The sequence below is a fragment of the Equus asinus genome, chromosome 8, assembly GCF_041296235.1.
Source record: "Equus asinus isolate D_3611 breed Donkey chromosome 8, EquAss-T2T_v2, whole genome shotgun sequence".
NCBI lineage: Eukaryota > Metazoa > Chordata > Mammalia > Perissodactyla > Equidae > Equus > Equus asinus.
Window position 1 is genome coordinate 18,580,423 of NC_091797.1, and position 144,179 is coordinate 18,724,601.

General features: G+C 42.8%; 1 protein-coding gene and 1 long non-coding RNA gene across 2 annotated transcripts in view; one reads left to right on the top strand and one right to left on the bottom strand.

The window, feature by feature from the left end:
* The first annotated feature begins 8,665 nt into the window (after positions 1-8,665).
* On the top strand, positions 8,666-73,834 carry TNFRSF21 (TNF receptor superfamily member 21). Its single transcript, XM_014837526.3, has 6 exons — positions 8,666-8,799; positions 29,832-30,483; positions 32,308-32,802; positions 52,182-52,447; positions 71,118-71,346; positions 72,663-73,834. Exons 1-6 carry the CDS (start codon positions 8,713-8,715, stop codon positions 72,890-72,892), a joined length of 1,959 nt encoding a protein of 652 aa, XP_014693012.1. The 5' UTR covers positions 8,666-8,712; the 3' UTR covers positions 72,893-73,834.
* Positions 73,835-137,562: 63,728 nt separating this feature from the next.
* The window catches only part of LOC139046054 (uncharacterized), a 13,275-nt gene continuing 6,658 nt past the window's right edge, over positions 137,563-144,179 (bottom strand). The window contains exons 2-3 of the long non-coding RNA XR_011505615.1: positions 139,461-139,553; positions 137,563-137,731 (exon numbers count right to left, since the gene is read on the bottom strand). This is a non-coding gene — a long non-coding RNA (uncharacterized lncRNA). The remainder of the gene's footprint in view (positions 137,732-139,460; positions 139,554-144,179) is intronic.

A 144,179-nucleotide genomic window follows, 5' to 3' on the forward strand; every position in this document is an offset into this window, starting at 1 on the left:
AATTTAGTGCCTTAAAATAAAACTCATTTTACAATTACTCCTAAGAGAAAAATTCCATAAAATACTAATTTAGTAACCAATACTGTCATTTACAACTCTTACTTTTAATTTTTAAATTTTTTTTTGGTGAGGAAGATTGGGGTGAGGAAGATTGTCCCGGAGCTAACATCTGTGCCAATCTTCCTCCATTTTGCATGTGGGATGCTGCCATAGCATGGCTTGATGAGTGGTATGTAGGTCTGTGCCCAGGATCTGAACCCCCGAACCTGGGGCCACTGACATGGAGCATGTTAACTCAACCACTGTGCTGCCAGGCCAGCCCCGATCTTTGCTTTTTCACCTAGTGAATGGCTCTATATTAAAGATGGAGTTGAACAGATTTTTGGAGTAGACACTTAAGTAGGATGGGTTTTCAAACAATACCGTTCATAAATCAGTTCTAGAAGAGACTGCTTTAAGATGCAAATATCCATTGTGCTGCTTATTATGAATTCTTTATTTAGCATTAGTTTTAGTGCTGTGAAGAGAGACGGCTGAAAACCTTGCAATGTGACACCACATTGCTGATTAATCTAAGGCTCTTAAATATTTTAGATATTTCAGTGAAATGCCTAATTTCCAAGCAAAGTTTGGATGTTCATGTTGCTTGGAAAGTGACTTCAGATACAAGCAAGTTACTTCAATTCAGACTGGCGCTTAGTACATGCAAGATGTCCAAAAATCTTAATGCCGTCTTAAACTTTACTTCAAAAGTATATATCTTACAGGTAACAATTACAAATCATTTAAAAGTGTTATTATTTCAATTACTCTAGCTTTATGCATTTTGGTGAATTTTGAATAACTAATGTTTTATTTAAATTTTTTTCTGTTTTTGTCAGTGTTTGCAATCTTCAACTAGAAAGATGAAAATTAAAATTAAATATGTATTATTCCAAAAAATTTTTAAAAAGCACCAACTGTACAAAAAAGCTAAAAACTTAAACTTTCAAATTTTGGGGGTAAGTTTGTTGCATGTATACTTCCAAAAGTAGTAAAGTTTAAAACTGCACCAAGGGGCCGGCCCGGTGGCGCAGCGGTTAAGTGCGCACCTTCCGCTTTGGCGGCCCGGGGTTCACTGGTTCGGATCCTGGGTGCAGACATGGCACCGCTTGGCACGCCGTACTGTGGTAGGTGTCCCTCATATAAAGTAGAGGAAGATGGGCATGGATGCTAGCTCAGAGCCAGTCTTCCTCAGCAAAAAGAGGAGGATTAGCAGTAGCTAGCTCAGGGATAATCTTCCTCAAAAAAATTTAAAAAATTTAAAAAAATTAAAAAAAAGAAAACTGCACCAAGTCCTTTGGGGCAGCCCTTGGAAAACATTATATATAGTAGGTGCTGTGGGAATAAAGGTGACAAAGATTTAATCAGAAGGGGAAATTCCTGCAAGGAAAAAAATCCCTTTTTCCTCAGCTCAGTTGCTACAGTCAGGGCACCAACGACCAATGACCAATCGTCCAAAAAAACCTCCAGGCCCTTGAAGGGGTGAGGCGGGGTGTGTGTGGAGGATGGTGAATGGGGGAGTCTGTAATTACATTGCCTACATTTCCATCGCTTAAGTGACTCTGGATCCAGTTTTCTCTTGCTGATGAAGTTATTCCTCTGTCCATTTGTCAGAGGCTTTTAATGCTGCCCTCGTCATTTACAAAAGCTGAAGGAAGGGCTCAAGAGAGTGCTGGAGTGTCTGTTTATCCAAAAGGTCTTCTGCCTCCAACGAAGGATCTTCTACAACCTATTGTAATAAGGCAATCTCCTGTGCATTGGCTAAGCGAGTGAGCTATGAAGCCACAAGACTTAGGTTCGAATCCTGTCTCCACCAGTGGCTAGGTATGTGACCATACACAAGTTACAAAATCTCTATAAGTCTCAGTTTGCCCATTTGTAAAATGGGGATGATGATTCCAATAATTCATACCCCAAAACTTTGTTGTGTGGATCAAATGAGATAATGTATGTAAAGGACTTACGTAGTGCCTAGTACATGGTAAATGGTCAATGCATGCTGCTGACTATTTGTGTTACCTTTGTTACAGTGCCCCAAACCCTCTCCTTGCTTCCATCAAAAATGGAACCTTCAAATGAAAAAGGTTTCTTCATTTGAAGTTGGCAAAAGTTGGGGGCAGAGGATCTGAGGAAAATAGAAGTAAAAGAAAAAAGCGTGATTGTACTGAGCAGTGAGGACCAAGATGAGGCCAGACAGCATGGAGCTCTGTTAGCGTGGACACGACTTCTTGACCAACACTGACCTGAGAAAACAGAGGCAGAGCTTCTGCGAACGTGGATGAATGTTGTAAGGTGAGGATGGTTGGTCATGGGGTGAGGACTTCAAGGATGACTCTGGGGCAAATGAAGTGACAATGGGAGGACGGATGACAGACTAGGAGAGCGGGGAGAGGTAGATAGACGGGAAACTGTGGAGAGAATACAGGGCAGGCTCAGCAGGGCTGAAGGAGGAGAAAAGGACAAGATGTTTGATCAGAGAGGAAAGACCTTAGAGCTTGGAATGGCAATGTCGTGTCTTCCCTGTGTCTCTGCCTTTGCTTGTGTTGCCTCCCTGGCTCAGAAACCTAACCAGTTTCTTCCAAAACAAATTTCCGCATTTTCAGGGAATAACCCATCTAGCCTTCTCCAAATACTCAAACCCTCAACAGTCTTACTTTCTTCTATACACGTGTAGCTCAGGCCACACATCTTGGTACTAAATTACAGTCTTGTCCTACATGCTTTCATGTTTGTTCATCTCATCTGTTTGATTTTATTGTAAGCTCTTGGAAGGCAGACAACTGGCTGGATATTCTGTCTGCAGCCCTGCGTCTTCGCACAGTGTTGGGTGAAAGCCTGCCCTCCATATCTACATGGTGATCGGGTGGAAAAGGAGATCAGTCAGAGAGAGCAAGTGGGAAAAGTGCAGAAGCCAATGGCTTGATGAATCCCAAATGGGACGAGCAACTCCCGAACAGAAGCTAATTGTGCTGCATGTTCCCTCCATACCTCTCAGCATCTGCTTGGACCTCCTCTTTCCCAAATGCTTCCTTCTTCAATCTTCTCTCCCTTCCTACCTCAAACAGCTTGAACTCCTCATAGCCACGAGAAAGCATGGCGCGTGAGCCAACTGAAATCCTAAAACTTAAGTGGGAGAAAGGATCGTAAAAGATCTCTTAGTCCATATTTATCATTTTGCACATCAGGAAGCTTAAAAACACACAAACAGATACAGAGGAGTATAGTGACTAGTCCAAATTTGCACAGCAGAGCCAAGACTAGAGATCACATCTCCCAACTATAACAGTTTTCTTGATGCTACATTGCATCGTATCAGAGTAAGCAATATTTCTATTCATCCTAACTTCAAATTCTATGTGTCTCCGAAGAAATTTCAAACTTTCCAACTCAATGTGTCTTCTCTAATTAGAGTGGTTTATAACAGATAATTCTTTCGAAAGGAGATTGGAGAAAGGAAGTTGATTTATTGAGTACATGCCAAGGGACAGCACTGTGCTGGGAATTTTACATATTTTATCTCATTTATTCCTCATATCACCACTATGAGATGGTTCTTATTGTCTTATAAACAATAGATTAAGGTATTGCTCAAACCCACCCAATTAATAAATAGTTTAGTGGAGATTTGATCCCATATCTGGTGACTCCCCAAACCCAATGACTTTCAATTAAAGTATTAAATGAAGTCTATTTTCTCATTCTCTCTCCTATTAAGTGAGAAATGATTTCGGGCACTGAGTGGAAAAAGCTTATGGCAAAATGAAAGTGTTATGGGTGTGGACTCCTAAGGCACCTGGATGCTATCAAGTCAAGGTGAGCTCTATTTTTCACAGGTGACAGTTTCTCTCCTTCAGGGAAAGGAAATAATTCAATCTCCTCACTGTTTCTGGGAGTGAGACAAAGGTGTCATACCTTCAAAGACTTGGCTATTTGATTTTTCAAATCATCTCTCTCTTATCATCCAAAAGACAAGGAAGCTTCTGGAACTGTGCCTGCTTTGCAATTCTATTCCCATTTGATCTTCTCCAACAGTGTCTTCTTTGTAGCACGTCACCATGGAGACTTGATCAAACTCTTGCTCATGCACTTAATCTTGGAATCTGTTGCTGAATGGTTGATATTCCTTCCTTAGGCCAAAGAACAGAAAGTTCTTAAATGAATTCCTTTAAGAAAACAGAGCTGTGCACAAAATGTTTAACCCAAGTCCGGGATATGGCACTCTACTAATACAGCAGATTAAACCTGTTATTGTTTGTATAACGCAACTCAGGATGTTTGAATTAAGGCTTGGAAAAAGAAAAGGTACATCAGGTGTGTTAACTATTCCACAGCTTGTCAAACTTTCCAGTTTGCTTCACTCAACAAATATGTATTGAGTCAGGTAAATATCTTGAATCTTGACTATGGAGACATGAAGATGATTAAGACATGGATTTTGCCCCCAAAGAGCTCAAGAACTGGCCAAGGACATAGATAATTAAACTGACTATAGCATAATGTCATGCATGCCATAAGAGAGCCACGTGGGGAAAAAACGAGAGGAAAGATCGACTAAGTCTTTCCAAATGAGGGTAGAGAAGGTGAAGAAAGGACGTTAGGAAAGGCTTCTCAGATGAGGTACCATTTGAGGTTGGTCTTAAAGGGTGGATTCATAGGGATTCGTAAGCAGAGGAGAGGAAATGAAAACAATACCTAACAAAGGCTTGTTAACAAAGGAAGTATGACACGGACTGGGTAGTTAAGAAACGTAATGATCTAAATGGGATTAGTATGTAGAAACTGGGGTTTATAGGGATTGGCAGGGGGTGGGAACAGAAAACTAAGCTGGATATAGGAAGTAAAGGCTCTGTGTGCCATGTTGGTACATGTCTACTCAATCTCCTTGCAGTGGGGAGGGTTGAATTATAAACAGAGATCAGGACATGAGTAGTTTTATTGACTTTGAACTTCAAATTGAGAATAAGGAGGAATTGTTGGGTTTTTGGCCAGAGGGAAGGACATGATCAGATTCGGCTTCTAAAAAACTCACTTTCATTAGGGTGTGAAGAAGAGATTAATTGTAAGGACTGAGAGGTTCAGGCAAAAGGAGAGGCGGGGATACCAATCATAGGTTTGTGTAATCCTCTAGGCAAGCAGCCTTGACCAGAGCAGAAGGGATATAGGGGAGGAGCAAGGGAAAAACTGATAGAGACGGAATTAGAGTAGAATTGACTGAGATAGAATTAGCAGGTCTTCAGACAGATTGATGAGAGGGATGATGGATAACTCAGTCCTAGCCAATAGGAATGTTTTTCAGAAGGCACACATGATAAGTGTTCTTGCCCAGAACTTTAATCACATGGCCATACCTAGGAGCACCAGAGGCTGGGAAACACGGGCTTTTATTCTGGGCAGCCACACAATCAGCTGAAAATAAGTGTGTGTCTATAATGGGAGACAATAGCAATCTCTACCACCCATTCCTGCTGAACTATTTTAGTCACCTTTTCACCTTTCTCCTCCCTGAGACTCTGAGCTCCTCAAAGGCAGGATCAGCTCTTATTATTATCTCTGCAGTGGCCAACAGTGCCTGTCACACAGCAGATACTCAACACATGTGGAGATGAAACAATCTTGCTGTTGCCCAGACAAGCTTCATGCTCTTCTTTCCTCTGAGCTTGATTTTAGCTGATTCCTGCACCTTTTGCACGCTCACATCTATTCCCGTCAAATTCCTGCCATTCCTTCGTGGGTCAGCTCAGGATGTTGGCCATAAAGCAGTCACTGCTCAGAACCTCAGAACGTGGACAACTGTTATTTTCATTATGAAAACTGGGTACTTGATTTTTAAAGACTAAAATTTTACTAGAACTGCCAAAGGTACGCAGGATAAATAAAAAAATAAGGTAAAACTCAAGGCAAGATGGTAATTGTGGTGATTTCTCCAGTGTGCAGATACATAATCAGGTTTTTAACTAGAAAGACAGAAAATGGAAAAAATAGAAAGATAGAAAAAGCAGATCGACTGGAAATGTACTAAGGGAGAGGAAGGAATTAACAATGATTTTGAGACTGGGAGGCTAGGAGACTTGTGCAGCATCAGTAGAAATAGAAAAAGCCCAAAGCTGGGATGTGTGTGAAGAGATGCGGGCTGGGGAGTGATTATATGGCAGAGATATGACAAAGCTAGTTCTTGCGCATGATTGAATTTCTATCCTTTCCCAGAAAATAAATGTCTAAGTGACCATATTGAAAATGTGGCAATGAGTCAAACAATACTTGAAGAATTTTTACAAAGTGAAATGAAAGCATTTATACATTTTAATTCAAAGCAATAAAGTTTCACATCCCATCTAGATTCAAGTTATTCATAATCTATTTATCACTCATATAGAGGGATATTTATTTAAATGTTAACAGCAAACAGGATTGAGTGAATTCTCACCTGTCAAAATGGATATTCGATTTCAACTTGATGTGATCAATGTTATCCCAGGAAATGATGAAATCTGAAAGTAGTTGAAGCCAATTCAAACTTAGGTTTTAGGAAGATCAATAGTTGAGAAAGGACTCCTTATACTTGCACAGTAACCCAAACGCTAAATTTGCCCAACTTCATGGAGCAAATCACTCAGATCCTACTTTGAAAAATGTGAAGCTTGGATGCAAAGAGTTAAATGGACTAACTAGCAACAAACAACTGCTTTGACCGCCCCTCCCCCACCTTTTTTACACCTGTGTAACTTTTTTAACAAAAACTTATGATGGTATTGACCAGTCATTTGAGTTTTTGAAGAAATAATTGAAACTGTTATATATGGAGACACAATGCACGTCCCCGACTCTTTTAAACTTCTGGAAATAGCTGGACAGATTCAAGTTCAGACACTGCCCTCTCCTTAAAACTCCATATTTAGTCGTAACATTTTCTAGAAGTTCTTTGAATTTAACCAGCAGTTATATGTTCTGGCTTTTTCTACCTCCAACATTTATGGACAATTGTTTTCTTTACTGACACATGTTTAAACCAATAGATTGGAATTAAACCTCATATTAATTTTAGCATCTCTCAAAGTGTGCAGAGAACAAAGGCCAAAGCACTGTACATTAAAAAGAAAACGATTAGTTGGCACCTCTGCCTAAGTTACCTTCCGGGATACTGGGTATTGAAGCAGATAATTGAGAAAGTGTGTTTATCTTGAAGTAGAAGCGGTCAAGGGAAGTTAGACTAAGTGCAGTACCATAGGACCCACAAGTGAGCATGTGGACCAGACAGCCAAAGAGGTCATTTCAGTATAGTATGCCATGGGCTCTCAGTACATAGACAGGGGACACTACTGTACCAGAAATGGTGGCCACAGTCAGGAGACTCTGCCTTCCCGAGGTTAAACAAGGATTAACACATTCAGAAGTGTGGGAGATGCCAACCATCCAAGAGAACGTTCTGCTGGTTCTTACTTCCGAAGCAGCATCCTACCGCCCTTTCTACCCACCCACATCCCACAAAGGCATTTGGAACTCAACTCAAACGTTTTTAACACTTTTTTGTGGGGAAGGGTGTTTCTTATCTCTGTGATAATCTGATTCAAGACTCTGGATCCTTTAATTATGAAAATGCACCTGCCCACATGTTTCAAGGATTTCCAAGGCCTCTCGAGGACCATCCATGGACCCAACTCCACGGACTCCGGGTTTGGAATTCTTCGTCTGATTTCCTTAACTGCATTCATTAGCCTAGAGGTTCTCAAACTTTGCCACATATTAAAATCACATGGATAACTTTAAAAAATCCCAGTGCTCAGGCCACATCCCGTTCCAGTTAAATCAGAGTCTCCGGGGCTGGGACCCAGGCATTAATATATATGATCTAATCTCCAGGCGATTTTAAAGCGCAGCCAAGTTTGAGAATCAAAGCACTGGTTTCGTTTTGGCACGCAGTTGCTCTAAGTCCTCTAGGGTCGGCTGTTTTCAACCATTGCGTCAGAAACAACAGAAAGGCGTCCGCTGCAGGAATAATTTACTTAGAATCATCTAGGAAGAAAGAAGTTAATTTGGGTCAGCGTGCGCATGACTTCGCAGCGTTTTCCCTGGGTCAATAAGCAGCTGCAATTTCTTCAGCGAACGCCAAGGGGCACCCTCTCCCTCCTGGCTCCACCTGGAACGCCTTCCCCTTTCGGATAGCACAAAGAGCCCGGCCTCCTCCAGGCTGACATCACAAAGGGCCGATCCCCCGCCCCTTCGGCGCCACCACGTGTGTCCCCGCGCCCGGCGGCCAACCGACTCAGTTCCTCGCCGGCCGGTCTTGGGCAGCGGAGGAGGGTGGTTGGCAGTGGCTGGAAGCTTCGCTATGGGAAGTTGCTTCTTCGCTCTCTCGCGCCCAGCCCGCCTCCCTGGTTCTCCGCAGCCGCTGTCGGAGGAGAGCACGGGGAGGCGCGGGCTGCAGCCGCCGCTGCCTCTCCCCGCCCGGGCGGCCGCGCCGCTGGGCAGGTGCTGAGCGCCCCGGAGCCTCTCTCGCCGCCTCCCTCCTCTGCCCAGCTGCCCGGCTGCCGCAGTGCACATGGGGTGCTGGAGGTAGATGGGCTCCCGACCGGGGAGGCGGCGGTGGATGCGGCGCTGGGCAGAAGCAGCCGCCGATTCCAGCTGCCGGGGGGCCACACGCCCCGGGCGCGCCTGCGAGTCCGGGGCTCAGCCATGGGGACCTCCGCGAGTAGCAGCACCGCCCTCGCCTCCTGCAGCCGCATCGCCGGAGCCACGATGATCGCCGGCTCCCTTCTCCTGGTGAGCGCTCGGGGGGACCGGGGGCGGCGGCCGCGCGGGAGCCGGAGGCGCCGCTCTCCAGGAGCGGGGCGGGTCTCCGGGCTGGGGCCGCGGGAGGCGTGGGGTCGGGCCGGCCGGGTTGGGGGGCCCTGCAAGACAAGACAGCACGCGGGAGGGCTGCGACCGGGTTATTTGCGGGAGCCGCAGAGCTCAGCCGGGACTCGGGAATGTGGGTGAATTGTTTTCCTTGAAGCCTGGCTGCTCTGGAGGAGGCGCTAGGGGTGGCCGCCGGTTTGCCTGCGCATTTCAGGGCTTTCCCCCTACTCGGCCGCCCTCGTGCCCCCCCACCCCCTCCCCACAGCCCCCCAGCCCCCGGCAGCTGTTCCCTCCGCGTGGTGTGGGGCTGGGGCTGCGGCGTGGGGCGCCGAGGGCTCCCCGCCGCCGCCGCTTTGTTGCAGCCGCAGTGTCATGTCGGGATGCTACCGCAGTGGGAGAGAGTGGGACCGGTGCGCGCCGGGCGGTGGAGATGCCGGGCGCATCCGCGCCTTGCGGTCCCCAACCGGGCGCAAGCCGCCCCCTCCCCCATCTCTCTTCCTTGGCTCGGGTGGGTCCCAGTTTCTGCACGCCAGAAAGAACCTTGAGACCCACTCAGGCGCCTCCAAAGCGGCAGCTCCCGGTCAGCCAGCGCGCTGACACTTAAGTTGGGGGAGGGGGAGAGAGCGCTGCATAAAGGAAGATGAATTTTCTCCAGTCTTTCTGTCCCTCGTTTACCTGGGTCCAGGCTGAAGACCCTACAGGGTGGGGCAGGTTCCTTCTTCAGTACCCGGGCCACATTCAGCTCTAGGGCGTGCCCTCTCCGGAATCCCATCACTTACCTGGTTGAAGCCTGACGTCACCCTTGACTCAAAACTTATCCCAACTTCCCCAGAGCCCTTCTCCTTCTTTCCAAATGTTAGGGGAGAGGGGGCGAGTTAGGTGGGAGAAAATTAATTTAAGATCAAACCCTTGTGCCACCATAAGCTTCCCATGCCTATCTTTTTGTCTCTGCAAGGAGGGTGGAGATTCTTAGCTAAAAACCAAACAAAAACAAAAAACAAGAGCCTATTTTCATGGCAGGGCTGTGTAAGGGAAAGGCAGGCTTGCTGTCTCCTTCCCGAAAAGGGCTTCATGCCTGCCTGGCCAAGATCTGCCTAGATCCCAGGGCACTGCAGTTGCTATGGCCTGGGCATTCATCCTACAGACACTGGTTCCCTGTGAGTGTGTGTTTTAAGGGAAGAGAGAGACTACGGGAAAGTTTGGTGCCCTTAGCATTTATAATGAGGCAAGTCCTAGTCTCCTTCGGAGACTCTTTTCTGCCCATTTAGAGTAACGGGAAAGTCAAGATTTGTAGCCTTGAAACAAGCTGCGAGGATGGTGAGCAGTTGCGGGTGGGCGGAGGTAGTCTCTTCAAGCCGGCACCTGGATTGATATAGTCTTGGTGTGGAGAGAAATCCGTCTAAGCCCATGGGAACACTGATCTTGACATCAGTGGACGTAGATCTGTCCTTGAGTTTCTTCCTTCTCTGCCTTGGATCTACTCTTCTAGCCCGCCACATGTCTGTCGGGTCCCTCCAACACTCACATCGAGTCCAGTCCTAGATTAAATCTGAAATCAGTGTATTTCATTTATTTTACCTTTCAGCATGCAATAGGTTCTTAAAGTAAGGTCTCGGTGTACTCAAAGTGTAAGAGACTGGCTCCTTTTCTTAAGTCATTAACCTGGATTTACCTAAAAATTTTGCACTGGATTTGCAACTGAAAACCTGAGAATTGAAGTTTGGCTAATTTTTTTAAAAAGTGAAATTTATAGTGGAGCTTAGAAGCAGCCTCAAGGTGTTAGCTGAAATAGGAGTCCTTATTCTCCTGTTAACTACAATAGAAAGGCTCCACTTCAGTTCATGGAATGGCCGGGGGTCGACCCCTTGTCCTGAGGGGTGACTGAGAAGGGTGTACATGGGTCACCGGGGGCTATGTTGTAACCCCCAAGCAGGGTGGGGAGGTGCCATCTTTTATTTTTCCCATCGCCGCTCTTGCAAGCTCCAGTCCTCAGGACAGGTGTTGTTAATGTATCAGACCATGGGCTCGTGACATATTTCTCAGGATTATTTATCCCATTGGGATTCTTGACCATGTGAAAATAACAGGCACCAGGTCCCAGAGCCCAAGTAAACATGGCAGGGTGCTCAGAACACTCCTGGGGGCCGTTAGTGACCTAAGTATACATTGTGATTAGATTAGACAATAATGAACCCAATACAACGTCCTGTTTATTATGGCTTACATTTACCCCTCTTCTTGCAAATATCTCCCCTATTGTGTGGCAATATTTGTTATTGTCATCATTTTTGATGCTTTTTCTTGTCGTGACAGGCTAGCTGTATGAAAGAGAACTTACTATAAGATTTTTTAAAAAAGCTAATACAAGGCCAGCCCTGGGGGCCTAGTCGTTAAGTTCAGCGTGCTCTGCTTTGGTGGCCCAGGTTTGGTTCCCAGGTATGGACCTACACCGCTCTGTTAGCGGCCATGCTGTGCTGGTGGCCCACATACTAAAAAATAGAGGAAGATTGGTACAGATGTTAGCTCAGGGCAAATCTTCCTCAACAAAAAAACCAACCCCCCCATATGTGTATACTTATATATAATAATGATATGTATAACATATAGTATGATTTATATGTATATAAAAATTACTGTGCTAGGTGCTTTGTATATAGTATCTCATTTAACTCCCACTGTCTCTGAAGGGGGTGGTATTATTTCCATTTTACAGATGAGAAAATGGAGGCTGCAAAAGCATCATTGGTTTGTCCTGGGCCACACAGCTCCCAAGTGAGGGCACTGAGGCTGGAGCCCAGGACTGTCTGACTCTCAGCTCACGCTCTGCCTCACGCCTGGGCCACACTGCCTGTGTCACAACTCCAAACTGCTGGATGATGAAATGTAACAGCAGAGAAGGCTCACTGGGGCAAAGTTGAAATGGGTGGTTTGGTCTGTCGCGGAACGTAATGAGAATTACGAGAGTGCCTCTGGTAGGAAGTGTTCTTGCTGCTTGCACTTCTGTTTCTGATGAATTGAGGTGTCTGCATGATACTGGAAAGTAAACCATAAACTGAAAGACAAAATTTTCTGTGTTCCAGCCCAAAAGTCTGTAGAGAAGATAAAGGAGATTTAGGTTTGTGCCAGTGTGAAGGAATGCCCTAGAAGGGCTTGCCCACCATGATGCGACACACTCAGGGATGTCTCTTGCCCTCAGGGAGCTTGCTTTGACTGGACGGATAGAATGTGGGCAGTGGGGCCAGCCCAAGAGAAGGGAGCCGTAATTGATGAGGAAATGGTGTCTCAAGTTTTCGAAACTGCTATTCTGCATATATTATGAATTCCAGATAGAGGGACATTTGCTGCAAGGGCCTGGTCTTCTGTGTGCTGGCCTGGAAAGTACCAAGTATTAGTATTTGTCACTGTTATTGAGACTGGATACCTAGCTTGGTGCCACCTTCTGACCTTAGCTTCTTGAAGTTGTTGTCTAGAATTTGGCGCTTGACTTTGGCTATTTGACTAGGTAGGTGTGGCGTGCTCTGGTGGAGGCTGAACTTCTGATGGACTTGGTGGTGAGTTCAAGTAGAACTTTGAATTAGAGCTGATAGTACATCCAAAGGATTTTTCTCCTCTCTGTATAGCTTTTTCTTTTAAAGATTGGCGCCTGAGCTAACATCTGTCGCCAATCTTTTTGCTTTTTCTTCATTTACCCAAAGCCCTCTGGTATATAGCTGTATATTCTAGTCGTGAGTGCTTCTGGTTGTGCTATGTGGGATGCCACCTCAGCGTGGCCTGATGAGCAGTGCCATGTCCTTGCCCAGGATCCGAACTGGCGAAACTTTGGGCCGCCGAAGTGGAGCGCGCGAACTTAACCACTCGGCCATGCGGCTGGCCCCTGCTCTCTATATGTCTTAACTCCACAACACTGGAGTGTGAAAGTGGGAAGGAAAAAAACAGCCTAGATTTGGGAAGCAATTTATTGTATGTTAATAAACCTACATTGAGCACTTTCTCTGAGATAGGCATTGTCCTAGGCAGTGGGACCCCAGGGATGAATTAGGATCTGAGTGAAGCCCCACAGGTACAGTTTACATGGTGTATAAAATGTACATGGCTCCCAGCAGTGCTGGTTGGGTTTCACTGTCTTATATGGAATCAGTGGCTGAATGTGATATACTCGAAGTAATACACAAAATGTGATTGATGTTGAAATCTTTAAACTGCTTGAAGTAACTTTGGCTGTTAGTCTGAAAGAGGAAGGAAAATCTTCCAAGTCTCAGAATAACATAGATTAGTCTTGGTAAGGAAGGTGACTCATAATCAGAAGAATGGAGAATGGGGATCTGTACTGGAATGCGGGGTTTCCAACATTCCCCGTGAGTCTTCCATCCTTGTCAAAATGTATAGAATGGGATCGAGCTTTCTCATCTAAACTGTTTCTAGAGGCGTGTGGCTGGCTGAAGCTGCCTCAGGTCCAGTCCAAAACAAACAAACAAACCTCCAGTGTAAATAACATACACAAGCAAACCCAATCAGCAAGAAATAAATTCCTTGAAATGGAATGTCTACTACCTTAGGTTAAGAAAAAACCTGAGACTAAAAAGGCATAAATCCACCAACTGGCTAAATTACATATTTTAGCGTGGCTAAATTTGGACAGAGTCTATCAAGCTGGATGTGTAGGCACAGTTAATGCCCTATTTTCCAGGACAGTTTGCAGAAGGCCCCTTTCTCCAGGTGTGCCCTTATTGGATAGGGGCAAGTAGGCATGAGCTGCTGGGCTGGCCCTGGCTGGTGGTCTGTGGACTTTCTGCATTGTGGATCAGAATGCAGAGACATCACTTTACACTTGATTCCATCTGTCCAGATGAGAGGTAAAACCTCTTTGGAGATTCCATAGGCAAGTTGAAAATTGGTTTTGTACTCACCTGGCCCTTTATAAAGTACATGAAATGTAATTGGCATAAGCAAACTTCATTAATTTTTTTGGTGTCGGGAAATGGTCAGATGCATCATCAGACTATTCAAGGGCCTGTATGAATTGAGTGACTTTTCATTGCGTAAACTCCAATGCCTATTTTCCAGTAAGCACTAATACTCTGCTGGCCCTCTTCCCCCAGTAGGCCTGGCAAATTCCGGTGATGCCAGGCCACTGGCAACTTCCTGGCAAACTCAGGTGCTTCTGTTCTGTGACAAGAGGAGCCCAGAGTATCATCACCTTTGGGCATGTGCCTGATGACCATTTGGAGCAGACTCAGTCTGCACCATCAGGCTCAGAGATGTCTCTTTGACAGAATGAAAACTGAAGCCATAGTAAGAGTCAACTTGGCCCCCCAAATTGAACCCCCCTTTAGCATTAGCAGGACACTGGGCTTTGTTGCTTCTGGAGTGGCAGCTGCTGTGCTTTGATTCTTTAGGAATAGGGGCGAGATCATGAGTAAATACAGTAAATACTGGCCTTGCCCAGTGTTTGTATTTGTCAAATACCAAAAGTAAATAGGAATCCTAAGTTGGCTTGCATGCTGCCACCTGGCTTTCCTACCACCTCCCGTTTCCAGCCTGAGTCCAGGAGGAGGGGAGCTGGGCAGAGGTTATACCCCGGGAGGAAGCTGGCAGATGTCATTGAGCGTGTGCTGAACTGGGGCTGTCGAGAGGTGGGGCTCACTGATGCAGGCTGTTGATTCAGAGCAGCAGTGGTCTCACTCTTCTTGAGGGGTGCTAAAGGCTGCTGGGAACGGTTCATTCTCCCTGCATTCTGGCTATCTCGATTTTTTTCACATCAGCGTCCTGGCCAAGGAGATGACAGATGTTTGCAGTGGTGGGAAAGTTGTGCTCAGAAGGACCTCAGACAGTGGGCATGGCCAGGATGTGGGTGGGTAGTCAGGGCACTGAGCTGTGGCCCCATCCTGTCTTTAGAATATATGAAAATTATGGCAAAGGCTTTGTTCTAAAGTAAAAAACAGAACAAAAAGAAAAAAAGGAAAGGAGGCTTAGTAAGGGAAGTCATAGCAAGGCTCATTATCTGCTCTTTGTATAGTTTTCCATGTGCTCTTCTAGCCTGGAACTACTTGGTGGCTCTGTTGCTTGGAGCCATTTGCAAATCTGTTTTGGGTGAAGGAACATGAGTTTAATGGCTTTAGGAGAGAGGAGAGGAATGAATCCATGAGTCGTACAATCAAATGAGAGCAGCGGGGAATTTAAGATGGCTTTGGTGCTGAGAGCCCAGAAGGGAGGAATATTAATGGCTGTTAATATTAATCATTGATTTGATATTACCAACTCCTCTTATGTTCAGTACTTACCATTGACATTGTGTTGAGTACCTTCTACAAATGATCCCGGTAAATCTTACAAATCCATGAGCTAGTAAGTAGCATTAGTCCCATTTTACAGATAAGGGGATGAGGCTTAAGAGAGGTTACGGTCAAGCAATTGACAACTGCTAGAAAGAAGATTCAAATCTAGGTCAGTGTGGCTTCGTACACACCGCTCTTAGTGCCCGCTTGTGGGTAGGAGACGAGTAACCTGAATTTACTGGAATTTTGTTTTCTGTTAAAGGAATGATTTTACCCAAGAATTAAATGTTCTCTTTCCATCCGATGAACACTTCTGCTCCATGATGGCATTTGGAAGTTTAGCCAAAATGGCTGATTATACAGTAAGAGCAGCCTGTGTGTGTGTGTGTGTGTGTGTGTGTGTGTGTGTTAAAAGGGGAGGGCGTGGAGTCATTGGCAAGCGTTTTCCTATGGTGTGACTCTGACGGGCAAGGTGCCATGGTTAAGATGGAAAGATCCTCTTGCAAGTTGAAATGTTATAAATAGGGGATGGATGCTTTGCTTTCCTGCTACTTGGGTCATTTTGAAAAATATTTGCTTAGTGAGTAACAGTGTAACATGGGTTCTGCTTAGCAATGTAGTTTCAACTTAACTTAGCCTGAGAACCCGGGGACTGTTTAGGGTTTTCTTCGCTGCTAGTCTGATTATTTGTATAGGATGAGTGCATGGGTTTGCAGCACCTGTTATTAGTATTTCCTTTGTTAACTATTCATTTCAGGTCTCTGAAACTTTAATTCCGTGATGTGCATAGTCCCATTGATGATGTTCTCTTGTGGTTTATTGCGCTCTCTGTAGCAGACATGTAAACAAGCTTTTAAACATCCCTTCCTAGATTGTAGATACTGAGAAAGAAAGGTAGAGTGTGAGAGGAAATTTAATCACTGGTTCTGGGAAAGAGGGTGGAATTCTGGTCTCCCAAAGAACCTTTGAGATGAGACCATTATCTGATTTCATCCTTGGCATGGCCAGGTCAGCTTAATCAGGATTAGGAGAGGAGGGGGGGTTCGGAAGGGGGAAAAAGATTCAAAGGCAAATGTTAGCAGATTCCAAGAATAATTTAACTGGGTTATTCACTCCTTGCTCTTCCTTTACTTCTAGAAGTTCATGGCTCCTTGTATTTAAATCTTGTTTACCTGGCCCAGGGAAAATGCCAAATTGGACAAAGTTTGGGTCTGCGTCTCTCCTTATTTGGAATGCTCAGGGGCCAAGGTTGTTATTTCATTTCAGCTTCTTAAAGACGCCGGACAGTGTGCTATTCATCTTTGTATTCTGGCTCAATGGCATGACACATAGTAGATAAGCAGTAAATGATTGTTGAATGAATTCCGGAAGGATCTTGTTCTAAACTGTTCATTCATTCTGGACAAGTTAGAGAGCAATTGGAGTTTACGCTACATCTCAGTACTCTGAGCTACAACTCAAGGGTATTTAGTTATTAACGAAGAACATTTTAAACTTAAGCAAGTTGGCAGACTAGAAGAACCTAGTAGGTATGGAATTCTCTTTATGTGTCTTCCCAATTCATTTTTATTCTTTGACAGTATGCAAACATTTATGTATAGTTAAAAACTAATGTGTATGTACTTAGTTGTGTTTTGCTTTTCTTGTGTAGCTATTTTCTATTATCTTACAGATATTTTTCACTCATTTAATGAATATGGTGCATCTATTAAATGTTAGATGTTACTAGTCTCTGGGTATATGATAGTAAAAGGTTATTCATGGCCCCTTCCTCTTGGAGTTCATAGATTATCAGGTAAAACAGAAGGGGTGACTAAGTCCTCTTTAAGGACTGACCTCCTTAAGGAACAGAAGGAAGAGTATGCCAGTATGAGGGAACAGCATGGGGAATGGTCCAGAGGTAGGAAAGAGGCTACGTGTTCAGAGAGCAGAAAGAAGGCCATCATGGTGGGGGCTCAGGTTGGTGTGGTTGGGCAAAGGGAGTGTGGATTGAGGTTGAAGAGGTAGGCAGGGCCCAAATCATATGAGACCTTTTAAGGTGTGAACGTGTCAGCATATCATTTGGAGTTCAGAGGCAAGCAGGGTTGAATTAGATTTTGGTTTTTTTTCCTGGGAAAGACTTGCTCTGAGCTAACATCTGTTGCCAGTCTCACCACCCCCACCTTTTTTTCTCCCCAAAGCCCCAGCACATAGTTGTATATTCTAGTTGTAAGTCCTTCCAGTTCTTCTATGTGACCTGCTGCCACAGCATGGCTACTGACAGACAAGCGGTGTGGTTCTGTGCCCGGGAACGGAACCTGGGCCACCGAAGCGGAGCGTGCCAAACTTTAATAACCACTAGGCCATCAGGGCTGACTCTGAATTAGATTTTTTTAAAGCTCGTTCTGGCAGCTCTATGGAGAATGGATTAGAAAAGGGAAGCACAGAAGCAGGAGGCCAGCTGCAGTCTTTCTGAAGCTCAGGGGAGAGGTAAAGATTCTCGGTGGTGGCTGGGAAGAATGGGGATTAGTGGATAGATTTGAGAGATTTTGCAAAGAGTTTACTGATGGTGAGATATGAAGGGGCAAGTGGAATTGAAGGAAAGCGGTCATGAGGGCTGACTCCCTGGTTCCTAAGTTGAATAGTCCACAGCGGTCTGATTACCTTGAAGGGAAAGGCTGTGTGCGGGGGGACGGAGCGGGATTGGGGAACCCGAAGTTTGGATGTGTAGGTTTGAGGTGCCCGGGATTCCTGGCAATTCAAGCTTTCATGCCTGCCATTTTTCATGGCCCCCTCTGCTCTGGTTGGCAGTGTGTTGGGCCATCCTTCTGTTGTTGGATGCTTGGGTGGTGGTTGTTGTTCTCACTGCCAGCAGTGCTCATGGAATTGTCTCTGTACAAACCAATTGCTCTTTGTCCTTTTGGGTTGTTCCCAAAAGTGAGGTATATTTGAGGTGTATTCCCCAAAGTGGAATTGCTCAGTTACAGGAAATGAATGAACAGTTTTATGGCTCTTGCTGCATATTGCCAGATTGTCTTTAGAAAGACTGAATTAATTTAGAGCCCCACCAGCAACCTATAAATGTGCCTTCTACCCCACAAGCCTGCCAACACTGGACTTTAGCATCTTAATTTATTTATGCTGCTTTAATATAGACATGTAAGGGTCCTTGGTTGTGCAAATTTGTATTGCCCTAGTTGCTAGGAACATCATAAATTTATCCAGATGATGATTACCTTTCTAATTACTCATGTTGTCCTCCGTCTCTGCTATGGACTGGACTTTGTGTAAACCTCATTTGCATTAATTCTTTATATATTCTCGTTATAACCTTTTATTACTGTGTATGACATTTCTACATTCTACATTTAATATTATATTTAATAACACAAATTTAAGTTAATATTCTTAAGCCCATTTTTTTATATATCTGAGAATATCTTTTTTGTCGATTTTAATGGTCAGAAATTGATCTCTTTGCAGATGGACTAAATAAACTATTTGATTACTTTTAATTGTATATTTGATCTTTTTAATGTTGCGTTTGTTGACTTTTCTGGACTTCAGCATCATATTGGTGGTGAGAACTACCTCAGTGTGATCTGCAGGATGTTCATACCCATTGCATAAGTAAGGGATTGTATGGCCAAATAAGTTTGGGAAGAGCTGGGTGCTAATAAGTGACCATTTTCTGCAGCCTTCCTGCAGGGTCTCCTGGAACGCCAACAGGCTAGTATTGTGTCTCTCCAAGAGAGGGCTGCAATCAGGAGCATTTCCTAAACTTTCAGACCAGGGATTGGTAAACTTTATCAGTAAAGAGCTGCATAGTAAGTATTTTCAGCTTTTTCTGCCTCGTGGTCTCTGTGGGAACTACTCAGCTCTGCCTTTGTGCTTTGAAAGCAGCTGTGGGCAATACCTGAAAGAAAGGGCGTGGCCGCATTCCAATAAAACTTGATTTATGGGCACTGCAATGTGAATTTCAAATAATTTTCATGTGTCACAAACATATTCTTCTTTTGATTTTTTTTTTTCCAACTACTTAAAATGTAAAAACCATTCTTAGCTTGTGGGCTATAAAAAAAGCAGGCAGCCGGCTAGAGTTTGTTCACCTATGTTTTAGACCCTAGAATCATTTTATTTTTATTTGTTTGTTTATTTTCTTTTGAGGAAGATTAGTCCTCAGCTAACTACTGCCAGTCCTCCTCTTTTTGCTGAGGAAGACTGGCCCTGAGCTAACATCCGTGCCCATCTTCCTCTACTTTATATGTGGCATGCCTACCACAGCATGGCATGCCAAGCGGTGCCATGTCTGCACCCAGGATCGGAACCAGCGAACCCCGGGCCGCCGAGAAGCGGAACGTGCGAACTTAACCACTGCGCCATTGGGTGGGCCCGGCCCTAGAATCATTTTAACATCTTATAGGACTAGATCAGGGAAATTCACTCTGGAAAATGCTTACTTAAATTCTGCCCCATTTGTCTGAAGTGTACTTATTAATAGTAAATCCTTTCTCCTCTTATGTTTTCTCACTTGCTATGTACTAAGTTTATATTTTAAATCTGTGTGAAATGCCAGTTGGTCCTTGTGTGTCCTTTAACTCATTGTTGTGCAGGCTATATCTTTGTTTTGTAGAATGCTCCAAGTCTCATCGGGTATCTTTTAGGATTACAGCTTTTTAAAATCTGGAGTCTTGGATACTGCAAAGGGTTCCTGGACCCAATTCCAACATGTGTGTGGAGGCGTCCCCACACCAACGAGCAGATCTTGGTTGCCAGCAGGGTGTCTGAGAATTCAGTTCCTTCTAACGCTGTCTACCCAGACAGAGAATCAGCTTCCACAGGTAAAAGGCTCAGTCCTACAAGACCACCCTTCTCGAGTTTGATTAATTTGGTAGAACGGCTCACAGAACTCAAGAAAATCTACTTACTCACTAGATTACCAATTTATTACAAAGAATGTGAAAAGATACGAATCAACGGCCAGATGAAGAGAAACGTAGGGCGAGGGCCGGAGCAAAGGAGTTCCTGTCCTGGAGTCTGGCGCAGTGGCGCAGGAAAGCGGGGAAGCGGTCTGGTTCCCCAGTATGGAAGCTCTCCTTCTGGGTTTTTAAGGAGGCTTCATTATGTAGTCATGATTGACCAAGTCGTTGGCCATTGGCAGTTGATCCACCCTCAAATTGCCCCTCGGATCCCCCCTCTCCTCCCCTCTCCTGCCTGGAAATCAGGGAGTGGACTCCAGTCCTCTGATCATCCGCTGGTTCTCCCGGCAACCAGCCACAGCCCTTGGGTGGGGTCCAAAAGTCACCTTAAGTCATCTTTGTGGCCCTGAAGCATTTCCAGGAACTGAGGACAAGAATCTAAATATTATAACAAAAGATGCTCCCTTTGCTCTTATGCTCTGGCAACTCCAGGGTTTTGGTTGCTGTGAGCCAGGAACTGTGGATGAAGACCAGATATATCTGAACAATATATTTCGGTCCTCTGAATTGACCCAATGTATATTGCTTATAAATCACAGTATTGCAGGAATTGGATATTTGCATTTTCATTGGGGTATTTTAAAAGATTGTCTAATCCTGAGGGAATGAAGCTAAAATAGAGTAGAATGATAAGTAGAAGGAGTGATCATTAAAATAACTGACATTTGTGGAGCACTTACTTGTGTCACACGTGTTCTACCTGCTTTATCTGTGTTAAAAATTAATTGTGAAAACAATCTTAGGAGAGTAGCTATTACTATTATTTCGATTACACTAATGAGGACATGGAGACGTGGGCTGAGCCTCTTTCTAAAATCCCCCAGCTGGGACCTGAGAGAGCTGGGCCTGCTCAGCACCCTGGAAGCTAAAATGGGTTTTGTTTATACTTTCGTGCTGGAGTTGCTGCGCTGGCTGGTGCGTGTTAGCCTGCCTTGGTTTATATAAGGATTCTATAAATTCTTTGAGCACAGAAGAGTATCTCCCTGAACCTTTGCCACTGTCTTGTTTATAACGTGGCTTCTCCCTGTAGGTGGGGGTCGTAGCCTATAGAAATAGTCGTCGAAGCGCATAGAAGGAGATGAAGTTCTGTGGTCCAGGGATTGAGTGCCGGGTGCGCAGAGGCCTCTCTCTGCACTGCAGGTTGCAGGGAAGACCGCATCTGGGTTAGGCCTTGTCCGTTTTTTTCCTTTTCCCAGTGTCCCCTGAGCTTGCCTCCTTCTAGTCCTACAGTCAGCACATTCTAGCCTTGGCTGTCTCCATATTCACTTGCTTTGACAGCAGTCCCTGCTTTTGACCCAGCAACAGAAGACTTTTTTAAATCGGAGAGGGGAGAAGGAAATGCGGGAGCTGACCAAATTTATGTAACTGGGAGCAGTACTGTCTGTGCTTTGTGGAAGCCTTATCCTTGGAGCTTTCCGCGTTGCGCGTTCTTTTTCTCCCTTCAAAGCTAGAGAACTCTCAGCAGTCAGTGTCTTGCTGTTATGAATATGTGAGGCTCACAATGGCCAGACATTCTAGGGCGTCTAGTTCTACCTGGCTTTTGCCTTTTGATCATCTTAATAGATATTGCATAGTCACCTTCTCAGGAATAACTTGCTCTCCTTATCTTTATTATAGTATCTGCAGTAGCTGAGATCCCTCTGAAACTATTAGTTTTATGCAGCATTAAAAAATTTCTAGGGGGAGCTGGCCTGGTGGCGTAGTGGTTAAGTTTGCGTGCTCTACTTCAGAGGCCCGGGATTCACAGGTTTGGATCCAGGCGCATACCTAGCATCGCTTATCAAGCCATGCTGTGGCAGTGTCCCACATAAAATAGAGGAAGATTGGCATAGATATTAGCCCAGTGACAGTCTTCCTCAACCAAGAAGAGGAAGATTGGCAGTGGATGTTATCTCGGGGCCAATCTCCCTCACCAAAAAACCAAGTAGTTTCTGAAGTAAATTCACAAGCTGTGTTCCTGTTTGTCCATTATGAATAGACAAAAGTTTACCACTGCCTTGAGTTTGCTCATTTCCATTAAAAATTATTGGAATTTGCTAGGGAACAAGAATGACATAAATATGTTGTTCTTGTAAACTGCAAGGAGTTTTTTCCCATTTGTTCGAAGGGTGAGGTCATGGGATAAGAATTGTTGAGGTAAATAGGCATCAACGTTCTAACATGTATTAACACATCTGGATGCTTCTGGTCTTCAGTTGGGTCCATCTCTTCCCTGGAGTAGAAGTGACAACAGGGCAGATGTGATGTGGGTCACCAAGGTGAGTGTGGGGGGTCCTGGAAGCCTTTATAGCTTGTCCTTTTATTTTATTTATTTTTTTGAGGAAGATTAGCTCTGAGCTAACATCTACCACCAATCCTCCTCTTGTTTGCTGAGGAAGACTGGCTCTGAGCCAACATCCGTGGCCATCTTCCTCTACTTTATTTGTGGGACGCCTGCTGCAGCATGGTTTGACAAGCAGTATGTAGGTCCGCACCTGGGATCTGAACTGGCGAACCCTGGGCTCCCGAAGTGGAACGTGCGAACTTAACTGCTGCGCCACCAGGCCGGCCCCATCACTCGTCCTTTTAGACCTGCCTCTTCCCTCCTTCGAAATCTTTGTCCTGAGCGTTACCTTTTAATCACTCAGTAAGTATGTATAGTGTTCTCATATCCTGTTGGGGATGGGACACTAATGTTTGCCTCATTTGTCCATTATTGTTGGTGAAATAAGTGTCCTGGCGAAATAAAATTTTCCAAATTACCAAAGTTTAAACTAGGATGGAACATAGATAACTTCTGAAGAATAATCTCATTATACTGCTTATAATTCTAAGCACCGTTAGTATATAAATCTTTTTCATAAAGTGAGAGGAGATGTTTTAAATTCATGGTTATATTTGCTTGTCATCTTAAGCAACATGCTGAGCATCATTCTTGTAAGCCAGTTATGGTTCCAGAAGTACAAGTGATGTCGTCAGGGTCTTTGGAGGGGAAAGGACCTCTTTCCCCATAGGCTGAAGGCTGCCAGACTGCTTTCTCTCTTGAATTATCCTGGCGATTCTCTCACGCTTGGCTTAACACCTGTGCTTTCCTCCAGCAAGCTCCTCTGCCACCACACTTTCATGTGCTGCTTTTAATTATTTATGGTCTGCAGATCCATTCATTCATTTAGTCAACAAACGCATGAGGTATACCCTGAATCACGTGCGTCCTTGAGGGCTTGGAGAGCATTAGGAGGGAAAACAGACTCTGTTCTTGTCCTCATGGAGTGTGGGGTCCAGAGGGGAAGACACACTAAACAGATCCATGTGCAACTACAAAATTGTGGTAGTCCTATGGGAAAAAAGGGAAGAAAGGGAAACCTGTTTTAATTTGGGGAGAGGGCCAGGGATGGCGTTTCCGAGGGAGTTCCATCTCTGGTAAAGATTTTGCATTTCGTCCGTAAGTCATGAGGGAAGCCATTGGGAGTTCTAAGCAAGGGATGGAAGGATCAGATTTGGTGTGTGAGTGGGAGTGAATGTCAAGAAAGGAAGCCAAGAACTCAGTCCTCATTGCTAGACTCTCTGAGGAGGTCTGAGGATCCCTGCAAGGGAGCTCCTGGTCCCTGCATTTTTGGACATTTCTTTTCACTGCTCAGTGCGGGTATTGGTAGCCTTTTTTTCTGTAAATGGGCAGACAGTAAATATTTTAAGTTTGCGGGCTATATGGTCTCTTTTGCAACTATCCAGCTCTGCCGTTGTATGAAAGCAGCCATAGGCAATGCCTAAACGAATGTCTGGGTTCCAGTAAAACTTAGAAGAACGAGTGGCATGCAGGATTTAGTTTGCTCACCCCTGGTTCAGAGGATGCTCTGTTGATGATTTCCGTGATCTTTATTATTGAGGTGGTTGAGCAAGGGAGGAAATGCAATCTACGTGGTTGTCCCTGGCCTTGAGCTGCTTATGATCATTATGGGAAGATAAATATATACACTTAGGAGGTCATCAACAAACATTATAAGACAATATGTAATTAGATACCAAAACAATGAAGAGAAACAGGAAATGTGATGAAGAGTTTGCTCATCTACTTGGAATCTGGGTGTCTAGGACTCGTTGTAAAGGCTCCATGGAAAAGGTGAAATTTGACAGACAGTCACAGACACCTTGAAGGTTACAGTTGAATACAACCTAGTCCAACCCGCTAATTTTACAAGCGAGTAAAACAACGTCCTACTGGTCTTAAGGCAGAGCCTGGACAGGAACACAAGTCTTCTGTTCTCTAAGTCTTCGCCCGGGTACTCTTTCTACTTCAAATCTGATCCTTCTGCAGGCTGAAAATACAGATCTGGTAGATTCATATTAATGGGGAGGAGGAGGAGCGAGAGGCTCTAAGTCATGGCTTGTGTGGAGACTTGTCCTTGAAGAAAGCGGTTCTCAAGACTGAGCAGCGTGGCCGTGGCTGTCATTTGGGATTAGAAGGAAAGAAGAGAAACTGGGGCGTGGAGTGGGAAGGGAAGGAGGGGAATGCGGAATAGAGAAAAATGCACACGTACGCCGACATATGGACTAGGAGGCAATCTACATGTCCTTAGAAGGAGGAACCTCTACATTAAGGCGTATCCGTACTGTCGAAGAGAACTGGACCGTTATAAAGAATGAAATGTCTGTATTTCCGACATGGAAAGATTTCCGTGATGTAGTATTAGAAGCTGAATGAAAGCAAGTCACAGAATAGTATGTGTGGCCTGTCCCCTTGAGACACGTGAAGCAAACCTACAGTAACTGAGCCAGCCAGCTTAAAGTGTGTGTGTATGTATTATGTGTAAATGCTCAGAATGGTCTGGAATCATGCACACCAAAATAGACAGTGGGTTTCTCCAGGGATGGGTGGATTTGAGCAGAGACTTCAACATTTTACTCTATTTCATAATTATTAGCATTATTACAAAAATGTTTATCTTTGTTATAAAAATAATTATTAAAAAAGAACAATATGAAAACTGTAAAGGTGCCAGGTTGGGTAAGAGGTGGAGGGAGGGGCTCTGAGTGGAACTGGGCTGTCTCCAGAGTGTTTCTCAGAATCAGAGGATTAGAGTTAGAGGGGTCCTGTCTTAGCTCAGGGGGTCCAGAACTTAGCTGGGCATCAGAACCACTTGGAAAGCTTAAAAACAGACAAAACGAATTCCTGGCCCCATTGCACATCCGCATGATCTCAGGTGATGGGACTGGGGATGTGACCTTTTTAAAAAGCTGGTAATTCTGATGCTGCGTTTGAGGCCCAAGGCTTTGGTGAACCTCTGATTTAGTTTCTCCGCCTCTGTACAAATGAGAGCATTAAGGATCGGGATCAGGTAGAACCTCAGGGTTTCTGGCTCCCGCTCGCCCACTTTTTAATGATTGTGTCTCCAGATTCAGGTGTTTTCCCTAACATTAGCTTTTAGGTATCAACTCAGCTCGGTTTTACAGTTTGTACGGAACATTCTTAAATATTGCTTTTGAACTTGACCCTCTTCCTCCCCATTACCCATCGCTTCACCCCCAGAATCGTCTTTGGGAATGATTTTTACATCATTCTGATTTTCTTAGAACCCAGAGGGCCACCACCAGGCAAGTTTTCAGTTGACTAAAAGGAAAATAACTTTTCTCAGGTGCCACCTGTGTCTCTGTTAAGAAAAAGGGACAGTGCCATCGCTTCTCTCAGCAGGGTTTCAGTAGGCTGAGGAGCCCAGGGGGCAGGTCCTCCAGCTATGTAGCTCAGATGGGATTGGCTGGTAACTTTGTTATTGGCAGAGCTCTTTGGGGTCCTTATAGCACAGTGATTTTCAAATTTGCTGTAGGAGTAAACCCTCCTTAAAATGAATTCTTATCTGGAAACCCCCTTAGCACATTGGTAAATCAGAGCTGCTGTGTTTGAGGCAGAAATGGGGAGCTTGGCGCCCTACTTCCCATCCCTGCCCGTGGGCCCGCAGGTGCCCCCTCCCGGGCCTCAGGGGCAGCCCTGAGAACCGTTCCATCCTGTGCTCTCTTGAGTGCTATTTGAAAACTCTTGATTTCTTCCTCTTTCTTCTCTTATAGGTCATCGTTCACCAAATCCAGCTGATCTGACCTCTCAAATCTGTTGCCTTCTCCTCTTTCCATGGCCACCACCCTAGTCCAAGTCACCCAACTTCCACCTTAGCTTTCACCTTCTGAGTGAGTTTTCTCCTCAGCTCTCGCCCCACGCCACTTTCACCTTCCACTCTGCAGCCAGATAAGTTTTGAGTTCACAAATGTAGAGTATATGCCTCTTTCCCCCCACCTTCCGATATAAACATATAATGACTTCTCATTGCATTCTGGATTAGGATCAAAATGTGGAGCCTCTCCAAATTTGACAATGGCCACTGTGTTGCATCTTGAGGTAAAGCTACGTAAATTTTTTAGTTCCTGTGCTGAGCTTCCTTCTACTTCAGACTTTTGCTCTGGGACTCCCTCTGCCTAATCCCCTCCACTTCCCCTGCCCAGAGTTAAGTTCTGCTTCTCTATCCTTCAGAACTACTCCAGAACATTTCTCTACCATTCCTAAGCTAGGAAGCGCCTGTTAAACCCCCTCTCCCAGGGCTCTGTATTTCTCCTTCTCAGAAGGAATCTCAATTCTAATTGAGCAATTACTGATGTAATCGGTTGTTTCTGTGTGTCCTGCTTTAGAAGGTAAACTCCAGGGGCCGGCCTGGCCTGGTGGTTAAGCGGTTAAGTTCACACGTTGCGCTTCGGCGGCCCACGGTTCGCCGGTTCGGATCCCAGGTGTGGACATGGCACATTTGGCAAAAGCCATCCTGTGGTAGGCGTCCCACATATAAAGTAGAAGAAGATGGGCATGGATGTTAGCTCAGAGCCAGTCTTCCTCAGCAAAAAGAGGAGTATTGGCGGTGGATGTTAGCTCAGCTATTCTTCCTCAAAAAAAAAAAAAAAAAGAAGGTAAACTCCATAGGGCTGCCCTGTAAACTCTCAAGGTTCTATCCTCAGCCTCTGGCCCAGTGCCACACGTGGCACGGTACACACGTGGTAGGTCTTCGATAAATATTTGTCCAGGGAATTAATAGTGTCTGGTTTTTGCATAAGTCCCACATCTAGTGTTCAGCCCAGGTGAAGCTGCTGAGGCAGCATTGTTTGTCAGCTCTATTTGCAGGAGCTGGAATTGCCTCCTCTAGCATGAGGTAATTTAAAGGTCCATTTTTAGAGCCACATTGTCTAAAGTGGGTTACCTACAATGATGCAGTTTAAAGGGCCCTGAGCTTTGCTTTAATTAGAAACGTGATCAGTTATTGTAAATGAACAAAGAACTGAAAAATCCACTTAAGGAGTGGGGAAGTGTGCAGGTATAATGAGGTTTGGAGGTGGTACTGCCAGGGGGCCCTGTGGTAATTCAGTCATCGGGGACTGATGAGAACCTAGAGGCATCCCTGGCCTTAGATCTAGAAGCATGTACTTGGGGAGATAGATGAAGCTGTAGGAAGCTTAGCTGCAACCCCAGGTGCAGACGCACACACCGTGAATTCGTGACGCCCCTGTGCTGGTTCCACAGAGCCATCCCCTGGGTGTGTTTCTGGCTGACCACTCAGCCTTGCTGCACAGGTAGAGGGCCAGACTCAAATCCACAGTGCATCAGAGAGATGTTTGTCCCCAAGCATTGCTCTCTGGCCAGATCATCCGTTCCATTCTTTGCTTTCATTTAATTTGCATGTGTAATAACCTGCCATTTTGGTTATTTATGCATCTTTCAAACTTCCAGAACACTGCAGCTATCTAAAACTCCTTTTGCACTTCGAAGCTAGATACGCAGGAACTCAGAGAAGTACAGAGGAGAGCCACTTTTGCACCCTCTTGGGTCAAGTCCTTAGCTTTGAGGGGGTTGGGACGAGATTTGTCCTCATGTATTTGCCAAATGCCACTTGGGTTCCACAAGATGGTGATGGACTTTCTTCCCTCAATGTAATGTGTCTGCCATGCTCAGAAGAGGGTGGCTGGGACTGGTTTTGCAAATAGAAGGACCAAGAAAAGGAAAGAAAGCCAGAAGTAAAAAGGGAAGATATTACAGAATTTACCGTTATCAACCAGGAGATTCCTTTCCTTCAGAATCCAAGATGAAGTTGAGCTTCTTAACCAAGAAAATCAACCGCCATCATTTTTGGTCTCAGAGTAAAGAAAAGATATTCTCATAAGCTGAAGATTTGTTTCCAATATTGTCATTTAATTGGAGGCAGCTCTGGGATAGGGTAAGGGGGTCTCGAGATACTTTTGGTTCAAATAGTTAGATTATGGGATGGAGAAGAATTGAATCTTGGGTTACATTTCAAAGTGCTAAGAAGATAGGAACTCTGATCACCTATGAAGTATTCTTGCTTTCTTCTCTCAGTTACTGGTATAGCAGCAAAGTTGGAAGGAATTTTGCCCTGGTCAGTAGCTGGTAGTTTGAGGAAGCCATTATTTTCTTGACACATAACCTTTCTCCATTTTGTCGAGGACAGTGGAAACTTTCTTGTTGGAACCTGTCAATCTCTATTTTTGCAGAAAAGCTTCCTTTTAATGTTCATTCTTAAATGCGCCTCCCACCCCCACCAAGGACCTCCAAATTTAGTACCATAAGTATAATTTCCTTTCTCCCAAATTTTCATTCTGGAAGCTACTATAAAATCCTGTCTAGCTGGGTGAAGCTTCTGTTCTATGCATTAAATTTATATGTGTTTTGAGTCCTTGCTGGGCACAGCTTTGTGCTTGAGCTTCTAAACGGCATCAGCTCCATGATCCAGTGACCATGGCCTTCAGAGGCTGAACAAGCAGGATGTCCTAAAAACGTCAACTGTTGTTTAAAGCATGTTAAGAATGCCAAGGGCCCACCCCTGTTTTTGTTTTTGTTTTGAGGAAGATTAGCCCTGAGCTAACATCTGCTGCCAGTCTTCTTCTTTTTACTGAGGAAGACTGACCTTGAGATAACATCTGTGCCCATCTTCCTCTACTTTATATGTGGGACGCCTGCCACAGCATGACTTGCTGAGCGGTGCCATGTCTGCACCCAGGATCAGAACCAGCGAACCCTGGGCCGCCGAAGCGGAAGGTGTGAACTTAACCGCTGTGCCACTGGGCCGACCCAGGCCTGCCTCTGTTTTGCAAAAATAAACAGAAACAAACAAAACATGTTTGGCTTTGCATAGACAAAACCTTTGGAAAAATTGTGCCATGTCTATTGGTTAACTCCAACTGGGTAATTTGGTGCTGTGAAAGTAGCAGCCTGAACATATGCCATCTTGCTTCTCAGTGGCTTTGTCGTGGTGTCAAGAAATGCCAACTTGATGTTTGAGTCATGGAAAGGAAGACAACTATTCAGCAAGTCATTTTCCTCTTGCGTTAAGATTTTGACTTCTAGATAGCATTGTTAATATGAGCTACAAAGGGCTTTCACGTTCATATTCTCAATTGATTTTTTTGAGAAGACTTGTCAGCTTTATTTTACAAATGGAGAAAAAGGAAGCTGAATCAAAGGTCAGGCAACAAAACCAAAGCTTCCCAGCCAGTAGATCAGGCCCTAGGATGGAAGCGGAGTCTTTGCCTCTCTCTTTGTATTGTGTTGCAGGAGCGGTGTTAAGAGGATACAGCACTGCTCAGGTCTTTAATAGGAATGATGATGGCGGTGTTGGGATTGTTCCATTCCATCCTTTTCTTCTCTTCTGTTCCTATATCACACCTTCTCATTTTGTTCCTTCCCCTCCCCTTTTATTTCTTTCAGCTTGGATTCCTTAGCACCACCACAGCTCAGCCAGAACAGAAGGCCCCAAATCTCATTGGCAAATACCACCACGTTGACCGTGCCACCGGCCAGGTGCTAACCTGTGACAAGTGTCCAGCAGGAACCTATGTGTCTGAGCACTGTACCAATACAAGCCTGCGCGTCTGCAGCAGTTGCCCCGTGGGGACCTTTACCAGGCATGAGAATGGCATAGAGAAATGCCATGACTGTAGTCAGCCATGCCCATGGCCAATGGTTGAGAAATTACCTTGTGCTGCCTTGACTGACCGAGAATGCACTTGCCCACCTGGCATGTTCCAGTCTAATGGTACCTGCGTCCCCCATACAGTGTGTCCTGTGGGTTGGGGTGTGCGGAAGAAAGGGACGGAGACCGAGGACGTGCGGTGTAAGCAGTGTGCTCGGGGTACCTTCTCCGATGTGCCTTCTAGTGTGATGAAATGCAAAGCATACACAGACTGTCTGAGTCAGAACCTGGTGGTCATCAAGCCGGGGACCAAGGAGGCAGACAACGTCTGTGGCGCACTCCCATCCTTCTCCAGCACAACCCCACCTTCCCCTGGCATAGCCATCTTTTCACGCCCTGAGTACACGGAATCCTATGGAGTCCCCTCCTCCACTTATGTTCCCAAAGGTAATTTAAGTAACTTAACTTCATGAGTTATTTATTTGAGGACAGCTTTGAGCCCAGGGAGGTGACCAAGACTGGGCATGTACCAAAGATGTTTTCTTTATTTTGTATATCCCAAAGTCACCCCTTAAAGAAGGGGCTTGCGTTTTGTGGCTAATTAAATGTAGCTTCTTTGGACCTGTTAGAAACATATAGACTTAGAATAGAAATTGAGGGGATCAAATATCTACAAACTGGATCACATCAAGCTAGAAAATAAGAACCGAAATAAACAAGGACAGCATGTGGCCTTATGTAAGTCACGGAATTTCTTCAGGCCCTGGTTTCAGACATGTCAAATAAATGAGTGATTTAGATGTTTAAGGTCCCTTCCAGATTAAGTTTTCCAACATGGAGTCCATCCTGGGTGGACACAGCCGGAAGGACAGAAGGAGGGAGAAAGGGAGAAAATAACATGCCATCTGCAAGGGAGGGATGAATATTGGATCTAAGGTGGGGCAAAAAAGGGGACAGAAAGAATCTCAGGAAATGAGCAAATTTGTATCACATTGACGATAACTAGCGTTCACATCTGGAAAATCATGTTTGTTTTTTCTAATGATTTTAACTTTATGCCTTTCATCAAGTACCCCAGTTTCCCTCAGAATTCATTTTAAACTTCAGACAGAATATAAAATTTAGCCTTTATTTTCAAATCCCTTCCTATTTAATTTAATTTTGTTGAGATGATAGCTGACTTGAGTTGTGCTTTCTAGCCTAATTGTGTGTGATTTCGCTTGACCTTCATGGTAACCCAGTAAGGAGGACCTTCTCAGAACTGCCATTTTGAAATGAAGAAACAGGCTCAGATGACCTGTCCAGGCCTTCTCAGAGCCTGATACAGGCCAGGTCCTGTCTCTTGGAACTCAGTATCCCTGGCTCTCATGCTTGTTAATGAAGACTACTTGTGGAAGCTTCTCTGAAAGAAGTCCACTAAGCTGCCAGCCCAAATTTTGTTTATCTAGTAATAGCAGATACTAAGTCAGTCTTGCGCTATTTTATTCACTGACTTGTTTCACCAAACCTTCTACTGGTTAAACATGGATTTGAGTTTGAACTCTTTTCGTTGTTTTTAAGATTGGCACCTGAGCTAACATCTGTTGCCAATCTTTTTTTTTTTTCTTCCTTTTTCTCCCCAAAGCCCCCTAGTACATAGCTGTATATTCTGGTTGCAGGTCCTTCTAGTTTTGCTATGTGGGACGCCACCTCAGCGTGCCGTGATGAGTGGTGCTAGGTCTGCGCCCAAGATCCGAACCGGTGAAACCCTGGGCCGCTGAAGCGGAGCACGCGAACTTAACCACTCAGCCGCGGGGCCGGCCCCTGAACTCTTTTCTTTATCTCAGTCGTAGTCTGAGTTTTCCCATTGCATCATGAAATAGTCAAAAGGTGGGAGAGGAGGAATAGAGGAATTAAAGGTCCAAGGAATTAAATTTGAACTAGTTCTCTGAATAGTCAGTACAATTAAGAGTTGACTTAAAGCTGTGAACATACGTGTCCGCTCAGTATGTGAAACACAGGAGAAGCTGCTATGAAGCTCAGATGTTGGATCCCCAAGCATGCCCTTGGTTCTGGCATGAGGAAGTGAGTTTACCTGTTCAGTTAGTTTTTACCTTCCATATAAAGGTGCTGTTAGGGTCTTTATGAAAATATGCACTATAATTCATTCTCAGGCTCCAAAGGTCATCTCTTCTTTATCTGGCCTGGTTTGGAGATGACCAGGAAGAGGAGGGAATATATAGATCCCCAAATATAGAAAAGCTCTTCCCCCCTCCTTACTCTTTTTTCTAGGCATGAACTCAACAGAATCCAACTCTTCTGCCTCTGTTAGACCAAAGGTACCGAGTGACATCCAGGAAGGGACAGTCCCTGACAACACAAGCTCAGCGAGGGGGGAGGAAGGCGTGAACAAGACTCTCCCAAACCTCCAGGTAGTCAACCACCAGCAAGGCCCCCACCACAGACACATCCTGAAGCTGCTGCCATCCATGGAAGCCACTGGGGGCGAGAAGTCCAGCACGCCCATCAAAGGCCCCAAGAGGGGCCATCCCAGACAGAACCTGCACAAGCATTTTGACATCAATGAGCATTTGCCCTGGATGATCGTGCTTTTCCTGCTGCTGGTGCTTGTGGTGATAGTGGTGTGCAGTATCCGGAAAAGCTCGAGGACTCTGAAAAAGGGGCCGCGGCAGGATCCCAGCGCCATCGTGGAAAAGGCAGGGCTGAAGAAATCCGTGACCCCGACGCAGAACCGGGAGAAATGGATCTACTACTGCAATGGCCATGGTGAGCCTTCTTCTCTCCTTGCTTTCGGATCCTCCTGCCTCTCCTTCCCTGGGCCCGGTTGTCTGAAGGAATGGGAAATGCAGTTTCTGGAAGCTCTTTTGTATACCAAGCGCTGTTTGATCACGTTGTGTCATGAAACATAAGGTGCTCGGCATTTGACATAATACACTCAGAGAGAATAACCACTTTGCCCCTTTGTTCCTCTGGCACATTTATAGGAGAATGTTGTAGGATAAGAAACCCGAGAGTGACGGTGAGGGACTTTGTTCCACTTTGTCGTTGAACAAATGAGGGGATGGAGTTCGGAGAGCTTTGGCTGTGTTGACCCAGGCTGGTTGTTTGTTCAGGATGCGTCGGACTGACTCCACGGCTCCTGACGGGGGGAGCCCCTGCTTGCTCTACACTGTGGGGCCACTAAGAGAACAGAGGGGGAAATAACAACTTGTCTTCAGTTTGCCTTTTTGAATATGAATTTTGCTGTTAGATTCCTGTCACTTTTCTCACGTTTACTTTTGCCTTCCTTAGGTTTTTAGGATCCCATTTCTGTCAGGAAGATAGGAAGGTCTTTTGGATTATAGACTTCCACAGCTTAGCATGTTGGTGACCATCTGAGGCTGGGCCCTGCATCTTTTACCCAGTCTGTGTGTGTTGACACAGTCTGGAATATTGTGGTTTTTCCTCTTTTGAAGACAAAAAATAGCTTATAGAACTTGTCCCAGCAGCTAAGTTTGATCCGAAGACGGCAGTCTTCAGACCGAGGCAGTAACTTCTCTTCCTTTAAACCCTACATGAGATTTCAGCCTGAAGTTTTGAAGATCCCATTCAGGTACCTTCTTTCTACTTAAAGACAAAGATATAAGCCTAACTTGCGGAAAAGCAGTTTGGCCTTTTTATCTTGAGTCTTAAATGTTTATACCCTTTCGCCCAGGAATTCTATTTTTGTGAATTTATCATAAAGATATAAACCAGAAATACTTAAAAAAAAATTTAAGCACAAAGATCTTAAACTTTTAACTCAATGTTATGTGTAATAAATGAAATTGGAAATAATCAAAGGGCCAGTTTTAGGGAAATGACTAAGTAAATTATGGCATACCCATACAATGGAATATTATGTTGACATTGAAGGTTTTATGAATTTTTTTTTACCTATGACATAGGAAAATGTTTATACTAGGTTAAAGAAAAGAAAAGAACCCAAGCTACATACTTTATGTAATATAATCCCAATTCTCTTAAAACTTTAGAATAGAGATTGAAAGGAAATATACCAAAATGACAATATTGTTTCTTCCAGTTTGATGAGATACATAAAATAATTTTTCTGAACTGTATCATGGACCCTTACGCCTAGATACTTCAGTGAATATTTCCTAACAGTAAGGATATTCTCTTAACAAAAACATAGTACAGTTTTCAACCTCAATAAATTTAATGTGAATATAATATTTTAGTTTACTGTTCATATTCCAGTGTTGTCAGTTGACCCAGTAAGGCCATTGGTAGATAGCATATTTTTTTCCTCTGGTCTGGGATCAGCTATTCATTCAATTGCCCTTTAAGTGGCCAATCAGAACACTTGTTCTAATATATCTAATTAGTAAAAACAACGTGAGCGTCCTGCTGGACTATGTAATTATTTGAAACTGTCCTCTCATTATTCACTTTATCAAAGTAGCAACTTCGTTCCTTTGGTAGTTGCATTTATGGATTAGATTGTGGTCAGCTATATTTCTAAACTGTATTTGTCAGTGTCGTTTTCAGAATTCTTGCAAACACAGTGAGTTATAGAAGCAAAACTGCCCCAGGAGCAGAAAGCAATTTAACACAATGACCCTAGACATTCCTGCGACCCTGCTAACTTTGTCAGCTGCTGTGCCTGTGTCCTTAATATCCTATTTCATAAAAAGAATGGAAGTGCCAAATCTCTACAAAACCTGACCATACGTTCTGTGAACGCAGTAATATGCTTTTCCAAATAAATCACAGTAGTCTCATTCAGGTGCAGCTATCTCTTTTAATAATTTAACCTTTTTCCCCAGATTTTTGCATTGGGATACTTATATTTAAGGTGTTTTTCTAAGGAAGACCTCTTCTTTCCAAATTGCTCTTCTCAAAGGTACCACCAGGTACAATTCCATTACAAAGAGATGTTCTGTTTAATAAAAACCATTCCAGGTGCTCAGAGAGGCCTGTAGAAACAATACCTTGTTGATCTGATTTGCAGTGAGTGCTGGGCAGCAGATAATCCTGTATAATAAGATCTTGTTTTGGGCCTTGTCCATTTCACGCTGAATTCCTCCTGATGATGAGAGTGGGGATAAAAATGCCTAGCTCTGCGTGTCCTCTCTAAGACGTTGTGTAAGAGCTCACTTACCCCTGCCCGCCTTAAGCAGACCATGCTGTGCCCGCGAATGCCACATAGACCCTCAGCACCTTGAAGCTAGGCCGTTGGTTCTCATCTTTCTTGTCACCAAGAGCCTCTTCTTTATTTGGCTCTGCTCACCCTTCTCTGCTAACCATGGACTTAGGACTTTTAAAGTTGAACTCTACAAAACTGTTGTCTGACTTTCACGGAATCCTACTGTTGGAAACACGAGATGAGACCTTATGTCGCCAGGAGGATGGAAGATTAAGGGTGCTGTGGCATTTTGTAAGCTTCCTTCCTTTCTGAAGTCAGAGCAAGTTTATGTTTGGTAGATTGGGACTGTACTGTGGTTTTTTGCAATATGTCTTACTTCAGCAACAGGAATTGGAAGTCCCTTTGGAAATTTTATACACAGAAATTTATTTAAGAGTTTATTAGGAGGTCCAAGTGTCATCAAGATGTCAGTCTATTGTTAATGCTTAATTTGTTGTGGTCTTGTCCTTTTTAAAAACTATTTCTTTATGAAGTGTCACCCCAACATAATGGGGTAAGTAGGAGTCCAAAATGTTCAGTTTAATTTAAAATTAAGATTAATGCAGGTTCACATTAATTGAGAGGTTACATGGAAAACAGTATTTTTTCTTTGATCTGTTTTGTCACAAAAAGCCTAAAAGTAAAGATAGTGAAAGTTAGTCTGTACACAACTGGCCATACGTGGCACTGAGCAAGTCTAAATGGTCTCAAAACACTTTCCTTCTCTTCTTACTCTCCTCTCCCTGCCCCGCTTCTCTCTGTCTTCCCCCTTCCTTCCTTGATTCTCCCTTCTCTTTAACTATTTGCAAAAGGTGTGAAGTTGGGTTCCCAGCAATCTGTTGCCCTGGGGTTGGGGAGGGGGAGGCGGGGGGGGGGGGGGGGGGGGGAGGCGCGGAGCTTGAAAAGCAGATGAGGAGTGGAAATTGCCCTGAAATTACTAGTGGAGGAGACTCTGCAAGGTTGTAGAGGGAGCAGAAAATCAGCAGTCTCTGTCTTTGATCATATTTCCCCCCCTTTTTTTTTTTGAGACTTAGGCTATGAAGAAAAATAAGGGAAAAAAGGGTGAGAGGCAAACGAATTGGATTTATCTTGTTTGAACTGCACTTAGTTCTGATGAGCACGTTCTTAGTCCTGTGCCTTAGGGAGAGTAAGCAGTTGACTGGGACAGGACAGTAATCCCTTCCCGTGTAGTTACTTACAGCACATGACATAGAAAGACAGCGTCTTCTTTAAATTGACTGCAAAAGGGATTGTGAAAACAGCTGGGGCACTCTCTCAAGCAGACTGTTTTGTACCTGCAGCGGTGAAAGGGCAAATGTCTCCTGTAGATCTAGATTCTAAGATGTTATTTCTTAATCCCTTTCGCTCTTATTGTCTGTCACTGGTTAGCTGTTTGTGGGTATGTGGTTTCTCTCCCCACATTGCTTATAAGTTCCTAGAGAGCAGACACTGGGTCTTGTTGTTTATCCCCTATGCCTGGACCATAGCCCAGGGCCCGAGGAGGGGTGGTCTAGAGCTGAGCCGGCCCATATGGTAGCTACATGAGCTTTTTAATTAATTTAAAACTAAAATGAACAATTCATTTCCTCAGTTGTACCACCCACAGCTCAAGTGCCTAACAGCCGCACGTGGCTAGTAGTTACCATGTTGGACAGGACAGGTGTGGAACATTTCCATCATAGAAAGTTCTCCTGGATAGCACACGTCTAGAGCACCCAGGAAGTAAACTTTTTTCAAGGTTAGATTGTTTTCAAGCCGTTGAATGATTGGTTTCTTTCCTTTGGACTAACAACGATATGTGGTGTTAGGGATTTAAACATAAAGATCTTAAGCTGGGTTCTTTGTACTAAATTGCCATAGATACCAAGTAGAATGATTTCTCAGAGCTAAAGGAGGTTTTTATGACAGCACTGCTTTAAAATATGCAAAAACTGGCTACAAAAAGATTGCTGGTCTTCTCCCATCTGATTTGCTTCTTTAAAGTAGAATAGTTTGGCCCAAGGACGCTGGAGAGCAGAGTGATGCGAAGAGAGAGAGAAACCCGCTAATTCCAAGGCCGAGGCCCCTTTGTAAATGCTTAGGTGTTTGTGTTTCACCGGAGTGGAAGTGGATGAGCCTTGCTTGCTGGTGGCCTTAAGCAGGGAAGCTTGTGGGAGTCATCTGCTTGGGTCAGAGGTGGGAGCGAGGGAGGCAATGCAGGCACGGACTTTTGGGGGAAGTAGCACCATAGCCTAGAAATTACGTTGGTAAACTTAGGCTCTAAAATTCTAGATTGCCATTCCCTCATCATCTCAGTTTAAGACCTTTAATTTCCCTGGGGCTCTGTTTATAAGGTTAGAAAAAAAGTGTTATAAAATGCAGTTAAGAGGAAAGACTCTGGAGTTGAGTTCCACTTACTAGCTGTGTGATCAAGGGCACGTTATTTAACCACTCTGTGCCTCATTTTGCTCATGTGTAAAACGGGAATAATAATAACACTTAGTTTGTTGTGAATATTAAGTAGGTGAATGTGCCCAGTGCTTAGTACATTGCTGAGCACATGGCTAGCAGTCCATAAGTGCTGGTGTGAGGATGAGGATGATAACAGATGACACACCATCCTCACTACTGTCATCATCATCTCCGTCCTCTCTGGTAATCTCTTGGTCTGTTTCCTGATTCACTCGCAGAAATAATGACCATAATGAGTCTTGTTAAAAATACGTGCGATGGTACTTATGTAGTGTCAAAACTACCACCTTAAATGAGCTTCTTAGAAACACGGTTTTCCCTCCATACCAGGTATGATTCCTTAGTAGTTAATTGATCTGCTGTTGTAGGCAGTGCCCTCTCAACTGGGCAGAAAGCCTCATAGATAATCCACCAAGACTCCTTATTGGCTTTTTCTCTAAACTGTCTATACCAGGGGTCAGCAAACTAGGAAATATTGTAGGCTTTGAGCATTATATGCTCTGTGTTGCACCTACTCAAGTCTGCTTTGGTAGTATGAAAGCAGCCATAGAAAACGGGTAAAGATGGGCATGGCTGTGTTCCAGTAAAACTTTATTTGCAAAAACAGGCCATAGTTTGCCAGCCCCTGATCTATAGCATAGAGCTGTCATCTCTTAGCAGCTTCTCGTCTCTTGCCTCCTGGTGGCTTGCACAGCTTGGGTAAGCAGTCTGGTTCTTCTTAGAGACTTTCTCAAATTCCAGCAGTTCTAGCACCTTACTTTTAGCAGTAACTGCTTCCCAGTCTCCTGAAGGGATGAGTAACAAAGCAGGACCATCTGATATGTGTGGGAACGAGGAAAAGGTGGCAGGTATCCTTGTCTTTTCTCTTAAAAATTGCTCCATGCTCTCTCTGTTTCCTAAGAGAGACAGCTTTTCCCAGGAGAGCTCAATCTTACCTTGTGGGTCCACCTCACAGGTATACCTGCCGTATTCTTGCTACGACTTCTCTCTTAGACAGACAGGAGCTGTGGAGGAAGAAAGGATAGCTTGGGTTCCAATCTCTCCTCCTGTCCTTTGTTTGCTCAGGGAACTGATATACTCTCAGTGGAGAGAGGGGCCAAGAGGAGTAGTAGACACACCTACCTGGCTTTATTTTTTATTTATTTATTTATTTTTTGAGGAAGATTAGCCCTGAGCTAACTGCTGCCAATCCTCCTCTTTTTGCTGAGGAAGACTGGCCCTGAACTAACATCCATGCCCATCTTCCTCTACTTTATACATGGGATGCCTACCACAGCATGGCTTGCCAAGTGGTGCTATGTCCGCACCTGGGATCCGAACTGGCGAACCCCGGGCCGCTGAAGCCGAACGTGTGCACTTAACCGCTGTGCCACCGGACCGGCCCCACATCTGGCTTTAGACTCCAGGTCCACCCCTGCTTTCCTTATAGAGAAGCTGAGAGTAATTGAGTCCAAATGTCTTCCTGGTTCAGAGCTCAGATAGTGCTATTTGAGGAGAGCTGGGAGGGATGCAGGTTCCGCTACCCATATAAGGATGTCTGAAATGCCATCCTTTTAACAAGTATGTGATGGTTGAGCAGAGGATTGGGCTCACTCCTCACAGGTTTGGAGTACAAAGGAGAAGCTGTGGGCAGACATAACATAGGGCTAGGAAAGTTGAAGTCCATGTCTGGCTCTGCTACTAAAGGGCTAGATGATCCTGGGCAAAATACTTTCTCTTTGTATCTCAACTTGGTTTGTAAAATGAGGACAATCGAACCCATCACAGGAGGGTCACCAGATTTGATCAATGTGACTGTCATAACCAAGTATACCTACCGTCACACTGATGTCTCCCAAGGAACCACTGCCCTGATTGGTCCTGTGATGTGCTGTAGAGTGGAGTACAGTGTGTTGCTAGTCAGAGATAAGAGCCACGCTGAATCCTAACTGATGCCAAAGAAGGTCTGTGTGCTCGCTACAACACGCTTATAATAGAGTAAGGTCAGGGCAGCAAAAATTTCCACTTAAATCAGGACACGATTAGGGAGGACAAGAGAGTGTGCAGTAACTCTGCTTGCTTTTTGGGAGAACGTGAGACTTTTTTCTAGTGTGGTAGAGATGGAGCAGTTATTACAGAACTAACGTTTTGGGTTTTTCAGTCCCTTCAAAAGTGCAGTCTTGATTGCAGGGAGTTGAGAAGCCCTGTCCACAGCTTTCATCCATTTCTGAATATTACGCTGAGGGAAACCTTGGTGTCCTCTTGTGGGCCAGGAAGCCCCAGCCACAAACAGAATTCTTGAGAACACTTTGTGTTGGTCACAAGGCACATCTGGAAAGTGCTTTACCTGCTTTGGAAAAGCTGCTCAACTCTCATACTGGTGACAGGAGGTCAGCAGCTCATACTCACCTTGAAGAGCAGCCAGCCTCTGGGATACGTGTGTGCTGGCAGAAAACCCCTCGCAGTTCAGCTAAATGGTCATAAATAGGTTGAGGCTTTTGCTACACTGCAACTCTCTTTAACTTTCAAATATTCTTATCATAGCTCATTAATGTGACTATTACTCTCCCCAGTAAAAGTTCTTAAATTATATGTTTAGCACAGATATGCACATCTTTGTAAGTCACAAAGTGCTTAAGATTTTACAAGATAATCTGAAAGTGATCCTTAGGGTGAGGAACAATGTCCCTTATATAATATTGGAAGGCTAGGGTTATAGAAATAATTGATTTCACTTCCAGAAAGGCAATGTCCAAATCTGGTTCCACCTGCAGATAAGAGGCTAAGTGCCCTGGGGGCCCCTCAGAGGCCCAGATGAAGCTCTTGGCCACAGGGTTTATCTTTAGCCATCATGACCATGAATTTCTTTGGGGAAAAATGCTATGAGAGATATTAGATTAGAGAGGAACTATCTTCTTGATTTAGTTACATATTCCTCCCTCTTTGTTCTGCTTTTTGCTGTATTATCTTCTGTTTGAGAGTTGTTGTCCATATGTTGAGTTATTTTCCTAAAGAGAAACTCAATGGTCGACCTGCCAATTCTGAATTAGTTGTGCTCGGCCTGAAGCAGGAGAATATAATATATGAAGTAAACATTTCCTGTATGCACTGTGCTATCCTGCTCTGAAATCATGGGGGAAGTTTGTAACCAAGTTCACCTTTAAGGGATCCTGAGGCAAAAGAAATATTAGGAAATTTCAGAAATAACTCATTATTAAACTGTTTGATTTCTGTTATTTTTCATTGAGTTGTATGTAGTTGAACGCCAAGTTCCAGGCACTGTCCTAGGACGAGGCTAGGCTACTAGGCTTTAGTAACATAAGGAGTGCTTGTTTTAGTTTTATTTTGGGAAAATTTCAAGTTGGAGAGCAATGGAGATCATGGGGAATTGGTGTGTGTGCATGCGTGTGTGTGTGTGTGTGTGTGTGTGAAAGTCAGAGTTAGAAGAGACTCATTTAGTCTAATCTTCTCACTTTACACAGAAGCTAAAACCAAGGCCCAGGGAACAACGGTGACTTGTCCAGGGTCGCATGCCCAATGGGCCAGAGGGGAGGCCAGAGCCTGGGTCTCCTGACTCCTGGAAGGTGCCCTCTATATTTCACACGTTGCCTTTCTGGTCAAAGGACTGCAGGGTTCTGCTCAGTGCAGAGGATGTCATGGTTTGAAAACAACTACTCTGGTTTGGTGAATGAGATTATGGAGAGGCCATTTGCCTGTGAGGATGCTGGAAGCTTGGGTTGGGAGAGCAAGAGGACTTAGCCCTTTGGCCATTGATTTGCTTAGTAAACTTTTGTGTCCTTGAACTGAGCTATATTTAGACCTTGAGTTTCTGGTATGTGTTTTTTATTTGCATAACTCCTCCCACCTTACCTAGCAAACAAGCAAAAATGCCTCCCTTCTCATCCATGTGTTGTCTTTAGGTTTTCCTCAGTAACAACTCCATTCTTGGTTCTAGATCCTTATGAGTCCCAACATAGGCTCAGAAAAAAGGTTTCCCTTCTTCCTGAATTCTGTTCCTCCTTTAGGAGTGGTCAGGTGTGTGAGAATTGGTCTGTATTGGGGGTTGTAAAGGAAATGCAGCTCCCAGATTTCCAACTCTGCAGACTTCATCCTCATTCCAGGGTGACAGTAAGATGCAGTCGAACTGGAGGAGTGGAACTGTGGTTGCGTTTCTTATATAAGTATTTCCCCGGGGTTGCAGTGGTTGGTTAGCTGATGGATGTTGAGTAACTGGAAGCGGTGCCCTGGATGTGTTTGAATACTGTCAGTATATTCTTCAGTCAGGTTTCATGAATGACTTAAAACCTTCCCTCTGAATTATTAAAACCACCATAGGCAGTGTTCAGAAATGAAGGATAAATGAAATGTGTTAGGATTTCGATAAGAAGTACTTCTCCACTTCATTTTTGCTAAAGTGAGGTAAGGAGATGGTTGTGACTGCTGATATAGGCCAGATCAGGAGGTGATTTGGGACTGCAATGATGACATAAACTGTGACTACAGATCAATTTTTTTAACCTTGTTAAGGTTTTTGCTGCCATTAAGTTTTCATTGTCTACTTTAACAAAGAATTATATCGTGCTTACTCAGTGCCATATCCTGTTCTAAGCATTTTATAAATATTAACTTAATTTTCATAACTCTCTGAGGTAGGCCACTCTCATTATCATTTTACAGATGGGGAGGGGAAACTAAGGTAGAGAGTAACTTGCCCAAGGTCACATAGCTAGAGAGTGGCAGTGCCGGGTTTTAACTCATGCGTCAGCCTCATTACAGACACTGCCCTTTGATTCTTAGCATTTGGATTTCCCATCACTTACCTGATGCTAGAAATTTCTAGATTTCTGTGGTTGATTTTTTTTTTTTTTTTTACCATGCTCAGTCAAGAAAAATGTTCAGGGCTGGCCCCATGGCCGAGTGGTTAATTTCTCGCGCTCCGCTGCAGGCGGCCCAGTGTTTCGTCAGTTCGAATCCTTGGTGTGGACATGACACTGTTTATCAAGCCATGCTGAGGCGGTGTCCCACATGCCACAACTAGAAGGACCCACAACTAAGAATATACGGCTCTGAACTGGGGAGCTTTGGGGAACAAAAGGAAAAAAATAAAATCTGGAAAAAAAAAAGAAAAATTTACTTCCCTTCACAAAACCCAGCTTGTTCTGAAATATAGCTACAAAATTGTCATTGATGAAGAGTTTTCCTCTGTAAAGGTTACTCCAAGTTTTTACTGTTCACTTTTCTTTTTAAGATTGCTTGAAAAGGGGGCTGGCCCGCTGGCACAGCGGTTAAGTTCACATGTTCCGCTTCTCGGCAGCCTGGCGTTTGCTGGTTCAGATCCCGGGTGTGGACATGGCACCGCTTGGCAAGCCATGCTGTGGTAGGCATCCCACGTATAAAGTAGAGGAAGATGGGCATGGATGTTAGCTCAGGGTCAGTCTTCCTCAGCAAAAAGAGGAGGATTGGCAGCAGTTAGCTCAGGGCTAATCTTCCTTGAAAAAAAAAAAGATTGCTTGAAAAGGGAAAATTCTAACTAAAGCCAGATACCCAATAGCTGAAGGCTCCAAGGGCTGTTTTAAAAAATAAAGTCTGGTTCAAATAAGTCAGAGGTGGTGGAGTCCTACTAATCTGAACTCACAGCTGTGAACTTGGTTTTCTCAGCACCAGACAGCAGCAGCCATGGAAGCCTTCCTTCCTCTGCCAGAAGTCTCCTTGCCTCAGAATTCCAGACAGCCGTCCTGTCTGTCAGCCCAGATTTCCTATGGGAAGTACACTTGCAGTGTAAACACCAGGAAGCCTGGTTGAAAGGAGCAGATGATTCCGTTTAAGAGGCCGCTGCGTCCTAGCGCTCTGTCCCAGGGCACTTTCCAGGGCCAGGAATGGGCGGCTGTCTCCACCCCCGACCCCACTCCCTGTCTTTTCCACCTTTGCTTCCAGTAATGCCATTGCCAGCAGATGACACCTTTCTGTTGAACCTCTGAGGGCGTCTGAGATTATACAGCACACGGAACTGCTGCGGGAGAGAAGCCTCTTATCGCGATAGCCTGAAAGGCATTATCTCATGCCCAAAGTGACAGGAGACAAGGTGGCTGGAGATGTGGCCTTTGCCCTCTGGAGTCAGAGGCTACTGTCCTCCCGAGGCCACCCATTGATGACTTCTTCCTCTAAGCTTTAGGGGGAAGGCATTTTTTGAAAAAATGTATATTTTATTCTATAACTTACCTAACGAATAGCTTTTGAATTTAAACTATTTGGGATATTGTAAAACAAATCAGCATTTTCCCCACATAGCGCTAAAATACAAATAGAAAAAAAAAAAATCCTTAAAAATTAGTGTCCTTGAATCAGCCTGGTCAGGTATTATGTAAGCAGATTTTGCCGAGGAGGAGGAATTTCTAGAATTCTATTTCGTTCTTCCTGAGTAGTTGGTCATTAACAACGCAGGGTATGTACAGCTTGGACATGCTGGGTTTGATGATGGTATGTCGAACTTTAAAAAATAGTTGGGTTCACGTTTCAATTAAAAATAATAACTTTGACTATATTTCATGAAATTGAAGACTGCCAATTATGAGATATACTTTTATATACCACTAAGGAAAAAAACTCACTGCAGGCAAGCTATGAAAAGACACTGATTGAAATATGCATTCACATGTCTTAGAATCAGTGAAATGTGACAATATTTTAGCCACAGTGTTGTCTCTTTTTGATATAGTCTGACAACACGATTCTACCGCGATGTTCGGTTCTCAGCTTTCCTCTCTTGGGTCTATTGGCAGCATTTGGCACTCTTCGTTGCCTTCTCCTCGAGACACTTCCTTCCCACGGCCTCCAGGACTTTCTCCTCTCCTAGTTCTCTTCCCACCTCCGGCTGTTCCTTCTCCATCTCCCTGGCTAGTTCCTCTTCTTGAGCCCGACCTCCAAACAGTGGAGATCCCCAGGGCTCAGGCCGGGCACCTCCTTTCCACCTGTACACTCTCCCTCCCTTGCTGACCCGGGGCTTTAAATACCATCTGTCTGCTGGTAATTCTCAAGTGCGTATGTCCAGCCTGGATTTTACCCCTGAACTCAACATGCTAATGTCCTCCTGCCTGCTTGGCAGACCCAGGTGTCTGCTCGAATTTAAGATGCCTAGAACTGAATCCCAAACCATACTTCCCTATCGATGACCCGCTGCAGAAGGTGGCTCCTCCAGTCTTTGAGTTGCTCAGAGCAACGCCTTAGAGTCATCCTTGACTCCTTTCCTTCTTTCTCACCCTGTATTCGATCCATTAGCAAATCTCATCAGGTCTACTTTCAAAATATGTGCGGAAGTTGACCATTTCCTGTTGTTTTCACTACTACCACTCTGGCCTAAACCACTATTGCCTCCCTCCTGGATTACTGCTGTGGCCTTTAACTGGTTGCTCCACTTCTGCCTGTGCCCCCTTCAGTTTATTCTTGACACAACAGCCACAATGATCCTGTTCAAATGTAGATCGGATCATGTCATTCCTCTGTTTAAAATCTCCAGTGACTTTTCATCGTGTATGGACAGGCAGCCTAAAGGCCCGGTGTGATCTGTATTCCCCTCCCCACCATTGCCCAGCCTATGACACCTTCCACTCTCCCCCTTGCTCACTGGCTCCAGCCACACCAGCTCCCTCCTCCTGCTGTACGCACCAATACTCTTCCTTCCTTCGCACCTGCTCTTCCCTCTGCCTGGAACTCCCCCAAGATGTCTGCCTGGCTTGCTCCCTTACCCTTTAGCTCTTGATTGAAATGTTCAGCCTCAGTGAGGCCTTCTCTTACCTATGGGGGAGAACGCCCCATATCTAAAATTGCAGCCCTACCCCCTCCATCCCTTTTCCCAGCTCTATTTTTCTCAGAGTTCCTCGCTGTGTAATGCACTAAATATTAATAACTTCCCGTGTCCTCCAATAGAAGGCCGTGTCCATGAGGCTGGATTTTGTTTCGCCTTGTTCACTGCCATGCCCCAGTGCCTAGACTAAGTGTCTGGTGCCGAGTAAGTGCTCAGTCCATTTTTGTTGAATGAATAAAGGAACAGCTTCAAACTGAGACTAAGACAAGGAAGAAGGAGGCAGTTTTGGTTTTGTGTTTTTTCTTTTCCTTTGTGGCGTGAAATCAAAGGTCATTCGTTTTCGTCATAGCATCAGTGATATCTCTTCCATCTGGAAAATTGTCGACAGCTGCAATAGAGTTTGTCCCCGGTAAACAGTCTGTCCGTTAGCGTCACGAGACCTTTGCACGGTGGTTTTTAGTTGCCCCTGAAGTTCATCTGAGCTTACGATAACTCAGGACATACCAAGTGCCCAGCCCCCATAGAGCAATTTCTTGTTTGATGCCTCGGGAGTGATCCCTGTTGATGGACCATTTTGTAACCATGCTATGATATACTGGTTACCACAAAACACGTGTTCATGCAGGTCCGTGGCTTTTAGGAGCACTTCACTCTGTTATCAGGCCAGGCAGACCACAGCCTTGACAGGTTATCTGTGCAAGAGGATTCTGCGGGAGTGGGGCAATCTGGGAGACCTTTCCTCCTCCTGAGCTCTGGCCCGTGACGTGGACGTGGTGGACCACCCTCACTGTGAAGAGGGCACAGGCTGTTGCACAAGAATGGGGTTCCTGTGCCAGGAAGCCCGGGTTCCACCCATGGGTGACCACACCGTGGGCCTTCCTTCTCATTAGTACAGGGACTGGAGATCTGGCAGGGCCACACAGCGAGAGTGATGGCAGGTGGCCACTCAGGTTCTCAGTGGCTTAAGTTATAGAGGCTAATGAGATGATAAATGTGAGGGGGATTCTGGAAAGGGGAGGATGACAAAAAAAGACTCTGATTCATTCAAAGATTCATTATATTCCTGTTATGTGCTAGACTCCGGGAGGTGCTGGGGATCAAAGCAGACGTGGGGCTTAGGCAGAAAGTGGTCAGAAAAGGCATCTCCGAGGACATGCCCATTGTACAGGGCAGAACATTGACACTGGGAATGCTAAAACCAGGTTTTTATTCAAATTTCTGAACTTGACATACATTGCTCTGGGCATACATGGTATGCGTCGTGTCCATCTTTGCCCTTGTGTCTGCAGTCCGCAGGCCTCAGGTCACAGCATGTGCCGATGAAGAGCGTGTCTTGGGGGAGCGGGGATCCATGTGGCGGTAGAAGGGAAGTAGTCGTGAGCTCACGTCTCCTGTTTTCCATGTGTGTGAAAGTCAGACTGCTGTGTGTGTGTAGAGAAACCAGCACAGGGATAAGTGGAGTCAGCTGTCCTGGGAGGAGGTTGTGTATTAATTGCCTCCATGGGAATTTTCTCATTATTTGTCCCTCTGCTTCTCTTTCTAGAAGAATAATGAAAACGGACATTACGTTTAACAAGTTTGAGAGATGCGGTGGGAATACTTGTCTTTTAAATGATGAGCATTCGCTACCATGAAAAAGCTGATAAACGCATTCATCTCTTTGATGCCCACGATTGGTACACAGCCTGGTTGTCCAGCATGAGATCCAGAGTGCTGTGTTGTGGGTTACAGATGGCCTTTGTTCCTCCAACTCTCTCATCACTGTCCTTCATACCTCTTCCAGGAAAGGCTTTAATATGTGTTATTAATGATGGCACTCATTTCAGTATTTATCTCCAAAAGGAAAGAGCTTTAAGACCATTTCTGACTATAAATGTCAATTCAAGTTTTTATTACAAGGGGAGGAACTCTTTATTGCATACTGGAGTTGACATTGAGCTTCGAAAAAAAGACGAGCCTCAAATTAGGGTTGTCACCCAGATAATATCTAATTGAGGGTTTCATGATGCACTGGAAAATGCCATTTCTTCCATAATAACCCAGTTGATCGCCTTGTGCCTTTATTCTCGAGCTCCCTTGTGGCGGATCTGGGCCGTGTCAGCTCACCCGGAAGAGCCCACTGACTACTGTTGTGACACCCTGCATGTGGCCGGGGTGGCAGCAGCATTTTTCCTTTCACATTTGTCTCTGTGGATGGTGCCCCTCCTGTGCGAGGGTACCCTTTCTGGAACAAACAATTCTGGTGCTTGGCTTCATGGCTCAGCACCTATAATCCTGGTGCTAAAACCTGTATCTGTGCCAAACTCCTCCAACCTTTTGGGTACATTGCTCCAAGGACTCTTGTCCATGCAGAAATGGAGGGGACAAAGGAAGGAGGACCAACGTGCACCGAGGTGCTGTCCTTTACGGTTTTAATATTTGATCCCCATAAATCTCCTTACCCACACTTTGAAATAAGAGGTGGTATTTTCGTTTTACTGATGTGGACACTGAAATCTTAGAGGTCGTGCTAAGCTCACAACAACCAACAAGTTATGGAGTTTGAAACTGTATCTTGTGATTGCAGAGTTCGTAATCTTTCTACTGCCTGCACCTTAAAATTTTACAAGCATTTCCCTGGGGCCAGGGCCACCTTCTCACAGCCAGCTCCTGGCAAGTACAGCCTCTGGTTTATAGGGCTTGGGTTCTTTGGAACCCTCAGCCTGTTCCCCAGAGCTTCTGGACCTGACATCATAGGAAAAGCAGAGTTAAGCTCCACACCTCTGTCTCTGTCAGCCCTTCAGTTGATTGAAGGTTATGTTGCTTTTCAACCTAAGAAAAAAGAGACTTGGTGTCCCGTTCAGCCAAACAATTCAGATCAGTTCAACAGATATCCTCGGACTCTGATGGGGCAGATGACCAGGGCGCCCTGCCGAGCAGAGAGTTGATCTCTATTTCACTTACTATCACTTCACGTTGAGGTTAATTGGGATGGGAACTTTCATTATTTGAGTGTGTTTTCTTTTAACAAAATGCTTTTCTAAATTTAGATGCCATTTGGTAGTCTAGGTCTCTTTATTGCATTAAAAATTTTTTTCCTAGGTGTCTTTAAATTGCTATAGTCTCAGGGGTTGGTGGATTACAGCACGTGGGCCATATCCAGCCCACAGCCTGTTTTTGTAAGTAGAGTTTGAGTTAGGACACAGCCGCCATCATTCGTATTGTCTCTGGCTGCTTTCACATTGCAATAGAGTTGAGGAGTTGCGACAGAGACCGTATGGTACTCAAAGCCTAAAATATTTATTGTTGCCCTTTACAGAAAAAGCTTACTGACCTCTTTTTTTTTTTTTAAAGGGTACCACAGTTTTAAAGAAAAGAACTAAACTTGCCTAGCCCCAGAGAAAACTTTCTAACTTCTGCTTGCTCAGTGCTAACAGGCCAGGAGGAAGCACACACACCATGGCCAGCCCCCAGTGCATTCACATGTAGTCTAGATGGCCATGCCGAAGAGCATAATTGCAGCGAATAATAATGCTCCTCTACGATACCACCTTCCCTGTTAATCATAACAGGTATCGCTAACCAGCTGGGCCACCTTGACCTGGTCACCAACCTTTCTACACGAGATTCCTCAGCAATAAAATTAAAAACACTTAAAAAAAATTATATATATCTCACATAAAAGTATGTGTATATATAAATACCTGTCATATGTGGTTTTAAATATGTATATATAGTTTAAAAAGGAATAATAAAATAAATATCGAATAAAGTAAAAAAATGAAAAGAAGACCCGTTTCCTCACCACCATCCACCATCCAGCTTAGGAAATAGAACTTGTGATACTTTTGAAGTCCCTTCTGGGCGCCTAATAGTGTTCCCCTTCTCCCTCCCAGAGGTAACTGTCTCAATTTGGTTTAATCATCCTATTGTTTTTCTCTATAGTTGTATTTAGTTTTGCCTAAAACTTTTTCTTTCAAGCCCATCAAATTTTATGTTTCATCCGTGTTACTTCATTTTCTTGGTGATAAAGTCTTTCTGTCGTAAAATCTCATAAGGGTTATCCATCCAGCAAACACAGTAATACGCAGTGGCTGCTCAGTAAATACTCTTTCCATTCTGCAGGGTTTTCTTTTCCCTGTGGTGGCTATGGTAGGTGGAGAAGGCGTGACAAACTGATGGGCTAGGTCAGGCTGATCTCCCCTTCTCCTGTTGGGATTTTGTGACCAAGTGCTAGGCTGGGAGGCTGATATCTCCAAAGGGAGCCGTTGTCTCCACCATAGTTAGACTTATCACCTCCAGAACGGGAGGGGACAGTGGTGAGGAGCATTGCTGACCCAGGCTGCTTCACAGGCGTGACCTCCATGTTTTCATAGTAAAAGAATAAGATGAAACCTGATTCATAGGCTTACATTTAGTGTCCAGTCGATTTGAGTTGAAGGAAAATCTCATTGTATCCATTCTTTGTGTTTTCCTTTTTTTTCTTTATTTTGTGGCTGAAAAAAAAAGTATAAACACTGGGTTTTGGAAGAAGGAGCTGTTGTTGAGCTTAAGCCTTTTAAACTCTGTAATTACTCTTTAAAGGCTGTGTATTTGCATCAGAAATGCATTTAGTCTTAAGTTTTAGTGCCCAGTATATGGAGCATTTGTAATGATGGGGTCCTTCCAAAAATAGACCAACTCTATAGAAAATGTTAATCAGCTCATCCCCAGGGACCTTAGCGAGTATCTCCACTGTACAAATGAGGAAATGGACATGACAGTTAGTGGTTTGCCCAAAGCCACACTGTCATTGGCGTTATGAAGATTTAAGCAAAAGTCCCATGTACAAGAAAACGCAGTCATGTTTTTGTGTAAGACACTGTGAGCCGTAGTCAAATTGACCTAAATGAAGATTCAGGGACTAACAAGCCTTTTAGTGTTTGGAAGAATCCACCTCGTCAACCACAAAGAGCCCACTTGCTCCTTTAAGTTACCTATGGGGATTTAATTAGGACATGGGTTTTCCAAGGAGTCTGTTTTGCTTGAAATCAAAAGCTCTGTATCTGGCCAAACATTGCTGTGAAAACTGAAAAGCAACTGGTTCAAGTCTATTTCACACTGCCAGGGAAAATAGCATGAGAAGTACAGTAGTGTCTCGATTTGTGGCATTCTACTTCTGCAGTTGATGAGAAGGCAGCCTTCTACTAGGAATTTACTTTTCAAAAACCCTTTTCAGGGGGTTGGCTCAGCATGTGTATGCCGTCTTCCCAATCCTCTGCCTCAAGAGCATTGCGTGGCAGAGTAATGATTTAGATGGAAGAACCACGGAGTCCTCCATTTTCAAAGAAACTTCTGGAATTGTATTTGCTCTTGGGCAAAAATTGAAAACTCATTTTTTAAATAAATATTTACCCCAACAGCTGATTGGAGCAAAAAAGATTTTTTTTTTTCCTGGTTAACCTCTAGTTAATTGAAAAAATCAATTGACCTTAATGGTAAGCTCCTTTTATTCTCTTTTCCTTTCTACGCTTAGAAACTTTATCTTATTATTTTTTTTTTTGAGTAGCAAATGTTTTCAAGACATGTTAGTGATGATAACTCTGCTATCGGGGCGGCTGAGGGTGAGCTCATTCAGAGACATGATATTGACTCGGACGACTCACCCACCTACTGTGGTAAACAAGCCGAGCCCTTACTGAGAGGTTATCTATGCAGCCCATGTATAAATTTGGGCAAAGCCAAAGTGTGATTGCAGAGGGAAGGTGCTGTAAAGAGGAAAGACACGAAAGCGTGCTGCTCAGGGCCAGCCTCCCCTCACAGAGGGTCAGCACCAGCTGCCTGTCCTGAGTTTGCAGATTCTGAGATTTGACTTTGGCATTTCACCTTGCATTCGTCATATCTGGGAACTGTAGACCCACGCCGACCAAGTTTACAAGTGACTTATAGGCCAGAATGACCATATATACATTATCTGGTGAGTTGGGTTCAATACCCAACCCACCTACCTTTGTGTTATTGGGAAAATTGCCTAACTTTTCTAAGTGTTTTTTCTTACCTGTGTAATTGGAATGTTAATGGTTTATAAAGATGTTCAATGAGCTAATGCCTTAACATAATACCTGGAAGATAATAGCTATTGTTATTATACGATCATTTTGGCTGTTGTTGTCATTATGACTGTGCAAGTCAACTTAGGAGGCTGAATCAGAAAATTTCTTGTTGAGCATAGAAGTTAGAGTACAAGAAGTCAGAAGTTCTTAAGGAATGTCTCCACCGGGCTGGAACAACTGGGTACATTGTCACTTGACATAAAGGACACCATTGCCAGAATCTGAACACCCTTTACCCAGACAGCACTGGATAAACTCCACTGTGGTTTTAAACTGTGGCTTATGTTTTTCTAGATTTCGTGAAGTCACCACTTTTTTAGTCTGGGAGCCTCTTAGTTTACTTGGTTTTAGCTGTTTTTAGCAGAATCAAAGGAAATCACTCTGATTACCTTGTTTGGATTTGGCTTTCAAAACATCTTTTGGGGTGATTTATTATGCTTCCAGATAGCTCCTCCTTCTGGTTCCACATTTGGGAAGTGAAATTTGAAGGACGGTACCTAACTGGTCCCCAGGTTGGGCTGCACGTGCCAAGTGCTTAGAGGAGGCGATGCATTCCTTTGATGTACAGCAATGGGAAAAAATCCTCCCTTTAGTTCATTAAAACAGATCAGCCTTATATAAAGGTTTCCCTTACATGCCTGTGTTTGTTTTTTATTTTATTTTCTCTCTGGTTTAGGTATTGACATCCTGAAGCTTGTAGCAGCCCAAGTGGGAAGCCAGTGGAAGGACATCTATCAGTTTCTGTGCAATGCCAGCGAGAGGGAGGTGGCCGCTTTCTCCAACGGGTACACAGCGGACCACGAGCGGGCCTACGCAGCTCTGCAGCACTGGACCATCCGGGGGCCTGAGGCCAGCCTCGCCCAGTTGATTAGTGCCCTGCGCCAACATCGGCGCAACGATGTTGTGGAGAAGATTCGTGGACTGATGGAAGATACAGCCCAGGTAATGCAGCCCGGGTCATCTGTCTTTCCCACTAACCTTTTGGTCCCTGTGATTCAGATTTTACCGGGTATATGGAACAAGGAAAAATAACTGATATTAGGTGTTTAGGTTCATACAGACACACACACCTTCTAGGGTGGTGGTTCTCAGTGGTTGTCCATTAGAATTGTCTAGAGAACTTTTAAAAGATTCTAATACTTGGACCCCACTGTAGATCAGGCAAATCAGAATCTCTAGGAGGAGGACTAGGAATCAGTATTTTTAAAAGCTCTCCAGATGACTCTAATGTGCAGTCAAAGTTGAGAATCATTGTATCTGTGGTTGGTTCCAGCATCAGACTGTGCAGCCAGATCTTCTCCTTGTTGCGTAACACACTTTGAACAAAACCAAGAGGAAATGCTTTTTTTTCCTATACCCTCCCCACTCCAGAGGGCGTTTTCTGTGATGTGGCTTGGGGAGGCCCACTCTTAACCTCCTGAGGATGCAGGTGGTGCTGGCCGCAGTGGGTACAGGATGGGTCCTCCTCCTTGGGCCCGTTCAATCCGTACATCAGGTGGGAACCGAGGGACCCAGCGGTGTGGTTTATTTATAGTCTCTGGTCAATGAGCCCTGGCTTTGGAGCCAGGCAGCACTGGATTTGAATCTTGGCTCTGACACTCACTAGCTGGATGACTAAGGTAAGTCACTTCAGCTTTCTCTGCTTCTGTTGTCTCGTTTGGAAGCCAACTTTATAGGATTAAGACAGACTAGAAATAAAGTATATAAAATGCTTGACAATTGAAAGTGTTCTATAAATGGTACTTATGACTGTGATGTAACTCATTTTACTTAGCCCTGCCTTAATCATAATGCGCTTCCCTGGAAGGCCATGAATTAGGTACAAATTTGGGTATTGAATCCTATTTCTCAATGCCTTCGATTAAGGTTTTGCAACATATTCCAATAGTGAAGAAAATGCTGCCACTGAGTCTTGATAAAACCCACTTAAAATTTAAAAGGCCATTCTGCCTGTGTTATTTTCCAGTGGTCTAAATTCATTGCCTAAAAGAGCTAGGGAGAGATTTTTCCCCCATCAATTCCAATTCTCTATCATTGTGCACCAAATTTTGTATAGCAAGGGACCTCAGTTCTGTATATTTAAGAAGTCCAAATGCTTTTATCTTTTTATGCTAACAGTGTAGTGTTTCTTCACTATTGAAGTAGACATTTATCAGGCGGATCTTTTATCTAAGTGACTGGATGAAAATCTGTGGGCACTAATCAACTCTGGAGGTAGTCTTTAAAGCTCCTGGCACATTTTTTTTAAACTTCTTTAAAATGTGGAATTTCAGAAAAAATATTTACTAATAGCTGCAGTGGTAAACATTCAAAGGCACACGCCAGTTTCTTGTGATTTTTCTGAGAAACAATCTCTGTAAGTATGGTTCACAACTAAAACCATGCTTTACGTAGCTGGATTTTGGGGAAGGAAAGGGAGATGTTTATTCCCAAATTAAATAGAATGGCTGTGGTTCAGAAAAAGAGAGCCTAGAGCCAAACATGATTGTGCTTCCTTGGGATGTTGGCTTTAAGGAAAGAACTGGACGGGCAAGCAGCAGACTTGAAGAAGGATTTAGATACTGGAGAATAAGTCAGTGCATCTCCTTGATGGTTCCTGCAAGAATGACAACATATTACTTTTGGGGATTAAAATTTTCTTTTTTTCTTTTTGAGCAAGATTAGCCCTGAGCTAACTACTGCCCCTCCCCCTCTTTTTGCTGAGGAAGATGGCCCTGAGCTAACATCCGTGCCCATCTTCCTCTACTTTTTTCTATGTGGAACGCCTACCACAGCATGGCATGCCAAGCGGTGCCATGTCTGCACCCAGGATCCGAACCGGCGAACCTCAGGCCGCCGAGAAGTGGAACGTGCACACTTAACTGGTGAGCCACCGGGCCCACCCCTAAAATATTTTTTAAAATGACAAAGCTGAAAGGGCACAAGAGAAAGGCTAGGTAGAAGTTTGTTTTACTGTGCTGAGCGAGGGAGCCATCCTCGTTCTAATCTGGGGAGAGCAGACTGGTTTATGTGACAATCCATTCTTCCTTGGTTGGACTGACTGAAGGTTTGTGATGTTGGCTCAAATTTGCCAAAATTCTTAAACTTTCATTTCTCGTTTCTGCAAGGCCATCTTATTTCACTCAGCAGTCACTTAGAATGTGGTCCTAGTCTTCAGGTACTTCCATTTTGAAGGTGGTAGTGATGGTGGGATATTGACTGTAACAAATGACTTTTGTATGTTTCGCTCATGGTTCCATTGAGTTCCCTGAATATTTAGTGAGCACCTCCTTATTCCAGGCGCTGTCATAGGTGCTGGGAAAGGGGAGCGCAGAGTCTCCATGGAGAAGACTGCATATCAAGGAGAGTGATTCATAACAAAAACTACTAGGTCAATGAATAAGAACACAAAACAGTCCCTAAATCGCTTGTACCTTTAGTTCTTTCCTTCCTCTTATCTCCTCTATATACAAAAAGATTCTAATATCTATTTTTTGTTATTTATTTTTTAAGAAAGTGACATCAGCACATCCTATAGCTTTCTCTTTGGTTCTAGTGTAGCCTTTGTGTTAGGGTGGAGGCTGAGAAGGCAATGTTGAACTTCTTGTTCCATGTTTTAATAATACCCATCATTGTCTAGCAACATGCTGGATCCAGCTTTGACTCTAATTTTAATAGTCAACGAGGATGAATTTCTGGCTGCCAGCTTTTACTAATCTCACAGTATGTAACTGTCTGTTCAGAGTTCATCTCTGAGGTTTGTCAAGTCCAACAAGAGAATCAGGATGCAGGGGGCATAATTGAGACTTATTTTTTCCATATTATGATGGATTTGTATTCTTTGTGTGGTGTGGTAATGCTAGAAATTTGGGACTTTGGCCCAGGAGTTAATGGACTCTTAATGTGTAAAAATGACTCTGTGTGTGTTAATAGTTAATGTTTTTTCCTATTCATGAGTCTCAGAGCACCTATGTTATGTTCCACTCGAAGGATTAGCCCTGGTGTGCCTTTCAGTTGCTTCTGTCAAGAACAGCTGGTCCTTTATTAACCATTTTTTAATTAAACACATCCAGAGACTGATTCTTTCTTCTTCCTTTTTTAAAAATTTTTTATGCATTTGGGGCTGGCCCCTTGGCCAAGTGGTTAAGTTCGTATGCTCTGCTTTGGCGGCCCAGGGTTTTGCCAGTTCGAATCCTGGGCACAGACATAGCACCGCTCATCAGGCCATGATGAGGCGGTGTCCCACATTCCACGACTAGAAGGACCCACAACTGAAAATACACACCTATGTACCAGGGAGAAAAAGTAAAAATAAAATCGTTAAAAAAAATTGTTTTTGTGCATTAAAAAGATTATACAGTAAAATTCACTTTTTGGTGTACTATTCTTTGAGTTCTTTTTTTTTTAAGACTTTTTTTTTAGAGCAGTTTTAGGTTTACAACAAAATTGAGAGGGAAGTACAAAGATTTCCCATGTACTCCCTGCTCCCACACGTACGTAGCCTCCCCCATTATCAATATCACTCACCAGAGGGGTACAGTTTTTATGAAGTATGAACCCACATAGACACATCATAGTCCCCCAAAGACCATAGTTTCCTCTAGGGTTCACTCATGGTTGTACATTCTGTGGGTTTGGACAAGTGTATAATGACACGTATTTATCATTATAATATCATACAGAATACTTTCATTGCCCTAAAAACCTCTATGCTCTGCCCATTTATCTCTTCCCTCCTACCCCACTCCTGCCAACCACTAATCTTTTTATTGTCTCCATAGTTTTACCTTTTCTAGAATGTCATATAGTTGGAATCATACAGCGTGTAGCCTTTTCAGATTGGCTTCTTTCACTTAGTAATATGCATTTCAGGTTCCTCCGTGTCTTTTCATGGCTTGAGAGCTCCTTTGTTTTCAGTACTGAATAATACTCCATTGTCTGGATGTACCACAGTTTGTTTATATTTATCCGTTCATCTTCTTGACTCTTTATCTGAAGCGTGAGCACGAGCATTTAGAAAGAGCAGCAGTGCAGTGGGACAGGACTTGGAAATTAGTGGGATTTTGCCAAAGCTAGTTAAAAATCAAAACAAAAGCCTAATATAGCATTCCAAATTGTATGTTTTCTCTTTTTTCCATCCTTTTACTTTGATTTTTTTCATGTGACTTTATTTAAAGAAAGTCTTTTGTAAGCAGCATATATTTAAGTTTTTTAAAAAATCTAGTCTGACAGTTTTTGTCATTTAATTAGAGAATTTCAGTTTAGTAACATTTTAATGTAATTACTCATGTCGTTGGGTTTAAACCTACCATCTTATTTTCTTTGTATTTGTCCTGTCCTCTTTTGTCCCCCCTCTCCTTTCTTGCCTTTTTTTGGTTAATCAAGTATTTTTAATTATTCCACTTTTTCTCTTGTTTTAGTTTGTTAGTTGTATATTTTTTACTTTACCATTTTTTTGCAAGGAAGATTGGCCTTGAGCTAACATCTGTGCCAGTCTTCCTCTATTTGGTATGTAGGATGCCGCCACAGCATGGCTTGATGCGCGATGTGTAGGTCCATGCCAGGGCTCTGAACCCATGAACCCCCGGCCGCTGAAGCAGAGCGTGGAAACTTAACCACTGCACCACCAGGCTGGCCTCATTTTTTACTTTAATTTTAGTTGGTACCATAGGGGTTCAGACATGCACATTTAAATTATGAGACATTTTATAAATGTATACTTTTTGCTATTTCTGAACAATACAACAGCCTTAGAAGACTGTCATTCTATTTATCCTTCTCTTGCATAATGTCTTTTGTTGTTGTGAATTTTAACTCTACCCATTTCTTAACCCCCTAAAGACATAGTTATTATGGTGTTACACAGTCGGGATTCACGTAGATGTAGCTGCATGTTGATCTTTTCGGTTGTTCTTCTTTCCTTCCTGCAGCTTCAACTTCTACCTGAGATCATTTCTCTTTGGCCGAAAGAATACTTAGTGTAGGTTTCCAGCAATAAACTCTGTTTCTCTTTGTCTGGAAAATGCCCACTAAGTAAATTGCATTATTTGCCCTTTGTTTTTGAGAGATGGCTGGCAAATAGAATTTAAGCTTGACAGTTATTTTCTTTCCATACTTTCATGCCTGGGTTTAAGCCTCCCCTGCTACACAGCCAAGGAGAGGAGGTGATGGTATTTTTAAATCTATATTACATAACAGATTCTGTGCGCAATATCAGACCGGGCACTTTGGGCAACGCAAAGATGAGTAAGACAAAGTCGGTGCCATCAAGGAAGCTTACAGTTGAATGGAAGAAACTTTCACATGCTTATATGATTTAAGGGAGCAAAAGCACAAGAGTGGGAAGAGGAAGTGCTGGGTACACAACTAATAGGCCATTAACGCTCCAAATCGGGACGTCAGCATGGAGATGAGTGCCAGGTTCAATTCTTGTCCTGGCAGCCTTTCACTTTGGGGACGCTATGGTAAATTCCTTGGCCTCTTCTGCCTCACTTTTTCTTGAGAAGATGGCAACACCATCAGTGTGTGTCCTATGAGGTGATGTGAGAATTAGCTGTGTGTGACCCACGGTAAGCACTTGATGAATGTTTACTATTAATAGTTGCAATTACTCGTAGGCTCTAGAGGTGTGAGGGGTGGAAGAATGTCCCTAACTCGCTCCAACTCTTATACACGTAATGGATCCTTTAGATCCTGAGCACCGAGGGTTACTTAGTGTTGGATGGGGAGGCGCTCTGAGTTCCAAGAGTGCTTAAAGCAGAGGGTTGAGCACGAGGGTTGCTATGTGGGTTCAGTGCCCAAGAACTGGAAATTCCAGCTAACTGTAAATATTTATTCCTTCCTGCCTGAGCGAATAAATGTTCCTACGCCGGCAGGGGTGTTTTTCTCTGGTGAAGAAAGAAAAGTGATGGTAATGTGTGAAGATAGCCGCCTGCTCCCTCAACCAACGGCTGTCAGAAAAAGGGGAAACAAAAGTGTGCAACTGCATTTCTAGATTTCTTTGTATGTTTCTTCCGTTTCTTTTAGAGACTTTTCTATATTCAGACAGGCTTGACCAGTACAATCTTTCTCTTTCCTTTTTTTGCGTCTCCCTTGGTGGGGGAGGCCTCGGTTTTTTGTCTCTATAGGAAACTTTAGGCAAATGATTTCTCTGATTTGGATTTTTCTATTTAAAATGGGAATTCAGGTGGTTATCAGAATTAAGGGAGCTAATGGCTTGTTAAATTGTGAGATGTAAAAAGGGGAGGTGTTAAAGTAACGGTTGGGAAGTATTGTAATTTGAATTCCAGCATTCCTTTATTGTTTCATTTTGGAAAAGGGAAGGAAAAGTAATTTTATGTACATTTAAAAAACGATAATATTAAAAACAACCACAATAGTTTAAAGTGATATGAAGTGTTACTTTAGCTGTCTGCTTTGACCAGAGATTCGTGAATGTACAGAATTGGTGCTGATCAGGCAGGGGAGCTGGCTATCTTAATCCTCCTTTGCTCCTTTGTAAGATTGGATAGATTAAAATGACACTGGAATCTAACCACTAGTGGACCTGAAGCCAGTGTTGCTGAGTTTTTGTGCGCTAGAATGATTCTTTGTTAGAGATGCTTAATCCTTTCCAGAAACCACATGGGAGCATAGGAGACGTAGGAGGGACAGAGTGTCTCTCTCTTTCTCTCACTCTCTCTCTCTCTCTCTCGTTCAACCAAGTGTTGGAGACTGGGTGGCTTTGCTCTGTATCACCGTCTGGGAGAATCTCAACAGTGAGAAGAGCACTGGGCATTCTCTTTGGCAAGGGCGGTACCACGGCTGCTGCTGCAGAAGGAACTACGGTTACTGACTTTTTGCTCACCAGCTGCGCCATGCAGCTGTCCTTATCTATGGGCTGCTTGTGGCCAGCTATTTTCAGAAATTTAATATAGTGAGGGTGAGTTGAGCCAAATACCAGCTGTATATGTAACTGTTGGCTTTTTGGCTATTCAAATTTGTCTCTGCCTTTAGTTTGCCAGTTGGCTATCTCTTAGAAAATGGGGATTATTGTCCTAAGGCCTTAAGATGTTAGCTAAACTTGCACGTATCTAGCCCTGCCCTCTGCCTCATTACCAGAGCATAGATGGTCATTTGAGGTCAATTTACCTAATTTGCAGGATATGACTACGGGCTCTGGGGAACTTCTGGGGTAGTGAGGAGAAGCAGACATTCTAAAGGAGTTGCTGACACACGGTAGGCCCAGGTGCACTTAGTGATGCCTGTGTTTAAGGTGATCATTGTGCACAAAGAAGTGATGTCTATATAAGCCTGTAGAGTTTTAATGACATTTCAGGCTGTTCTACTTATCTTATTCCAAGGTTTCATTCAGTGAGTCAACAACCTATTGTCAAGCACCAGCTCTGTGCCTGGTATTATGGAAAGAAGAAAGGTGTCCCTGCCTTTCAAGAGCTCACTCACTGAGATGGCAACACATGCAAATAATGACAGTTCAGTGGGATAAGCAAATGTTATCAAAGGAGTGTGCACAAGGAATTATAAAATAGCGTCAGAAGGCAGGGGTACTTGAGCCACCAAAAAATACATAGAAAACAAAGAGCAGACATATATTTGTCCATTTGAAAGTCATTAAAAAAAACCAAACCAGTCTGTAGTTTCTTTCAAGATTGTTTTGGTCTTCTTCCCCAACACTTCCCCATCTGGGTTCTGCCTCGGGCGCCCCACCTGCTTTTTCACACTAAGGGCTTCTCAAACCTTTGACTCTGAAAAGCACGTCTGTTTTACTTAGAGCCTTGTTTTGTTCAGTAACAAACTTTTGAGAAACTTTTCACCATTCTGCAATAGTAAAGCTCCAGGAGTGAGGTTCTGATGGCCCACTTCATGTCAAGTGCTGGAGTTCAAACTTTCAATCTTCAAGAACTAATGGAAGGGACTGACAGATCCAACAATTGGACTTTTGACTCCTTGATTTGTAGCTGTCTAGTAAGGATCTGGTGCGGATTAGAGAGCGTATATACTGGAGACGATGCTTGTAAATGTCCAGTCCTGCACTTGACATACAGCAGGGGGTTCGGTAAATCTTAGCTACTGGTTTCTATGTTGGAATTTGAATTGCACGTTCTCCTTTTTTGCCTCAAGAGCACATGATACCACTCTACTTTCAATAAATGCACGTTGAGGAGAAAGGGACCCCGCGTTTGCTGAGTATCTGTTGTGTCCCAAACGCTGTCTGGTTGCTTTGCATCTCTGCTTATCTAGCAAGCTTCGTGGTCCTGCAAGGTATAGGCAGATGTTAGAATTATGACGTATTTCTTGTATTTTGTTGAATGCCCTGTCAATTGTAAGATGCACTATTATTAGACGTACCACAGAGAAAGCAATAAAAATACTGCCAATTACAGTTTAACATATATCTGTATTTTAGCAATGTTAAAATGTGAAAAAATATGTATCATAGAATTAATGAAATATGGTAGTTGAGCTTGAGGTGTACACATTATAAGGAGAAAAGTCTGGAAAACAGATTCATGGGGGATCTTGACATTGATATACTTTCCCTCCCCAACCCACACGTCCTTCCTTACACGTGCTTTTTTTTCTTTTCTTTTTTTTTTTAGTAGCCTTTAAGGGTGAGATGGTTTAACACAAGCAATTTATTTAGCAGACATTAATGGAATGCCCATTTTTGAGTTCTGTATCAGGCACTGGAGATACTAAGTGGAAAAAAAAAAGACACTACACACAAAACACAAACATCCCTCAAGATGCTGACGCTTCTATAGGAGGGATCGTTACATGAACCAAACCTTGCAATATATTCTGTGAAACTGCTAAACAGAATTTGAAGAGGGCTTTGATTTTTGCCCTGAGACACGGTGTTTCTACATTCAGAAAAGGCCTAGTCTATTAGTTGATGACATTTTCCACCCCTTTAATCCACACCCTTAAAGGCTTTCTCAAAAAGTGCATTGGGAGGAAATCGGAATCAATATTGTGAAGAGAAGCTTATTTTCTCCATCAGTTCCCAGTGCTGGAGATAATATTCTAATCTTTTTTAAGTCAAAACTCATATCTGGATAAAGCTCAATGGCTTTCAGTTTTGTCTGAGCGTCTCTGTCCTGTTGTGAGACTCTCGAGCTGTGATAACCCACGTGCCAATCATGGGTACACCTGCTACTGGGGAATTGCACTATGGTCAGCAGGAGGTTTTATTATACACGAGTTAATTTTAATGATTTAATAGCTTATTCTTCACCATTTCCTTGAGAGACAGCTGTCACTCCTAATTTTCCCATAAAAAAATTGTCACAGACAGAACTCTGTTCTGATTTCTCCATAGTTGGGCTGAGTCAACGGATAGGCTGGAATGACCAACCGTTAAAATGACTTATCATCCAAGGAGGTACTAGAAAAAAAAATAGGGGAAATTTTTTGTTTCTAGAATCACAATAGGTAAGTCTCTTCTGAGAATGATATAAAATCAAAAGCCATACAAGAGAGGTTCAACCATGTAACAATGAATATACAAGCCAGAAAACACCATATGCAGATCAAAAAAAAATAATAACTGGGAGAAGTTGTTTGCAAGAGAGGGTTAATTTCCTTTAAAAATGAAGAGCTTTTATAAATTAATTAGGAGACCATGGGGGCCGGCCCTATGGCTGAGTGGTTAAGTTCGCGCACTCTGCTTCGGCGTCCCAGGGTTTCACTGGTTTGGATCCTGGGCGCGGACATGGCACCGCTCATCAAGCCATGCTGAGGTGGCGTCCCACATAGCACAACCGGAAGGATCTACAACTAGAATATACAACTATGTAGTGGAGGGCTTTGGGGAGAATAATTTTTTTTTTTTTTTTAGAGATTTTATTTTTTCCTTTTTCTCCCCAAAGCCCCCCGGTACCTAGTTGTGTATTCTTTGTTGTGGGTTCTTCTAGTTGTGGCATCTGGGACGCTGCCTCAACGTGGTCTGATGAGCAGTGCCATGTCCGCGCCCAGGATTCGAACTAACGAAACACTGGGCCGCCTGCAGCGGAGCGTGCGAACTTAACCACTCGGCCACGGGGCCAGCCCCTGGGGAGAATAATTTTTAAAAAAGGAAGATTGGCAATAGATGTTAGCTCAGGGCCAATCTTAAAAAAAAAAAAAAAAAAAAATTAGGAGACCAGGAACCCAAAAGAAAAATGGACCTGAAAGAAAAAAGAACAAGACAGTTCACAGAAAAGGCTCTTAAAGGTATACAGGTTTTTCAACCTTGCTCAGAATAAGAGAAGTTCAAATTGAAACCTACACTGAGATGCAATTTTAATCTCTCAGATTGGCAAGGAGGAAAAGGTCTGACAGCATTCTTGCGTTGTGAGGGTGCAGGGAAAGAGGCACAGCATCTGTCGTGGTGCGGGTGTTCAGTACCCAGTCCCTGTGGAGGGCCATCTGGCATTATCTACCAAAGTCCATGTCCGTTGACCACTGACATTCTACTTCTAGGAGTGTGTCCTACATGTATTCCCACATATGTGCAGATTGGTGCAAGTGTTCATTATAACATCATTTGTGATAATAAAAAGTGGAACCACACAAATGCCCTTCAATAGCCAACTGGTTATGTCGGTTATGGAACGTCCCTACAGTGGAGCAGTATGCATTCGTCATAAAGACTGTGTCAGCTGTTTATGTGCTAACCTCAAGAGCTGTTTTTCTGTGAAAAAAGGCAAGGTGCAGAACAGTATGTATACTGTGCCACCCTGTTATAAAAAAAATATAAAGAATAAGAGCTGGGGTGGGGTGGGGGATATACGTCCCTGTTTATTGGTATAAGTATAGATTTCTCTGCAAGACAGCGAGGGAATTGGTATAACAGTAGTTACCACCCAACAGTGAACTGAGTAGCTGAGACCTGAAAGTCAGAGACTAAAGCCAGAGTTTGTGAGGGACAAGTGTTTTTCACAGTATCCCCTTTTGTACCTTTGGAATTGTGTACCACATATATTTAATTCTAATAGCATGAATCCAGCTAACGACTTCATTAAATAATACTCATTCAGTCAAATTTGGCAAGTTCAAAAAACTCGAGTCACAAAGATGAGGTTGAACTAAGGCTCTCAAGTTCATGAGTTTCCTGTGAAATTACTTTCTAACCTCCATAATATATTAAGGCAAACTTGTAGGATGTGTGCAACTGTTTTCATGGTTAGAATTGTCTAAAGGCTGTTTTCTGGGAAGGGCTTCCTGGTAGATCTCACTGAGTGAAGTTCGGGGAAACCCAAGTCATTTCCTACAGAGCACCCTCTCCTAATGCACTGATGCAGCCGCGTTCTTCTGAGGCTCGGCGGTATGTGTGAATGTGAGTGGGCGCCAGCTCTGAACCAGGAGAGCCCACTTGCTCACTATCCTCACTTCCTCTTTTGAGAAAGCTAGTCAGTGAGTTAGCTCAGGGCTGCAGCATTAACCGTTGATGTCAGCAGCCTGGACAGCTTGCAGACACATGCGCCAGCTGCTGGGCGCACCTCCCTCCCTTCCCCTCCCTCTGTCCCTCTGGAGTCAGCTGGTTCTGACTGGCTTTGGCAGCTTTGTACAGCACTACTTGTGGCTTCCTGTGGCTCTTGCCCTGTGCATCCAGGAGAGGAGCAGTTCTCTTGCCTAGGACAAGGATCGGCTGCTGACACCGTGACTTAAACGTGGATGGATTTGCAGCCTTTGGGATTCAGTTTGGAAATTAACACTGAGAAGTGATCAGAATTATGCAAGACTAGAGCAACTACCTTGATTTGAGGTTGGGGTACTTAAGGGAGAAAGACGTGCCCAGCTAACCTGGGCTGAAGTTTAAATAGAGTCTTAAGTAAGGTTGCAGTTGAAACAAAATCCTTTCATTATCCTGTGCTTGGACAGATCAAGGGTGGGTGTGGGTGTCTTTAAAAAATAATTCCCCAGTGATTTTGGCATTTTTTTGGTCAAGTTAATCCTATGAGCCTCCTGGGTGGATGAGTTCCTTCTGCAGGCTCTGCCATTGGCTGTCAACTCACCTGGGCAGTGCACATAGCTCTGTTTACTCAGCTCTGCTGCCTCTGTGGGCTGGCACAGGGGTTCCCGGGGAAGCTGAGCAGAGCACCTTGGCGTTGTACTCCTGTTCCTGCTTCCGTCCCATGACCTCTAGTGACCCCAGGGAGATCTAGACAGCATAAGACCAGCGATGTCCACTTGCCAAACTGATGATTTAGATTTAAGTGTTAGTGCTGTTCCCTATTTATGCAATAGAAGCACCTCCTTGCCTCCCTTTTCTGTGGTCTGGGCTGAGCTGGAGAAGAGGAAAGAAGGAAGAACAATGAAAGAGTAAACAACCAGAAGCCTAGGAAAAGTTTGGGGAATTTTTGTCTTAAGATTATTTGGCTCTTAGCCAAGTAAGATGAGACAAAGGAAAGTTGAAAATACAGTACAACAAACACCCATAAACTTACCACCTAGATTCAACAAGTATTCACGTTTGACATCTTTGCTTTATCGATACATGTGTGTGTATATTTCCAGTCCATGTTCCTGTTTGCAAGACTTCCCTCCAGATTTTTTACTACTGACAGCCCTTCTTTTAAAGGTTAGGAATCAGCCTCTTCCCATTTCCCTCTTAACTGTTTTCTTTTGTGTTTGCAAAAAATTTTGTTGAGTCAATTCAGATTATTCTTGCCAAGACCCCTTACTCGGGCGGGGTTGGATTTAAGGATTTACACTCAGAAGGATAATTAAGTCATTGTCTCTTATCATCTGGGTCTTTAGAGAAACCTAGCTGTTTTTCCCTTTTTTGTTGGGGGTGGTGTGTTTGTTCCTTTTTTTTAAGGGAGAAGTCAGTGTATACAGGTATTCAGTATCTGAACTTAGGAGTTGAATAGATTCAGATAAATTTTGCTGGTAACCCTCATTATCTGAACTCCCACTTATATCTGAAATCCTAGAACCACATAGGTTTGGATAACAAAGCATTCCTTGTTGGCTGAATTCCTGTCTCTAAACAGAGGGACCACATAGAGTCAGATATCAAGAGATGCTTATATGGCAAAGAGAATTAAAAATACAATTATTTTTGTCAGAGCCCAATCTTACATTCCTACATGGACCTATAGGAGGTCATGAAATCTAATTTGATCTTGATTACACGGACAGCTGGGAGAGCAGGGGAAACAAGCTTGAGATAATATCATAATCTTTAAATAGCTGTAGTTATGTATTTGTGACTAATTCCTTTGAGATAAACCTTTAGTGGAAATTGAATTTGTTTGTTTTTTTAAACGGTCACTGGTCTGTTGGGGTCTGAAATATTTTCAAATAGAAAACAAGTTATTGGCTACAGTTGAGGAGTCTGGTATTTACAGAATCTCTCATGTGTATCTCAGGGCAGTCATCCAGGCAGAGCATAAGCTCTGCCGCTGAGTTACAGGTCCTTGCAGACATTGCCCCGGCCCTTCACTGTGGCTGAGGGGCCAGAGCAGCTCCTTGCAGTCATGTGATTGCTCCTATTGAGTTTACAGGGTTTGTCAATTTCTCTAACTGCAGTGGGTCCAGACAGGAAAGTGTCATAGCTCAGCAAAGAGGATTACTTTCCTTATGTTGAATCCTGGCTCTGTGACCTTGGGGCAGGTTACATAAACCTCTTAGAGCCTCAATTTTCTCATCTGTAAAATGGAGCTAATAAGAGCTACCCTAACAGCAAATGGGGCATGTGTATTTCGTGCTGAATCATTTAGCATGGAATTGATAATGGCTTATTTCTTGAAAGTCTCTTTGTTTACTGGATCTGAGTAACAAACTGGTCAACTTCAGATGGAAGAGCAATTAATTTCCATTGAATTTGGCAAGTGGACTTTTAAAAACCATCCTTAAAGTGATAGAAATTTTCAAAAATGTGACATAAAGTTCTTCCTTCTTTCTAAGTGTTGGATGAATTCTGAGGGCAAAGTTCAGTTGAAAGGGTGACTTTTGACTGTAAGGAGCTTTCTTCTTGAGTCTTTCAGGCCTATCTGGCTACAGGTGGGGCAGGAAGGGGCCTGGTGGAATCTGACTGGGTAGTGCCAGGAGCCAAGGGGTTAAGTTGAACCATTTTAGCAGATTGAAAGGGGCATCCAGGCTGGGTAATTAATGCTTCATTTCAGGGCGTCACTGATGCATCAAAGTTGTTAATTAGTTTTATGAAAACAGATTGTGCAACCACAGGGAGATTGTAATTGGGTAGTAATTGAAAATAACTCGGTGGTAAATCTTAGTTGAGTGAACCAGTTGGGAGTAACTTGGAAGGAGAAAGGGGTTTAGGGTAGAGGGTGAGGGGACCATGAAATAGCAATGGCAAGACAAACTATAAATAAGATGTAATTTGGGCAGAGGTGACCTCATCTAACCTTTTTTCATTTAGAAATAAGGAAACGTGTCTGAGATGGGAAGTGGTTTTTTTAAGACCACACAGCTAGTTAGTGGTATATTTCCTTTCTTCCCTTGCAGTGATGTTCCAGGATTTTCATGACTTTGATTTTTAGGAATTGACTGTGGGGAACATGAAAGGCATGCTGAAAAGATAGCTTCTGAGGCTAGAGTTCTCCACCCATTCCTGTTTGTAAAGTATGCTTGGGAATGCTGCTAGGTCATAGGAGAGAAGAAAAGTTGTCTCAAAACCTTCTTTCGTTTATATACTACCATATATTTCCATGACTAAGGCTTGGAAGGATTTTCCTTTACCATTCATGGCTCCACCATCGCTAGGGGCTAGCGAAACACTTCAACCTTCCACAGTAATACCACCCTAGGAAAGGCCAGTCCACAGGAAAGTGAAGTTTGATATTAAAAGAGGAGAATTATTTTTGAGCTTCCGTTTCAAGTTGTGATTTGGTTGACTGCCCACAGTGGGCGCTTCAGTCTTGGAACCTGGTTGAGGTAGGAGTGGAGGGTGGCAACGACACGGCTGGAAATGGCTCGTTCCAGTTCAAGCCAAATAGAAGTTAATCATTGTTCTCACAAACACTGCTGCAGACCCGTAGCTCAGAGATGTTCAAGCCTATACGTTTCAATCAATACCTTGTTTACCTAATTCCTTTGCATGGTTCCTTGTCCTCCATGGTTCTGGTAATCAGAAAGGAAAATAGGTCAGCAATGGAACATTAGGTGTGACTCAGCTGTTGAGTAAGGTGAACCATTTCTCTCCCTTCCCTTATCAGTTTGGACTAATAAATACAGTATCTGGAAGGACTAAGTGTACTTGAATGGAAACCAACCAGGATGACATTTGGGGCTCATTTGGCCAAAATAAATTGTATGCTCTTGAAGTTCACACGACAGAATCACTCTGTTTTTGGCTGTTTGGGGAGGTCCCCTCATTATCCGCCCCCCTTTCCTACCCCCTCATTTGTTCTATCTTACTGTCTACCTCATTTCTCAAGTAAGTCTTCCAAGTTGACATGATTACCTCACGCTTATAAAACAAAAAGAACTGTGCTTTTCAAGTTTCTCCAAAGGAACTTCGAATATTTGGTGGCTACATTGCCTTCACTGGCCAAATTTTTCCCAGAGTCCGCTTTTAGTCTTAATATCTGCCTCTGTGCAATAAATTGGGGGTTGTTGCCCTTTTGTGCCCATGGACACTTCAGAAAAGTATAGAGAGGAGCTCAGCCAAGGAGGTGATCTTCAGCTATCCTGCTCCTTGGCTACCAAGATAAATAAGAGCCGCTGCAGCCACAACATTTTCAAGTTAGCAGAAGGAAAATAGACTTATCAGTTGGTGACTGCTTGTAAAAATAACATTCATTGTTTTTGTAATTATAAAAGTTAATATGTCCCTGGAGAGAATTTGGAAAGCTCAAAGAAGCATAAGGAATAAATCAAGTTACTCATAATCTGTTTTGTGAATATTTTGATAAGTTTTGTTCAAAGCTTTTACAAGAGGCTAAGACCCTCCTCTGTGGAAATCTGGCTTTCCTGTTTAGAGTATTTGTTTTCTCTTTGAGGATCTACATCTTATAAGTGTTCTTCATTTGCTGTAAACCCAATACTGAATCATGAACTTTCTGAATGAATAAAATAAAGAATTAATTTATTCCACGCATCCTGATGACTCAGTTTCTGATTAGAGATATCACAGGTAACACAATGCTTGAGTTGCAGTGCCAACCAATTTTGATGAATATTGTAAATATTAAGGGACAAGCAGGAAAGGAGTTAGTCTCCAGGAGCAATTTTTTTTTTTTCTCATAAGAAACCATGCAAATAACTTTAGAGGAATCTGGTATGCATCCAGCTACTGTGTATCCTGCACGAAGTGAGGGATAGCTAAACTTAGCAGCTGAATAGATTTTCTAGAAAGATGATGGTCCAGTGGTTCCTGGTTTTCACTGTAGTTGTTAGCTCTGTTGTGCTGATGCCAAAACCATTCCTAGGGGCGTTTTTATATTCACTTGACTTGTTAATTACGAGAGCGCATCACTTCACCATTCTGCCTTTCTGAATTATGTTGGCAATCATGTGCTTAATTTCCACAGATAGGATCCTTTGACAAAAGTGGGGAAAAAGTTAAATATTTAAAGTTTTGAACTGAGTTCAGGAAATAGGTGGGTGGACTTCTTAGCCTGTTGGCATGCGATTTGTGGGCGGGAATTTCTTTTTTAAGCAAGAACAGTGCACTATATTGACTGACCATGTCATCCAATGTAATGTCCCTGAGAACCAGAGTGTAGACAAGTGCCCTTTGTCTATTTGAATGAATAAAAAAAATGTGTGTTGGCATGAATGGCCATGTGCATTTTTAGGGAGGAGGGGCGCATGCCAGGGCCTATTGAATTAAAAGTTTTATTAAAGCGTATACCTAAAACTTGTGAGTGGATCAGAAGGGGGCCACTGGCAATGAGTGTTATCTGAGTCCTAAACTTGCACTGGAAGCAGAAGCAGGGTGTGGGTGGCTGTACAGAAGAAAAATGCTGTTGGAACATTGGATGTGTGGTCTTCAGAATCTGCAATCAGTTGCAAGAATTTCTCAGGCCTTGAAGGTTGTAAAAGAGGCAGTTGTGTTTGCTTTGTGTGTTTCACAATTATTCAACGTAATTCTTTGAAATGAGGGTCAATGTCTTCCTGATTGAGGAACTTGACATGTGTGAGTGAAGTCATGGGGGTTCTGATGAACGGTGATTAACAGTTCTGGGGAAGAGTACACATCACTGCCTGCACTTTGTCCTCTGTGATCTGGCCACCTGGCTCCCAGAGTTTCATCCATGCCGGAAGAGCCAATAAAAAGATAAAGTCAATGGACTAGGAGATGCCACGAGTGCCTGCCAGAGTTCTAAGGTATAAGGCCAAATGGGGCCAAAGAAAGATGTCAAGCAGACCGGAGTTGAGCACTGGCTTTCTCCCAGTAGCTGGGTGCCCTCTCTGGGCCTTAGTCATTTCACCTATAAAATGGGCTGATATCACCTGGCACTTCTCTCATCTCCACTGTACCACTGGTACAAGCCATGATTGTATCTCACTTGGCCTCTGTAGCAGCGTTTTGACTGCTCTGCCTACTTTGATTTTTGCCTCCCTGGAATCCGTTCTCCACACACCAGCCAGAGTGGTCATGAAGCTCACTATCTGCCTCTGAAACCATCTTGGTTGTTTGCTTACTTGTTACCGTCTCTCTGACCTCCGCTCCAGAATGCCAGCTTCACAGTCTCCGTTGTATCCTTAGAGCCGAGACAGTGGCTCCAGTGGAGTGGTCCTCACTCTCTGCTTCCAGCCGCTTTTACTCTGGTGTCCTCCTGTTCTCATTCTTTCAAGCAGTTTTATTTAATTGCTAAGCTAGTTTGAAATGGGAGCCAGGGTCTGGGTCTAGTCTTAGTGCTGCCGCTCAGCAGGTGGGAGCCCTTAATTGAGAAAGTCACCTCACTGCTCTGGGCCTCATTTTCCTTACCTGGAAAGAGCGAGTGCCCTAGTTTGCTAGGGCTGCCATAATAAAGTACCACAGACGGAGGAGCTTAAACAACAGAAATTGATTTTCTCACGATTCAGGAGGCTACAAGTTTGAGATCAAGGTGTCATCGGGGTTGGTTTCTTCTGAGGCCTCTCTCCGTGGCTTGTAGCAGATGGCCGTCTTCTCCCTGTGCCCTCACATGGCCCTCCCTCTGTGTCTGTGTCCAGATCTCTTCTTTTAAGGACACCAGTCACATTCGATTAGGAACCAGTTGTACCTTAATTCCCTCTTTAAAGGTCCTATCTGCAAATGCTGTCATATTCTCAGGTACAGGGAGTTACGACTTCAATGTAGGAATTTGGGGGGACCTAATTCAACCCAGGACAGAGGGAAATATACTAGCTCTTATCAGACCTTTTCCAGCTCTACACAATTATGTTTTATTTTGGAGGTCTTCCTCCTCACGCCCTTGTCCAGTTCCACTCCTGTGAGCCAACAGCTTGGTGTCTATGCTTCCTGATTTTTGATACTCACACATATCCTCATGCATATTTTTAAAGGGTTTAAAACTATGTGTGTATAGCAATAATATAATAAGTTATGGACTGTCAACATGGGAGAATGTATCTGTAAAATATTAAATGGAACAAAAAATAGCTCCTGAGAAGGGGTTTTAATTTCATTTGTTTTCTGTATAAGTTTTGAAGGATAGCATTAAAGATAATTTTCTTTGCTTCCCTCTCACAGCTGGAAACTGAGAAACTGGCTCTCCCGATGAGTCCCAGCCCACTTAGCCCGAGCCCCATCCCCAGCCCCAACACGAAACTTGAGAATTCCACCCTGCTGACGGTGGAGCCTTCCCCGCTGGACAAGAACAAGGGCTTCTTCGTGGACGAGTCCGAGCCCCTTCTTCGCTGTGACTCCACATCCAGCGGCTCCTCGGCGCTGAGCAGGACGGGCTCCTTTATTACCAAAGGTACGGACCAGGGCAGGACGGCTCGCATGGGGCGTTCATTCTTCATGCCTCCCCCAAAAGGGCCGCTGGGATTTCTCCCTCGCCAGTTCCACAGTCCAGTTGTGGTTGAGTCCTTTGAACGACCTGCCCAGGAAGACCTGTCCTAGACTCCAAGATGAGGCTGGCTTGAGAGAGACCATGTCATTAGTCAGTGGGGACTCGCCTAGAAAATCTTTACAGCTCCCACTGCCTGGCCAAGAGCCAGCATCCAGGAGTATCGGTCACCCTTTATCCTCATGATGCTATCAAATGTGGGTTTCAGGGAAGGTCTGATAAAATGTAGTCTGGCAGGTTTTTTGAAAATTATTTACCAGGCTTGCCAGAATCCAAGGATTTAAGTAAGTATAACCTATCTTGAGAGTCTGAAGTATAGGGCTTAGTGACAAATTAAAATTCACTCTGTTACAGTTGATTGTAAATAACTAGGTTTTAAACATTATGGATTGATACTTTGGGTAAATAATTTGCCACTTTCAGTTTTAATAGCAAGGTAGGGAATTGCACATTATGTTGATGATAGATTTTTGTTATAAATTTCCTAGTTTGGGAAATTCCAGGTATATATTACTTGAAAGGTTATATATTATATATTTATAAACTATGTTCTATTTTACATATTTATATTTTATCTACTTTATGTATTTATATTCATTTATTTTGTATTTATATAAAAGATTTATATTTTGGTTTACAGTTCATGTTTTATATTTTAGAGAAAGCTTTTTATAATAGTAATAAAAGTTACTGTTCCTCACCCCATTAAAGGTATGACGCAAAAAGCAATATTTTCGTATTTACATACTTTTGCCCTCAGTAGTTTAGTTTAAAAATATTGCAGGGTAATTAGAAAGTCAGATAAGCAGATTACATTGACTTGGAATTTTTGACGGGAAAAGGACTGGCTGATATCTTTATTTAGTAAACACACTGCCATGGGAGAGTGGAGAGGTTTTAAGGATTTCTGCATTTTCCCTTTGAGTTTAAGAAGAATTTAGAAGTCATTTAATTCTAGGCAAATGTCATGTTAATGATACATCAACAACCCACTGGAGCAGATCCTTGTCTGATCTCTCTTAGGCAAATCTTGCTGGTTATCTTATGTGCAATGCAAATAAGAACTGCTGTGTTGTTGAAAATGTGCCAGAGGCTCACTCACTCACCTCAAGGGGTGCAGGAGGTGAGAGTCTGGGGAGAGGGTAGCTGTCACTCCAGCTCTCCTCCTGCCCCCGTACAGTTCCTTTACAGCTATCTCCTTCCACTCCCTCTCTTCCCTGCAGAAAAGAAAGACACAGTACTGCGGCAGGTACGCCTGGACCCCTGCGACCTGCAGCCTATTTTTGATGACATGCTCCACATTCTGAATCCTGAGGAGCTGCGCGTGATTGAAGAGATTCCGCAGGCTGAGGACAAGCTGGACCGGCTATTTGAGATTATTGGAGTCAAGAGCCAGGAAGCCAGCCAGACCCTCCTGGACTCTGTTTATAGCCATCTTCCTGACTTACTGTAGAACACGAGGGACACTACACTCTGGAAATTCCTCAATTTTAGTGGCAGGGTGGTTGGTTTTGTTTTCTTTTTTGATTTTTTTGTTTTTTGGTGTATGTGGGTGAGTGTGTTTAACAGAATACATGGCCAGTGTTTTGAGTTCTTTCTTTCTTTTTTAAACCCTTCTGGGAAGTTGGTTTATAAGCCTTTTCAAGGTGTAACTGTTGCAGCATACCCACCACTAAAGTTTTTTAGGTTCCATATTTTTTTTCTCTGTTTTGCCTTCTTACGTATTTTCACAATTGTTCTGTGCACTTTAAATTCACTTAACATACCACAAATGCAGTGTGACTTTTCCAGCACACTGGATTGTGCGGCTGTCAACTTCTTAAAAGTGTAATGGCATCTTGTGAATCCTGTAAGCAGTCTTCATGTCACAACATCCATGTCAACTTTTTTATTATTACTATTTTTTATTATTATTTGTCATTTACAAATTTTCTCAAGGGTTTAGGAAATGTAAGACCCTGTTGAGTTACTGTAATGCAATTAGATTTTGAGTTATCTTTTTAATATGCCTTGTTGTATAGTTCATATTCATGGCTGAAACTTGACCACACTATTGCTGACCGTATGGTTTTCACCTGGACACCGTTAAGAATGCTTGATTCCTTGTGCTCCTCTTACGCTAATATGCTCTGGGCTGGAGACATGAAATCCTCAAGCCATCAGGACTTGTTATTTAAGTGGCTTGACAACGGGGCCACCAAAGAACTTGAATGTCATCTTTTAGGGATCGAGCTGTTCTGGAACCTATTGCTGCACTTTGGAAAGTCACAATTGAGTGCCGGTGGCACCTTTTCCATAGGGAATTTGCCCAGCTTTGCTTTAAAAGATGTCTTGTTTTTTATACACACATAGTCGATAGGTCCAGTCTGCCCTCAAGGCCTTGGTCTTAGTGGGTTTCCTTCAACATTCAATCACTTCAATTAAAACTGGCTGCAGCTGTAAGAACTCTGTCTGATGTATTTGCAACTATGCTCCCATTTATAAACGTGCTGTCTAATGCTCGGTTGCCGGATTCTAATGCAAAGGTGGTATGGACTCCTTTTGTGTGGGTGGGGTTTGTGAGTAGCGGTGAGGGACTGATATCAGAAAATGCCTTCAAGTGTACTAATTTATTAATAAACATTAGGTGTTTGTTACTTGAGTAGTTTGAGTGTATTTTATCCTTGCCTTGTGTGCGTGCTCGAGTTATAACTTTTTGATTAGTGTCTTGGAAAAATGGGTGTATTCTAAAGACCTCAGCCTTTCTACTCTGTGAATCATGCAGATTAGCAAAGGTTTGTCTATGGAAAAGGCCCTGCAGCTTCATAGAGAAGGACGACCAAGCATTGGAGATGACCAAGCATTTCCTAGTCTTGTGGGGTTCATCTGAGGCTCCTGTTTTTGAGATTGTCCCTATTTTAAGAAATGAGGACTTGGAGGTGGACAGGTGCAAATGATGAGTAGGCCTTGGAGTATATTCTTCTTACTCGTTTCCATCCAGGAAATTTACCACTCATGGGAGGGTCTATGCAAGTTCCTGAGCTTCTATATGAAACCTCATTGCCCCTGAGTAACTTCAAGGGGCTTTCTTGGCAGTAAGGCAGGGTGAAGTCTTATGTTGGTGGGATATGTTATATTACTCTATATTCTATCTATTGTATTATATATTTTGTCACATGTCCCCCTTAGCTTGGGAACCCTGGTTCTGCAGTATTCCAACGGCAAGAGACTCAGCAATTTTGAGTTCCTCTTTCAGTGAGAAACTGGAAGTAGATAGGCTGTCTGAACTCTTTGACACCCACGTCAGTGACATCAAAATGGTTTTCTGGTTTCATCCACCTCCGTGTGACTGCTTTCTGGAGAGCCATCCTGGTATTTGGTTTCATGGTTCTCAGGACAGGGTTCCCCTCCTCTTTTGCTGACAGAAGACAGAAACTCTTCACAAAAGAAAAGCACACGAGAATGGGTTATAGTTAGCAGTGGAAGAGATAGATTTTGTTTTTCAGAGGCTTTAGGACCGCCAATTATTTTATGTGTGGGTTGAAAGCATAATAAATGAATGAATCAGCGTTATGGTTATTAAGTTTATAGATTCATAGCTCGAGGATGCTTTTTATTAATCATTTACACAGCTTTATATTTTACAAAGTGCTTTTTACATTATCTTATTGAATCCTCACAACTATCCTATAAGATAGATACTATTATTGTGTCCATTTTATAGCTGAAAAATAGGCTTATAAAGGCTGAGGAACTTGCCTAAGGGCCTATAGAGAGTTGTAGAGATGAGACTTGAATCTGATTCTAAGACTATTTGTTCAGGACTAGTAACCAGAACTCCTTCATTGGGTTGAAACGGGACATAGAGATCACAGTTATCTAGATTATAAGTAAAGCCCTATTCGTAAGCTCAATAAATAATTGTGAAAGTGTAGGAATGGATGGCATCTCTCGATGACCCAGGGAAAAGGGACATAGGAGTTGTGGTTAAACAGAAGCTCAATATTGAGTTAACGTGATACTTAGCTTTCCCCTGCAAAAAAATGCAACCACCAGCTTCATTATGAAAAAAATACAATGTGCTGGTCAGTTGATGACAGTCTTCTTTGCATGCTATGCTGCTTGCGTTGGAGGTTTCTGTGGTTTGAGCTGCCTGCCTTTGCCGGGTGTGCTGAACTGGAAGGTTTCCAGTGTGGGGTTGGGAGGATAACCAGAACAGTAGGAAACAACCAGGAGCGATTGTTGGGAAATCTAAACCTGACGATAAAGATCATGTGGGCAAAGGAAAGACTGCTTGCAGTTAGTTGAAAGGCTAAGGAAAAGACGATTTATTTTCCTTTAGGGAGTAATACCGTTTCCTCTAGGACAATCTAAGCTAAATGCAGAGGAGCTTTTAAACAATTAGATCGGGCTGCTTCTCCCCTACTCTGGGGAGAAGTTGCACGGGACTGCCGTGGTTCCCAAACTTGGATGTAAGTAAGAATCACCTGGGAATGAGCAGTGTGTTAGGGCAGATTCCCAGAGACTTCGATTCAGGTTTGTGGTGAAGTCAAGAATGAGCTTCCCACACCATTTTTCTGGAAACCCTCACTGGGCCAGACTTTTGAGAAAAAGTGCTTTGGATCCTTGCCACTGTGGACTGAGGCCTAGCAGAACCCCAACACCTGGAAGTTTGTTAGAAATGCATAATTTGTCGCCACTTTGCCATGCTCTTTAAACTTTAACGAGCAAATGAAACACCTGGGGATCTGTTTTACTTGTTGGGGGTGGGGAGGCTGGATCTGGGTGATGTGGATGCTGGTCTCCAGATGACATTGAGTAGCCTGAGATTATGCTTCGGTTTCATGGAAAGAGGAGAGCTGATATGGGAGAAGATCACACCAATTCCATGTGAGAGAAGGAAACAATTTCTGGCGATCCAAAGAGATTTCCAGAGTCAGGCAACTGTGGTCAAAATGTATAGCCGTGGTTCTCAGTCCTGGCTGGACACTGGAATCAGCAAAGAAGCTTTGAGAAATCCAGTGCCCAAGCTAAATCCTAGACCAGTTACAACAGAACCTCAGGGGATGGGACCCAGGTAGCATCATTTTTTTGAAGGTCCCCAGAGATGCCAATGTGTAGTCAGCTTAGTCAATCACTGATTTCAGAGCTTGTGAGGAGAGTGCTTCTCAAATCTCACTCCAGATCTGATGGATAAATGTTACAGGGAGTTAATCTGGGAATTTGCAATCTTGATTTTGCTACAGCCAGTCCCACTCAACTCTGCACACTTGCTTTAAGACCCGTAACCCTGCTGGAAAGTTTTATGTAACTGTTGAATCGATCCATTACCAAGGACAGATGGGGCAACATCTTAAAGCCGAATTGCGTTGATAAACCCACCCACAACTCATCGATTCTTCACAGTTTGAGCATAATGTATAAGGTATGGTTAATCAAGAACGTTTGGGAAGTGATGTTATTCTGATTTATGTTTCTACATATATTTGACTGAATGTTTGCCAATTTTCAAAGAAATCAAGTAAGATATAAAGAGTCATAAAACTGCACTGACTGTATCACAGAACCTCCGACTTTTGTCGAACCTGGGCCATTGGAGCATCAATCTCGTGCAGCCCTACAGACACAGCAGGTACCTACCTTGCACTTGGGCTTGAGAAGAGTAAGTGTGATCTACTGTTTAGCAGAACGATGGCCCTTACCCTCATAAGAAACCTCGGACATCATCTAGAGCACCATGGTTTTAAGGTCAGAAGATAGGCCCGAATCTGCTAGTTAATGGCAGAGCCTGGTTCCTTACTCCCCGTTAGCACTCGCTCTTTCACTGTTTAAAGATATCCCTCTTGCCTCTCTACTTGAAAGTAGAAAATGAAATTAATGATTTGAGCAAGAATTATTTGAGTTAGAAATCTAAAAAAGTTTTTACCCTACTTGACTTCAAGTAGCTGCATGTATGAAACACACTGGGATGCCAGAGTCTTATTATTTCCAAAATATAGATATTCATAAAATATCTTACAAGGATGTATAAGAAACGTATCAATGGATGCCTCTAGGGAGAGCAGCAGGCTGAGCCAGGAAGAGCAGAGGAAAGACATGTTCCTTTCATGATTTGTTCTTTGGAGCCTTTCGAGTTTTGCACCATGTGTATGTATTAGTGAATTAAAAACATTATAAATAAGAATAATTTTTTAGAATATTTCTATAGCATCCAGGGAATGTACACCCATGAAGACCAAGGTAAGAATTATGTGAACCAGACTTAAAATGTTAGTAATAAGGCCGCCCTGTGGCCGAGTGGTCAGGTTCGTGCGCTCCGCTTTGGCAGCCCAGGGTTTCACCAGTTCGGATCCCCCGCGCGGACGTGGCAACGCTCCTCAGGCCATGCTGGGGTGGCGTCCCGCATGCCACGGCTGGAGGGACCCACCGCTAAAAATACACAACTATGTACTGGGGGACTTTGGGGAGAAAAAGGGAAAATAAAATCTTTAAAAAAAAATGTTAGTAATAGCTTTGTGAGGAGCATTTCAGTAAAATCTGCAAAGGGAATCAGCCGCTTGCCCTGCTGTCCAGGGCAACCTCTGTGATTTCAGATCTTTTTTCCAGGACTTGGCTCCCAGACAAACCTAATGTAATGCAAAATTCAAATGGAGAGAATTTAATCTTAGAAAGTTAGAGAGCTGGAGCAGAGATGCTATTTTCTGGCCAATCTTTTTATATTTCTCAACTCAGAAATCACTTCCAATTAATATCTTCATGAGGAAAAAGGTCAAAGATTTCTTAAGAGTCTTTTAATAGTTCCTCATCTCTTCGAAGTGCTTCTGTTCTGCACTGGCATTGTTTTCACTCACCTTCTGCTTTTTTTTTTTTTTTTTTTTTTGAGGAAGATTAGTCCGGAGCTAACATCTGCTGCCAATCCTCCTCCTTTTGTCAAGGGAGACTGGCCCTGAGCTAACATCTGTGCCCATCTTCCTCTACTTTATATGTGGGACACCTGCTTGACAAGCGGTGCCATGTCCATACCCGGGATCTGAACTGGCAAACCCTGGGCCTCTGAAGCAGAATGTGCGCACTTAACCACTGCACCACCGGGCCGGCCCTCACCTACTGCTTTATCCACAGCAAAATGCCCAACAGGAAACCTCATGGGGGAGGAAGAGAGGCAAAAAGGTAAATTATTTCCAATAGTCCTGAGAACTGTTGTTTCTCATTCTCTCTAGAAGCTTAAAACAGCCAATTTTACACCAGGTTTTGGTTTTGTTTAAATACAGTGTATCTGCCAACAGAAATATTCATTTCCACTCATCCATCCATGAAACATTTGAGCACCTACCATGGACCAGACACTACACTAGGAGCTGGAAATACAAAGAATTCCACCCAAGATTGTAACTACCATCGAGAACAGGGCATTCGTCCGTTCACTGCTGTATCCTCAGCATCTAGAACAGTGCCTGCAACATGGGAGGTGCTGGTTACTGAATATATGTTGAATATATATGTTGAATATATATGAATATATATGTTGAATAAATGAATGCATGCAGCCTCCTGACCTCAAGTTCACAGCTCAGTAAGGGAAAGAGACACATGAACATTATAATCAAATGTTGCTGAGTGAAATGATAGAAATACAAAGACGGCATTAAGAGAGTCAGAAACCTATGAATCAAGGAAAAATATGTCCCCTACTGTAAGCCTTCCTTCTTAGTAATTTCAAAGAAAATTGTGGCAAAAGTAAAAGGCTGACAGTTGTAGTTCCATGCGTTTCAAAGCTTTGGGGAGTGAGCTAGATTGCATAGGTATATTGTAGACGTTATTATGTAAGCCAGGAATTCAGATCATTTATACATTGCCTAACCATCATGAGAAATGAGGCCAAGTCATGTGACAGCTTTGTACATATCACATATTCAGAGGGGAGAATGTATATATCCTTTCATGGAACTCCTCTTATAAAGTATCCAAAGCATTTGACATTATTCACTCTTTAATCTTAACCTGAATCTTGTGACGTAGGAACTGTTGTTCTTTCCATTCCACTGATGAGGAAACTCGCGCACAGACAGATTGTGACTTCCCCAAAGTCGCACAGCTAGTTAAGTGATGGAGCCAAAAAGGGTATTGTAGAATTGAGTGAGCCAGGGATGGTCCTAAATACCAAATAAGGTGGACTGGATTCCTGCCCTTGTGGAGCCTTTCATCTGGACTTAACCAAAGTTGGATTTCTTTTGGTTTATTTGTTTGTTTGGCTTTCTCCTTGTTAATAATTTATTTTTTACTTTGAAATAATTTAAGATACACAAGAAGTTTTAAAAGTAGTATAGAGAGCTCCTATCTACCCTTTGTCTAGCTTCCCCACAGGATAACATCTTTGCATAGCTATAGCATTACCCAAACCAGGAAACTGACATTATTACAGTATTATTAACGAAACTATAGACTTTACTTTGTTCACACCAGTTTTTACATGCATTTTTTTTTTTTGGTGTATAGTACTTCGAAATTTAACCACATGTGTAGATTCATGTAACCACCACAATACAACTCTCCCGCTACCCTTTTATAGTGATCTCTCCCCCAACCCTAACCTTGGCAACTCTTCTCCACGGCTAAGTTTAGTCCTTTAGAGAATGTTACATAAATGGAATCATACAGTATGTAACCTTCTGAGATAAGCTTCTTTCCAGTCAGCATAATTCCCTTGAGATCTAACCACGTTGTTGCATATATCAACAATATGTTCTTTTTTACTGCTGAGTAGTATTCCATGGCAGGGATGTACCACAGTTTTTTTAACCATCCATGCACTGGAAGACATTTAAACTGTTTCCAGTTTTTGGCTATTACAAATAAAGCTGCTTTGATCACTTGCATACAGGTTTTTGTGCAGAAATAAGTTTCCTTTTTTTTTTAAGGTAAATACCCAGGTGTACGATTGCTGGATAGTATAGTAGGTATATGTTTAACTTTACAGTAAACTGTCAGACTTTTCAAAATGGTGGTACCATTGTATATTCTCAGAGCAGTGTATAAGAGATCCGGCTGCTCTGCATCTTTGCTAGTCCTTAATATTGTCAGTATTTTAATTTTAGTCATTCTAATACATGGTCCAAGCTTGAATTTATAAAACTATAGCGATGTACAAATAAGGATTTAAAACTGAAAAGCACCACATTTCTGATGCTCACTTCTATTTAATTGCCATAATTTAGTTCTTTCTTTTTCTTTAAATTTTATTTCATTTTGTTGTGGTAAGAACACTTAACATGAGACCTCCCATTAACAAATTTTTAAGTGTATAGTACAGTATAATTGACTATAGGTCCAGTGTTAGACAGCAGGTCTCTAGAACTTGGTCGTCTTAACTGAAATTTATGCCCCTTGATTAATAACTCTGTCTCCCCAGCCCCTGGCAACCACTATTCGATTCTTTGATTCTTTGAATTTGACTATTTCACATACCTCAAATAAGTGGAATCATACAGTATTTCTTTTCCTTTGACTGGTTTATTTCCTTAGCATCACGTCCTCAAGGTTCATCCCTGTTGTCATATATTGTAGAATTTCCTTCTTTTTTTTAAGTCTGAAGAATATCCCAATTTATGTGTGTACCAGATTCTTATCCATTCATCTGTTGGTGGACATTTGGGTTATTTCCATATCTTGGCTGTTGTGAATAGTGAGGCGATGAACATGAGAGTGCTATTGTCTCTCTGAGATCCTGATTTCAATTCTTTAGGATAAATACCTAGAAGTAGGATTGCTGGATCATATGGTAGTTTTAGTTTTTCAAGCAATCTGTATACTGTCTTCCAGAATGGCTGTAATTAGTTTCCTTTCCCAGCAATAGTGTGCAAGACTTCCCTCCTCTCCACAGCCTCACCAACACTTGTTATCTTTTGGCTTTTTGATAATAACCATCCTAACAGGTTTGACGTGATATCTTACTGTGGTTTTGATTTGCATTTCCCTGATGATTAGTAATATTGAGCTTCTTTTTATATACCTCTTGCCCATTCGTGTGTCTTCTTTGGAGAAACATCTATTCAAATCTTTAGCCCATTTTTTTAATTGCTACTCTTTTTTATTTTCTGCTATATATTTGTGATAGTCATAATGTAATGCTATTAAAAATATAATATGAAACATCACAAATTGAAAACCTAAAATTACCTTTTATTTTGTTTTTTATGGTATAATATGTAAATATTTTCATAAGGACTCAAGATAAATACTAAAGATCACTTTTGCTAATTATGTTAGGACAGGTTCTTTGATCCCATTTCAATCCTCCAAGTTTTTTTTTAGACCATCAAATTAATTGTAATTTAAAAATTATGATGGATTTTCTTTTTTTAAAATTTTATTGAGCTCATAATAGTTTATAACATTTTGAAATTTCAGTTGTACATTATTATTTGCAGTCACCGTATAAATGTGCCCCTTCACCCCTTGTGCCCACCCCCAACCCCCTTCCCCTCTTGGAACCTCTAAACTGTTCTTTTTGTCTGTGTGTTAGTTTATCTTCCACATGTGAGTGAAATCATATGGTGTTTGTTTTTCTCTGTCTGTCTTATTTTGCTTACTTAACATAATATCCTCAAGGTCCACCCATGTTGTTGCAAATGGGACGATTTTCTCCTTTTTTATGACTGAGTAGTGTTCCATTGTATATGTATACCACATCTTCTTTATCCAATCATCTGTCGATGGGCACTTGGGTTGCTTCCACTTCTTGGTTATACTGAATAATGCTGCAATGAACACAGGGGTGCAAAGTCTCTGAATTGTTGGTTTCAAGTTCTTTGGTTAAATATCCAGTAGTGGGATAGCTGGGTCATATGGTATGTCTATTTTTAATTTTTTGAGAAATCTCCATACTGTTTTCCACAGTGGCTGCACAGTTTGCATTCCCACCAGCAGTGTATGAGGGTCCGCTTTTCTCCACACCTTCTCCAATATTTGTTATTTTTTCTCTTGGTGATTATAGCCATTCTAATGGGTGTAAGGTATATCTTAGTGTAGTTTTGATCTGCATTTCCCTGATGATTAGCGATGTTGAACATCTTTTCATGTGGCTATTGGCCATCTGTTTACCTTCTTTGGAAAAATGTCTCTTTATATCCTCTGCCCATTTTTTGATTGGGTTGTTTGTTTTATTGTTGTTGAGTTGTGTGAGTTTTTTAAATATATTTTGGAGATTAATCCCTTGTCAGATATATGATTTGCAAATATTTTCTCCCAGTTGGTGGGTTGTCTTTTCATTTTGTTCCTAGTTTCCTTTTCCTTGCAAAAGCTCTAGTCTGATGAAGCCCCACTTGTTTATTTTTTCTTTTGTTTCCCTTGTCCAAGTATACCTGGTATTTGAAAAGATCTTTCTAAGACCAATGTCAAACAGTGTACTGCACGCTTTTTTCTTCTAGGAGTTTTATGGCTTCAGGTCTTACCTTCAAGTCTGATCATTTTGAGTCAACTTCTGTGTATGGTGACAGATAATGGTCTACTTTCATTCTTTTGCATGTGGCTGCCCAGTTTCCCCAACACCATTTATTGAAGAGACTTTCCTTTCCCCATTGTATGTTCTTAGCTCCTTTGTCAAAGATTAGCTGTCTGTAGATGTGTGGTTTTATTTCTGGACTTTTAATTTGGTTCCCTTGATCTGTGTGTCTGTTTATGTACCAGTACCACGCTGTTTGATTACTGTAGCTTTGTAACATGTTTTGAAGTCAGGGATTATGATGCCTCCAGCTTTGTTCTTTTTTCTCAGGATTGCTTTAGCTATTCAGGGTCTTTTGTTGCCCCATATGAATTTTAGCATTCTTTGTTCTCTTTCTGTGAAAAATGTCATTGGGATTCTGATTGGAAGTGCATTGAATCTGTAGATTGCTTTAGGTGGTATGGACATTTTAACTATATTTATTCTTCCAATCCACATGCATGGAATATCCTTCCATTTCTTTATGTCCTCATCATTTTCCTTCAATAATGTCCTATAGTTTTCATTGTATAGGTCTTTCGCCTCCTTGATTAAATTTATTCCTAGATATTTTATTCTTTTTGTTGTGATTGTAAATGGGATTGTATTCTTGAGTTCTTTATTAGAGAACTAATAAAGTTCTCTGTTCTGTTAGTTCATTATTAGAGTATAGAATTACAACAAATAATTGTAAGTTGATTTTATATGCTGCAACTTTGCTGTAGTTGTTGATTATTTCTAATAGTTTTTCTGAAGGATTCTTTAGCATTTTCTATATATAAAATCGTGTCGTCTGCAAACAGTGTGAGTTTCACTACCTCGTTGCATATTTGGATTCCTTTTATTTCTTTTTCTTGACTAATTGCTCTGGCCAAAACCTCCAGTACTATGTTGAATAAGAGTGGTGATTGTGGGCATCCTTGTCTTGTTCCCATTCTCAGGGGGATGGCTTTCAGTTTTTCCCCGTTGAGTATGATGTTGGCTGTGGGTTTGTCACATATGGCCTTTATTATGTTGAGGTACTTTCCTTCTATAACCGTTTTATTGAAAGTTTTTATCATTAATGGATGTTGTCAAATGCTTGTCAAATGCTTTCTCTGCGTCTATTGAGATGATCATGTGGTTTGTTTTCCCTCATTTTGCTAATGTGGTGTATCACATTGATTGATTTGTGGATGTTGAACCATCCCTGCATCCCTGGTATAAATCCCATCTGATCATGGTGTATGATCTTTCTAATGTATTGCTATATTCAGTTTGCCAATATTTTGTTGAGGATTTTGCATCTATGTTCATCAGTGGCATTGGCCTGTAATTTTCCTTCTTTGTGTTGTCCTTGTCTGGCTTTGGGATCAGGGTGATGCTGGCCTTATAAAATGTGTTAGGAAGTGTTCCATCTTCTTCAATTTTTTGGAATAGTTTGAGAAGAATAGATATTAAATCTTCTTTGAATGTTTGATAGAATTCTCCAGAGAAGCCATCTGGTTCTGGGCTTTTATTTTTTGGGAGGTTTTTGCTTACTGTTTCAGTCTCTTTACTTGTGATCGGTCTATTCAGATTCCCTATTTCTTCATGATTCAGTTTGGGGAGGTCGTATGATTCTAAGAATTTATCCATTTCTTCTAGATTGTCCAATTTGTTGGCATATAGTTTTTCATAGTTTTCTCTTATTTATTTCCCTCCTTCTGCTGACTTTGGGCTTTGTTCTTCTTTTTCTAATTCTGTTGGGTGCACTTTAAAATTGCTTATTTGAGATTTTTCTTGTTTGTTGAGTGGGCCTGTATTGCTGTGAATTTCCCTCTTTACACTGCTTTTACTGCATCCCGTATGAGTTGGTATGGTATGTTTTCATTTTCATTTGTCTCCATATATTTTTTTATTTCCCCTTTAATTTCTTCAGTGATCCATTGGTTGTTCAGTAGCATGTTGTTTAGTGTCCACATATTTTTCACTTTCTTAGCTTTTTTCTTTGTGTAACTTATAGTTTCATAGCATTATGGTCAGAAAAGATGCTTGATATGATTTCAATCTTCTTAAATTTATTGAGCCTTGCTTCATTTCCCAACATGTAGTCTATCCTTGAGAATGTTCCATGTGCACTTGAGAAGAACGTGTATTCTTTTGGTTTTGGATGGAGTGTTCTATATATATCTATTAAGTACATCTGGTCTAGTTTTTCATTTAAATCCACTATTTCCTTGTTGACTTTCTGTCTGGATTCTCTCCTCCATAATATCAACTCTGTTCTTCAGGGCATCCAGATTTTTCTTTATCTCATCCACTGTGTTTTTCATCTCCAACATTTCTGGTTGGTTTTTCTTTATAGTTTCAATCTCTTTTGTGAAGGATTTCCTCTGGTCATTAATTTTGTTCCTGATTTCATTCAACTGTCTATCTGTATTTTCTTGTAACTCACTGAGTTTTTTTAATGATAGCTATTTTGAGTTCTCTATCATTTAGATTATAAATTTCTGTGCCTTCAGGATTGATTTCTGGTTAGCCAATTTTTAAATTGGGTTTTTGGGGTTTTTTTGCTATTGAGTTGTAGGAGGTCCTTATGCATTTTGGAAATTAATCCCTTACCAGATATATGGTTAACAAATATTTTGTCCCATTTCATTGATTGTCTTTTCACTCTGTTGGTTGTTTCTTTTGCTGTGCAGAAGTTGTTAGTTTGATGTATTTTGCCTATTTTTGCTTTGTTATCTGTGCTTTTGGTGTCATACTCATGAAACCATTGTCAAGACCAATGTTAAGAAGCTTTCCCCTATGTTTTCTTCTAGAAGTTTTATAGTTTCAGGTCTTACGTTTAGATCTTACTCCATTCTGAGTTGAGTTCTGTGAATAGTATAAGATAAGTGTCCAATTTTATTCTAATCTTTAGGGGAGTCTTGACTCCCATGCTCTGTTTAGGTTCTGTCAGAGAGAAATTTGTTCAGGTGGCTCCAGGTCAGTGTCAAAGACTGAAGTTTAAATCGTCTAGCATTTACCATATGGTGTTCTGAGGAACTTCTTGTGACATGTTTAAAGTGTTACACAGATAAAACTCAGTAGGCCAATAAATTTGAAAAAAGCTACATTACTCTGCCCCTTTCCTTCCATCCACTGAATATTACAATGCTCATTAGTAGCATATTAAAGGACCTTAAAAGTCCTATAATGAAATAACCTGTTAAACAGTTTTTAATTCAGCATTTCCAAAATTCACATGATCATGAAATACATACACTTATACACACATATATACATACATATACATATATATATATATATACTTTTTAATTCATTTGTTTTTACAAATGCCTATTTTCTCATGGAAAAGTAATTTTCTACAGAGCAGAGTCTAGAAGACACTAAGATAGATCACAACAGTGTAACATCCTAGAAAGAACAGTGGATTTTGGGTCAGAAGTCCTGGGCCCACAGCTGCTGCTGGTTAGAGCTGGGAAGGTCTGAGTACATTTGAGCCAAGTTTCAGAGTAAGGTAATATCCCAGTGGCTAAAGAGGCCCTGAGAAGCCCAGGGAAGCAAGAGGCAGAAGACAGACACTGTTTCCATGGTCAGGTCAAGCTCTGGGTCAGAGACCAGCGTTTGGACACATAAGAAAGAAAATTGACACCAAGGAAAGCAATTAGAAAGTGATAATGTGATGCTGATCACTGAGGTTAGGCTTTGGCAGAGCCAGAGATTTCACTGTCACTTTCTCCTGGGTCAGAAACCAAGTCTAGGGTTATAAGGGTCACAAGGCTGCAGGCCCAGCAGGGCTGGGACAGACTAGGGAACTGTGGGCTTATGAGCCCAGGCTGAGCTATTGAGTCAAGACAGAGCCTGAAGGTCCACATGGGAGCCCAGCTGGGAGATATAGGGGGCAGGGTCCCAGACAATATGTGTCCCAGGGATCTAGAACTTGTAGGTCACAAGGAGAATTTTCAAGGCCTCCTAGTTTAAAATCCAGTTGTGGCTCCAAGCAGGAGGAAGGTGGGAGATCAGCCAGTGCCCAGAGAGCAGGATGTTAGTATGGAGAATGCTAAAAGCATGTGTTGGGCTAGCACATGAATGATTGGAACTAGGGGTAAAAACCCCATTAGTGATGGTCTGAGAGTGGATAGATTAAAGACAGGGATTTGGGGCTCCAAATACCCCAAAAAACAGCACCTTTTCTCTAAGATCAGATCTATTCCTGGAGTTGAGGACACAATTGAGCTTGTAGATGAGGGTGAGAGGTGGGTGGATGGAGTCAAGCAAAACAACGCAATCAGGACATAGAAAAATCATGGGCTACAAATGAAGAAAATAGGTGAGTGAGCTCCTGACTCAAATGGAGAACAAATGAGTCAAAATGAAGTCACATATGGATGCAGGGGAAGTGGCATTTTTCTGGAACAAGATGCATGGTGGACCCCAAGTCTAAATCTCATAAAGTATGAAACTAGATCTCAACATGGTTCAACTCTTCCCCCCACCATCCAAGCTGGTCATTGAGTCATCGTCCTGAAATTTGGCTAACTTTATTTTAGAAAAAAATAATTGTAAGTTTAGTAGCTCCGGATACTGTGGCCCAAGGACTAGAGTATTATGTAAATAGTAGGAACATTAGAGGTCATTTAATCACATTTCTCACTCCAGAGCGCTCTATTGCATATTTCACTGCAATTCAAATTCATGACCCCTGAAACTTAAAAACATCCCTCCAGCCCTGGAGCTCTGAGACCAGTCAAGCGCAACAACTCAAGTGCAAAGTGTGGCATTTTCGACTGCCAAGCAAATTGGGGCAGTGACGATAGCCAGAATAGATAATTCCATGGCAATGATTATCTACACACTCCAATTCAGCAGGCATTTGGCAACTCTGGATTTCAGTTTGAGTTCTACAAACCTAGTTCAGAGACTCAGCTCCATGATTCAACAGTTCTTGTGCTATGAAGTGAACATTTCCAAATATAGTTCCACAGGTGCGTTGCAGATACAGTCAACCTAATAAAAACAACCATGCTAAAAATGACTTATCTGCATTCCCATCTTTCCATCCCAATTAGCATTTGTTTTGTTGTACCAAGTGAAACAAATGTATAAAATAATAAGATCTGGTCTGGTTTCTGTTTTGAAAACATTTTCTAGGAAAACAAGTGTTTGCAAACTAAATAAATGTGCGTGCCTTCGATAATATGCCTAGTCTGACACATAGGTTCTATATCAAGAAAAAATCTTGGGGCTGGCCTGTGGTGTAGTAATTAAGTTTGCATGCTCTACTTTGGTGGCCCAGAGTTCACAGGTTAGGATCCTGGGTGCAGTCCTAGCAACACTTTTCAAGCCACGCTGTGGTGGCATCCCACATAAAATAGAGGAAGATTGGCACAGGTATTAGCTCCGTGACAGTCTTCCTCAAGCAAAAAAAAGGAAGATCGGCAATAGATGTTAGCTCAGGGCCAGTCTTCCTCAAACACACACAAAAATCTTTGGGGGAGGCACCAGTCTTTAGTAAACCGTCAAAGGGCAATGCTTGGGGCCGGTCCTGTGGCCAAGTAGTAAAGTTTGCAGGCTCCGCATTGGCGGCCTGGGGTTCACTGGATTGGATCCTGGGTACAGTCCTCTGCACTGCTCATCAAGCCATGCTGAGGCAGCGTCCCACATAGAAGAAGTAGAAGGACCTACAGAATATACAACTACATTCTGGGAGAGAAAAAAGAGGAAGATTTGCAATTGATGTTAGCTCAGGGCCAATCTTCCTCACCAAAAATCTTTAAAAACAACAACAACAAAAGCAATGCTAGTCTTGGGAGGATATATTCTCATAGGAGACACTCTGGAAGTTCAAAAGTGCTGGGTGAATCAGGTGCTTGGGGAGAGCATCATAGCTGTGCCTCCATCATATCAGGACTCCTCTCTCCCACCAGCCCCCTTCGATCTAATCAGTACTGTCCTCCAATGTCTGGACAGTGCTTAATTCTACATTTCCAAGGCTCGTTATTCTCCCCACTTTATCTACTCAAATTTACTGGTCCAGCCACACGGTACATTTTGGAGTTCCCCAAACAGGCCCCCGGTTTCCTGCACAGACCCTTATCAAGGCTGCTTCCTCTGCCCAGAATGCCCTTCCTGCACCCTCAACTGCCTCCCACCTCCTCCTCCTTCATTGGCTAATTCATTCTTACTCTCCAAGACTCGCCACCTTCCTGCCACCTCTCCGCCTCCAGGGGTCGGCTAGATGTTCCCAGCTCATTTTTATTTTGTCACCGTGTGCCAGGAGCCGTGCCCAGCAAATGTTGGTGGGATTAATGAAAAGAAGTTGGGAAGTTATTAGGCAGTTAGGAGACTGGATAGGGAGGAAGACAGGACATTCAGAAAGGAAGGGAGGAAGGAAGGGAAGCCAGATGCCACGTGGAGCTCTAGAACGCACAACGTTGAATGCAGTAGGAAGGAAGCGTGGCCCTTGCTAATCAGGTCTTTCCAGTTGGAGTTGATGAGAGAAACCCAAGTGAGACCATTAAAGCTACAAATCCCAGGGCAACATCCATGACAATGATAAAGAATAAAGCGGAGAAGCACTGAAAATGGAGAATTAGTCACTCTCTGACCATCCCGGGAAGCAGGTAGCTTGCTTTCTCATTTGCTATGCCCATCCCTTGTTTCAGGAAAAGGAAAATTAATGTAAAACGTATGTGTTCCTTCTTCTTTTCCTCTCTTTTTGAAGTATCTTCATCGTAAAATGATGCAGTGTTCTGGTTTTGCTTCAAAATAATTCGGGTTTGAGCAGGGAGCGAGTGGGGGACACAGGAAACAAGCCTGGCTATGTGGTGGTTACTGTTGAATCTGTGTGATGGGTACATTTATACAAAACTTTTCTACTTTTGTATAAATTATTTATTTAAAAAATACAAAGTATATCCTCATCAGGAACCATGAATTCTGCTCTGGTTAAATAATTTACCAGGCTAAATTAAATACCAACTGAATGTTTTTATATGCCTTCCACAAAATTTAATTGCGTACATGAAATGTGTCAGATACTTGACAAGGTATAAGACAATTCCTGTGATAAATGGAACTGTCCCTATGTTTCCTGCTTCCTCATCAGCCTGAATCCTGGTTGTTCTGGACCCTGCCTCAGTTTAGGAGTGATTTATTTGGGGAGAGATGGTGAAGGTTATCAGAGGCCCCACATCTGAGAAATGGGCACAGCTTTCTCCACTCATTGGATGCCACTGAGGGCCTCTTACATATTAAATATCCACCAAATGTGGGGACACCTACCACTGCCACGATATATCCGTTACGTGGTTTTACTCATTTACCACAGTTAGATAAGGGAATTAAGGCACAGAGAGGTTAAGTAACTTGTCCAAAGTCACAAAGCAAGTAAGGGGCAAATTGAGGATTTGAACCTCAGGGCATCGGACCCCAAAACCAATTGATTTAATCATCAAGAAATGCTGAAGGCAGCCCTATAATGCCTCAGTTTCCATATCCACTTCATTTGTTCTGATACCTTCCCCCTCTCAAATACTGGCTTTAGGGAACACTTTCTCGCTCCCTTCCTCCCATTTTAGAGGTTATTTCTCTTTCTCTCTCTCTCTCTTTCTCTCTCATACACGTGATGCCTGGATTGCCTTAGGCTAAATATAGTTACTCTTAATCCTCAGATATTATTTTCCCCCACAGCTATATTATTTTTGGTTTTAGTCTTTGAAGTTGCCAGTTAGGGGAAGTGGTGATGTGATGGCAAAGAGGAGAAGAAAGTAGATGAGTCAGCTGCTGCCCTAAGAAATTACTGAGACACCTTCCTCTTTCTGGAGACAGCTCCTCAGAGAGGCAGAGAAGGCTAACGACAGTAACAGTGACCACTAGTTACCACTTAGTGACCGCTCAATGGATTCTAATGCTAAGCACTTTATAAGAACTTTCTTTAGAATGACCCAGTGGGGTAGGCACTATTCTCTCCATTTTATTTATTTATTTATTTATTTATTTTTTTTTTTTTTTCTTGAGGAAGATTAGCCCTGAGCTAACTACTGCCAATCCTCCTCTTTTTGCTGAGGAAGACTGGCCCTGAGCTAACATCTGTGCCCATCTTGCTCTGCTTTGTATGTGGGACGCCTACCACAGCATGGCTTTTGCCAAGTGATGCCATGTCCGCACCCGGGATCCGAATCAGCGAACCCCAGGCCACTGAGAAGTGGAACGTGTGCAAACAACCACTGCGCCACCGGGCTGGCCCCATTCTCTCCATTTTACAGAAGAGGAACTGAGGCTAATACAAGTTAGGACTTGCCTCAGGTCATGTAGCTCGATTTGCACCGGAGCTGCTGTGTACTGTTGTGTAGGTTGGGACCTCCTCTGGGTGTGCCGTATGGATCAGTGGAGGCCTTGTGCGAACCAGGCCCAGCCGACTTGGGAGTCAGAGAATTGAATCTTGATGCCCAGAAGCAAGCCTGCGCTTTCTGCAGAGCACACACCCTATACTCCTTGTGTACACTGGACTGTCATAATGACATTTTGAGAAGGGAAAGGTCAATGTGGATCGGTAAAAAAAGAAGGATTCATGGAAAAAATAAGCCTAAGGCACCCTTTGATGGATGGGCAGATTACTTTTAGACAGAAGGAAAAAACAGGCTTTCCTGGGCAAGAAAGGAGGTCAAGAAGCAACAGAGTTAGGCAGGAGCATAAGAGTGCAGGGAAGAGGGAGACGGCAGTCCTGAATAAAGGAGGGCTGCAGATGAGGGGAGGGCTCTAAAGATGGGGAGTGAGGCGGGGTCAGACTGGGGGCCCTAGAATGGGGCAGAACAGTTTAGACTTGAAACAGGAGGCAAGATGGAGCCAGGAGAGTGATCTGACTCAGGGAGGGGTGAGATGAAAGCATTTTTCAGGAGGATTAGGCTGGCTGAGGCACAAAACGTCTTGGTCTTAGGCAGGTTCAGACCAAAGGTTGACAAGAAGTCCCGAAGGAACTGTCATGTTCTGAGGGTTGCCCCAGCTTTGGTCTCCCAGTCACAGTTACGGCAGCCTCCTTAGGAAGGCTGGAATTATCTAGAGGCCCTGACTGTGTCTCTCCGGGACTCACCCTCCCACCAGCTTGGCTTCTATGCTATCCTCTCAGCTTACATTTCCAGGTGACCTAAACTAAAGGACTCGGCAGGTGGGGGTTTTCCGAGGCAACTCCGGAACTTGCCTCGTCTGGCTTTCCAGAGGAGAAAATGCATTGCTCAACTTGGCCAGGGGCCTTTGCAGGCATATGTCCACAGCTAACCTCTGCTTCTCTTTGGCTCACCTCATATCCCCCTCTCCTCTTGTGTGGCCCTTTCTCCCACCTGTTCATCCATTGCACTGAGTTGAAATTTTCTAACCCTCTCTGGCCCCTTTGCATGGGGCCTCTGAGGAGAAATTTTGCTGCCAGCCCCAGCAGCAAGGTTTGGAAAGACACTATGTGCTGCCAAGTCTAGGACGGCAACTTAACGAGAGAGAGCGCTTCATTAATCCTACTCTCTATCATTGGCGGTGTTTTATAGATGACAAAGAAGGCTCCAATGGGCATTTGTGCTGCACCCCAAGGCAGGTCGGGAGCTGGGCCAGAGTTGCAGCTCTTCATCAGCCATAGCCTGGTCTACACCACCTCCAGGACTCACTTCTCTGTTGGTGCAACGGAGCACTTGGGCGTCTTGTCCTCCAAGTCCTTTCCAGCTCCTGCCTTCAGGATTCCCTGAGGACCTTCTCATTCCCCATATGTTGGCTAGAATGGGATCCTGGCCCTAACCAGGGCTGTGGCTGCCCAGTGAGCGTACATGAAAGCAACCTACAAACAACAGTCACACACATGCTCACACACACACCGTTTCTTCCTGCGACTCTGACCTCTCTCTCCCCAGACGATTAATTTGGATTACAATTCCCCCAAGAGGCTTCAGCAAACCTATTACCTATACGCTTGTCACTAAAATCCTCCTGGATGCTGTTAAGGCCCTTGGTTGAGACAAAGCTAAGGGAAGTTCTCCATGTTTAATGTGCTTGTGGGGTCCCTGAGTCACACCATCTCCTGGTCCCTGTGCTCGGCTCCATGTCCTTGAATTGCCAGATCCTCTTCTCTGCTCTTCTCGCTTCACAACAGCAATAGTCAACAGGTGATGGATATCCAGGCTGCTCGAGGCCCTGGGAAGGCCCAAGGTGGTGTCCCAGACCAGTGCAGCCCAGGGCTTCAGTGCAATGAAGATTTCAGTCCATTTAAGGGAGACAGAGAGGTTTATGTGGTAACTACACAGTGAGGGAGGAGCCTGTCAGTACCACAGGGGTCTTCAGGAAGCTGAGGAGCTGATAAGTTGAGGAGATTTCTGGAGGATGTGCCTGCAGTGGAGATGGGAAGGATTGGGAGGACTTGGTAAGTGGAGTGGACGGGGGAGATTTCCCAGGAGAACATGAGCCAGCATGCATGTCAGAGAGAGGAGGTCTATGACAAGCCTGGACTCTCCTGTTTGAGACAGAGTGTCACAGGCAGTGGGAGATGAGGTTGGAGAGAGAGAAGGAGGCATCAGTCAAAGACACTGGGGATGCGGGGAGCTGCCAGCACCTGGAAAAGTGGGCCCAGGTGTGTGTGTAACTGCCGAGGTTCTCATGGGAAGATCAGTCGATTATAGTGACTTGGTTATGAGTTACCCCTGCTGAGGAATCTTGAGACAGCTTTGAAGAAACGAGCATTGACAAGACAACGGCTTGTTTTTTCAGCCAACATCTTTCCTCAGTGTGGATGTTGGCCTTTATCACATTTCACTCCCTACAGTTGCTTAAAGTGGTACCTCATAGACTTTGAACATTGGTTTCTCGTGGGCAGATCAAACTGCTAGCAGCATCAGGGCTGTGTGTGTGAGATGGGAAGAAAGACAGAGAGAGAACACACTGAGGAGGCAGGAGAGAAAGGACAGTGTGGAGTCTTACTGTGGGTGCTCAGTAAAAGTTCACGCTTCATAAACGCTGCTGTATTAAACTGAAGAAGAGAGCAGAATTAAAGAGCTGTACAGAGGCCACCATGCGTTCTCTTTCTTGATTGGTGGACTCTTCCACCAACCAAGTCAGCACCATCTGGTTACCTCTGTGGCAATGGAAATGTTGGCAAAATGAAGGAGCAGCTTGGAAGTCAATTTCTTTGGGGACAGGTTTGTTCTTCCTTGCCCCTAGGTTCTGTAGCTCTTCCTAGTCTTGGATTATTAACTTTGCCTCGCAGCGAGGCTGACAATTGGACCCATAACCCTGGGTCAGCCACCTTACCAATGCAAGAGTATGACTTCAGAGTATGACTGGTTCCACATTAGGCTGTAACCATACTAAACTCATCTCCTGAGTTTGGGCCAGCACGGCCACAGTCAGTGATGGATGGAAGGTGACATATGCCATCTCTTCTAAGGAACTTAAACAAGGAACTTAAACAATTACTCAAATAAGTACAAATAATGTCCATTATGCCATTCAGTACTTGGAGGCAGCCATCTGTCCTTTGACACCCCAGGAATTCTAACTTTGACTTGGGCTTGGGCCTCCTCTTGCTCCAGAATCATTTGGTTTCTCTCAACTACTTTTTTTTCTTCCTCTGGAAACCAAAGAAATAGCTCTGACCTAAGTGCTCACTGGGCAAGCAGAGAACTTGGATAATTAAGAATTAGTACAAGAAACTCAGTTCTTGAGTTCTCCAGTAATTTTGGACTGCATGGATATTTTCCCCCTCATTTTAAAGGTATGAAACATTTCACATCTAGAGAAAAAAATAGAGTGATATTGCTCACCTGGGTACCCAATATCTAGTCTTTTCAGATATTAACTTTTACCCATAGTTGCTTCAAAGTTTTGTTTATTAAAGACACAGAGCTTTGTACTTTAATCTCAGTTCTATTATACAACCTAGGGATAAATTGGCTATCCCTTTGTGCCTTTTTTCTTCTTTGCTGAGGATGATTCACCCTGAGCTAACATCTGTGCCAATCTTCCTCTGTTTTGTATGTGGGTTGCTCTAACAGTGTGGCCAGTGAGAGATGAGTGATACAGGTCCGCTCCTGGGAACTGAACCTGGGCTGCCAAAGTGGAGCACACCGAACTTAATTGCTAGGCCATGGGCTGGCCCTGTGCTTTGTCTTTAAAATGCAGTGAAAGGTTGGGCTTTAAAATGCGGGAGGTGACAAAGAGTCCAAATTCTATTGCAGAAGAATTATGAAATATTCTTAATAGAAATTCTAGAATATTTTTAAACTGAAGTTTATCAGTTACACTAATTAAACAGAGTTTAAGTGGATCTTAAATTCTCCAACTACTAAAACCTTTAAATGTTTAAAGTCTTTCTTTCCACGACATAATAAATTCACCCATCATTCTAACTATTGTCCTTGCTTTCTTCAAACCAGCCATATCCAAATGATCATTGGGCACTTAGAATTTAAAAATATGACTTATTCTTTTGGTTTCAGTCCTTTGAAACCCAAAAGTCCAATGTCACGTTTCTAGTTTGGTTTGGTTTAACAATTTGCTAGATTGTTCTTTGGGAAGACAGATTTGTGTGAATAGCTAACTTACCCTCATTAATGAGTTATTACTTGAATACTATGAGCTTAGAAGTTGAGGGGTTGTTTCACTTAAATCAGAAAGTTGGTTTGTAAGGTAGTCATTCATATAGAGAACCAATATGATAAAGATTTATAGAATTTAGAATATGTAAAACATGTGAATAATACTGGAAATACTTTGAGAGCTTGAAGACCTCTCTAGCAAATCCTAAGATTTTCCATTCTTATTATAGATACTATTAAAGATTATTGTCTCCAAGGACAAAATAGTGTCATACATAGCATGTGCTTAAGTCAATGCAAGATAGAGAACAGTCACTTGAGTTCGGTGTGGATGATAACAGTGCCCAATGCACTTATGGGAACTATGAGAGGTTCAAAGATGACTAACACAGTGCTAGTTGGTCATCAAGTCGTGTAGCCAGGGAGACATGTACAACCAAATAGATTAGAAAGTAGCAAGAAGCATGTGCTATAACAGACTTACAAAGGAAATTCCACATAATCAGTGAGATGGGAACAGTTTCCTAATTCACCAAAGATTTATGTGGCAAGTACCAAGTAATCCATTCTACCTGTACAGGGAAGCTGAAGATATGATGGTGTTCGATTTGGTCTTGAAGAATGGCTAGGATTTCAACAGGAAGAGAATCGGTAATGACAGTAAAGGCAAAATAGGGAAAGAAGCAGGAGAGGAGGAAACTGGTGCAGGATGAGCAATTGCCATAGAAACATAGTGGGTTTTGAATTTCCGAGAAGATTTGTCTACAATTCCAGTCTTCAGTGTCTTACCGTCCATTCACTTCTCACTCCGCTGTGATCTTGCCTTTGTCTACACCACTTGCTCAAAGGGTTTCTGGCCAGGTCATCGATGATTTCTCCATTATAAATCCAATGGACACTCTTTAGTCCTCATCTTACTTGACCTCTTGCAACACAGATGCTGTGGTCCAGTCTTGCCTTCTCACTCATCCGTTGGCTTCTGCAACACCTTTTTTCCCCTCCTTTTTCTCTGACCTCTGTTCTCAGTTCTCTTTTCTCTGGTCATCCCTTTTTGCCCCAAGTCTTTAAGCATAAATTTTCTTTTGTCGTAGTAGCAACTACTCTCCCATATTGTATCTGAATAATTCTTATTTAGCCTTCATGTCTCGGCTCAATTATCAGTTCCCTCAGGAAGGCTTCCCTATCTCTCTACTCCCCAGTTCTTGCCCGTATGCAGTTAGAAGCCTCCAGGTGAATGCACATGGTAACCAGCTATCCTCCTAGATAGTACTTACCACACTTTGTTTTCATTGGTTGTAGCATCTAAATCTAAACACAGAGGTCGTGTTACCATTACATTCTCAATACTTAGGACAGTGATGGGCTAACACCAAGTACTTAATAAACACGAATAAAAGAATGGTTTATTCAAGTGGCATCAAGAAATTTGGGTTGGTTAAAATAGGGTATATATAGAAAGAGATGAGAAAAAAATGGGTTGTAAGAAAATCTTGGCTTTCAAACTAAAAATTTTAACTCCATTCTATAGACAAAAATTGACACTTGAAAGAGACCTGAGCCAGAGAACGACATGTTCTAGCATTAGTCTAGTTGTCTGTTTGTTAACTGGTGTAGTGTAGCCCATGAAGTGAGGTACACGGCACGGTCTATTTGAGCAACTGTAAGAACAGAATGACAGTATGGATTGAAAATCGTGGTGGTCAAAGGTATGTTGGGAGACGATGAAAGAGAGGAAGTCATTGGAAGTGACTAAGCATTCTCTTCTACATTACCACCATTCACTGAGAGAAAGGGTGCAGAGGAGGAGCCAGGTTTAGAAGGAAGAGAGCGAGTTCACTTCTTGATATAGTTTATTTGACTTGGCAGGATATTTTGGAGATATTGCAAAGAGACATTTGGAAATTCCAGCTTGTCGCTCAGAGAAGGTTTGAGCAAGAGATGTGGATTTGAGAGACATTTGAAAAGAGGCAATGGTTGAAGATGTGGCAGTCACCAGGGAGAGAAGAGAAAAAGAAAAGAGTTGAGAGCTCCACTTGTGACCTTGAAGAAATCTCACCTTTTAGGCAGAGGAACAACAAAGCCAGCAAAGAACAAATAAAGAGACTTTTCAAGAAGGAAAAGGTAGTCACACTCAAATATTGTTGAGGTCAGAGTCTTCAGAATGTGAAAAAGTAACATGAAAATTAGTAGATAGCCAGGCAAAGATGGAGAGAGGGGGATGACCTGACATGGATTTCCAGAAAGGAGAGATGGTTGAGTTTAGGAGGTGGAAAGTAATGCAGACATGATCCGGAAGTAACAGTGGGGAGAGGGTAGTGAGAATGTGCCCTTCTTGACTTTGAGATATAGGAGAATTGAGGAAGGAAGCAAACTCTACTTGACAAGGTGAAAGGCTAAGCTAAAGTGAAAGCTAAGTTTTCATTAGTGGAAGGGGGAGGAAAAGGTGAAAGTATTCAGGGCAAAGATCCAAAGTGTAAAGGAATTTATTGACAGTGGAATGAGAGTTCTTAAGGTTACAGTAGCAAAGTTTAACAGTAGTCACTAAATTTTCATTGAACCAAGTCAACCTGACGTTACAGCACATCTCATCAGCTTTCTGTCACCAGTATGTAAATTACGGTGTGTTAACTTTTATAGCAGTTAATTACGTTTCATAAAGATTATCACTAATTAGTCATTAGCATCCCACCTTCCTGATTTCTGTTCTTTTGAAGAACCACCCTCCTTTATTGTTTTCTTTAAATGGACTCATGGTTTTCTTACCCTCATTCTAAACAATAACACTGACCAAATCACTGGTTCACACATATTTTCATACCCTGTAAATTGAATACATAACAGTTAAAATACAAAAGGCTTATACAGGTAGGGCATGGGATCTGGTACCTGACAACCTGGTTCAAATCTTATCTCTACCGCTTACCAGCTGTGTGACCTTGAGCAATATATTTAACTTCTCTGTGCCTCAGTTTTCTCTTACATAAAATGAGGATGTTGCTCAATGCTCCAGCCCACTATGATCTCTTCTTCTTTCTCTCAAACTTTTCAGTAGCTCTTTCTGTCTTATTTTCTTTACAACTTGTCACCTGTCTTATACCACCTTCACTCTCTTTTTCATACCAGGAAAATCACTGGGCACTTAGTACAGTCACTGGGGGTACGTAATGATAAAGACCCAGACCCCTCTCCAGGAGCCCATAGCCTACTCTAGAAGGTAGCGACAGATTGGCAAATTGACCACTACACTATAGATAGTGCCTTTGGCATAAACTCCAGAGAGTAGCTGTGATCACAGTGGTGTCCTACCAGAGCTGCGATGCTTGAGTTCGGGCTCAGAGGATGAGTAGGAGTCAAGTGCACAGACGTGGACAGTAAGATTTAGGCCATGGGAGCAGATGACGGTGCTGGAAGATGCTGAGGTTTGCAGGCACAGTGCACTGAGAATGCTCTAGGTAGTTGTCAGTGACTGGAGCACAGGGCAGGTGGGAAGAACAGAGCAAGCAGGACTGGATTATGAGGGGTCTTATAAGCCACATAAGATGTCTAGATTTTACCAAAAGTATGAGGTTAAAAGCACAGACTCTGGAACAATTCTTACAGGGTTCAAATCCTCCTTATGCTACTTACTGGCTGGTATCCTTGGGTAAGGAAGATAATTCTCTATGTCTCAGTTTCACCATCTGTAAAATGGGATAAATTATACACTTATTGCTCATGAGTTACTATACATAAAGTGCTTAAAACAATGTCTAGTGCATGGCAACTGCTATAAAATGATTATTACTGGTTATGGAGGGATCATTGAAGGACCCATATAAGGGAGTAACATGGTCAGATTTGAGTCTTAGAAGTGACTCTAAGAGGAGTATAGGGATGAGGTGAAGAGCCATGAAAATGGGAGTCAGGAAAATGATAGGAGGAAATTGTAGTAATGCAGCAGTGAAGTAATGAGGGTATTGGAGATGCAGATGGAGGAGTGGGCAGATATGAAACAAATTAAGAAAGAGGTGTCATAAGACGATGGCCCACCGGATAGGAGATGTAGGGGTGAAGGAGAAGGGGGAGTTAATACTCAGTGGTCTGCTGTGAACACTTGGGTTTCTATTTGTGCCACTAACCAAAATAGGGACGGTCATGGGTTTTGGAGTCACGTGGGCCTGAGGGCCAACTCACTTTTATTGAATTAGCCCTGGAACCTCAGCTAAGTCATTTGACCAGGGTGAGGTTTGATGTCTCCTCCTGGAAAGCAAGTTTGATAAAATCAACGTTGCAGAGTCTTGAGGGTTGAAATGAGGCCAAGTAAGAAATACGCCTCACACAGTGCCTGACACACACAGCAGGCACTCAGAGAAACAGCGATGATGGTGGTTTGGGGTTTGAACATGCTAGATTCCAGGTTCTTCAGGGACCTGGATAAAAACATCTCCCCAAATAGACAAAAGGAATCTTCGACTGTGTCCCTTACAGCACTTATCAAGAGCTATACTTTCAACCTACAAGTGCTCGTGACACTCATAATCATTTTGATTTGCTATCTCACTTCATAGGATGTGGGATGATCACTGCCTTGTTAAAACTCCAAGGCTTACCTTGGTTCTTTGGCAAGTGAGAAGCCACTTAGGTTTGGGCAAGTGGAGACTGAAGAAGGGAGAGGAAGAGAACAGAAGGGCTAGTGCCCGCAGAGTGATGATTCAGTAAATAGAAGGAGTGTCCCTATCTGTAGAGACTCAAGGGGCGAGATTAGCCTTCTCAGCAGTCCTTTCCTCCCTGGCAGTGGCTTATCAGAGCAGTAAGATCTTGGTTGACATTTCAAATCTCAACCAGAAGAGTTTCAAGAAAAACATTCTCTCCTTAGCTCTGGTTTCCGAATTAAGGAAAAGCAGACACAATGCTTCGTATCAATGGATTGGCTCGTTGCCATCCTTCTTCCTGGGTGCATGAAGTTTCTCCCTGTGTGGAGAAAGTTTCCAAGCTCTGAGAGAGCCCCCTTGGTTGAAGAAGCCACCAACTCCAAAAGCAGTCCTTCATGGTCTTTGATATTTGTTGAATTGAATTTGGGGAACTATAAGGAACCCCACTTCCGGTTCAAGCTCAGGGCAGGTCCTGGACTTTAAACAAAGAGGGGTGCAACTCTTCTGGAATCTGTGGACTGCCTGGTTCATCAGATAAAATCTTCTGAGATAGAATCTAAAGGGAAGTTTCCAGAGGGGATTTCAATGTTTTTCCTATAAACAGCTGTGAAGCCTGCAGCTGAGTCTGAACTTTCCTTTGACTCCTGGCCTGTGTGTTGCCTTTTGGATAAACACCAGCTACTCCTCTGAATTATCTCTGAGGTACAAAGAGCCTGCCGAGGGTCTTCATTGCCTGAATTCTAGAAAGGAGAAAGTGAAATTGATGGCTGCTCTTTACAGCGTTCAGGAGCTGGATTTCAACATATAATGAATCGATCTATCTTCCTTTTATTTTGCATATCAATACTATACACCATAAAGCCAAATCAATACTAATCAGCAATACCTAATTACGAACTAGATTCAAATTGAGATCTAACTGACCATTACTGGACATCTGTAACAAATATGTCATTTCATACCTGTCATCGCATTTAATCATATTAATCTTTATAACATATCAGTCAGACAAACATTATTAATCCTGTTCTAGAAATAAAGAAACTGAGATTCAAGGTCACTTAGCTAACGTTTTACTCTAACTGTAACCATAGGAAAAACTTTATTTTTTAAAGGTATTGTTTTCATATGGTGAAACACTTATGAAAACATGAACAAATGCAGAAAAATTTACAAAGAATATGTTTTTAAAGTTATAAACTAAGGATAATGAGAAGAACTATACACTCCTTGGGGCCATAGGCTATATCTTGTTTTGCTTTTCACTCCCACACCCCAGCATGAAGAGAGATTTGATCAAGGTCTGTAGAACAACATGGGTGGATAACAATGATTTCCTCGGTCTTTCAATGACTGTGTACATTTTCAGAAAATAGTAGAGTTCCAGAACTGGAAAGGATCTTAGAAGCATCTGCATAGTGGTTCTCAAACTTTAACATGTAGCATCAGAATCTTCTAGAGAGTTTGTTAAAACACAGTTTGCTGAGCCCTAGCTCCCCAGAGTCTCTGATTTACAAGGTCTTGGATGGGACTGAGCATTTGCATTTCTAGTAAATTCCCAGAGAGGCTGATGCTGCTGGTCCACGGACCACACTTTGAGAATCGCTAATCTGAGACAATAGATTTTAAGGACTTATTTATTAAGGACTTATTATGTGTGAGGCACTGTGCTGAGTGCATTACTTACATTATGTCATTTAATCCTTACAATAAGTCTAAGGATGGTGACATTATTAGCATCCCCATTTTATTTATGAGAAAAATGAGACACAGAGAAGTTAAGCACTTTGCCCAACGTCACCTATCTAACAGTTGGTGGAACCAGGGCTGTGAACTCAGGTGACCTGATGCTAGATCCAGCACTCTCACAGTATGTTATAGGACCTCACGGAGTGAACTACCCCTTGCATCAATCCAGATGAGGAAATGAAGACTCACAAGAAGTGACTTGCCCAAGGTCACACAATGAATTGGAAGAAGAGTGTGAATGGGAACTGGGGCTTCCTAATTCAGCATCTTTCACGCTGCTTTCTCTTGACATCGAGCACTAGGAGTGGGCAAAGTCTCTACTCCCTCTTCCAGTTTGGATTCCCGAGGCCATCACTTTCTAACCAGTTTGAGTGGTATATATATACTTACGATGTTCTGCTATCCTAATAGTTTTCCTTATTTACCTGCTATTTCATCTGACTAAGGAAGGTAGTGGTTACCATGGCAGAGAGGATAGAGGGTGATGGATGAGTTGTGAGGCTGGAGGCTAAGCCCTGGGAAGGAAGGAGTTAACCAGACTGATGAATGCCTGGGTAGAAGGAAGTGTCTCCACGCATCTTGGCAAGTCCTCAGTCGTGTCTCAACTGACACTTAGATAGCCTAGCTCTTAGGGACTTTAGGTCACTGTACCTCAACCTCCCGAGTCTCCCAGGGATGCTGGGAAGGAAAATTAGCAATGTTTGGTTAGCAGAAGATTGGGCCTGGGAGGGCTCATGAGATCCTCCATTGAGTTCCCTAGAGGCTCTGTCCTTAGATGTGCTGTCCCCATTGCCCCAGAGTGTGCCCTTTCCTGGGCCAGCTGCTGGACAAATGTTTACAAAGAGAGGCAGCACACTGCAGTGGACAGAGCACTGGCCTCAGCCCAAGTCCCTCCACACCACTGACAGCTCATGAACTTGAGTTAGACTGTCATCTTTCAGAGCTGCCTTCCTCATCTCATCTATAAATAAGGCCAAGATAATGGCCTCCCCCAAATGTCCACATCCTCATCCCCAGAACCTATGCATATGTTACCTTAAATGGCAAGAGGGGATTTGCAGATGCGATTAGGGGTCTTTAATCACCCATAAGGTAGGGAGATTATCCTGGATTATCCAGGTGGGCCGCATGTAATCTCAAGAGTCCTTGTAAGTGGAAGAGAGAGGCAAGCGAATCAGAGGCAGGGAAGGAGATATGACCACAGAAGCAGAAGTTGGGGTGATGTGATGGCTGGCTTTGAAGATGGAAGGGGACCACCAGCCTAGGACTGCAGGCAGCCTCTATAAATTGGAAAAGGCAAGGAACTGACTCTCCCCTAGAGCTTCCTGAAGGAGCATAGCCCTGCGACTCCTTGATTTTAGCCCCTTAAAACCCCTTTCAGACTTCTGACCTCCAGAACTGTAAGAGAATATGATCTGTGTTGCTTTAAGCTAAATTTGTGATACTTTGTTACAATAGCAGTAGCAAACTAATTTAGGGCGCAAGTAACAACGGCCCTGTCTACCTCTTAGAGCTGCTGTGAGAATCAGATGAGATCATTTATATGGCGCCACTGTAACCCACTATCCACATAGAAGGCGGTATTATCAGCATTGGAGTGATTCATTACCTGAGACAGGAAACATGGACAGATAAGCACAGCGATGTACTGGTAAACGTCTAATAACCAGTTCTTGGGACCAGGGCAGGTTGAGGGAAACTTTGATTGGGAGCATTTACCTAGTTCCATGGTATCAATACTCCCACCATGGCCATTTCAAGCCACGACGTGAAAGTCACTCAACCAGGAGTTGGGAAAAGTACACACCAGCTCTCACCACTACAAGACAGCTCCAACACACCCCCGCAGAAGCACAAACCCAGCCCCAGCACAAAGCAAACAACACACGGAAAATGCTCATTCCGGGGGGCTCTGAACATAAGCCTCCCACAGGAGGGCCAGAACACTACTGTGAGCCCGGAGGTGGCATCAGGGAGGCAATCTTCTTTCCGAATCTGCACTGAGAGTTTGTCATTTTCTGAACGGGAGTGTATGGTGATTCTGTACCTTGAATAAGGACAGATCGAGAGGGGATGTGATCAAAAGGTAAAACCTTCTAGTTGTAAGATAGATAAGTCCTGGGCACGTGGTGTACAGCATGATGACTATAGTTAATAATAGTTGTATATTTGAAAGTTGCTGAAAGAGTAGACCTTAAAAGTTCTCATCACAAGAAAAAATTGTAACTGTGAAGTGATGGATGGTAACTAAACTTACTGTGTGAATCATTACACAATATATACATTTATCAAATCAATATGTTGTATACCTTGGACTAATACAACGTGATATGTTATTATATCTCAATAAAACTGGCAAGAAAAAAGAATGAATAGAATCCTTACATAGCCCCCGGGAGAATTCAAATTTGGTCGAAGGAAAAGCCCCTTAAATGCAAGGACTATCCCTCCCAGGGCAAGTTCCTATAGAGAAAACAAATTTTGGGACCTGAAAAATGGGTTCTTTTGAAATGTGGCTCCTTTCTTGGGGTGGCAGGGAAGTTCCATCCAGCAACTATAAATTGGACTACATTCCAGCACTCATGAAAATGTGTGATGACAACAAGTAGACATGGTCCCTGTCCTCAAGGCGCTTATGGTCTAGTCTAGTACTTCTCAGACATCAGTCACTGTGTCTCATACTCACGTCTTCTGCATAACCATTTATCACCTGTACTTATACTCCTTATTGTCAAGTTGAAAATTTCAAGTGTAAAGTACCAGAGTTGGATTTGGCTGGATATAAAAGAAACCCAACCACAGTGGCTTAACCAAACCAGGGGACGGTTATTTGTGTAATAAAGAGGCTACAGTTAAGAAGTGCAGCACAAGGGCAGCTGCTCAAGGAAACAGCCGCTTTCTCCCTCCTCCTCAACCATCCTTAGCATCTTCATGGTTCAAGGTGTCTCTACTTTGTCCAGCCATTTCACCTGGTTTCCAAGCAGAAGATGGGGTGGGGGGGTGGAGGAGAATTGAAAAGGAAAAGGCATCTGCCAGCTCTCTGACTGTCTTTTTTCAGGAAAACAAAAGTTTCCCCCAAATTCCCATCCAGTAGACTATTGCTTACATCTCATTGGCCAGAACCTGGTCATACACCACCCATAGCTGGAAAGGCGTCTGGGGAGATGAATATGTGTAACTAGGAACATGGCTACCTGAAAAAAACTTAGGCTCTGTGAATAAAGAAAGAGGAGATAGTTTAGGTAACTAATAAAATCTATCATGATATCTATCTACTCAGTCTCAAAAAAATATCCATAGGGGGCTGGCCCAGTGGTGTAGTGGTTAAGGTTGCACACTCTGCTTCTGCGGCCCAGGGTTCACGGGTTTGGATCCTGGGTGTGGACCTACACACCACCTGTCAAGCCATGCTGTTGTCACATCCCACATACAAAATGGAGGAAGATTGGTACAGATGTTAGCTAGCGACAATCTTCCTCAAGAAAAAGAGGAAGGTTGGCAACAGATGTTAGCTCAGGGCCAATCTTTTTCACCAAAAAAAAACCCCCAATCTGTATAATCATGTACTTACTGGGCCAGTTGTGCTAATGCATATTAAAATATAAAGCAAAATGAAAACATAAAGTGCATAGCTATAAAGAATTTAAATATCAGACTTTGGAAAACGGGACTGTTACTACCAGTGGATTTCTGGATTGCTTTACGGGGATGTAGAATTTGCTGCATTCCCTTCTTAGGCCACAAGGCTTGCTCTGGCCCCAGTGGAAAATGATTTTCAAGGGCATGTGGGAGAAACTGGCTTTGGGATATGTAGGATCAGGGAGCAGGCATATAATTATTTTTAATTGAGATATGATTATATACAAAAAATGCACAGATTTTAAGTGTACCATTTGATGAGTTTAATGAATGATTACCCTCTGAAACCAACATTCCAATCAAGACATGACTATTTCCATCACCCCAGAAAATTACATTGTGCCCCTTTTTAGTCAACCATTCTTCCACCCAGGGAAACCGTCATTCTGATTTCTATCCCCATAAATTAGTCTTGCTAAACAGGTACCTTTGAGTTCATTCAATGAGGTCAAGGTAAAAAAATTTTCAGTGAGTTTAACATCAGAATTAAAGAAGAAATTTGTCTACTTTTCAATAACACACAGTACCCAGCAAATAGCAGATGCTGACAAACAGCAGCTGCTTTGGTCGTGTTGGTGGCCAGGGCTGTCCTTTCTCCGGTCAGGAAAGGTTTCTCTCAACATCCTGCCTGCAAGGAGGCCATTTCTTAAAGGGCTAGCCTTCCCCTAATGCACATCATTCACAAAACTGCACTACTGAGGTCGTGGGCATGATTACTAACGGGTCCTAACTTTCTCCAGAGCTTCAGATGGATATGTAAACTGGGTGGATGCCTGTGTGATGAGTGAATTTGCTCTTCAGGATGATAAACTCTGGACACACAGCCTGGAGAGAGTAGGTGCTCTCGAATGACTCATTAGTAACCAGCAGGCAAGGCACAAGGCACATTTGTCACTTTTCCTGCCAAAGGCCTCTCCTACGCCCCCTCCAAAGTCTCCTTCGACTCCACCCTCCTCAGATGGAACAACTGGGGGAGAAGACACACTTTTGCAACCAAGGTAAGGTCAGAATGGCTGTTGCTCTGAGCCAGCTCTTCATCAGGAAAGCATTAGCAGAGTCAGCACCATCGTGGGTGAGCTTGTTAAAACGCTTTTCTCTTTTTCTCTGACTTACAATGGAGATACCCACTTTTGTAGCTTTTTTTGTAAAAACAAGAACAAAATGGATGCCCGGAACACATATCTAGCTGAAGCCAAGCACATCTTTGGACAATAAAATGCTGTGGGCCGTTTGGTTCCCAGTCACACTAAGTTACACGTGCAGGGGACAGCCATGCAGGGTATAGGCTTGGGGGTGGTAGGGACAGCATCTGGCCATCTGACCAGCTTTGTGACCCCTGCTCTCCTCACCCTTGGTCCCAAAGGTTTCTAGAATCCCGCTGTTAGCTATGGCTTGGGCACATAGTGTCCTCGGAAGGTTGCATCTTTCCTCATACTGAGTTATTCTTAATTAAGCCCACAGGACTCAGCCCGGCATTCTAGTCCCTGGACAGTCTGTTCCCAACCAACCGTTGTCACTAGCTTCTACCCCAGGCAGACCTCATTCTACTCTAACTAGTAGCAGGTAATAGGCACGGTCTCTGGAGCCAGAAAAACCTGGGTTCAGCTCAGTTCAGTATTCTCAGCCGACTGAGCTACGCCTGTACTTCTCCCCTCCTCAACTCTTGCTCGCACCATTACCTCAGCCTGAAACGCCACCTCTGCTCCTTCACATACAGGCAAACCCTATTCACTTCCAAGGTCAAGTGCAAATATCACCTTTATCCCTTCTAACTACACAACTGGGTGTCACCTCTTCTTCTGAGTTATCTCAGCATTCCATCTATTTGCCATTTTCCATATCTTGGTTTGAATTGTTCCTAGAGCTCTCTCTCTTCTGCATTTCTACCTTGAATCTCTGTCATAAAACCTACTATACAGTAGGGTTGCCAGATAAAATACAGGCTACTCAGTTAAGTTTTTAGATAAACAGTGAGTAAATTTGTTTAGTGTAAGTAAGGCCCAAATATTGCATGGGAAATACTTATACTAAAATTTTTCTGTCATTTATCTGGAATTAAAATTTAACTGAGCACCCTGTATTGTGTGTGTGTGTGCATGCACACACACAACATTGGGCAGCCCTTCACACCTGACTCTTTTTTAACAGATAGCTGTACACTTATCTGGCTCCTTCCCTGGATTGCACATTATGTGATGGTGGCAACCTTGCCCGTTCATCTTTGCATCCCCCAGTGTTTCTTCCTCAAAGCAGTTGCTCGGTAAATATGTATTGGTTACTAAAGGGATTGTCACACCAGCAGGTATGCCTGAGCTTTGGAATCAGATGGAGCAGAATGCGTCATGCTCCCACCACTAGCCTGTGTGTGCCTTAACAAGCTACCTCACTCTCAGATCACCCTCATCTGTAAAATGAAAAGAAAAGGAGTGTACCAATTCTGTAGGCACTATCTACCTTGTGTTCTCTGTGTGCACAGAAAGGGCTTAGCACAGTGGCTGGTCCATAGAAAATGCTTAATCATTGTTAGCTATTGCTATTGGAAACGATGAAACACCTTCAGACCAGATATCTTGAGTTTCATGGCAACTACTTTGCTATAGGTAGTAAGGGTTATATAAAGGGACTAACTATACATAGTTTGGAAACTGAAAATGCGGGATGGATCCCAGTCTTCCTTTGGAGAGAGTTATTAACTCGTTTGTTTTTTCTTTTTAGTTTTCTAAGCCAAGGGCACGTTCTTTTCTCAGGCTAAGGTCTTTGTCTGGTTTTCTAAGATGTCAGTTCTTCGTCTCTTGCTCTAAGCCTGCCGTCCCCAACACCCTGAGACATTCTAGTGCCTCATCCAGCCCTGCATGACTGTATTTCACTTCCCTTTCCTTTGGTCCTGAATGCTAGATCCCCAGCTAGAAATTATTTGCAGCTTCGTTGATAACATTGCCCTTTGTGTGCGTGTGTGTAATGGGGGAAGAAATAAATTATTTTAATATCTCCTAATTATCCAGGCACAGTTGGGTGGGTGGCCATTAGCAAAGTCACTCAAATATGACATGTACGTTTTGCTCTGCAAGAGTCTACGTGCAAAGAACACTCTCACCGGCTTTAACGGCACATCTGTGCTCTCCCGGGCACTGTTAGACGCTTGGCTCACATCGACCCATTTCATCCTCATGAGAGCTCTGAGAGGTGAATGTTTTTGTCTCAATCTTGTGCATGAGGAACCAGAACAAGAGCGATTAGGGACTTGCTCTAAGGCTACAGGGCTGGTGGCTTCTAGCTGCAATTCAAACCAGGTTCCTTGACTCCAACCGCCAGGCTCTTCCTCCACTGCCAGGGGCTCTTCACCCTGGCGGCACATTGGAATCAACCCAGGGAGCCTCTCCAGTGTACACATGTCTGGACACCAACCCCGAGATTCTGATTTAATTACCTTTTGAGAATCATTATAATTATATTGCTGTCACCTCATCCCTTTTGCTAGAACATGAAAGGATCAAACAGCATCTAATTTGATTCCTCACAATCTTCCACTTGTGGAACTTGGGCCCTAAAACTTCCTTATCATTGTATTCAAGGGTTACTATCTCGATGGCTGGGAAGGACCCTAGGTACGTGCATGCTCTGTATAACTGCAGAAGTGTGGCTGCAACCGCTCAGGAGGGCCAAGGAGAAGTGGCCGCACATCCTGCTCTTTTTCTGTGTGAAGAGTCCTTAAAAACACGTATTTTGGTGCTTTTTCTCCCAAGTTTATTTTCCATTGCTTTCTTTGGGAACCTTTTGCTTCAAGGTCCCCAGTTTTCAGAGACTTGTTTCTGTGTTGATCTTCACTGCATGGACTGCTTCATCTTTCTCCAGGCCGGGATGGGTGCAGGCTAAGGAGGTATGATTTGTTTTCTATGCTCAACTGAATTTGTCCTCTTTTTTGTTTTCATTTCAGTCCAAGGATTTGGCTGATTGTACTCACTTATCTCAGGAAGTCTTCCCCACAAAAAAACCTGTCATGTCTCCTCAATGATCTACATTCGAAGTTGATCTTTGTTTCAATACTAGTGGCACACCCATTAGGACTGTGATCTTTGACCAATTTTATTTTTGGGAATTCCCAGTTTCTATCATTGCTAACTGAGGCATAGTAAAATCCACTGCTCACGATTTCCATGAAAATCCACTTACTAAACACAATGGGTGTGTGTTTGTTTACTGTGTCTCCTCAACTAAACTGTGAGCTCTTCTAGGCACCACGACTGTTTTGATTACACTGTGTGTCTGGAGCCTAGAATTGTGGTGGGATTTAGTAAGTACTCAGTAAATATTGGTGGAATGTTGACTGTTGAGTGTTCTTGGGAGTCAAACATACCAGGTTCTGAGTTTCTGATGCACTACTTAGGAGCTGTGTGACGTTGAGCAAGTTGTTTAACTCCTCTGAACTTTCATTTTTACATTTGTAAAATGATAATAATAACAATATACCTCATACACGTGTTGTGAAGATTAAATGATATGTGCACATAAAGATATGTGCATCCCACATACAAAGTAGAGGAAGACTGGCACAGATGTTAGCCCAGTGCCAATCTTCCTCAAGCAAAAAGAGGAAGATTGACAACAGATGTTAACTCAGTGCCAATCGTCCTCACCAAAAAAAAAAGAACTCTAGTTAATAGTACGCATGCACATCCTTCTAAGTGCTAATGAAGATGACGATGTTACCTAGAACTATTGATTTCCACAATAATATTTTTGGGAACCAGAAATATATTACAAAATTAAGAATTACTTCAAAAATAATAGCTATTCAACTCTAATGAGGCAATGTAATGAAGAAGAAGTGTGTCCACTTGGGGCTGGCCCCGTGGCTGAATGGTTGAGTTCACGTGCTCTGCTTCGGCAGCCTGGGATTTTGCTGGTTTGGATCCTGGGTGCAGACATGGCACTGCTCATGAGACCATGCTGAGGTGCTCACAGCTGGAATATATAACTATGAACTGGGGGGCTTTGGGGAGAAGAAGAAGAAAAGGAAAAAAAAAAGAAGATTGGCAACAGATGTTCAGGTGCCAATCTTTAAAAAAAAACAAAAAAGAAGTGTGTCCACTTGCTTTTTCCTACACGTTTTCCTCCTTTATGGGGTTTTTTCTTTATAAAGAAGACAACAAACACGTAAGTCCAATTCATCCTCAGGCATGAGTGACACCAGAATTTATTCCAGGGGGGACTAATTGTATTTTAAAAGCAGCCATGAGGTAAGACTCATTGGCACACTCAAGACTTGTGTATTTCATTTTATGTAAATAATATCTTTAAAAAAAGGAACTGTAAAAAAATATTGAACTCAGGGCTGGCCCAGTGGCGTAGTGATTAAGTTTGCACGCTCCCCTTCAGCGGGCCAGGGTTTGCAGGCTTGGATCCTGGGTGTGGAACTTACACACCGCTCATCAAGCCATGCTGTGGTGGTGTCCCACATACAAAGTAGAGAAGGATTAGCACAGATGTTAGCTCAGTGCCAATCTTACTCAAGCAAAAAAAAGAATGATTGGCATAGATGTCAGCTCGGGGCTAATCTTCCTCAGCAAAAAAACCCAAAAAACTATTGAACTCTAGTTAATGGTATGTGTGCTGCAGAATTTGAGGGTGAAGTGTACTGATGTCTGCAACTTACTCTGAAATGCCTCAAAAAATGTGATTCATTAATGAATGGCGAGAAGCCTAGAGATGTGATAAAGCAAATAGAGCAAGAGTGCTCACTGTAGGATCCAGGGGTTAGAGGCGTTCATTGTACACTTCTTCCAATATTTCTGTGTATTTGACATTTTTCATGATAAAATGTTGGGAGGAAAAAGAAAGTTTGGGGGCCCTAGGGAAAGGGAACATGCAAACCCAAGGAGGACGTGTTCGTGCGGATTTGGGGCCTGCTTCTTGTTAGGATCTGTACTTTAGGAAGACTTCTCTGATTTTCTTTCATTCATAGCCCACAGGAAACCCCCAACATGACCCTGTATAATCTTGACCCAGATAAAGAAAAACATGGTCTGAAGTGGAAAAACAGCAATGAAAAGGACACATGAAGAATGGAGGGCAGAAGCAGGAGATCCTTAGGCACTTTGGGGAAATAACTAAGTCATTAGAATCCCAGCTGTCCAGGGCTGCTGGGAGAACATGAGACTCTGACCTGTGCCATCCTATTATTTACCATGTGGGAGAAAACTATTATGAGTAATTGATCATTTGGTAGCGAATTATGAACAAAAGTGCTTGTAGGCCATTTCTTTAGAAAGGCCTGTATGATCCTAACTAGGGTTTTTGGAATGGTAGTTTTTGTCTTGTTGTGGAAAGATATAATAAGAAAGGATTTGATAAGTGTGAGAATATGTATCAACTTTCCACAAGTTAGAACAGTTTGGAAACTCGGTTATAGGGTAAAGATAGGTTTTATGTTTATCTACTTGTAAATAATCAAGAACATACCCTGGTCATCTCAGGAAATATGTGCATCTTCTCTTGGCCGTGGGAAGCTGCTGACAGTATGCAGGAAGACTTTCAAAAGAAGATGGAAAGGAACGCCCATGCCATGGGGCCGCTGAACAATGGGCCGTATGTCACCATTAGCTCATTCGAGTGGCAGTTTGAGGCCCATTTAGTTGACTTTTTCTTCCGTTTGCACAAATGGAAACACCTCGCAGGGTTTATGAAAAGCAGATGTGTTAAATATCATCTCTAAAGCTGGTTTAACCAGGAAATGATGAGCATTAAAACACACAAAAAGGAGAGAATGCACAGGAGCGGGGAGAGAGTAATGTGTAACCTGCAGGAATCCCAGCCAGGGAAGAATATCCAATTCAAGGTCAAGGCCAGGCACCCCCTGTTGCATAGGTAGAGAGCAAATAACACTCACTTCTTCATCGTCTGCTTAAGAAACAGAACCGCCTCCTGCCTGGGTTCTCTGCTGCTCCCTGGATGATCACAGGACTCCTGATGGCAGATTCTGGGGGCTTGTGCTCATTTAAGGCAGGTTGCAGCCAGCAAGGCCGTGCCACTCTGTGAAGCACTCAGGGCCCGGCTAGCACAGAGAACACCCCTGCGTGTGTTACAAAAAGTGCCTTCGGTGTGAATTACAAAAACGTGCCCCTTCCTCTGGGATGGCATGAGATTTGGGGAGGGGGGTAGTGGCTAAATTTCAACTCCCATCTTCCCCTCAGCTGGGTCCCTCTGTCCAGTGCACACACTCTTGTATCTGTACGTGGTAGCCCTGGAAATCTTCTTAACTACCCTACTATGAGGAAGTTAAGGCTAAAAAGTCTTATTCAAGGCTACAGCCTAAATAGCAATAGACTTTTCTTGAGAGAGAAGATATTCCCAAAGTTGGCTTTCATCATTGTTTAAAGCAACTGCTACATGCAAGGTACTCTGCCAGGTATGGGGGGCATGGCCTACACAGATCCTCGGCATTTCAAATCTAATTTTGGAGGTAGGTGGCACATGCTCTGTGCTGCCCAAGTACTGTAGACAGTGAGAGCTATGTGAGCTCCCAAGAGGGGAGGAACAGTCGCTCTTTTCAGGTGCAATTGGAGAAGGTTGCACTGAGAAGGTGAGACTTGAGTACAGTGGAGAATGCATAGGGCTCGGAAAACCAGACAAGACAAGGTAAGATTTTAAGGAGAGAAAACAGTGTGAGCCACAGTGTGGAGAGAGGCTCCACCTCAGTGACCCCAGTCACTCCATGGCATCATGTCACCCACTCTTGTTCCCCATTCACAACTGGTGCCTCTGAAGGGCAGTCTTCACTCCAGACCACAATGCTCTCTTTGATGGAACTTTCCCATGCCTCGTGCACCCCAGGTCTGCTTCCTGAAGGGTGGTAGCCCGTTATATAGGAGAACCTGGGGTTAAGTATTAATATGTTAACCCAGCCACCCAACAGAGATACATTTTAATGAGGAATTTTTGGATATATTGCCATAAAAAACTTTTAAACTTTTGGAATTACAGGTAGAACAGAAAGAGTTTATATTTGATATCTATTGCTATGCAATAAATTTTCCCCAAACGTAGCAGCTTTAAACAACAAACATTTATCTCTCAGTTTCTCTGGGTCAGGAATTCAGGAGCTGCTTAGCTGGGTAGGTCAGACTCCGGGTCTGTCATGAGGTTGCAATCGAGATACTGGCCAGGGCTGTGTCATCTGAAGCCCTGACTGGGGCCAAAGGATCTTCTCTAAGCTCACTTACACATCTGTTGGCAGGAGGCCTCAGCTTCACGGGTCTCTCTGTAAGTGAGTGTTCTCACAACACCACAGCTGGCTTTCCCGGGAGTGAGTGATCCGAGAAAGAAAGAGTTAGGAGGAAGCTCTGGGCCTTTTATGACCTAATCTCTGACATCCATCACTTCTGCTTTATCTCATTTGTCACTCAGATCATCCTTGATGCAACGTGGGAGGGAGTTATACAAGGGGATGAATACCAGAATGTGGGGGCTACTGGGGACCAACTCAAAGACTAGCACCATTGAATTCATATTTTGGGGAGACTAGACCTTTTAAAACATATAGCAGAGGTCATGTGATGACCTGGATATCCTAAACATTTTTTCTTTAAAAGAACCCAAAATCCTGATTAAAATACTTTTTAGAGGCTGGCCCTGTGGCCTAGCAATTAAGTTTGGCACACTTTGCTTCTGTGGTCCAGGGTCGCGGGTTCGGATCCTGGGCGTGGACTTACACCATTTGTCAGCCATGCTGTGGTGGCAACCCACATATAAAGTAGAGGAAGACTGGCACAGATGTGAGCTCAGGGTGAATCTTCCTTGGCAAAAAAATAAATGAATAAATAAAAATAAAAAATATTTTCTAAATCTTTGAAAGTATGTCACTGTGCTGACTGGAAAATATGAGGTAAAATAAACAAACAGATGAGGAAACATGAATCCAGAGAGACAAGTGAGTGCTTAAGCTGAAGTCTCCCCTGGGGGTACCTGCTTACCCTCACGTGACCCAGAGTGTGGGTCTTAATACCAGCAGGGCGAGTGTGAGACAGAGTCTGGGGGAACATGGGAGATCAGATCAGAGACCCTCTTATAAATTACCTTGGACCCGAAAGGATGTCTCCTCAGTGACAGTTTAAACCAAAAGTTTTCTCAACTCCCTTTCCTCACTGAAGACAACAGAAAGGAAACTTGCCTGTCTTAACCCTGGCTCTGGAGAGCGGCAGGAAAAGGCTGAGAATTTATAACCACAGGCTAACCTTCACGCAGGCTTGCAGCCAAATTGACACTCCTCTCAGTGCGATTTGAAAACACCTAGTTGATAATTTGTTGTCATGTAGCCCAGAGTTGGTAGTTCTGTCAGTCTAGAAATAATTCAAATCCTCACGAAAGGAATCACCTTTATGGTAGGCCTCAAAGAACGCCAGACATAAAACTCCCTTGAACTGGAGTTCGCAATTAAAAAACCGATCACAGTACACTTGAGGAGAAAGGCACTGTTAGAGAGAACGGCAAAAACAACTGGCAGCAGATACAGCCTGACAAACGCTTCGGATATTCGGTTATTGAACATGGAATACATTTAAGTATATTTAATATGCTTATCAAATGGATGAGTAAAAAATAAGAGACGATAGAAAATGACAAGGCTTATTTGACAATCAAATAGAACCTCCAGAAGCGAAAATTAAATTTCATAAAGGTAAAAAATTATTGCATTTTTTTCCAAAGACTGGCACCTGAGCTAACAACTGTTGCCAATCTTCTTCTTCTTTTTTTTTCCCTGCTTTTTCTCCCCCAATCCATCCGGTACATAGTTGTGTATTTTAGTTGTGGGTCCTTCTAGTTGTGGCATGTGGGACGCCGCCTCAGCGTGGCTTGATGAGCGGTGCCATGTCTGCGCCCAGGATCCAAACCAGCGAAACCCTGGGCCGCCCAAGCACAGCGTGCAAACTTAGCCACTCGGCCATGGGGCCGGCCCCATGCATTTTAAAGGATTACATAAGTACCTGGATGGTGTTTTTGATTTCACCCCTTGGCTCATAAAGTCTAAAATTCAATCTCTGGCCCTTTACAGAAAAGCTGTGCCAGTCCCAGCTGTCGAGGCACCGGCACAGGAGACCCTTGTTCAGCCGAGGGGTCAGCCTAAGGTCGAAGATGCAGGGAGCAGCCACACAGGCAGGGCTGACCACTGCAGAGCGGGGAGCATGAAGGGGTAAATGAGTGGGGGCAGGGAAGCCTCAGTTGGAATTTGCAATGAAAGGGAGGCTGGTTTTATGTGTGTGTTAAAAATAGCTGGAAGTACGTCTTGAACGACCCTGGAGGGATGTTGGCACCCAGAGGCCTCCCCTTGGTAACTCCTCTGTATGGGGTGGGAGAAATAAATCTGAATTGAATGCATGATTGCGGGGAAGTTATTATGCAACTGTGGATGGTATTCTGCAAATAGAACAAATTAAGAAAAAAAGGGTAAAAAGGGATTTCTTTGCTTCAACCTTGCATCTCAGTTGCATATCCTCAGGTGCTCTCTGATTGCCAAATGTGGATTAAGGCCAAGTGCTTTTTTATGGCCATTGGCTCCACCCGGATGGGCCTCCAAACTGTTTCTGAACACCAAGTGCTGACGCATTTGCCCTGGGAAGAGTGAGAGACAGGCTGGCAGGAAGCCTTGAGATGACCCTAGGGTGTTACGAGCTGCAGGAAGCCAGTAGGGGATGTGATCTTGGGAAAGGACAGGAAAAGCTTCATTGTGCCCCAGGGTTCTTCTTTGAAGATGGACACCACACCCAGTCTGTCCCAGGAGTCCCTGAGCCTGTGTGCTCCTCTCTCCCCGTTCGCAGAACGAGTCAGCAAGGATGGAGTCAGAGAACAAGGAGCTTGGTGGTGAGCAACCATTTTCTAAGCCTCTATTGTATGCCAAGTGTTTTACATTTCAATCTCACAGAGTAGATCTTAGCCTTCCCAATTTGCAGATGAGGAAACTGAGGCCCAGATAGATGCATTAAGAACTGTGTCCAGGGCCACAGAGCGAATTAGCAATGAGTTCAGGTCTGTTCACACAAATAATACATAACCAATCTATAAATTAAAATTGGGGTGAGTTTATTATGAACCAGATCTGAGGACTAGCCTGGGGGCTTTCTTCCCTGAGGAAGGAAGGGCACCAAAGAATTGGGGTGTTCAGAGTGGTTATACACCGTCAGGGGTGCATGTGTCACCCATGATTGGAATGCCCCTTTTACAGCAGTCACAGATTGCCTAGCCGGCATAGCACGTCACAGAGCAGTTAGCAGGTCTGCTGTCTTGATGGACACAGCAAGGTAGCCCGTCTGTTGTCTTGAGCTGGGTGGCCACAGGTTGAGCGCAGCAATCAATTCCTAGCCTAGGGAGATATGCTTATCCTTAAGGAAATGCCATTGTGGGGGAAGTTGCATCTTTATCTTAAGGGCATTTGTTCCTGTCTTTGGGACATAGTAAATGCTTAAAGCAGATCATGCTCAATAGTCACGTCAGGCCCTTTCAGAAAAACAAGGTCAGGCCGAAGTGGTTTCACAGCAAATGGCTTCCTCATACACTCCAATATATCCTATTGCTTGCCATTTAGTTATCAGGTCTCACTCCAATCGGCAGGTCTCACCGCAAATCCCAACTCCTGCCTCCCCACCAGCAGGTGTAGCCAAGAACCACACGGAAGGAGCAACCCCACTCTTCTGGCAAGAACAGGAAGCGAAACAGAAAATTAAGCCCTACTGCCCTGCCTCCCCTTACTCCCTTGTCTAACTTCAGGATTATTCTGCTTATCAGAGAAATTTGCCCCAAATGTCTCTAATGACATATTATGGCTCTTTCTATCTGACATGTTAGCTCTATCCTCAGCATAACAAATGGATGAAATGAAAAATAAAAAGGTTCTGTTATCAGGAAGTTGCTGTGGAAATAGTCACACGTTGTGAGTGAAGAGATGCGGAACGATCTGCTAAAATTTTCTGCTGGGATAGATGTACTCAGTAGTCAGGCTCAGGGAAAGCCAGGAGAGCCTAACCCTCGTGCCAGGGGTCGATGGCCAACACAGAAGAGGAGGAAGAGTCTAGTGGGATATAGAGAGTAGATCAATGTGACAATCCCTGAGTGAGGAGGGCAGGCCCGTGGCCAGTGTGTGGAAACAGACTTGATTCACTGGCTCCATGGTTACCCTGAAAGTCAGGCCTGGATCTCACCTTCTGCTGGAGGGACCAAAACTACAATGAGAACTTTAGCGAAGGGTAGAGGGAAGGGAGAGGAAGAGCATCGTGATGGTTAATGCCCTTGAGGGAATCACGCTAAGTGAAGTGCATCAGACAGAGAAAGGCGCATACTGTATGACTGCAGCTGTACGTGCAATCTGAGAAACTAAACTCACAGAAACAGAGCACAGACTGGTGGTTGCCAGAGCCAGGGGGAAATAGGTGGAGGTGGTCGAAAGGTAGAAACTTCCAACTATTAAGCTCTGGGGATGTAATGTACAGCACGGTGACTATTGTTGACAATACTGTATTGGATATTTGGAAGTTGCTAAAAGAGTAGATCTTAAAAGCTATCACAGGGGAAAATAAGTTTGTAACTATATGTGGTGATGGATTTTAACTAAACTTATTGTGGTGATCATCTCACAACATATGCATATATTAAATCATTATGTTGTATACCTTAAACTAATACAATGCTCAATGTCAATTATATCTTAATAAAACTGGAAAAAGAAATATATATTGGATATAATTATTATTATATACTGTTACATATAGTATATACTATATTATAGATATTATATTTTATATATATAGTTGTGGATAGAGACAGCCCTGGGAAAGACTAGGAAGAAAGAAGGGAGTTAACTACTTACAAGTAATTTAAACACTGGCAATTTAATGAGAAGTGGGCTGGAAGTAATGGACTTGGGCCAGCTTTGTGGGCATGCAGCCTATGCCTCAGGGCCCTGCACTCATGAGGGTCTGCACTTGGTTCAATGCCGTGCTGTTGCAGTCTTGAAGTTCTTAATGAGTTTGGAAGATGGAGCCCCACAGTTTCACCTTACTCTATTCCCCACAAATCATATAACCAGTCCTGAATGGACAGGTCTGCTTGTGTCCCTTGGAGAAATGTTGGTGACTGGGGTGGGAAGTGACAGCAATGGCTATTGTCACATAGAAACCTAGACAGTGTTCCCCAAACTCCCCTAGTCTTCCCCCACCCATCACTAACCTTAGGGGCCAGGGACTCAGATTCCTGCTTTAAACAGCTACAGGAAGGAAAGGGGAAAGTGCTGATGACACAAAGCTGAAAATCTCCCTGTGAATGTCTCATTCTGGGCCCCAAGGCTAAGATTCGTTACCAGTTTAACATAAACCTTCTCTCCAGGGCTGACTAAGAAGTGAAGTAATGTAAATACCAGTCTGGCAAGGCCTCCCATGCACCTATAGTGGATGATCTCCCCAAGGCACATGCATTTTGCTGGAGAGGTCATCAGGACTGAGCCGGGGAGGAGGTTCTGAGTCTGTCCTTATGGCCCCAGGTCTGGGCTTGGCCAAATTGAGCGTCTCAGGACCAGATCTAGAGAAGTTATGACTCATGGGTTTCCTTGGGGGACAGTTTCAAGCATATTGTAGTCAGTATTCTAAGCCTATTTCAACTTTCGACAACCCATGCCCCTTTCTCCAGGAAGTCCAACACTCTTTGAATGACAAATCTTGCCAACTTGCTGTTCAGTTTTTTAGATGGTTGGTGAAAGCCAGTAGCTGTAAAGCCTGGGAAATGACATCTTTCAACAGTCTCTCCTTGCTGCCTTTATTTAGATGCAAATATTGCTCCTGTCATTCCTTACAGCCTGTAACATAGATGGTTTTAGTCAACAGATTTTTCTTTTCCACACGTGTGACACACATGCGCGCATACGTGTACCCTAGCCTACTCAGTATCCTTTCCTCTTTCTTTTTAAAACCCCAACTTTTCTTTGGGAAATTTTTCCTTCCCCACGCCAAGTCGTCTGCTTGGGATCAATGATGCTTATGGTGCGATGTCATTCCAGTGGGATTTCCTCTAAGGGCCTATCCATTAGTTCTGGTTACCAAGATCCCCAGAACTGTTTTCCTTGCCATCCTTCCCATCCTTCTGAATGTTCAACATTATTTTTTTATCCTGTGAGCTACCTGGGACCTAACACTAAGCTTCTTTTTTGCTCATGTTTTTCAGGGTCAATTTATGTTGTTTGTGGTCCAAGAAATCTATTCATATGAGAGACAGTACCATTTTGGAGGGTCTGGACATTCTTTATCCCAATTTCTTAAAAAGTGAAAACATTATAATTACTTTCCTCAAGTCTACTGGAATCCCCTTATGAAGGATAATGTAGTACGTGGGATAGTAAAAGCTAAGTGCAGTTAGTCATCACCTTATTATTCTGACTTACCCTAGGAATTCAGGTTGCGTAAGCAGCAAAACTTCTTACCTTGCTATGTGGTTCTCACATGCTTGGTACAATTAAGTGGACCAGTAGAATAGATGGAACAGTTTGCAGCCTGAGTGCCCTTTGGGAGTCTGGAAAGCCAAAAGAGGACATCCAGGCCCTCTGGTCATTGCAAGCTGTGGCAGAGTGGGTGGTAGGAGTCACTACTAGTGTGAGCCAGGTGCACAGTGAGCTCAGAGGGAGGATTGTTGGTGACTCAGTGCTGGGTGTGGAAGGATGGAGAGAGTAGAAGTTCACAGTTAATTAGTATTTCTCTGGCACTGACTTAGAGATGATTCTATTCTGTATCATTATTAATACATAGGAAAAAATGAAAATGGCATTAATGAAATTTGTAAATAGTGCAAAATAAGATAATATGATTAATATTCAGGAAGACCAGAGTAAAATTAAAAGTGGTCTAGACTAGCTGAATGGTCTTATAGAAATAAGATGGTACTCCTTTGAAAGAAAGATTTTTTCTTTCAAAACTTAAAAGTATTTCAAAGAAATTAGTCATTCATAATTTAGGGAAGAAGGAAGATAACACATTTTGGAGCCAGACATACTTGTATCTAAGCCCAGCTCTGCTGCTACTGTGACTGTGATCCTGGCCAACGGCATTGGTTGGGAATGCTCAGGGCTGCAAGTAAAAGAAACTCCAGCTAGCAGTTACTTTAACCATAGATGAACATTTCGTTACCTCTCCTAACAAGAAGTCAGGAGGTTGGTTCCAGTGCATATGAAATGCCTCACTGATATCAGAATACTAGGTTGACCTCTTTGTAATTTTCTTCATCTGCTTATAGACTCAAGATGGCTTCAACAGCTCTAGGCACTATATCCTCATGTGGCAACTTCTAAAAGTAGGAAGTAAGAAGGAAAAGGGAGGGTAGCAGTGACAAAGAAGGTTTTCTTCACATGTCTCTTATCAGGAGACTAAAATTTTCCCCAATCCCCTAACAGACATCTCTTTACTGCTCATTGGTTAGATCCCCAGAAGAGTCATGGTTCAAGAATATGGAATGCTATCACTGCCTTAGACTACTCCTGATTCATCCAGTGAGATTTGCACATTGTTGCTTAAATAAAATCAGGGTTCTGCCAGGAAAGAAAGAAAGAATGGCTGTTAGGTCTAGAATCAGCTGTGACTGACGTTGCAAGTCAATCAGTTTCTTAGCACCTTGGTGCATTTATCTGAAATTATCTACCAAGCAGGATAGCTTTAATACTAGAATAATATTCCATTATATGTATGTACCACATTTTGCTCATCCATTCATCCATTGATGGACCCTGGAGTTGCTTCCATGTTTTAACTATTGTGAATGATGCTGCTCTGAATACAAGTGTACAATGTCTCTTTAAGTCCCTGCTTTCAAATCTTTTGGGTTTATACCCAGAAGTGGAATTTCCAGATCATATGGTAATTCTATTTTTAATTTTAATTTTTCAAGGAACTGCCATACTGTTTTCCACAGTGGCTGTAGCATTTCCACCAACAATGCACAAGGGTTCCAATTTCTCCATAGCCCCCTCAACTCTTGTTACTTTCTGATGTTTTGATAGTATCCATCCTAACAGGTGTGAGATGGTATCCCATTGTAGTTTTGATTTGCATTTTCCTGACGATTAGTGATATTGAGCATCTTTTCATGTGCTTATTGGCCATTTGTATACCTTCTTTGGAGAAATGTCTATTGAAATATTTTGCCCATTTTTGAATCAGATTGTTTTTTTGTTGTTCAGTTTAGGAGTTCTCTATATATTCTGGATATTAATTCCTTATCAGACATAAGATCTGCAAACATTTTCTTCCATTTCGTAAGTTGCCTTTTTACTCTATTGATATTGTCTTTTGATACATAAAATTTTAATGAAGTCAAATATGTCTACTTTTTCTTTTGTTGTCTGTGTCTTTGGTGTCATATCCAAGAAATCATTTCCAAATCCAATGTCATGAAGCTTTTGCCCTTCTAAGAGTTTTATAGTTTTGCTTCCTACATTTAGCTCTTTGATCCATTTTGAGCTAATTTTTGTATACGGTGTTAGGTGAAGGTCCAACTTCGTTCTGTTGCATGTGGATATCCCATTTTCCCAGGACCATTTGTTGAAAACACTGTCTTTTCCCCTATTGAATGATCTTGGCACCCTTGTCAAATATCATTTGACCATGTATGTAAGGGTTGATTTCTTGGCTATCTATTCTATTCCTTGGCCTGTATGTCTTTATGCCAATACCACACTGTTTTGATTATTGTAACTTTGTAGTAAGTTTCGAAATCAGGAAGTGTGCATCCTCCAGCTGCGTTCTTTTTCCAGATTGCTTTGGCTGTTCAGGGTCCCTTGAGATTCCAAATGAATTTTAGGGTGGGTTTTTTCCACTTATGCAGAAACATCTTTGGGATTTTGGTAGATATTGTATTGACTCTGTAGATTACTTTGGGTAGCATTGAAATCTTAACAACATTGTCTTCCAATGCATGAACATGGGATGTGTATCAATTTATTTCTGTCTTATTTAATTTCTTCCAGCATGTTCTGTAGTTTTCATTCAACAAATCTTTGACTTCCTTGGTTAACTTAATTTTTAAATATTTAATTCTTTTTGATGTGATCCTTTGGTTGTTTAAAAGTATGTTGTTTAAGTTCCACAAATGTGAATTTTTTTCATAATTTCCTTTTTAAATTGTTCATTGTTAGTGTATACAAATGCAACTGATTTTTGTTTGTTGACTTTGTATTCTGCTACTTTGCTGAATTTATTTATTAGTTCTAATAATTTTTCTTGTGGAGTTTTTAAGATTTTCTATGTATAAGATCATATCATCTGTGAACAGAGGTAATTTTACTTCTTCCTTTCCAATTTAGATGTCTTTTATTTCTTTTTTTTTGCCTAATTGCTCTGGCTAGAACATCCAATACTATGTTGAACAGAAGGGGTGAAAGCAGTCATCCTTGCTTTGTTCCTAATATTAGAAGAACTACTTTCAATCTTTCACCATTGAGTATGATGTTTGCTGTGAGTTTTTTTATAATATGGCTTTTAGTAGGTTGAGGCATTTTTATTCTATTCCTAATTTGTTGAGTGAAATGGTATTGAATGTGTCAAATGATTTTTCTGCATCAATTGAGATGATCATTTGTGTTTTTTCCTTCATTCTGTTAATGTGGTGTATTACACTGATTGATTTTCATGTGTTGAACTATCCTTGTGTTCCAGGAATAAATTCCCGTTTGTCATGGTGTGTAATCCTTTTAATATGCTGCTGAATTCAGTCTGCTGGTATTTTGTTGAGGATTTTTACGTCAATGTTCATAAAGGGTATTGGTCTGTAGTTGGTTTTATTTTTTTCTTGTAACATCTTTGTCTGGCATTGGTATCAGGGTAATGCTGGCCTCATAGAATGAGTTAGGGAGTGTCTCCTCCTCTTCAATTTTTTGGAAATATTTGAGAAGGATTGGTGTTAGTTCTCCTTTAAATGTTTCATAGAATTCACCAGTCAAGCCATCAGGTCCAGGGCTTTCTTTTGTCAGCAGACTTTTAATTACTGATTAAATTTCCTTCCTAGTTATAGGTCTATTCAATTTAGTCTTTGTAGTTTTGTGTTTCTAGAAATCTGTCCATTTCATCTAGGTTGCACAATTTGTTGACATACAATTGTTCACAGTACTCTCTTATAATCCTTTTTATTTTTGTAGTATCAGTAATAACATCCACACTTTCATTTCCAATTTTAGTAATTTGTCTTCTCTCCTTTTTTTTAGTGCTTTTGGCTAGAGGTTTGTTGACTTTGTTGAGCTCTTTTAAGAACCAACTTTTGGTTTCATTGATTTTCAGGATTGCTTTCCTATTCTCTATTTTATTGATCTCTGCTCTAACCTTTATTATTTACTTTCTTCTGCTATCTTTGGGTTTAGTTTGTTCTTCTCTTTCTAGTTCCTTGAGTTTAAAGTTAGGTTGTGATTTGAGATTGTTCTTGTTTTTTTTTTTTTTTTTGAGGAGGATTAGGCCTGAGCTAACATCTGCTGCCAATCTTCCTCTTTTTTGCTGAGGAAGACTGGCCCTGAGCTAACATCCATGCCCATCTTCCTCTACTTTTTATATGTGGGATGCCTACCACAGCATAGCTTGCCAAACGGTGCCACGTCCGCACCTGGGATCCAAACCAGTGAACCCCGGGCTGCTGAAGCGGAACGTGTGTGCTTAACCACTGCGTCACTGGGCCAGCCCCGAGATCTTTCTTGTTTTTTAATTTAAGCATTTATAGCTATAAATTTCTCCCTTAGTACTGCTTTCACCATGTCCCATAAGTTTTGGTGTGTTGTGTTTTCATTGATAAGTATTTTCTAAGTTCTCTTGTGATTTTTTTGCTTTGCTCCTTTGATTGTTTAAGAGTATGTTGTTTAACTTCCACAAGTTTGTGAATTTTCCAGTTTTACTTCTGTTATTTATGTCTAACTTCACCCTGCTGTGGTGTGACAGCTATCTTTTAAAATCTATTGAGACTTAATTTGTGGCCTAAATTATGGTTTATCCTTGAAAATGTCCCGTGTGTGCTTGAGCAGAATATGTATGCTGTTGTTGTTGGGTAGACTGTTCTGTGCAGGTCTGTTAGATCTAGCTGGTTTATGGTGTTGCCTAGGTCCTCTATTGCCTTTCTTATCTTCTGTCTGGTTGTTCTATTCATTATTGAAGTGGGGTATTGGAAATTCCAAATTTTTGTAGAATTGTCTGTTTCTCCCTTCAAATTCTATCAATTTTTGTTTCATATACTTTAATGGTCTGTTATCAGGTGCATAGATGTTTAAAATTGTTATATCGTCTTGCTGCATTGAACCTTTTATTAATAAATAATGTCCTTCTTTGTCTCTTGTAAACTTTTTAGATTTAAAGTCTATTTTGTCTGATATTAGCATAGCCACCCTTATTTTCTTTTGGTTACGATTTGCATGGACTATCTTTTTCCATCCTTTCACTTTCAATCTACTTGTGGTTTTGGATCTAAAATGAGTTTCTTGTAGACAGCATGTAGTTGGGTCATGTTTTTTTTTTTAAATCCATTTTGCCAGTTGAAGAGTTTAATCTGTTTACATTTAAAATAATTACTGATAAAGAAGGACTTACTTCTGTCATTTTGCTATTTGTTTTCTATATGTCTAATAGCTTTTTCATCCTTCATTTCCTGCATTACTCTCTTCTTTTGTGTTTAGTTGAATTTTTTGTAGTGAAATGTTTAAATTTTCTCATTTCCTTTTGTATATATTCTATAGCCGTTTTCTTTGTGTTTACCTGGGGAATTATACTTAACATCCTAAGGTTATAATGTGAATATACTCTAATTTGAATTTATACCACCTTAACTTCAATAACATAAAAACTCTGTTCCTTTACAGCTCTGTTCCTACCTTGTTTGGTTGTCGATGTCACAAAATTACATTTCTATACATTGTGTGTACAAAAACATAAACTCATAATTCTTTTAAATGCCTTTGTCTCTTAAATTGTGTAGAATGCAAAATGTAGAGTCACAAACCAAAGTTACAGTAATACCAGCTTTTAAACTAATGATTTTCTTTTTAGAAGATGTACCAGTCCCTTACATCATGTAGAAAATGAAAAGTGGAGTTACAAACCATTGTTACAATAACACCAGCTTTTACAGCTGCCATGTATCTACCTTATGCGGGATCTATGTCTCTTCACACACCTTCGAGTTATTGTCTAGTGTCCTTTCATTTCACCCTGCACGTGTCCCTTGATCATTTCTTGCAGGGAAGGTCTAGTGGTAGGAAACTCCCTCAGCTTTTGTTTATTTGGGAATATCTTAATTTCTCTCTCACTTTTGAAGGACAGTTTTGCTGGATATAGGATCCTTGGTTGACAGGGTTTTTTCCCCTGCATTTTGAATATATTGACCCACTGTTCTCTGACCTCCAATGTTTCTGGTAAAAATTCTGCTTATGGTTTTACTGAGGATCAATTGCAGGTGACATGTCATTCCTCTTGCTGCTTTCAAGGTTCTCTCTTTGTCTTTGGAAAGTTTGACTATAATGTGTCTCAGTATGGGTCCCTGAGTTCATCTTACTTGGAGTTCGTTGGGCCTCTTGGATATTGATATTCATGTCTTTCATCAAATTTGGGAAGTTTTCAGCTCTTATTTCTTCAAATATTCTCTCTCTTCCTTCTGGGACTCGCATAATATGTATGTTGGTCTGTTTGATGGTGGCCCCAGGTCCTTTAGGCTCTGTTCACTTTTCTTCAATCTTCTTTCTTTCTGTTTCTCAGACTCAATAATTTCCATTATCCTATCTCCAAATTCACTGATTCTTTCTTCTGTCTCTTTAGATCTGCCTTTGAATCCCTCTAATAAATTTTTCATTTTGGTTATTGCACTTTTCAGTTCCAGAATTTCTTTTTTAGGTTTTCTATCTCTTTATTGGTATTTCCATTTTGTTCATATATCATTTTCTTGACTTTCTCTACATCTTCTTTTAGTTCCTTGAGCATCTTTTAGACAGTTGTTTTAAAGTCTTTGTCCAGCAAATATGTCATCAGGTCTTTTTCAGGGACAGTTTCTGTTGATCTATTTTTTTCCTTGAATGGGTCATTCTCTCCTGTTTCTTTGTATGCCTAGTGTTTTTCTTTTTTTGCTGAACACTGGACGTTTGAATCCAATAATTCAAAACTCTGGAAATCAGATTCTCTGCCTTTCCCAGGGCATGATGGTTCTTGTTACTGTTTTTTTATTGTTGTAAGCTGTCTCTGGGCCAAGGGTCAGCCTGACGTGTAAACTTAGGGTTTTCTTAGGTCTTTTCCTGAGCCTGTGCCTTTCCTTAGGCATGCATGGTCACTTTCTAATTTTCCCTGTATATGCAGTTGCTTTTGAATGTCCTAGTCTTTAATGTTTGGCTCCAAGAAAAGAGAAAAGTAGAGGGAGAAGAAAAGGGCAGTGGCCCTTTAAATCTCCTGGAAGTCATTTCAGCTGAGGGGGAGGGGCTTGCAACAATTAAGGAAGCAACAACAATTGTTGCCTGCCTCTTTGTCTTCACCTCTGTGACCAGAAGCAGCAATCAGTGATCAGAACACAGATCCCCAATATTTGGAGGACAGGGTCCTTTTTGCCCACCTTGCTCCCACAAGGTGTGTGCAAACTGCTCCAGGAACATGTGCACAGCTGCCTGCCTGCTCCAGGGATGGGTGTGGGGGATTGTTAGCTGCTACTGTGATAAGACCTGAAATTGACTGAAATTAACCACAATGTACCTGTCCAAGCCTTCCCCTTGATGTTGCAAGCCTTCAATAGATTAGGAGTTCCAAAATAATTACATTAGACAAATTTTGCCAGTGCAATTGTTGTCTAGGTGGGAAGACAGATTCCTGATACTTCCTACTCCACCACCTTCCTTGAATCCTCCTAGGATTGTGTTTTTAATATGACTGATATATAAAGGAATTTTTTCCCATGGGAATTTGTTCCATCTTCTAGATCACTATGTATTAAGACTTCAGAAACTGGAGAGTGAAGAATGTATCTGAGAATCCTTGTGAAACAAAATATTAAAGTGGTACTGTGCTAAGAATAGCAAGCAAAAGAAATTTGCCAAGTTCCCCATATTGTGGAATGAGATGTTTGACTATCTAATTTATTGTTTTCTTCTGGACAATTTGATGGGGACCAATAACTGTAAATCAAATGGGTAAAACATGTGTTTTTAATCATTGTGAAAGAGACATATGATTATAATGGAAATAGAGAAGAGTAGAGAGAAAAAAATACCTAAAATTTCTTGCACCAGAGAAAACTGACGTTAATGGTTAAAAGCCAAGGTATAATAATGACTTTATTTTGACCAGGAGGACAACATTAACCCTAGGTTAATTTTATTTTATTATGGTCTTCTTATAGTACATTTTAAAGTTATTTTTAAACCTCAATATAGCAAGGATTTTTGCATATTATGATAAACTTCTTGATATAAATAAAAAGTTTTCCTTACTTCCCTTCTATTTCTAGTAATTTAGGTATTTCCTCCCCACTCCTTGCCCCAAGTTTATAATAAATAAAGTAGAAAAAAATGCCTTTGTGTGCAAAGGATTTTCCATCCAACTGACAGCTCTATGACCTTGGACAAGTCCATTCACCTCTATGATCTAAGTTTTCCTACTTGTAAAATGAGCTAGTTAAATTAGACAGGTTCTAAGGTCACTTTCAGGTCTGAAATTCAATGATTCTAAGGCATGTATGGTCTAGTGTGCGACATCTCTTCAACCCTTGTCATCTGATTCTGGTCTCCCCCTCATCCACGTCTCTTCTCTGTACTCTTTCTGACCCATACCAGTTCATGCTGTAGTTCCTGACTTAACAATCTGTCTCCTAACATTGTTCTGAGACCTTCATTTCCCATTCCAAGCCCTTTCCAAGAAGCCTATAAACAATGTATCTGGGCTGCCCAGGACACAGTCCTCTCACAGACTCTGGAAGTTGACTTATTTGATGACTTCTGCCTAGTGGAGATACAAATGACAGACTGTGCTTGACGGCCCACATGATCACTATGTTAACCACTTCTTCTAAATCTCAGCTATGCTCTCCAAGTCCTCCCTGGCTTACAGAGAACTCGAGCTGGTGAACTCCAGGGCCAATTGCACATGCTTTTAAATCCCCAAATAGCAATGCTTAATGCATGTGTGATCCTGATGCAGGGGGAATTTCTAGCAGTTCTCTGAAAGCTATAGAAAGGGAATCAATAATAAATTCAATGGAGGAACATGCCTTTGATGACTGGGATAGCTATACAAGGTGGTAGAGAAATTTTGGATAGTTTGAGGAGGAAAAGAACAAGATTAGCATAAGCTATTTTGAGTATTGGTCAGTAAGTTTCAAGGTGGCAGTGTGATCAAAGGGGAGGAGTAGAAATGACTGATACATCCGGACAATTTGTAAAGTCAGAACTCCAAGGGGAGATGAGGATCACTAAAGGAGATGCAGGCACGACTCCAGGAGGTGAAGTCTAGCTCTTCATTAGGTGTTGTAAAGCCCATGAGCAGGCAACATCAGATTGGAACTATCCTTCCAAAGGAACGGAAGGAGAGGTGTGACTCGCTTGAATAATGGATGATTTGGGCAGACCCAGAACTCACTGAAGTTTGATCTTTCACTATGGGGGATCTCCCAAGAGAAAGTCTGGAAAAGTATGTTAGGAAAACAAGTACCTGGGCCCCAAACCAAAGTGAAATGGAAATGAGTATACGAATATAATATTTGGCTAAGGAACCAACAACACTGAATTATGTACCAGACCATAGTCATTATTTTTCTCTACTTCTCACTGAAGGAAATACAATAATAATAAACATATATATAACACATATAATATATATAAAATAAACAGACTGTTGCCAATCTGTTTTTTTTTTTTCCTCCCCGAAGCTCCAGTACATAGCTGTGTATCCTAGTTGTAAGTCATTCTAGTTCTATGTGGGACGTCACCACAGCATGGCTTGATGAGCAGTATGTACGTCTATGCCCAGGATCCCAGCCAACAAACCCTGGGCCACCAAAGTGGAGTGTGTGAACATAACCACTCAGCCACAAGGCCAGCCCCTATAAGCACTTTAGATTCATTAGACTATTTAGTCCTCATAACTGATGTCATGTAAAGAGAAGCTAGCATGCTTGATGGATCATCCACCTGGGAACTGAAATTAACCTAAGTGATGGCAGGGCATGAAGCCGAGAGAAAAATGGTGGGCCAGGGATCAAAATCCCTTAATATGGAAATGTCACTAAGAAACTGGTAAGGGACAAAAATGAAGAGAGGTAGAAAGCAAATTAACTAACTCTCTGGGTGATTACTTACTCATTCATGTATTCATTCAACATTTATTGAGATTTGTTACAGGGTAGGCCAATGTTCAGCTTTAACAATAATGCCAAGTTATTTTATACGCTATTTCTACTTATGCTCCTACCAGCAATATATGCAAAATCCTACTGATGCTTATCACTCCAACACTTTATCTTGATAGACTTCTTAATTTTTGACATTTCAAATAATTTTGCATCTAAGGATATCTTATTGTGTCTTTATTTTTATTTCTCTTGCCATTCTTGAAGATGTATGCTATTAGACATGTACAAGAATGTTTATAGCAGCACAATTCATAACAGCAAAAAAATCGGAGACAATTCAAATGTCCATGGACAGGAGAATGGATAAAATATTGGGATAGTCAGACAATGCAATATTATATAGCAGAGAAAATTAAAGAATTGCTGCTATGAATAGGAATATGAATGAATTAGATTAAAAAAAGAAGGTTCCAGGAGAATATATAGGACAGTATGATAGACTTTTTATAAAGTTCAAAAGCCAAAATAATATATTGCCTAGGCCTACAGATACATCACGAAATTGTTTTTTTTTTTTTGAAAGCAAGAAAATGAGAAATAGAAAATTGAAGATGGAAGTTATCTGGGGGTGGCTCTCAGCAAGTTATAGCTACAAAGTTTTGTTTCTTGCTCAACTGTGGATCAACAGAAGCTCTTCTCTCAGGGCCCAAGTTGATAGAACAACCAACCTCCTGAATGTTGGTGATTAACACATGTTGTTGATCTCTTTGCCATTCAATAGATTCTCAGCTTTTTCTCCTTTAATTTCTAGTCCTGGGGTCAGTGAATGGAAAAAAAAAAAGGAGCTGCTAAGGGGAAGTTATGACGAATACCAAATACAATACCAAAGAAGACATTGCAGTTGAAGACTTAGGTTGAAACGCTGCTAGATAGGGAATTTTTAATTTCCAACAATATTTTATTTGTGTATGTACACAGTCTCTCCTGTGCTTTGGGGTCACAGTTTCCATGGTTCATTCAGAATTTCTAGCTCTGATCATACTCAATAAAAGGATTCTTAATGAGCGGTTCCAATTAAATGCAATCAAAATGACCCACAGTTCTTACACAGGAGAGCTGAGTTTACACAGGTGTTTAACTTTTCCTTGATACTCCCATCAAATCAATTAGCAACTGGCCAAAGCCAGGATGTACTTGAACTTTGCAAGGTTTCAAACCAATTTAGAGAGAACTCTCAATACAAGTAATTAGAGGATTATTGTGCATTTTTTCTTCAGCCAGATTTATTCTCCGATAAATGCACACAATTAGGGTTTGTTTTTTTTTTTAAATTACTGGGACTCCCTTTCACTCATCCCCTAATTGACCCATTCACATAGGTTCCATTGTCAGTTTCTGGCTATCTAATGATGACTACCAATTATTGTTCAATCACTCATTCTATAAACATTTGCACTAATACTTTTCTAGAAATTACACGTATAAAACAAAATTTATATTAGCATGGCACTTAGTGTGTGCTCTGTTGATGTTAATATTAAGTACAACTGAGATTTTGCTTAGAAGCTATCACCTCTGACCACTGTTGCAATGTATTTTACAGTCTCCCCCACTCCAGCATTGTAACTATTTGTCCTTAAGCAGCAGAAATTGTGAAATAAAAGGACAGGGAGTTAGTCTGAGATGGGAGATTGGATGGGAAAAGGTCCCTTGAGAGTTTGTTGAAAATTTAGACCATCTCTTTTCCCATTCCCCTTCCTCACAAACTGCTCGCCTACTGGGGCCAGGTGGTACTCCAGGAAAATAATCATCCATTGGATGGAGAAGTCTCTGAAAAAGTCTTTGAAGAATTTTGGAGGAGGTGTTCTTCTGGCTGTCATAATCATTCCTCCCCTTTTGAAATATTTTCTTATTGTCCCACACAGGAGTGAGTCTAAGATGCAACCAGAAAATGTTCCTCTAACCCTTCAAAATAGATTTGCGGCTTGTGACAAAAGGAGCAATACTCTAAGTTTCCTTTCCCACTTCAAAGACTCCTATCTTAGGGACAAAAGCCTGATGTCTCTGCTTTGTCCAGCTCGCTGCCTCTGACCTAATTTGCAAAGCCCTGGAGCTCTCTTCTGCAACTTTCCCACGTGAAGTTATTTCTCTTCCTTGACAGTCAACTCAGTTTATTCAGGGAGCATGCTCCCCCAAGCTCTCTTGATAATCTATTCCAGGGCTGAATTACTATTGTAATCGCAAAGTTCCTAAAATAGCTTAGATTTCTTCCACAGCTGCAATTACTTCTCACTCTTTTTAAAACTCTTCCGTGTCTTCCCATTGCTCTTGAGCTAAAGGCTAGAGTCCTTGACGTGGCCTTGGAGGCCCTGCATGAGGCAGCTTCTGTCTGCCTCTCCCCGCTCGGCCCCTTCATCTCAAGGCTCCAGTCTATTTCCTCCTCCTGGAACCTCTTCCTCTACGCCTAAGTAATCTTTGTTCTTATTTGGTCTCATCTTGGTAAATTACCAAGAAGCACGATTGATGGATCATACGGTAAGAGTATGTTTAGTTTTGTAAGAAAACACCAAACTGTCTTTCAAAGTGGCTGCAGCATTTTGCATTTCTATCAGCAATGACTGAGAGTACCTGTTGCTCCACGGTCCTCCACACCAGCATTTGCTGCTGTCAGTGTTTCGAATTCATACCATTCTAATATGCATGCAGTGGTATCTCATTGTTGTTTTAATTTGCATTTTTCCCTGAGGACCTCTGATATGGAGCATCTTTTCATATGCTTATTTGCCATCTGTATATCTTCTTTGGTGAGATGTCTGTTAAGATCTTCTGCCTCTTTTTTGATCTATTGTTGAATTTTAAGAGTTCTTTGCGTATTTTGGATAACAGTCCTTTATCAGATGTATCTTTTGCAAACATTTTCTTCTGGTCTTTTGCTTGTCTTCTCACTCTCTTGACATTGTCTTTCACAGAGCAGAAGTTTTTAATTTTAATGAAGTCCAGCTTATCAATGATTTTTTTCATGAATCATGTCTTTGGTGTTGTATCTAAAAAGTCATTGGCATACCGTAGATTTTCTCATCTTCTAGGCACCTCCTTCATTTTCAGATGATGAAACTGAGATACGGAGAAGAAAAGTGACTCTCCCCAGCCACTTAGTAGCCAAGGAAGGAAAAGCCAAAATCTTTTTGTCCTGAATCTCCATGCAGTGACTTTCCCACAGTTCATCTCAATGTCTCCCTGAGTCAGCAACCTACCCTCAATTCAGTCCACACGATTTTTCTGAACCAAACAGTCCTTTTCTGGGCACATAGCCTTCCAGTCTGAGCTGTCCAAAGTTGGTCCTCTAAAGCTTCTTAGCCCATGTTAGTCATCCTATCTCCTTACACAATGAAGAGAGTGGCTATAGTGGATGCTGCAATGTGTCACCTAGGTCCCTTGGCAATACCTTCCCAGTCGCAAGGAGCATTGTGCACAGAGCCTTCAGTTGTTGATCCCCTTCAGAATTATTTTTTAAAAGTTACCTTACTCAAATTGAAGACCCCCTTCCTAAGTCAGCCTGTATCCAACAACTAGTTAATGTGGAGACTCAAATGCCTGGCCCCTCACCCCAACTCTGCACAACTCTATGGGTCACCCCAGGTTCAGAGCCGACCAGGGGGTCAGCTGGCACTTTGTTAAGACAGCCTTAGAGCCCAGCTTCTCCCTCTGCACAATCCTGACTCTTTCCCTTGTCTTCCATATGTGTTAATCTCAAGAGCAACCTGAAATACATTTCCTGTATGTTACTCTGTGTTTCTGAGTTTGCTTCCTGGACACCCAGCCTGTGACAGTTGGTGCCCAGAGTGGTTTGAGAAACCAGAGGCTAAGATGAGATTTTGGAGCTGGGTCACTTGCTGCTCAGTTGGCAAGGAGGACCTCCACCAACTACCAGATAGCACCTGGCACGAGATAGCAGTGCTCTTACGAACACTTATACCAGAGGTGAACTAGAAAGGTATTCTTGTAGAAGGGAATCTTCTGGTAGTTGCTATGTATGAAGTGTCTGAGAAATATGGAAAAGCAACTCTAGGGACAGTGAAATTGGGCAGCTGTTGTTAAGCACAATGGATAGTTTAGGAACTACATAATGAAAGGCTATGAGAGATTAATTGGCAATTAAAGGCCAAGTGTGAAAGTCTGAGGGCTTTCTTGGCAGTTGCTAAAGATGCTCTCATCTGCAGCCTGAGGGCTGAGAAGCTGAGGTCCAGGATTTGAGAGTGGCAGAACTCCAAAGAAGGCTAAGATCTTAACTCAGGCAGACCTTCAGTGCCAAGAGCCTCACCTTAGTTGGGAAAAAATGGGACCGTGACACAAGAGATGGGGACATCTGGATTGTTGCATCCGAAAAACTTGAATTCCAAGATTTTTCTGTATACTCTGAGCCTCCAGAAGGAGTCCTCTCCTTATTACACACCAGTGTTCTTCCTATGTTTGAAGATCACCCAGAGTCCTCTCCTCTATAGGACAATATATGTCTCTCTCAGAATCTGCCCCCAACTCCTGGTCCCCAGGTCAATAACTAGAGTTAAGTCACAACCTATTGTGGTTGAGGACTGAGCTGGGCCTGATAAGGCAGGACAGGTTCTAGATGCTAACAATCTGCAGGACTGAGACGGCACATGGCTGTGAGAGCCAGGAGACTATAAAGGGGACTAGATTTTGTGAGTCCTGCATCAAGCGTAACAGAACATAAAGTTGTGAGACAGAGGATTTATTTAATTGAGGAGGTTTCTCCTGGAGTATAGGACTTAACATCCTGGCAAGGACACCTGCAGATGGTATGAAGATGCGACTACATGGTCCCAGAAGCATGGAAAAAGCCTAAACTAAACGGAGAAATGCATAATTATTGTAGATAACAGAAGATGGGTTTAAATACTCAAAAGGGAGCATGCTATGGTGGATATATTATAGAAGGCCAGAAAATGCACCAGTTGGCTATGCTCTGTGGAGGGCCTATATAATACACCACTGACCGAGGCATTAAGCAATGTGCTGGTAGGAGGAGCACCAGCGTCAGTGGTGGCTATGGTCTCTACGTTAGGGCTGATCATAGGAGACGACATTACAGAGCTGGGCCCCCTGATAGCAACGGGGATGATAGGATCCCAGAACTATAACTGCAGGTGGTATTGTTTAACCCTCAGAAGCCAGGTGGATAGAATTTATCATAATGAAAGGCGAGGACAGAGGAGCAGCTGGGGAACCAGGCCCACAGAGAATGATGGAGGTAGTTAACACAACTTCATATCACTAGGAGCAAAATAGATGAGCCAGCAACAAGGAAAATAATCTATGTGACCAAAAGAAATCAACGGAGTATGATTAAGATGCTGAAGGCAGTTGCCTCAACAAAAAGTCATGACTTCTCACCAGTTCCACATATGAGTCAGTTTTCAAACCCAGAACCCACTGACTGAAGGAGAGGTTGGGTACCCAGGAGGAAGGATTCTGCAACCACCATGAGTTAACTGATAATAGTTCCTCCAGTAGTTCCCCAAAGGAATCCACAAACATTTACTCAGGTAATAATTTGTTGGGAGGAAAAGAGAATACTAATATTCGAGAGTATTGACAGAAGGTCCGAGTTGACAGTGATACACAGGGATTGAAGCATCAATATGAGCCCTCTGTTAGAGTGGAGGCATATGACACTGAGTGATAAATGGAGCTCAGTCTCATGTCTGGATTACAGTGTGTCCTCTGGTTCCATGGACTCAGCCGTGGTCCTTTTTCTGGAAGGTATAATTGGAGAAGACATATTTAGTAATAGGCACAATCTTGACATTGGTTCCTTGGCCTATGGGGTAAGAGCTATTGTAGTGAGGAAGACTGGATGGAAGCCTCTGAAATGTACCTCTGTTCCCCTGCCAAGGTAGCAAGTAAAAAAGAAAATTACGTCCTGGGAGGATGAAAGAAATTAGTGCCATCCTTGAAATCCTTTCCTATCCTATCTCCATTTATTCACCAGAATGAGCCCTGAAAAAATGTGGGATGACTGTAGATACTTCAAGCTCAAGCTCAAGCACTAGTGTCAATTGCAACTGCCGCCCCAGAAGGTATCCCTTTTCGAGCAGATTAGCATGTCCTTGGATTCATGATATGTGTTCACTGATCTGGCCAATCCATTCTTTTGTATCCCTATCAGAAATATATATCTGGAACACTTCAGATTTACTTGGGACAGACAACTGTGTACATTTACAGTCTTGCTCTAAAGCTGTGTTAACGTCAGAGACCTGGACCAGCTGGACATCCCACAGAACGTCCACTGGTCCACTATGTCAATGGAATCATGCTAATTGGATCAGATGAAAAAATAATGGCTAGTTCATTGGAAGCCCCATGCACTTGAGAGGATAGAAAAAAAAAACAGGAAAATTTATGAGACCCCATATTAGTAAAAATTTTAGGTGTTCAGTGGTCTGAAGTATGCCAGAACATCTCTGCAGAAAAGGGCAAATTATCTCATCTTGCACCTCCCAGCACAAAGAAGGAAGCTCAATATCTGGTGGGTCTCTTGCGGTTCTGGAGGCTGCACATGCCACACCTAGGAGTATTGCTCCAGCCCAAATACCTAGTGACATGGAAGACTGCCAGTATTGACTGGGCCTGGAGCAGGAAACGGCCCTGGAGCAGGTCAAGGATACTGTGCATCATTTGCCCCTGGTATTTGGCCTTATGACCTACTAGACCTACAATATTGGAGGTTTCTCAGTGATGGGAAAAGACTCCATGTAGAGATTATACTAAGCCCCAAAGTAGAATCACAGCACAGACCCCAGGATTCTGGAGCAAGACCACACCAAGTCTGACAAAAAATTATACATCTTTTGAAAAACAGCTTCTGGCATGCTACTGAGCCATAGGAGAGATGGAGTGACTGATCGGGAGACACCAAATGGCCAAGGAGTCAAAACTGTGCATCATGAGCAGGTTCTGTCAGACCCACCAGTTCCTAAGGTCGGACACACCTACCAACCATTCATTGCAAGATGGAATTAGCACATGAAGGACTGAGCATGAGCAGGGCCAGAGGGCAGAAGCAAGGTATCCGAGCAAGTAGCCCAGAACCCCACTTCATCCACCAGTGTTGCAATAAAACCTCTCTCTCAGCTTATACCTGTGACCATATGGAGGCTCCCTAACAACCAGTTGACGGATGAGGCAAAAACCTGAGCTTAATTCAAGGATGAGGTGGCTGTACATGCAGGTTCAAGTCACAATCTGAGCAGGGCTAATTAACCCTGATTATCAGGGGGAAGTATGGCTTCTGTTATACAACAGGGGCAGGGAGTACCATGTATATCACTCAAGTCATTCACTAGGATGCCTCTTGATACTCCTTTGTCCAATGATAAATGAGTGCAGCAGCCACAGTCTGATAAGGGCAAGATGAACAGGGGTGAGATTCCTTGGGGATGAGGATATGGGTAATGCCACCAGGCAAGCTACCAAGTCTCAAGAAGTGCTAGCCAAGAGGGAGGAGAATTACAATGGTTGAAGAGGAAGGAGATGATGAGTATCAGCTGTGACCCTGAAACCAGCTAACTTTCCTCCTCTACGTTTCCCTGGGGCGAATCTCCCAACCCCCTGCAAGCCACCCCAAAATCCTAGAGATGCTTCCAGAATTTATAGTAGAGGATCCAAGAGGGAAAAAGGAAAGACTAGTATATGCTATCCTGCTCTGCCTAGATCCCCATCAGCACTGAAGGGCTTTGTTTCTCCACTTGCTGGGAGAGCTGTGTGTACATACCCACAGCTGTCAGCTCTTTGCAATATTTGTCTTGACTGAAGAGAGTTGCCTTGCCAAGGCCACATGCCTCCTTTCTGCAGCAGCCCACATCCAAAGACTGAAGGAGGCAGCCCACATCCAAAGACTGAAGGAGGGTGTCATTGAAGAATACTGGTTTCTTAGTGGTTGGTGTGTCCTAAAAACACAGGAAGTTCTTAGCACATGGTAGTTTATTAATACATTTCTGTTTATTTGAATTGGAAGCCGGTAAGGAATGGATGTCTGAGGACTTTAAGGTTAATATCAAAGCAAGGCACCAACTGGCCTGGCAGGGAATCCTCCAGGCTTGGAGCTGCCCTTGGGGAAGGGGTAGATTAAGGCCAAGGAATTGAATGAGCCCAATTCCGCCTACCAAGAGCCTTCAAATCAATTCCCCTGCCCTCTGAAACCTTATGGTACTTGCAATATGTACCATAGAATATAATAATTTAATACATTTTATTTTGCTCACTCTTGTTTCATTTGTAATCATCTTTTTCCATAAAAGTACGCTGGCTCTTTCGGTGTAAGGACCAGTTTTTAAACATCTCTATTGTTTACAGAACCTGGTGTGGTACTGAGAACTTAGAAGAGTCATGTTTGCCAATCAGCTGAACTCTAACCCCGCTAACGCAACTTCCAGGTGTGCTGGCAAAGCGGGTGTCACTTTGATTTGCTGAGTATCTGTCATAGGGAAGACCACTGGGGGAGAAGGTGCCACAGATGAAGGGGAAAAAACCAACACTCTGATCCCAAAGGTGGCATACTTCTCTTTTTGTCTCTCTCAAGCTCCCCATGGGAATTTCATCACAGGAGTAAAAGATTTCTTTGCTTCCTTTCTAGATCTGGAGTGAGTCAGCATGAATGATTTTGTTTGTTTGTTTGCGTGTTTTTTTGTTTAGCAGAAACATCTTCCATTCCTAGAATCAGGAGATCTTGGCAGAACACACTCAACTGAAAAACATAAAAAGGTCTTCCTCCTCTATTTGCTTCCTAGACTTTTGAAATGGACTCAATGCATAATATTTTGTTATAGTTGTTGTTTTTAAAATCCCTGGTTTATGCCAAGAGGGATAACACTCAGGGAATTTTTGGGGCAGAGCTCTGGAATTCCCTGTGTTTTCTGGCCGCTGGCTTTTCATTTACAGCCCACTAAAAGTTTGCATTAAAGACTTTGGCCTGACAGTGTGAGAATTACACTTTGCTCCACATTCCAAGGCCATCCTGGACTGAATGTTATTTTTCTGGTGCCTTTTGCTAGCGCTGTCACCGTACAATATATTAAAATGAATGAGGTGTGGCTGTGCCTGAATCTCTTGGCTTGTCGGCTAAGGAAATAATTTTTATGAGCGATTAAATGAAATAAACCAGCTTAAGGAAGAAGCAACTAACATCGACATTTGTCTAAATACCTCAAAGGGAAAACAAGCATTCTGGAATTCAAAAGATAGAGTCTTTGTTTATGTGCCTTTGTGATGCTGTGTGCCTCTAGGAGGCAGGTCTTACTCTTAAATTTCATCTTACTGTGGTAGGAACTTTGGGATCAAAAGTTCTGGGTTCAAGTCATACTTCTGCTAATACTACCTATATAACTTTGATTACTTGTTCTCTTATTGGTTCAGTTTTCTTATTTATAAAACCAAAACAAAAGACGATATTGTAGGGTTGTTTTGAGAATTAAATAATAAATGTTAAGTCATCTGGCACAGAGCACAGCACAGAGTGGGCCCTGGGAGATGTTCCATGCTTATTTTCCACCCCTCTTCTCATGGATGCTATGAAGGATGAATCAATAATGGTAACGGTGGGAGGACATCTGTCTTAGCCTGCTTGGGCTGCTGTCATGAAATACCAGAGACAGAGTGGCTTAAACCACAGACATTTACTTCTCACAGCTCTGGAGGCTGGGAAGTCCAAGATCAAGGTGCAGGCAGATTCGGGTCCTGGTGAGGCTCCTCTTCCTGGCTTCTTGCTGTGTCCTTAGATAGAACAGAGAAAGACAGAGTTGGGAAGGGAGCTCTGGTCTCTCTTCCTCATCTTATAAGGACATTAATCCCACCATGGGAGTCCCACCTTCTTGACTTCATCTAAACCTAATGATCTCCCAAAGACTCCACCTTTAAATACTATTACATTGGGGGTTAGGGAGGGCATCAAGATACAAATTTTGAGGGACTCAGACATTCAGTCCATAACAACATGTGAGTGACAGACAGTGATTTAAAACACTGCATCTTTCTCTGCTGCCATCCCCAGCTGGCCTTATTCTTAGTCCTTGCCCTGTTCTCATTAGTAGGGAAGATTCTATAGAGAGAATAGAAACCCCAAGGATCCTGAGAGCTTGTTGAACTTTGAGGAGCACAAATTCCCCAAATTTCCCAAGAATTGAGAAGGAAGAAGGAAAATGAACGGAGGTAAGAGAGTTGAAGTCTAGGACACTGGCCACATGATAAACCACCTCATTTTCTGCAAGGGAGGTCCCAGTGGCCTGTGGCTAGTGACACTAAAACTAAAACACAGGCCTCATGTTAGGGAATTAGCAACTGCGGCCAACTCCACTTGGAATGCCAGGATGAGCAGATCCTGTCTGCAGCTCCACTACAGGGCTTGGGGTAGCCTTGGTCCTCATCCATCATGAGATTGATTGCCCCAGGGCTGACAGGAAAAGAAGCTTAAAGGAGAAGGACTGAGGAAGAGTTTTGAGCTTTTTTGGAGGCAAGAAGACTTGAGTGACTCAGGGAAGCTGCCTGCAATGTGCACGAAGCGGTGGGGGTGCATGGCCAAAAGCCACGAGTGCTAAAGGAGAACTGATGCTCTTAAACATGCTGCCAGCCCGCAAGATGGAGACAGGGTACCTGGCAATAATATTCTCCTCCTTCCTTCCACAGATTCTCACAGGATGCATGCTAATTTTGAGACGTACATACTGAAACATCTATTATGTTTTCATTTTAATGAGATTTTAGTTGTATAAAAAAGATAAGAAGAAGGGAAAGTGAAAAAAGCTAGCTGTGATATAACATAGGTATTAGCTAGGGTCCCAGCAGCTGAAAGTTCACACTGAGAGATAAGACCTATGTAGCTAAATCGGTGAAAAAGAACAATGCAGGAGTTAAAGATAGAATGATGGAGGCAGAAAACTCAAAGAAACTGCAATCCTCAGTTCGCTGTAAGATAGGTGGTGTGGTGTGGTTGAAAGCCTGTGGAACTGGAGACAGAAGATATGCTATCTCAGCTTTCCTGTTTATGAGGTTTAGGGACTGCTAAGATTCTCTGTCTTCCCATCTATGAAATGAGGTTAACCCTGCTCCACAGGGTTATTCTGGGGATTGAATGTGATGTAGCATGTTGTATAAGTTAGGATTCTTGGTTGCAGGCAACAGAATCCAGTTTGGGCCAGTTTAGGCTGAAAAATAATCTATTAGAGAATAGATAACCTACAGAATCTCCATTGAGACTAGAGAATTGGGCTTAGAAGCTCAGAGATGCCTAAGATTGGATACAAGATCTGGTCCGGGGGCCACAGGACTGGACCCTCCCTCAGTGCTGGGACACTGGAAGCTACTGCTAGAATCCCCCATCACTGCTGCCTTAGGAAACTGGACCTGGCTGCCGCCACCCTCACCAAATGGAATCCACATGGTACCTGTTCCTTGATGCCACTGGCTTTCAAAGCAAAGTCTGAAGCAGGTGGTACTGATGGCAACAGCTATGTCACATGTCAGGCCTAGCTGCAAGGTAGTCTAGGAAAGAATGTCTGGTGTCCAGAGTGGGGAATTTCCCAATCATAAGAGTGTTGCAAAGTGTTGGGAGATTGAAAAACAATGACAAATGTTTACTACATTTGTATGTCTGCAGTTTATATTTGTTTGAGAACAAGGTCTTCAATTTGGCAGTGAGGGGGGCATCGACGAGGATGAAGGGGCCCGGTCCTGATGGCGGGCTGGGGAGACCGCCTGACATGAAGCAGTGCCTCTGGAGCCCTCTAATTAGGAATTTTGATTGAGTTTGATTCATGCCGATGGGATTTGTTTAAGCTCAACGTTAATTTGCGTCTCCTGTGAGAGGCTGGTGAACTAACTTTCAAGGGCAGGCAGAGACAGGCATACGATTAAGTCCACTAAATAATTCAGCTTGGTTTTTAGCATCAGCCTAGTCCCCACTTCTACTCTTTATGTGAACATTGCAGTAAAATTCATAAATGGTGCTTTGGTATACAAGCCTGGTTACAGAAAAATACTCCTTTGGAATCCAGACCATTCCTCTGTAACCAGCACCTGGTAAAAAGAAAGACAGACAAACACCCGACACCCACCTGGGGTGCCTGCTTAGTGAAAAGCAAATACGTTTTTCTTCTCGGTTTCTTTTGTTGCCATATAAATAAAGAGGCTACTGAGATTTCACAAGCTGGCCTGGCTTTGCAGTGAGCAGAGAAAAGAGCATGATTCCCATGGGCACAACTGAGTGAGTTTTCCTTTCTTCCATCACTGTTGACTAAAGCAATCGATGGCTTTTGGTTCCTACTTAACCTCATTTTTCCCTGTACCAACCCTCTGAACTTCCCAGCGCCCTGTTTGAAAATGCATGGGTCAGTGTCATTCTGCATTAGGATTTAGATCCAAGGTAAAGTTTCTGCACTTGGCGTTGCCACTGTTCCCTCAGATCTGGGCTCTGTCTTGGCACCAGGCTGACATTTGATACATGTCTAGAGTAAATGGCAAAGAGGCAGTGTGACGTGACACTGTGATGCCCAGATGCCAGGCTGTCTCCAGGTGCAGTAAACGGGGTCGCTCTTCCTATAGTGGATGCTTTGGGGAAACCGTGAACTTGTTTGGGGCAGGCGAGGGAGGTAATGGCTGAAGTTGGAGAAGAGGAAGCTCCGTGTGAAAAACGCAGTGTCTCATGGGTGTACAGCAAACCCCCAAAGCCCCGAGTCAGGCAGGCCAGACAGGCTGACCGGCAACATGCTCCCCTATTCCTTCCAGGCACCCCCAGGCCGCAGCTCTCTTCCCTAGTTTCTCTACCTATCCCACTGCCACCATGCTCTTGTAAACAAGATTTCCGCTGCTAATATTGCTGAAAAATACACAAGCAAGCACTTGATTCATGCTTCCCTGGGGTAACTCCGCCCTGTGAGGGCCCCCGTTGCTGGATTTTCTTTATTAAGGGTGGTGAGAATCCTATCTTGAGCTCTAAAGCCACTCCCTGGTTCTTCTACACTCTTCTAACTACAAAGGGACAGGAAATGTCTCTTTATATTCCTCCAGGGGAGCAGAGGAAGAACATGCTGTTACTCGCGGACCCTTGGGGCAGGGTTCCATTTGGACTATTTTTAAATCAGGGCAATAACATCTGTGAACATCCCAGTAGCCACTGTGCTGCTGCTGACAGCAGAGTCACCGTAGCAACATGAGGTCCTAACTAAGAATAAGAAGCGCTTCTAAGAGTGCTTTTCATGTCTGAAGGAGAAGAGAGGCTAGAAAAACAGTAAATGTAGGTTTAGAGGCCCTTTGAAAAGGCTTGGCCTCAAGCACTGGTTCTCAAACTTTGCTGTGTGTCAGACTCATCAGGACGGCTGGTCAAGATGCAGATCACTCGCTGGGCCTCACCTCTAGTTTCTGATTCAGTAGGTCTGGGGTGCGGTCTGAGAATTTGCATTTCTAGCAAGTTCCTGTTAAACCAGTTGCTGGGTTGAGGACCTCACTTGGAGACCGACTGGCCTGGTGCACTGTTCCCCAACCTGCCATTGGCTGCAAAGTGTAATGGAAAGACTGTGGGATTTGGAACCAGAAAGGCATGGGTTCAAAGGTTCTTCCTATTCCCTATGACCTGTATGACCTTGAGCAAGTTACTTAACCTTGCTGGGAATTAGTTCCCTCATTTGTGTTAATACACAGACCGATGAGGTAAGTGATATAAAGCCCCCATGCACAGGGCTTGGCAAATGGTAGGTGTTTAAAAAATATTGATCTTCCTCACCAATCCCTCCTTTTCTCTCACAGCCTTGCTAACACCATTTGACAAGACACTTCAAGGGAGAATGCTAGGCTGGACTGATGCTTCCAAATCCTGGCTATGCATTAGAGGCCCTGGGAAAGCTCAAAATTCTACATGCTCCGGGCTCGCTCTTCACTAACTGAATCACAACCTGTGGGGAGGACCTAAGCCACCAGGGATCCTCAGAGCTCTGCAGGGGACCCCAGGGGCAGCCCCACCCTCCTCTCCAGGGTTGTCTTACCACAGGATTTCCACTTCACGTCCCTCGTCCCTCAAGGCCCCTTCCAGATTGGGGCCTTTGCACAAATCATTCTCTCTGCCTGAGGCTTTTTCCTCACCTTCTGATAAACTCCTGTCCTACTCTTTCTTCAAATTTCAACTCAATGACCAACTGCCATTACCTCAGGGAAGCCTTGCCTAGCTGACGAGGCCTGGATATTAAAGCTCTCATAGAAATGTCGACAGCTCCTTATATGTTTATATTTAATTAAATTTTCATTAATATCAATATTTCTACTCAACTATAAAGTTCCCCGAGAACAAAGCCTGTATCTACTTTTGTCCTTATACTCGTGTCATAGACGTTTATTGCGCATTGTGGTCATCCA

Excerpts from the sequence above, each read along its gene's own strand:
- TNFRSF21 (XM_014837526.3), top strand. The coding sequence starts at position 8,713 with ATGGGGACCTCCGCGAGTAGCAGCACCGCCCTCGCCTCCTGCAGCCGC. Across the intron at positions 32,803-52,181 it reads CTACTACTGCAATGGCCATG|GTATTGACATCCTGAAGCTT; the intron begins GTGAGCCTTCTT and ends TCTCTGGTTTAG. Across the intron at positions 52,448-71,117 it reads TGATGGAAGATACAGCCCAG|CTGGAAACTGAGAAACTGGC; the intron begins GTAATGCAGCCC and ends TCCCTCTCACAG.